The sequence below is a fragment of the Schistocerca nitens genome, chromosome 3, assembly GCF_023898315.1.
Source record: "Schistocerca nitens isolate TAMUIC-IGC-003100 chromosome 3, iqSchNite1.1, whole genome shotgun sequence".
In the NCBI taxonomy this organism is placed as follows: Eukaryota; Metazoa; Arthropoda; class Insecta; order Orthoptera; family Acrididae; genus Schistocerca; species Schistocerca nitens.
Window position 1 is genome coordinate 632,740,526 of NC_064616.1, and position 121,896 is coordinate 632,862,421.

General features: G+C 40.3%; 1 protein-coding gene across 1 annotated transcript; it reads right to left on the reverse strand.

Moving 5' to 3' along the window:
* Positions 1-35,218: 35,218 nt before the first annotated feature.
* LOC126248578 (ATP-binding cassette sub-family D member) lies at positions 35,219-120,467 on the reverse strand. The gene is made up of 11 exons (XM_049949684.1): positions 119,477-120,467; positions 113,675-113,913; positions 105,852-106,024; positions 101,440-101,614; positions 96,547-96,662; positions 73,784-73,961; positions 71,413-71,656; positions 52,461-52,691; positions 46,154-46,279; positions 36,196-36,346; positions 35,219-35,530 (listed from the first exon to the last, which is right to left on the reverse strand). Exons 1-11 carry the CDS (start codon positions 120,058-120,060, stop codon positions 35,492-35,494), a joined length of 2,256 nt encoding a protein of 751 aa, XP_049805641.1. The 5' UTR covers positions 120,061-120,467; the 3' UTR covers positions 35,219-35,491.
* Between the last annotated feature and the right edge of the window lie 1,429 nt (positions 120,468-121,896).

Below are 121,896 nucleotides of genomic sequence, written 5' to 3' on the forward strand. Positions count from 1 at the left end.
TCTACCTCACACCTTCTTTATATCCCCTCCTCTCCCCCCCCCCCCCCCCCCACCCTTTCCCTGCCTCAAATGCCCCAGCTGCACTTGTGTGATGGTACTCTGCCCCTGCCATCCTCATATCCCAACCACCACTAACCACTAGAAATCGACATAGGTATGAAATGAAGGCACAACACATGGTGCATAAGGACAGATTTATCCGTGATAGTAAAGTCTTATATACAATATTACATATGCTATTCCCAGGTGCCATGATGTACATTGCTGGAAGAGCTAACTGTGCTACATGTCACATTCAGCTGGCCATGCGAGAAACATACGTTATAAGGTGAAACGGACATCATATGGTGATGCTGCATACTTCCGTGGTTTCCTCCTGTGCTTTATTTACTGTTTTGGGTGCGTCTAGTATAAAACTGAACATATGCATGTATATGTGTGGAAGAACTACTCCTAGGCCACTGCACCAAAGTGGACCAATCTGGCACACAAAGACCTTGCTCTAAGAGGACCAACCTAGTGGGCAGGGGTTTATAATGCCCTAGCCCTAATATTTACGGAGATACAGACGTGTTTTTAAACCTTTGACACAGGCTATCCTGCATAACAGGTGTGTTGCGTGTGAATAGTGTTGTGACTCGACGATCTTTCGAAGTGCCGCCGCGCAGTTACGCGCGTCCTCTACATGCAGCGCTGTCTGCCAGCCATGCAGCAGCAGCGCCACCTAAGCGGCCAGCCAGCCAGTGGCTGCTAGACTCGCACTCAGTTATGATTCGACTGATAAAAGTGACACACGTCTTACTCTTTACTTGATCTGTGGCTTTCGTGTATTGCGTCACCCTTGAAATATATTTGTTCAACTTGAAGTTATAACAATTGGCGACGAGGTAGTGAATTTTCTTTTCCATCGTTGACCCACATGTTTCCATGGCTACTTTAGAGCAACTATTGCAAGGTCTCATAGAACAGCAAACGCTTCTCACAAATGCGATTCGTGATTTCGCCACGGCATCAAATGCGGGGCATCTCTTGTCGTTATCTCTACCTACTTTTCCTCCTTACGACGAGACGGCGGAAGACTGGTCTGATTACGAAAAACATCTTCGACAGCACTTCTTGGCATTTCATGTCGTGGACGAACAAACCTGTAAGTCTCTGTTCCTTTCATGGATTTCACATCAAATGTATCGGTTGTTGTCGCAATTGGCCCCTTTGAAAGATCCTGCGTCTTTGTCCTTTGCTGAAATGTGCTCACTTCTGTCCGTGTATTTTCAAAAGCAAACGCATGTGGTAGCCTCTCGTGTTGCCTTTTATCGTTGTCAAAAACAATCGAATCAATCCTATCGCGCTTGGGCTGCTGAACTTCACGGCCTCAGTAGAAAGTGTCAATTTGTTACTGAAGTTCACAAGGAATCCTATGACGATTCCATGGTACGTGATGCTATTATCCGATCGGCGCCCGACAAAGGAATTAGGCAACGTGCCCTTCAGTTGGCAAATCCGACTCTAGATGAAGTCCTATCCATCGCTCAGTCTTTTGAAATTTCTCGCGCCGCTGGAGCGCAAATAGAAGCATGGGGCGACGTCGGGGGAAATACAACCACTGTGCGATGTTGACGAATCGTGTGGCGTGTCCCCGCTGGCCGACATGGCCGCAGTATGCTCCCAAGCGCAGTCTCGGCCTAACCGTAAACAAACCTCTAAGAAACTGCAGCAAAACCCACGGCAACTTCCTTCATGTCCGCGGTGTTTTACAAAACTCACGAGAAGATTGTCCACAATGTTGGGCCGTGTCTCACAAATGCAAAAGAAGGGTCATGTGTCATCCGTTTGCAAATCTGACCGCATACATGATATTCATGAACATGACGCTGATTCTGTGTTGTCTGTCAATTGTACTTCTTCCCTTTCAGGGAAGTTATTCCTCACTGTCCAAATACTTGATCGAGATGTTCGCATGCAGGTGGATACTGGTTCTGCAGCCACTATGATTAATTCTCAGACGTATCTTCAGATGGGTTCTCCAATCCTGTCACTTGTCACTAGGCAACTACGGACTTAAAATAAAAAGAAGATTTCTCTCTTGGGACAATTTGATGCTGAAGTATCTTACAAATCTGTCGTTCGCACTGTTCCCATATTTGTGGTCGAGCATAGTAACGTGTAGAATCTTTTTGGTTTCGATGCCTTTCGCGTTTTTGGATTCTCCATAGATGACTCTGTCAATATAGTCTCTGATGCTATTCCTTATGCTCAATTGGATTCCTTGTCGACGACATTTTCATCCCTTTTTTCTCCTGGGTTAGGCCGTGCAAACGACTTTGAAGCTCGTATCATGCTCAAACCCACTGCTCAGCCTAAGTTTTTCCAGGCTCGGCCCATTCCTGTGGCCCTTCGTGATCAGGTCAAACGGGAGCTGGATCGTCTCACTGCTTCAGGGGTCTTGCTTCCTGTCACTTCCAGTGAGTGGTCCTCTCCTGTCGTTGTCGTTGCGAAGCCAAATGGTGATATTCGTCTCTGTGTCCATTTCAAAGGTACTGTAAATGCTCAATGCCTTATCGACACTTACCCTATGCCTCGACCTGAAGAATTGTTCACTAAACTTGCTGGAGGCCAGTATTTTTCTAAACTTGACCTGTCAGAAGCTTATCATCAACTTCCTCTCGACAGTGCTTCCCGGCAGTTTCTGGTCCTTAACACGCCTTTCGGCCTCTATCAATACCAACGATTGCCAATCGGGGTTGCCAGCGCCCCTGCTCTCTTTCAGCAATTCTTGGAACAATTATTGCTCACTGTCCCTGTGTGTATAAACTACCAGGACGACATTGTTGTCACTGGCTCCTCCACTGACGAACATCTTCAAAATCTCCGCACGCCTTTTCATGTCTTACAAACTGCCGATCTTAAGTGTAATCTTCAGAAACCAAATTTTTTTTCAGGCATCTATCACGTACTTGGGGTTTCAACTCTCTCGGGTGGTGTTTGTCTGCTTCAGCAAACTGTCACTGCGATTGATGCCATTCCTCGTCCTACATCTGTTGAGGTACTGCAGGCCTTCTTGGGGAAAATAGCATACTATCACAGGTTTTTACCGTCTGCTGCTTCGGTGGCTCTGCCGTTGCATCGCCTGTTGCATAAAAACGTGCCTTTTCACTGGTCTGCGTCATGCGATGCGGCTTTCCAGAAATTGAAGACTATGCTGAAACAGGCCCCGTGCCTGGCTACTTATCGACCTGGCCAACATCTTGTTCTTGCCATGGATGCCTCTCAATATGGGGTCGGTGCAGTCCTTGCCCACCGGTTTTCTGACGGTTCTGAACAACCCATTGCTTATGCCTTCAAAACGCTCACGGATGCCCAACAAAAGTATTCTCAAATTGAAAAAGAAGCTTTGGCCATTATTTATACTCTTCATAAGTTTGGTGTTTTTCTCTATGGATCCAAATTTCATCTTGTTACGGATCACAAACCACATCACTTCCCGACAAGGCTGCACACTGTCTCCAGCGTTGGGCTCTTTACTTGTCTCATTTCAATTATGAGATTCATTTCCGGCCGACGGCTCAACATGCGAATCCTGATGCGCTGTCTTGCCTTCCCATGGGTCCTGATCTGGCATTCGATAGGGATGAACTTTTGTGTTTCCACCTGGATGTTGCCGAGCAGCGAGTTGTGGATGGGTTCCCCATCACCGGGGACCGGCTGGCGGCTGCTACGGGTTCTGACCCTACCCTCTCCCGAGTTTTACGCTGTATTCAGAAGGGTTGGCCAGATCGTCTGTCCGCTAAGACTTCTGATCCGTTGCAGAACTACTACGCTTTGCATTACCCCCTTCACGGCTAGGGATGGTGTTATCCTCCTTTCCACCAAAGATGTTTCGCCGCGTGTTGTGGTACCTGCGTCTTTGCGTGCTTTGGTCCTGCGCCTCCTTCACCAAGGGCACTGGGGTGTATCTCGCACAAAATCTCTGGCACGCTGTCATGTGTACTGGCCCAGCATCGACTCTGAAATCGCACACATGGTTGCTGCCTGCGGCCGTTGTACATCACAGGCCGCTGCCCGAAAGTCATCTTTGTCACTGTGGCCTTCGCCTGAGAAGCCCTGGGAGCGTATTCATGCTGACTTCATGTGACCTTTTTCAGGTACTTATTGGCTTCTCGTTATTGACGCCTACTCTAAATTTCCTTTCATTGTCCGTTGCATGTCACCTACCACCGCGGCAACCACCAATGCTCTAGCTCGCATTTTCTCTTTGGAAGGCCTTCCCTCTACTCTTGTTACTGATAATGGTCCGCATTTTGCCTCTTCCGATTTTGCGGACTTTTGTGCCCATCACGGCGTCATGCATGTCACGGCCCTTCCGTTCCATCCACAGTGAAACGGTGAGGCTGAACGACTGGTCCACACATTTAATGCTCACATGAGGAAACTCCTGACTTCTTCTGCTGATGATGCGCTTCTCCAATTTCTGGCTTCTTACCGTTTCACCCCCATGGGCGACCACAGCCTGGCTGAGCTCTTACATGGCTGACAGCCCCACACGCTACTTCATCTTCTGCGGCCTTCCACGTCACAGCCGCGGGTGCCTTCGCTTGGCCGGTTCACCACCGATGAGCTTGTATGGGTGCGGGGATATGGCAGGCGACCAAAATGGAGTCGTGGCCACATCTTACGACACCGTGGCCGACGCCTGCATGAAATCCAGACGTACAAGGGTGTTGCAGTGCGTCATTTGGACCAGCTTCGGCCTCGTGTGCCGGCAACACCTGTTCCAGATGCCGCTACACCACCTTCGGCTCTACCTGACGCTCGGTATACTGGAATCTCTCATTACTCACAACGCAGTCCTCTCACCATCATATCGGTGCCAGCACAAGAACTGACGCCACCATTCCTGGCAGGAATCAGATGACCATCATCTGTCGGAACAACTCTACTCGCCTCCTTCTCCTATGGATGCGGACACATCGCCCATGTCTCCTGTTATAACAACCGGACTTGACGCAATGGGCAGATTGGTGCACGGGGCCCCAGCAGATTCGACCCCCACGTCTCCTGTCATCTCGACCCATTGTCATCAGGGACACTTCCGTCCATACGGGAAGCCTCCTTCTCGAGACTTTACGGCCAGTCAAACAACACCTATGGACGTTAAAAATCTACAGGCCACCTCCATCAAGAGCGGTGCAAAAAATTCAAAGGGGGGAAAAGTGTTGTGACTCGCCGCGCAGTTACGCGCGTCCTCTACATGCGGCGCTGTCTGCCAGCCATGCAGCAGCCGCGCCACCTAAGCGGCCAACCAGCCAGCGGCCGTTAGACTTGACTCAGTTATAATGTGACAGTTAAAGTGTACACACGTCTTACTCTGTTTACTTGATCTGTGACTTTCATGTATTGCGTCTTCCTTGAAATATATTTGTTCAACTTGAAGTTATAACAAATAGTACTGACCTGCCTTGCAGGGCAGCCAACTGGTAAGGAGCAAGAAATGGTTATCCACAGTCATGTGAAGATGGCACTCGGCTTTCTCTACAAATCTGTAACAGTTCTGCAGAATTTCGCGAGGAAAACTGTAAAACTCGGGAAAATTTTAATCTTGTAGAGAAAATAATTCCCAGATTTGCAAAAAAAAAAAAAAATAATTGTGAATGGCACTCCAAGAGTTCTACAGAAAACCCTAATGACATTTTTTGTGTGCAGATAACAGTTTATGAGGTACGGTAATTTCAATCATGAAAGACTCATTTCCACAGTTGTGTGAAGTTGGCAACCGACTTTCGAGAAATACACTTTTTCAGTGTTCTTGGTAGATAGTCTATATTTCTAGAGTTCTCTGTAAATATTTTTAAGTTCTGTAGAATTCTACAAAAAAAAAAGTTATGTTCACAATTCTGAATACTGCGAAGTTGGCAATTTATTTCCGAGAAATCTAGATTTTTCTCAGGAGTATTTATATATATGGTATAGTTCTAGAGTTTTCTGCACAAATTTTGAATAATTCTATAAAATTTCGCGAAAAAAAAATTTGTCACATTTATGAAAAATTGGCTAGCTGACTAGTTGAATAGTACCCGATTTTGCCGGCCAGTGTGGCCGAGCGGTTCTAGGCGCTACAGTTTGGAACCGCGCGACCGCTACGGTCGCAGGTTCGAATCCTGCCTCGGGCATGGATGTGTGTGATGTCCTTAGGTTAGTTAGGTTTAAGTAGTTCTAAGTTCTAGGGGACTGATGACCTTAGAAGTTAAGTCCCATAGTGCTCAGAGCCATTTGAACCCAGTACCCGATTTTCGGGAAATATACATTTTTTCATATTTTTTTGGTATATATGCTATAGTTCTAGTGTTCTCTGTACTAAATTTGAATAGTTCTGCAGAATTTCGCAAAGAAAACACTAGTAATCGGAAAATATTAATGTGGTAAAAAAATTGCGAAAGTAAATTTGTGGTCACAGTTCTGGATAGCTCCCCATGAGTTCTACAGAAAACCTTAATGACATTTTTTGTGCAGGTAATAGTTTATGAAATAAATGAAATAATAAGGGACCCATTTTCACAACCGAAAACATACGAGATTCACTAGTTCTGACGACAGTTCCGATCACAGTTCTGGATAACACCCCAAGTGTTTTATGGAAAAACAATGTAGCTTCTTGTGAAGATAACTGTTTATAACGACAATAATGTGGGACCTACTTCACTAACATATAGCTTTTGGATCGGAAGCTGAGCTTCACTGCCCTACATCTACACATTTAGGCTACAATGCAAACCACTGTGAGGTGCATGGCAGAGGGTAAGTCCCATTGTGCCAGTTATATTTATTCCTGTTCCATTCACATATGGAGCACGGGATGAATGATTGTGTGATCGATGCATGTAGGTGCAAGTCGCACACATCGTGTCGACTGTCGTTATGTATCCAAGTGCTGACAACCTCAGCAATCTAACGGTAGTTGCCATTATTCGTTACTTATTGCGTTGTATCACAACAACTTTAACTTAATTTGATATTCTTTGCTACAATTATGACCAGATTTGAAGATAGCTGTCTGTATAATGTGCTTTCACGAACTCCTGTACTTCAGAGTTCGATACATAGTGGGATTTTCCAACATTTTGCAAGACACACGCTATTTTTTTCAAAGTGGAGTTCAGATGCGTCATACAATTCAAGCAGTTCTTATACCTTCATACGTTTATTGTCGGGTTGGAAATCAGAGTTATGGGTAGGATCTTGTTCACTTCAAAAAACATGCTTGTTGGAGCACAAGTAATCAATAGTCGGAAATCATTTATTCGAGTGTTATTATCGGTCTCCAAATGTTTACACGCAATCTTAGTAATAAGGATACTGAAATGAAAGCGAAATAAAATTCTCTATCAAGACAGATAGTTACGAGACGAAATGAGGAACTCTCTCAGGACTTAGCAACTGGAACATGTTGTCCATTCTTGTACTATATTTTCTCTGGCTTTGGATAGATCAACGAACATGTTGCCTAGTTTACCATTTTTATTACTGAAACTGATTTTAATTTTAATGTCTTCGAAACTCTTGCCAGTCTGGAAGTACTGCATTCTAAAAGAAGAGGATCAGAAATACTCGAAAAAGAAAAATTATGCATACAATAATTTAAAGTCATCAATGTGTGTACTAACAGACTGCTGGCAATAATAGGTAGAATCAACGGCACTTAAAGTTTGCTCAAAAACTTTTGAAATCATCCTGTACTAAAATATTACTGCATTAAGCACCAAGAGACGCTGTGCAGATAATCCTTGAAACTTAAAATAAGCAGCATGTTATCCCACCGGTTCTGAAATATGTGAGTAACACTAGAGCTACCGCATTACTACTCGAGAATTCTGATGTCGCTGTGAATTGTTGGATTTGGGGTATGGTGAGCTTGTCCTACATTGTGAGGCGCAGTATTTTTAAAGGAAATTCTCTGAGCGCATTTTGAAACACGAAAAATAATGTTTCTGATTTTTTATAACAGGAAAATACACTACCTGAAAAAAGACCCCTATGACATGACAACTAGCAATTTGATTCAGCTTTTTTAGTTGAAGTTAGTTGCCATCTCAAAGCGTAGATTTAAAACTAAAACGTAAAAGCATCAGTCCATTAAAATTATATTAAAACTGATATTCTATCAGTTATAAAATGAGGATTTGAGTCAATTTCCATCACTGAAAGAAAAGAGTGAATTTGCTCCGGAAAGTGGGACCAAACATACTGAAAAACGTAAATATTGCAAGTATCATTTGAAAATTGTTTTCATAAGTTTTAAATCCATTTTCAGATTGTGAGCAAAACATAATGCATATTCCTAGTGACACAGAAACAGAGTTGATTAGTTTAAAAAACAATTTGATTGTTTAAAATGAAATCTGATAAGCTTTTTTCATATCAAAATGATTCTGCCACAATTAATTTCTGGCATTCATTACGCATTGAACATATTCTAGAACAAACAACATTGGCACACGGCTGTATAGGCTTATGTCTCTTTGAAACAACATACATATGAATACACACCTTTTCATCCATGACATTTATTAAAGGCAAAACAAGATCCCAGATAAAAGAATCAAATTAATGATATGTAAGGTTCCTGTGGTGTAAGAGATGTTGATTAGATACATTAATTAAATCATTTTAAAATGTTAATTATGTCCACAGACATACTTATATTTAGGCAATTAGGCATATGTCTCAAGTTCGAAGTTCTCTGTACTCAATCTCTCACTGAGTTTCTCTCATTCTCTCACTCTTCGCATCAAAAAATGTGGCCCAGACTTATCTTCACCAAACGACCCTATCTGGCTGCTGTAGCACAATGGCACTCACCTGTCATCGAAGAGATGATTTCTGCCTATTGATGACTGGTGCTCCAATTAGCGTGTATCTTTTGAACTGAAGTAAATCAATTGATTTAAAAGCTTGAGTCAGCAATTCTTGTTCCACTTCTAATTGAACAAGATCTTATCTCCGTTTTCCAACCGTGGTCACGAACGCATGAAGGACAAAACCCGCTTGAATTGTATGACGCTTCTCAATGCTCCGTGAAAAAAATCGAGTACCGGTATGTCATAAATTTTGGAAAATCCCAGTATGTATCAAACACTGAAGGAACAGGAGTTCGTGAAGGCACATTATAGAGGTATCTTCAAATCCGGTACTTAATTTTAGCAAAGAATATCAAATTAAAGTTGTTGTAATACAGAGCAATAAGTAGACGAAGAAATGGCAACTACCGTTATATTGTTGAGGTTGTCCGCACTCCGATACATAACGACAGTATACACCATGTGTGCAGACTTGTACCTACATGTACCAATCACATCTAGGGCAGTTATAAACGATTATCTTCACAAGTAATTACATTACGTTTTTCGATAAAACTCTAGGAGTGTAATCCAGAACTGTGATCGGAACTGTCATCAGAACTCTAGTGCAATTTAGTACATTTTCGGTACTGAAAATGGGTTGACAATTATTTCATTTACGTCATAAACTATTACCTGCGTGATTAAGGTTTTCTGTAGAACTCTTGGGGAGCTATCTGGATTTGTGATCACAGTTTTACTTTCGCAAATTGATAATTTTTTTACAACATTAAAATTTTCCGATTACTGGTGTTTTCTTTGCGCAATTCTGCAGAACTATTCAAATTTAGTAAAGAGAATCCTAGAGCTATAGCATATCTACCAAGAAATCTGAAAAAAATGTATACCGGTATTTCTCGAAAATAAATTTTTCATAAATGTGATTATCATTTTTGTTTCGCGAAATCCTACAGAACTATTCAAAATTTGTGCAGAAAACTCTAGAACTATACCATATAGGCCTATATAAATAATTCTGAAAAAATCTATACCGTATTTTTCGAAAATAGATTGCCAGCTTCACAGCTGTTCAGCTACTCAGAATTGTGATCATAAATTTCTTTTGTAAAATTCTACAGAACTAATATTTACAGAGAACCCTAGAACTATACAATATCTACCAAGAACTTTGAAAAAATGTATATTTCTCGAAAGTCGGTTGCCAACTTCACACGACTGTGGACGTGGGTCTCAAATTATTGTAATTACCACATACTACTACCTGCACAAAAAAATGTCTTTAGGGTTTTCTGTAGAACTCTTGGAGCCATTCAGAATGACTATTTTTTTCGCAAATGTGGGAATACTGGAAAATCCCAGTATATATCGAAATCTGAAGTACAAGAGTTCGTGATAGCACGTTATAGAGACAGCTGTCTTCAAATCCGATCACAATTGTAGCAACTAATACCAAATTAAGTTAAAGTTGCTGTGATACAACGCATTAAGTAGGCAAAAAAATGGCAACTACCGTTAGATTACTGAGGTTGTCAGCACTCGGATACATAACGACAGTCGACATGATGTGCCGACAGGAAGTTATCCTAGTAAAAAGTACATTGGGTTTTACCATCTGCCATGCACCTCACGGTGGTTTGCAGAGTCTAGATGTAGATGTAGGACAGCGAAGCTCAGCTTCCGATTGAAAAGCTATATGTCCCACATTATTGTAGTTATAAACGAATATCTTCACAAGAAATTACAATAAGTTTTTCGATAAAACTCTTGGGGTGTTGTCCAGAACTGTGATCTGAACTATCATCAGAACTCTAGTGCAATTTCGTACATTTTCGGTTGTGAAAATGGGCCCCTCATTATTTCATTTATTTCAGAAACTATTACCTGCACAAAAATTTCATTAAGGTTTCCAGTAGAACTCTTAGGGAGTTATCCAGAACTGTGACCACAATTTTTATACTTTCGCAAATTGATAGTTTTTCTACAAGATTAAAATTTTGCCAAGTATTACTGTTTTCTTCGCGAAATTCTATAGAACTGTTCACTATATATATATATATATATATATATATATATATATATATATATATATATATATATATATATATATATATCGAAAGTCTGGTGCTAACTTCACCAGACTATTATCCAGACCCCGACAAGTATGCTGCCCAGTACAAGAGGCATGTTGTGTTGGAGTAGTATTATATTAGCTTGCTTCATTGGCCTGCTTTGTGTAGCATCCTACACGTCATGTAAAAAAAGGGTTTAAAAGCCCTTGGAATACAGCCTGTGCTGCTGTAGAGACGTGTTGTGGAGGAAGTACCAGCCTGGTTTATGGACTTCTTTTGTGGGGGCTACACATGCAGATGGGTATGCCTGGGAGGAGGTGAGATGGATGGAGGTAAAGATGGAGAAAAAGGGGGAGGGGGCAGGAGGGTATGGCTAGGGGGACAGGGGAAGTAGGAGAGAAGAAGGAGGAGAGATGGACAGAGAGGCAGAGGAGGAGAAGGAGTTGGGCAGAAAGAAGGGAGGGAAGAGAAGATGTGTGAGGTGGGAGGAAGAGATGCACAGATAGGAAGGGGAGGAGGAGATGGACCAAGAGATGTGCGCACTACGTATGACATACATGTACGCAGGCGAAGCCACAGGGAAAAAAATCTAGTATAAAGCTGAGCATATGTATGGGCTTGTAAAACCTACTCCCAGGCACCTGGACTGATGTGAGCCAAATCTGGCACTCAAAGTCCTGATCCATGGGAACCAACATAAGTGTGGTTTGTAACACTCTATCTCTAATATTTATGGAGATAGAGCCCTCAGGGGCTCAGCACTTGTTTGCTGGGTATAGGCTTGGCGACCCCAGGGTTCCTGAACTGGCGACTGGTGAGCGCCTCCAGTCATCTGTCGCTGTAAGCTCTTATAATCCTTCAGTGACCACTATACGGTGCAGCAGTGGAACGTCGTGTGCCACAAGGAACTTGGATCTTGGCTCGATCACAAGGATGGTAGAAACATCTATAAACAATCCCTCAATCTCAAGGCATGCTGCACGCCGATGAGATGCTTGGCTGTTGAGGTGGAACAGTCATTAGTAGGCAAGCTCCAAGGAAACTCAGTTGTATAAGGCCTACTCAGGGAATTGGGGCTCTGTCTGAGGCAATCATTGTCCTTAGTTGCTCATGGACTAAGATGGATCCCTCAAAATTTTCTCCCCCTCCTCCCAACGGAATGGGTGGGCTGCTGTTAGGTACCAACATCTAATCTAACAAAACAGCTCATGTAGCTAGTCCTCTAAACTCTGGGTTTACACAGCGTTTTTCAGTTTATAGTAACAAAATCCATGATTGTGGTCAGAATGTGTTCCTAATAGTTAAACAGAAAGAGGGCAGCTTTGAGAAAGTTTCACCTTTTTACATCCAAAAAGGTTTAGAGGTTACTGCTGGAACTTTAAAATCTGTCAAACACTTGCGAAATGGGATGCTGTTGGTAGAAACGTCTAATTCCCAACAAGTAAAGAATCTCCAGGAAACTCAGTGGCTCAGGGAGTATGTAATCGAAACTGAACTACACAGCATCTTGAACTACAGCAACGGTGTTGTGACTTGCAGAAATCCGGTGGATATTCCCAAAGAAGAACTGAAAACTGAGTGGACCCAAGAAGGAATGTTGATGTCAAAACATCATGGAAAGGGTGGATGGCGATCTGATCAAATCAGACTTGTATACACTGACTTTCAACAGCATAAAACTTTGAGAAAATGTCAAGGCAGGTTTTCTTTGCCTCAGCATCTGGCCTTATGTCTCCAACCCAATGCGCTGTTTCAAATGCCAGAACTTTGTGCACACTATTCTTGATTGTGAAGGAGAAGCCACTTGTGGTAAATGTGGTAAGGCCACCCACAAACGAGTCAGTTGTTCACCTGCTCCAAAGTGTGTAAATTGCTCTGGGATCACCCTGTCTAGAGTGGGGACTGAAATGTCTCATTTGAAGAAAGGAAGATACAGGAGATTAAAACAACAAAGCAAATGTCATGTGGTGAGGCCAAAAATATCTATAGAGCTATGCAGCCCCCCTCCCCATGTTCACTACGTAATTTCTTAAGTTTGACAGTCACTTCAGAAAACTGATGCCGCTACACAAACGGAGATTGCTACTGTCGGCACTAGTAGATTGAATAACATTGGGGAGAGGCTACACTCTTCCCAACCACTGCTTCCCTTTTATGCCCCTCGACTCTTATAACTGCCATCTGGTTTCTGTACAAATTGTAAATAGCCTTTCGCTCCCTGTATTTTACCCCTGCCACCTTTAGAATTTGGAAGAGAGTATTCCAGTCAACATTGTCAAAAGCTTTCTCTAAGTCTGCAAATGCTAGAAACGTAGGTATGCCTTTCCTTAATCTTTCTTCTAAGATAAGTCGTAAGGTCAGTATTGCCTCATGTGTTCCAATATTTCTACGGAATCCAAACTGATCTTTCCTGATGTCGGCTTCTACCAGTTTTTCCATTTGTCTGTAAAGAATTTGTGTTAGTATTTTGCAGCTGTGACTTATTAAACTGATAGTTCAGTAATTTTCACATCTGTCAACACCTGCTTTCTTTGGGATTGGAATTATTATATTCTTCTTGAAGTCTGAGGGTATTTCGCCTGTCTCATACATTTTGCTCACCAGATGGTAGAGTTTTGTCAGGACTGGCTCTCCCAAGGCTGTCAGTAGTTCTAATGGAATGTTGTCTACTCCCGGGGCCTTGTTTCGACTCAGGTCTTTCAGTGCTCTGTCAAACTCTTCACGCAGTATCGTATCTCCCATTTCATCTTCATCTACATTCTCTTCCAATTATATAATATTGTCCTCAAGTACATCGCCCTTGTAAAGACCCTCTATATACTCTTCCATCTTCCTACTTTCCCTTCTTTGGTTAGAACTGGGTTTCCATCTGAGCTCTTGATATTCATACAAGTGGCTCTCTTTTCTCCAAATGTCTCTTTAATTTTCCTGTAGGCAGTATCTATCTTACCCCTAGTGAGGTAAGCCTCTACATCCTTACATTTGTCCTCTAGCCATCCCTGCTTAGCCATTTTGCACTTCCTGTCGATCTCATTTTTGAGACGTTTGTATTCCTTTTTGCCTGCTTCATTTACTGCATTTTTATATTTTCTCCTTTCATCAATTAAATTCAATATTTCTTCTGTTACCCAAGTATTTCTGCTAGCCCTCGTCTTTTTACCTACTTGATCGTCTGCTGCCTTCACTATTTCATTCCTCAAAGCTACCCATTCTTCTTCTACTGTATTTCTTTCCCCCATTCCTGTCAATTGTTCCCTTATGCTCTCCCTGAAACTCTGTACAACCTCTGGTTTAGTCAGTTTATCCATGTCCCATCTCCTTAAATTCCCACCTTTTTGCAGTTTCTTCAATTTTAATCTGCAGTTCATAAGAAATAGATTGTGGTCAGAGTCCACATCTGTCCCTGGAAATGCCTCACAATTTAAAACCTGGTTCCTAAATCTCTGTCTTACCATTATATAATCTATCTGATACCTTTTAGTATCTCCGGGATTCTTCCATGTATACAACCTTCTTTTATGATTCTTGAACCAAGTGTTAGCTATGATTAAGTTATGCTCTGTGCAAAGTTCTACCAGACGGCTTCCTCTTTCATTTCTTAGCCCCAATCCATATTCACCTGCTATGTTTCCTTCTCTCCCTTTTCCTACACTCGAATTCCAGTCACCCATGACTATTAAACTTTTGTCTCCCTTCACTATCTGAATGATTTCTTTTATCTCATCATACATTTCTTCAATTTCTTCGTCATCTGCAGAGCTAGTTGGCATATAAACTTGTACCACTGTACTAGGCGTGGGCTTTGTGTCTATCTTGGCCACAATATGCATTCACTATGTTGTTTGTAGTAGCTTACCCACATGCCTATTTTTTTATTCATTATTAAACCTACTCCTGCATTACCCCTATTTGATTTTGTATTTATAACCCTGTATTCACCTGACCAAAAGTCTTGTTCCTCCTGCCACCGAACTTCACTAATTCCCACTATATCTAACTTTAACCTATCCATTTCCCTTTTTAAATTTTCTAACCTACCTCCTCGATTAAGGGATCTGACATTCCACGCTCCGATCCGTAGAACGCCAGTTTTCTTTCTCCTGATAACAACGTCCTCTTGAGTAGTCCCCGCCCGGAGATCCGAATGGGGGACTATTTTACCTCCGGAATATTACCCAAGAGGACGCCATGATAATTAAAACATACAGTAAAGCCGCATGCCCTCGGGAACAATTACGGCCGTAGTTTCCCCTTGCTTTCAGCCATTCGCAGTACCAGCACAGCAAGGCCGTTTTGGTTATTGTTACAAGGGCAGATCAGTCAATCATCCAAACTGTTGCCCCGGCAACTACTGAAAAGGCTGCTGCCCCTCTGCAGGAACCACACGTTTGTCTGGCCTCTCAACAGATACCCCTTTGTTGTGGTTGGACCTACGGTACGGCCATCTGTATTGCTGAGGCACGCAAGCCTCCCCACCAACGGCAAGTTGGGGGAGGGTTGAGGGGCATATATTGTTTTATTGTTTTATTTGATTAATATTTTTAGTGCTGGTATCAATGCAGATACTGAAGCAAGTAGGTTTTTTTAAATGGAACCATATACTTTTTATAGCTGTTTTCAATACTTCTAGAGAGGACATTTACAGTGATATGGCGTTTATTAATGTTGATGCTCAAACCCATCATTAAAAAAATCAAGAAATGTCCTAGAATTTGAGAGCACGGTGGCTGGAATTGGCATCAGTGGTGCAAAGACTGCGAAGCAGCGCTCTTGTGCAACACTGCTTGACAATGTCAACACGTTTTTCTGTTGACTTGTCTGTACTGCAGGCCGCTCATTTCTGGTTCGATATTTGTAGTGTGCAGACATGTACACAAATGAGGAGAAGTTGGATATACTACATTTAGATGGTGAATGTAAAAGAAATGCCATAAAAACAATACAGTGGCATGGGGCTATCTATCCGGCCCGGCAGTGTCTGACACACCAGGCAATTGCACAAATTATTAAGATGCTAAGATGCTAGTGCAGACAGACTGCTTGAATGTCAAAAAGCGGACAAGAAACATGACGGCAACTGACAGAGAACACGAAGGAGCTGTTCTGGCTATGATGCTAATGAATCCGCACAGTGGTATGAGACATATTGCCAAGGAATGTGGAATCAGCTAGACAAGTGTCATTCGCATCCTGCACCAACATAATTTCTATCCCTATAACCTATCAATACATCAGGAACTCGATGACAATGATTTTGAATGTCGTACAGAATTGTATTGGTTTGCCCTTCAGCAACTGAGAGACGATCCTTTGTTTCTCCAACGTGTGTTTTTTACCAATGAAGCAATGTTTACTAACCACGCTAATGTAAATTTGTATAATATGCACTACTGGGCAGCCGAAAATCCACACTGGCCTCATCAGGTGCAACATCAATGGCCATGGAGCGTAAACTTATGGTGTGGCATCATAGGAAGTTACACTGGAGTCCAAAATTAAAGCAATAAACTGCTATTTCCCTGTCCTGCATCTCACTCATGATATAATCGTACAAACTGCCAAAACATGTCCTTACGATCACAGAAGGTGGCATTCAGTAAGGGAAAACTGCACCAACGATGACGTCAGGGCATCTATTAAATGGGGTAGTGCTTGCTGGGTAGTCCCATATCCACAATCGCTGTGTACACAGTTACAGACGGTGCATCATGGCACAGAGAAGATGCCTACCAGACCCTCTGCGTTGGACAGCCTATGGAGAATGGAAGCAGGACAGCCACAAGCTGATGTGGACTGCTGGCTTAATGTGAATCGTTCTGTTGTTTCTTGAGTGTGGTTACAGTTGTTAGCATCCCACTTAGTAAATGAATCGACTTCATTTACTTCCAGTACGATGGACGTGGAAGAATTATGGGCAAATTTTAAACACATTGTAAATCACTCATTGGAGAAGTATGTGCCGAAAAAGTGGGTTACGGACGGAAAAGACCCGCCGTGGTTTAACAGCGCAATTCGGAGAATGCTCGGGAAGCAAAGACAGTTGCACTCGTGGTACAAGAAAGATCGGGAGAATGAGTACAGGCAAAACTTAGTAGAGATTCATGCTGCTGTAAAAAGAGCGATGCGCGAAGCATAAAACCACTACCACCGTCATACCTTAGCAAAAGATCTTGCTGAAAACCCAAGGAAATTCTGGTCTTACATAAAATTGGTAAGAGGGTCGAAGGCTTCCATCCAGTCACTCACTGGTCAGTCTGGCCTGGCAACAGACGACAGGAAAATGAAAGATGAAATTTTAAATTTAGCATTTGAGAAATCATTCACGCAGGAGGATCGTACAAACATACCGCTGTTTGAGTCTTGTACAGATTCCTGTATGGAGGACATAGTGGCAGACATCCCTACGGTTGTGAAGCAGCTGAATGGGTTGAAAATAAATAAATTGCCAGGTCCTGATGGGATTCCAATTCAGTTTTACAGAGAGTACTCTACTGCATTGGCTCCTTACTTAGCTTGCATTTACCGCGAATCTCTTGCCCAACGTAAAGTCCCGAGCGACTGGAAAAAAGTGCAGGTGACACCTGTATATAAGGAGGGTAGAAGGATGGATCCTCAAAATTACAGACCAATATCCTTAACATCAGTTTGTTGCAGGATTCTCAAACATATTCTCAGTCCGAATATAATGAATTTCCTTGAGACAGAGCATCGCTCCTGCGAAACGCAACTCGCTCTTTTTTCACGCGATATCTTGCGAACCATGGATGGTATCAGACGGATGCCATATTCCTTGACTTCCGGAGAGCATTTGACTTGGTGCCCCACTGCAGACTCCTAACTAAGGTACGAGCATATGGGATTGGTTCCCAAATATGTGAGTGGCTCGAAGACTTCTTAAGTAATAGAACCCAGTACGTTGTCCTCGATGGTGAGTGTTTCTTCGGAGGTAAGGGTATCATCTGGAGTGCCCCTGGGAAGTGTGGTAGGTCCGCTGTTGTTTTCTATCTACATAAATGATCTTTTGGATAGGGTGGATAGCAATATGCAGCTGTTTGCTGATGATGCTGTGGTGTACGGGAAGGTGTCATCGTTGAGTGACTGTAGTAGGATACAGGATGACTTGGACAGGATTTGTGATTGGTGTAAAGAATGGCAGCTAACTCTAAATATAGATAAATGTAAATTAATGCAGATGAATAGGAAAAAGAATCCTGTAATGTTTGAATACTCCATTAGTAGTGTAGTGCTTGGCACAGTCACGTCGATTAAATATTTGGGCGTAACATTGCAGAGCGATATGAAGTGGGACAAGCATGTAATGGCAGTTGTGAGGAAGGCGGATAGTCATCTTCGGTTCATTGGTAGAATTTTGGGAAAATGTGGTTCATCTGTAAAGGATACCGCTTATAAAACACTAATATGACCTATTCTTGAGTACTGCTCGAGCGATCAGGTTGGATTGAGGGAGTACATAGAAGCAATTCAGAGGCGGGCTGCTAGATTTGTTACTGGTAGGTTTGATCATCACATGAGTGTTACGGGAATGCTTCAGGAACTCGGGTGGGAGCCTCTGGAGGAAAGGAGGCATTCTTTTCGTGAATTGCTACTGAGGAAATTTAGAGAACCAGCATTTGAGGCTGACTGCAGTACAATTTTACTGCCGCCAACTTGTATTTTGCGGAAAGACCACAAATATAAGATAAGAGAGATTAGGGCTCTTACAGAGGCATATAGGCAGTCATTTTTCCCTCGTTCTGTTTGGGAGTGGAACATGGAGAGAAGATTCTAGTTGTGGTACGAGGTACCCTCCACCACACACCATATGGTGGATTGCGGAGTGTGTATGTAGATGTAGATGTAGTTTGTAGAGACCAAGACTGTATCCCAAAGACCATGGCAAGGCCGACCACGTGTGACATCACAAAGAGAGGTCCGTTATTCAGCTGTAAACGCAGGACAGTACCCCTTAGAACTGCATGGCTGTGGCATCTAACCTCGCAGTATTCACCGGAAGTAATGTATCAAGCTGTGTTGCAGAGAAGAATACATGTCATTCATAGGCATTCATTGAGGCAAATGGTGTACAGAAGACTTCGACAGAGTGACTTTTATTATCTGAGACCTGCTGTACATGTAACTCTGACGCATCTCCTCAGTAGGAAAAGTTTGGAGTGGAGTCGTCAACATGGCACCTGGACAGTCGAACAGTGATCCAATGTTCTTTTCTCAGATGAGTCCCGATTTCATCTGGAGAGTGATTGTCGATGGATTCTCATCTGGAAGGAATGAGGAACACAGTTTTGAGATCCAAACATTGTGAAAAGTAACCAATAATGAGGAAGATCCCTAATGGTGTGACCGAGCGAGGTGGCGCAGTGGTTAGCAAACTGGACTCGCATTCGGGAGGACGACGGTTCAATCCCGTCTCCAGCCAACCTGATTTAGGTTTTCCGTGATTTCCCTAAATCGTTTCAGGCCAATGCCGGGATGGTTCCTTTGAAAGGGCACGGCCGATTTCCTTCCCAATCCTTCCCTAACCCGAGCTTGCGCTCCGTCTCTAATGACCTCGTTGTCGACGGGACGTTAAACACTAACCACCATACCACACCCTAATGGTGTGGACAGGGATTATGTTGACCACTCGATCACTTCTTCTTGAAACTGTATGGGTGAATTGGCAAGTATTACTGTAGTCAGGTATTGTGACAAGATCCTGGGACCTCATGTGCAGTTGTTGCTAGGTGCTGTGGGCCCAGACTTCGTACTGATGGATCATAATGTTGGACCTCAGAGAGCTCATGTGGCTGATGCTTTCTTGGAGACAGAAGATATTGCACGGATGGTGTGGCCTGCATTCTCTCTCAATCTGAAACCCACTGAGCATGTCTAGGAAACTTTAGGGATGTGGTTTGCAACCACCAACCACTCTTCAAGACGTACGAGCAGCTCTGCAGGAACAATGGGCATTACTGCCTCAACATGAGATTTATGACATCATTCACAGCATGCCCTGTCATTGTCAGACCTGTATTGCTGCCATAGGTGGTCACACTCCATACTGAGCACATTAACCAGTTGTCGTAATGTGTGTGCAAATCAATTAAGTTGGAAAAAAAAAGAAGGACTTTTTGTTTACAGTTACGCATGTTGCAGTTGTTTATGTTATGCATTCATTACATTGTTTCTACTTTTCTATTGCCTGCCGGCCGCGGTGGTCTCGCGGTTCTAGACGCGCAGTCCGGAACCGTGGGACTGCTACGGTCGCAGGTTCGAATCCTGCCTCGGGCATGGATGTGTGTGATGTCCTTAGGTTAGTTAGGTTTAAGTAGTTCTAAGTTCTAGGGGACTGATAACCACAGCAGTTGAGTCCCATAGTGCTCAGAGCCATTCTATTGCCTGTTTATACTGTGTTGTTGCAAAATAAGTTAAACCTTGAAAAATTTTTGTTTTCTGCATTAATTTTGACACCAGTGTACATTGTGGGACCTTACTTCATCTCAGGCATTCTAAATGGACATTCGTATACACTATTTCTGAAAAACACTCTACTGGTTCTTCTAGAATAGGTAACACTGGATACTCAACAGCATATATACCTGCAACATGACAGTTATTCATCTCAGTCATCCTATGTTGCAACACAGCTACTGAATGAGAACTTTCCTGAATGCTTGGCTGGATGAAATTCTGTTATCAAATGGCCTGTAAAGTCTCCTGATTTGACTTATCTTGATTTGTTTCTGTCTGGAGCACACAACAATGCAGTCTATGATGAAGCCCCTAGTACGCCAGAAGATATGTGTCATCAAATTGTTAGTGCATGCTCTACCGTACAATCCACTCTAATGACATCTGTACATCATTCTTTCGAACAGTGACTGCAAATGTGTCTTTCAGTCCATGGTCAATGGCTTAAACACATGTGTAAATAAAGGATAAAGTTATATTTTTGGAAGACAACATTTATGTAATGTGGTTTTGGTGGTTCCAAATCATTGTTAGTAAACTGTTTATTTCATTTACATGTGTATGAAATTGCACAGCAATCTCAAATAAGCAGACAGTGTGTATCGTACATAGCTGGTAACACTGTCATTACATTCTTATGTTGAGCATGATACGACATTTCATTAAGTAGAATATTTATTTTGCAGTGTACATGTGGTCACAGGAAAAGATAGGTCAACATTTAGATATTTAACACAGTAGTTGCTTTTTGCAGTGAATGAGACCTCTTAATTTTTAAAGAATGAACAGTCGATTTCTCTCTATCAGGTCATGTAAATCTGGGAGGATACATGGTGAACCTGCATCTAAGTCATAATTTGGTTCAAGGGGTGCTCATAGTGCAGGCCTACCTAATGCTATACAACTACACAGACTGGACGGTGATGCCTCCTTGGCAGTGTTTGCGTCACAGACGCCGTTTCCGGCCACTGAGCTCTCAAATTCTAGGACATATCTTGATTTTATTTTATTTTTTTTTTTGATGACAGGTTTCAGTGTCAATATTAACAAATGATATATCACTGTCAATGTCTTCTCAAGAGCTATCAAATGCAGTTATAAAAAGTATACAGTTGCATAAAAAAAATTAAAAAAAAGTACTTAGTTCAATATCTCAGTTGACATCAACACTAAAAACATTAACCAAACAAAAACATACAAAACATACATGCCCCTCGATGCTCTAATGTTTCGATATGTGTAACCAATCATGAAATCAAAGGGGTGTTATGTCTTATGTGACTCACCCTGTATATACAGAACAGAGCGTATGTATGAATTTGTAAGAGCTCATCCCAGGCCCTTGGGCTGACATGGACCAAATCTGACAAACTCCTTGCTCTGAGACGACCAACATAGGGTGTTTATAATGCTCTAGCTCTAATATTTACAGAGATACATACATGGATGTTATTAAATTCCTGCTGTATAGGCTGCCCAGCACAACAGGCATGTTGTGTTGGAGTAATGTCGGCCTGCTTTGCACGGTAGCCTACACATCATGGGTTCCAAGCTCTTATCGTATAGACCAGGGCTTAACAACTGGCCGGTTTTGAGTGCGAGTACTCGCGTCTGCTCAGGCACGTGCTCGCGAGCAGGTGCAAGGTCACGGCGTAGGGAGGGAGGGGAGGGAGGGGAAATGTGCGCGCACGTTTGAATAGGGCCACAGCGTGCCTATTGAATTCGCGCCGACTGTGTAACGTTTAAAGTACTACGATCAGCTCTAACAGTCACTTCGCTGGTTAAGAATCATGTCAAGTCGCCGTTGTGTAACCCCAACCATGCTTTCGCAGTTAAACCCCCACTGGGAGGAATTGTATCTGTTTACAGAAAAAGATAGTGTTGCAAAATGTTTAGTATGTCACAAAACGCTGAATTCTTTTAGGAAATTTAATTTGCAGCGACATTATATGTCATACCACGTGAAAGACTACGGAAGTGGAAAATGTGATGGACCAGATCGTGCACAGGAAGTTATTAAACTTAAAAGGAAGCTATCCGAAGAAGATCTGGACAACAAAGAAAAATCAACTGAGGCAGCTCTCAGAGTGAGTTACAAAACTGCTTTACTTTTAGCAAAATCCCTGCGCTCATTCACTGATGGCAATTTAATAAAAGAATGTTTGGTAGTTGCAGCGGAACATTTGTGTCCATCTCAAGTTGAACAGTTTCGGATTGTGCCATTATCTAACATGACCATTATGCATTGCATACACGACATGACAGACGTCGTCCAGAGCCAGCTTGCAAATATCTGTAAAGATTTTATGGCGTATTCTTTAGCTCTGGACGAAAGTGTTGATATCACTGGAACAGCGCAGCTTGCCATATTTATTAGAGGTGTTAATAGAGATCAGGTGAGGGAGGAGTTCCTCGATGTAGTAGCCATGAAGAACACTACAACCGGAGGTGATATTTTAAGTAGTGTTGAAGAAAGCGTTGAAAATATAGGATTGCCGTCTAATTCTTTAGTTTCAGTGTCTACAGGCGGTGCACCAGCGATGACAGGGAAAAAATCAGGTTTCATTGCGCTGTTCAAGAAGAAAATGCAAAAACTGACCTTGCTGAATGAAATAAGGGGCGTTCACTGTGTGATCCACCAGGAAAACTTATGTGCAAAGAGTATCACTCTAAAAAATGTGATGAGTGTTGATGTTCGTACAACCAATTATATAAGGAAGCATGGGCTACAACACAGACAATTTAAAAGCTTTCTTGAGGATGTAGAAAGCCAGTATGGTAGCCCGTCTTATTACAGCGAGGTCCACTGACTTAGTCGTGGCGAATTATTAAATCGATTTTTTTGCCTATTAGATGAGATAAATATGTTCATGGAAATAAATAACATGTGTGTTCCTGAATTGAAAGAGCCTTCATGGAAATGTGATCTCGCATTCTTAGCAGATTTAACTAGCCATCTGAATGCTTTGAACATTTCACTACAAGGTAAAGATCTGCTAATTACTCATTTCATAGCTTTTAAAATGAAATTGACACTTTGGGTGAGTCAGCTGGAAATAGGAAATCTAGCTCATTTTCCTAAATTATCATCCCTGCAAGATGTTCACAAAGACTGTGAACGTTATTCACATAGTTTAGTTGCCCTTAAGGAAGAATTTGAACAACGCTTTCAAGATCTGACAGCACTAGACAGTGATTTTGATCTGTTCTCCTCTCCATATTCAGCGAATATTGAAGAGATTCGTCCTGACCTGCAACTAGAAATTATTGACCTGCAGTGTGACATAGAATACAGAGACAAATTTCAGAACAAGAAAAACATTTTGGAATTCTACAGACACTTCCCTCAGGATAGATTTCCTCGTTTGCACAAACTGGCGGCTACAATAATACCAATGTTCAGTTCCACGTATGTTTGTGAACAACTGTTCTCTGCAATGAAATGTAACAAGACGCACCTGAGAAACGCATTGTCTGATCGAAATTTAAACTGCACGCTGCGCCTACAATGCACAAGAACAATTACTCCGAACATAGACGCAACTGTAAAATGCAAAAAGTACAAGATAACCGAGAATCCCACACTTCAATGACACCTTTTATTGTGTAACAGTTCACAAATTAATACGAATGTAGAAGCATACACTAAGCCAATAAAATTATGTGGCACGTGTACATTCTCCTTTATTTGTTTCATTTGTCGCAGTAATAATTCATGAGTGATATCCCTGCAGGTGGCCGCGGATTTACATTGATTGACGGCAGCTGATGTGTGTCCCACGTGACTCTCCCCACTCTCCGCTCTGGTTCGGTAGTGGGGGCAGCGTGCTCATGCTGCTCCGTGCTCACGCCTTGCTGCTCACAGCTTGCTCCGCGAGCACGTATGTTGTGAAGCCCTGGTATAGACTATGCTGCACGAGATGCATGTTGTGGGATTAGTACCAGCCTGCTTCATCAACCACTTTTTCAAGGGCTACACGTGCAGGTGGGCATGCCTGGGAAAGTCGAGATGGATGGAGGAGGAGATGGAGACAGCAGCCACGAGAGGATGGATAGGGAGAGAAGTGACAAGAAGAGATATAAATATAGAGAGGGAGAGGGAGGAGGAGATGGAAAGAGGGAGAAGGTAGAGGAAGTGATGGTCAATAATAGGGGGAGGGGAATCTATAGAGTGGTGGGAGAATGAGATGGACAGATAGGGAGATGATGAGCAGAAAGAGAAAGTGGAGAAGAGAGGGGAGAGAAGAAGAGAGAGGCTGAGGAAGGGTAAGAGGAGATGTGGGCTAGTTATGTGCTGTATCTCAGCATTTTGAAAACATTTCTTCACACCTCCATTGTAAAGTGAATATTTGGAGGAAGCAAATTTAAATGCTGAAGAACCATAGCATTTCCACTTTTATGAGGCCACATGACAAACAAGCCATCCATGTATCACGAATAGCAGGAATGTTTTAAGGCTATTGCATGTAGTGCTTTCTCTTCAAAGTCCTTCATAAAATATTTGGCCATCATGGGAGACAAGATGGCCTCCCATGGCAGGTCGCTCTACTTATTCAAAGTACATTAATGTAGCACATATTTCAACAGCAATAATATGACGTCCTCCTCCAACTTGCTGACAATGAACTCCAAACAGTCCTTGTAACTAAGAGAGCTAATCGTCATATTCTGAGTGTCCTCAAGCAATGTATGAAGTCTTTCAGATATGATGTGTGCAATTGCCTGTGAGGAAACCCAGAAAAGATGTAAAATAAGTAGGTGCTCCAGTATTACATTGGGGTATGGGTGACTCAGTTCTTGTGGATCTTCAGACGGTTATGGAGTACTGGATGACATTAGCCTGCTGTGTAAACTTACTGATGTTGGCTAGAAGGGAACCCATTCTCAAGGAGAGCCAGGATTTTCCTCTCTATCCTGATGGTTTGGTTTATTTAATCCTTCTTACCCCATTTATCTGAGAATTATTGCAACTGTAAGTAAAACATAAGTATCATATCTATCCTTGTGGAGCTAACTTACATACAGTTATATTTTTCATGAATAATGTGGTGACTATTTGACAGAACAGAAACTGGAAAAATTTGTAATACCTTTGTTATACACTGAAGAGACAAAGAAACCAATACATCTGACTAATACTGTGAAGGGCCCCCGCGAGCATGCAGAAATGCCCAACACAATGTGGCATGGACTTGACTCCATAAGAGTACGAGGGGGTGTGGAGATCTCTTCTGAACAGTACATTGCAAGGCATCCCAGATATGCTCCATAATGTTCATATATGGGGAGTTTGCTGACCAGCAGAAGTGTTTAAACTGAGAAGTGTGTTCCTGGAGCCACTCTGTAACAATTCAGGATGTGTGGGGTGTCACATTGTCCTGCTGGAATTTCCCAAGTCCATCGGAATCCACAATGGACATGAATGGATGCAGGTGATGAGACAGAATGCTTATGTACATGTCACCTGTCAGAGTTGTATCTAGACATATCAGGGGTTCCACATCACTCCAACTACAGACGCCCCACACCATTACAGAGCCTCTGCCAGCTTCAACAGTCCCCTGCTGACATGCAGGCTCCACAGATTCATGAGGTTGTCTCCATACCCATACATGTCATCTGCTCAATATAATTTCAAATGAGACTCGTCTGATCAGGCAACATACTTCTAGTCATCAACACTCAGATGACGGTGTTGATGAACTCAGGCGAGGAGTAAAGCTTTTTGTGTTGTGCAGTCATCAAGGGTACACGAGTGGGCCTTTGGCTCTGAAAGCCCATATCAATGATGGTTCATTGAATGGTTTGCACGTTGACACTTGTTGATGGCTCAGCATTGAAATCTGCAGCAATCTGCAGAAGGTTTGCTCTTCTGTCACATTGAAAGATTCGCTTCAGACCTTGTTGGTCCTGTTCTTGCAGGATCTTTATCCGGCCACAGCGATGTCAGTGATATGTTTTACTGGATTCCTGATACTCATGGTACACTCATGAAATGGTTGTACAGGAAAATCCCCCCCTCATTGCTACCTCAGAGATGCTGTGTCCCATCTTTTGTGCACCAACTATAACACAACATTAAAACTCACTTCAATCCTGATAACCTTGCTATTATAGCAGCAGTAACCGATCTAACAACTGTGCCCGACACTTGTTGTCTTATATAGGCATTTCTGATTGCAGGTCCATGTTCTGCCTATTTGCATATCTTTGTATTTGAATACGCATGCCTATAGCAGTTTCTTTGGCACTTCAATGTAGTTATTATTGTCCTGCACAAGAAAATGGAAAATGTTGTGAGGTTTTTTATTTTATACTTTATGACTTTAGTAGACAGATTAATTCTCAGGTCATTCTGTTAAACTCGTCTTAAGGTTTGATATAGGAGTTATGGTTCATTTTTAGCAGAAGTAATGTCCACCATAAAATCCTTAATAATGAAAAATATATCATCAAAATTATTTAAAGAATGTACTTCTGAGTTTAGTAAAATACACTACTGGCCATTAAAATTGCTACACCAAGAAGAAATGCAGATGATAAACGGGTATTCATTGGACAAATATATTATACTAGAACTGACATGTGATTACATTTTCACGCAATTTGGGTGCATAGATCCTGAGAAATCAGTACCCAGAACAACCACCTCTGGCCATAATAATGGCCTTGACTACTCCAAGTCAAACAGAGCTTGGATGGCGTGTACAGGTACAGCTGCCCATGCAGCTTCAACACGATACCACAGTTCATCAGGAGTAGTGACTGGCATATTGTGACAAGCCAGTTGCTCGGCCACCATCGACCAGACGTTTTCAATTGGTGAGAGATCTGGAGAACGTGATGGCCAGGGCAGCAGTCGAACATTTTCTGTATCCAGAAAGGCCCGTACAGGACCTGCAAGATGCGGTCGTGCATTATACTGTTGAAATGCAGGGTTTCGCAGGGATCGAATGAAGGGTAGAGCCACGGGTCGAAACACATCTGAAATGTAACGTCCACTGTTCAAAGTGCCATCAATGCAAACAAGAGGTGACCGAGATGTGTAACCAATAGCACCCCATACCATCACACCGGGTGATACGCCAGTATGACGATGATGAATACACGCTTCCAATGTGCGTTCACCACGATGTCACCAAACACGGATGTTACCATCATGATGCTGTAAACAGAACCTGGATTCATCCAAAAAAAATGACGTTTTGCCATTCGTGCACCCAGGTTCGTCATTGAGTACACCATCGCAGGTGCTCCTGTCTGTGATACAGCGTCAAAGGTAACTGCAGCCATGGTCTCCGAGCTGATAGTCCATGCTGCTGCAAACGTCGTTGACCTGTTCGTGCAGATGGTTTTTGTCTTGCAAACGTCCCCATCTGTTGTCTCAGGGATCGAGACGTGGATGCACGATCCGTTACTGCCATGCAGATAAGATGCCTGTCATCTCGACTGCTAGTGATATGAGGCCATTGGGATCCAGCACGGCGTTCCGTATTACCCTCCTGAACCCACCAATTCCTTATTCTGCTAACAGTCATTGGATCTCTCGATCAACGCGAGCAGCAATGTCGCGATACGATAAACCGCAATCACAATAGGCTACAATCTGACCTTTATCAAAGTCGGAAATGTGATGGTATGCATTTCTCCTCCTTACACGAGGCATCACAACGTTTCACCAGGCAACGCCGGTCGACTGCCGTTTGTGTATGAGAAATCGGTTGGAAACTTTCCTCATGTCAGCACGTTGTAGGTGTCGCCACCGGCACCAACCTTGTGTGAATGCTCTGAAAAGCTAATCATTTGCATATCACAGCATCTTCTTCCTGTTGGCTAAATTTCACGTCTGTAGCATGTCATCTTCGTGGTGTAGCAATTTTAATAGCCAGTAGTGTATTAAGTTATCTGCGTAACCACACATGCGTAACTGAATCATTGAAATATGCTTAAGTTAAGCCTTTGTTTAAGAAAGGAGATAAAGAAATATCATTAAATTTCTGTCCAGTTTCACTTTTGCCACCATTTGCAAATATTTTAGATAAGGTAATATACAAGCGTTCACTGAAAAGTAATGCCTCCAAATTTTTAATGTGAAAAGTGTTAAGGGTTTTTCAATAAAACAAATGTTATTAACATTCTAGATCTTTGTTCTTCATGTCTACATATTTATTTCTCTACACAGTCATCCTGGCAATGAACACATTTCTCCCAACGACAGACCTGTTTACTGATACCATCTCTGTAGAATGTCTGACTTTCTTGATGGAGCCACGACCTCACTTCTGCTTGCCCCACCTCATCAATATCAAAGTGAAACCCTTGAAAGTGTTCTTTAACTTTGGAAACAGAGGAAAATCACATGGGGCCAAGTCGGAACTGTGTGGAGGATGATCAATGACAATGAACCAAAGGTATTAGATTATTGTAGATGTCACAGTGTTTATGTGTGGCATAGCATTGTCATGCTGAAGAAGAGGGTGGTCCATATGTGGACAAACTCTTCAAATTCAAAACTCAATTACATCACACAGTTTCTCATGCACTGACATAATTATGTTACATAGCACCACATTGCATGCTACAATTTGGAGCTCTCTGTTGTCAGATAGCAGCAAATACATAGATATGAAAAATAAAGATGAAGAATGTTAATAACACTTGTATCATTTAAAAAGCTTTAAAAGTTTTCACACAAGAAATCTGGAGACATTGCTTTTTAGCACACCTTTGTGCAGATAGTTTCTTAACCATCCAACTACAAATAATATATTGTCAAAGACGCAGTTCACATTTCTAAAGGCTATCTACACAAACAGTAAAAAAGAACTTAATTCACTACACAATATGTTAAAAGCTACTGTTATATTTTGTTATCTGTCAAAGGCATTTGACTGCGTAAGTAACAGTATCCTTTTAAGTAAATTAGAATAGTACGGTGCAACAGGAAATGCTGCAAAATGATTAAAACTCTGTATCTCCAATAGGAAAAAAAGGCTGTCACTAAGAAAGAGACATGTATTAAGTTATCACTATCAGCCATCATCCAACTGGGAACTAATTAAATGTGGTGCTCCCCAGTATATACCTAAAATATGAGGCATACAGTTAGAAGTTGACAGTGTTAAAATCTTGGGATTACAGCTTGATAATAAATTCAACTGGAAGAGGCATACAACAGAACTCCTGAAGCACACAAAGAAATCTCGATTTGGAGTGTGAATGTTGTCAGATACAGGTGAGATAAAAATAAAAAAAGTTAGCATAATATGCTTACTTTCATTCCATAATGTCATACAGAATCATTTTTGGTGTAATTCACCAAGCCCAACTAAAGTTCTCCAGTTCCAAAAATGTGTAATAAGAATTATTTGCTGTGTGAAATGAAGAAATGTCAGCAGAGGTATGTTTAGAGAACAAGGAATACTGACTATTGATTCCAAATATATTTATTCCTTAATGAAATTTGTCGTTAAAAATACATCTCTTTTTCAAACCAACATCTCAGTTCATGTAACCATCTCAGTTCATGTAACCAATACCAGAAATAAGAATAGTCTTCACAAAGATTCAAAGTCACTTACTTGGGTCCAGAAAGATGTCTATTACTCAGGAACACACATTTTCAATAACTTACCAGCAGCCATAAAAAAATTTACCTAATAATAAAGTTCAGTTTAAGAGGAGCCTATACGATTTATTGGTGGTCAACTCCTCCTACTCCATTGCAGAATTTCTTAGTAGAATCATATGATGTGTATATGTTACTAATAATACGAAGTAATGCTAGTCCTATTATGATTTGACTTCAGAACAAATTCAGTGCAGTAATGTGTGAGCATTGTAAATAACTGTTGTAGAATGATTTTTCTATTTGAAGATGTATGGCTGCGATAGCCTAACAAGAGAGTTAGCACAAGTAGTGATCACAATCCTGCAACAAAGTTTTGGTTTGCATATAAAAGATTTACATGTACATTACAAACATGCACACAATATTTGACAGTTCTCACCAACCTGAATTTTTCAGCTACATAACCATCAAGCACATGAAGTTTTGAGTGCTGGCCTTCCTCTCCTTTCTCTACATAACATAAATATCATGGATGATGTACGTCTTGCACCATACGATATTGCTTCTGTACTGCACTGAAGATTAATCTTTTAAAACTTTTATCCATTATGGACGAGGATCACTGTGACTCTGATGAATAAAAGTTTCTTGAAATAACTGCAACCAGTAGCCTTTTGTTTTGTTCTTCTGCAGCAGTGTGGGAGTCGTGCAATGGTGGCAAGATGTGTATGCGAAACGTGTAAGCACTGACTACGGTGAGAATTATTCACATTATGAGATCAATTTTGCTGTGTTACTTAGAGTTAATAGTATCCGTTGGTTGGTTGTTGGTGCACATAGTATTCTGGAAAACATAATGAATATTTTCCAGTGACGTTAATTTTACTGCACTTCACACACTTAGCCACAGGTAATACATTCCACATGCTTTACAAAACATAAATCAACCAAGGAGTACAGCTAAAGTTAAGTCAAAGAGTCTGTGTTAAGGGAGAGTGTCTCTTTGTTTAGTTCTTGCAATACACACTGTTGACACTAAGTATGTATCTGTTTCATTATTACAAAGATAAGATGTAGTTATAGGGCAAAATCGACATGTGCTATTTATAAAACGTATTGAACAATGAGTTTGGAAGAAGTTACATCTACACTTTTAGCACTGAAATTTCGTTTGAGATTTCATTTATCTTTTGTTTAACCAACACTGATCAACACTTAAGAAATAAACAATAAACATTACAGCATTACTTTTTATTTATTCTTTAATAATATGTCTGTGTGTGTGTGGGGGGGGGGGGCACGAGTACATTGGAAAGGGGGGGGAGAGGGAGAGGAGGAGGGAGGGAGGGAGAGGGAGGGGGGGGGAGAGAGAGAGAGAGAGAGAGAGAGAGAGAGAGAGAGAGGGAGAGGGAGAGGGAGAGGGAGAGAGAGCGCAAGTGCTGAGTAGCTGTTATATACACACACACACAAACAATAAATAAATAAAAAGTAATGCTGTAATGTTCATTGTTTATTTCACACGTGCTGATCAATGTTAGTTATACAAAAGATAAATGAAATCTTAAACGAAATCTCAGTGCTAAAATAGGCAGATGTAATATTTTCCAAACACATTGTTCAATACATTTTTATAAATAGCACATGTCAATTTTGCCATATAACTGTATATTATTTTTGCAGTACTGAAATAGATATATACTTAGTGTTGACAGTGTGTATTATGAGAACTGAACATAGAGACACTCTGCCTTAACACAGACTCTTTGACATAACTTTAGCTGCACTCCTTGGTTTATTCAAGTTTTATAAGGCATGTGGAACATGTTACCTGTGGCTAAGTATGTGAAGTGCAGTAAAATTAACATCACTGGAAAACATTCATTGTGTTTTCCAGAACACTATGTGCACCAACAACCAACCAATGGATATTATTAACTGTAAGTAATGCAACAAAATCAATCTCATAATGTGACTAATTCTTGCCTCACTCAGTGCTTACATGTTTGTTTATACACCTTGCTGCAGCTACAGGACTCCCATACTGCTGCTGACAATCAATAAATATGTACCATCTGATGATGAATTGCTAGGCGGTTCAAAATCAGTAAATTGAAGAACAAAACAAAAGGTGACTGGTTACAGTTATTTCAAGAAACCTTTATTCACCTTTCAGTTTTCTTATAATCCTGGAATGCAATTATCTCCTTTGCCATTGTGTAATTGGTGATGGCATGTATTTTATAAATTTTTGTAATCAGCACCTCAAACATATTCATAAAACCCACTTCTTCAGTCAGCTTGGCAGATAAGCAGATGACTGGCTTCCATCATTTCATAAAAACTCTTCGTTACTGTCAGGTTCTGGATCATCCATAAGTGTTTGACAATCAGGCAAGTTGTTTTCTGCTTATTCATATTCTTCAATATAGTCTATCGTATTTTTGTGATTTATATTATTACCATTGGTTGTGACCGTTTCATCTATCGCACTGATTATGAATGCAGCTACATTTCTCTCCTTTGCTGTAATTTCTGTGAATCATCTTGGCTAACAATTGTGCTCACTACATTTGCACGATTCATTATCACATGATTACATTGACAGCAAGAGTAACATGATGTGCTACGTAATTGGTAACACCACAAATGGTCAGATTAACTGCCGAGATTGACGCAACAAAGACAGGGTCACTATTATACTAGTTTCCTTGCTCTTATGCATAATGCCTGTCTGGTTCCCTGGAGTGGACACTTCAGCAGTTGACCTTTGGTACAGCATGGTGTGTGTTGATCAAATCGTACACTGCAAATAACTACATTAGCTAGAGGAACACTGTTTACGATGGCTAGAGTTACTAAAGTCATGATATCATGTTAGATATGGTCCACTGTAAGCAGAATATTGCATCTTCATTAACTTATAGTGTAATTGGTGATGGCATGTATTTTATAAGCTTTTGTAATTAGTGCCTCAAACATATTCATACAAACCCCAACTCAACTGCAATTGCAACTTGTGCTAACTCCATTGTAAGAACGATCATATGCAACTTAGTGCACTGCACATTTGCATGTTTTCTGACAGATTATTTATTACCTTTCAAATGAAAATATGTTTAAGATTTTCTGACTTTCTCCACATCCATTAGGACTATTTCACTTGTGATCTGTGGAAAGTACATTAGCATATTTCTTTTTCTTTCTAAATATTTATAGTGTATTCTTGTTTTTCTGACATGTTCTACATCTTGGGACGATCTCCTCACTATGGATTTACTGGAACAAACAATAAATATAATCTTTTTTTCAATACTACTGAAAGTACATGCTTTGCTCTGAGCAACTGTGTGGGTGGAGGTGAGCTGTTTCATTGATAAGTACACTTTAAATGTAAAATTTTAATTTATTCCAGGCAATTACACTTCCTCTGCTTCAAAGCTGAGGTTACTAACTAATGGCCAACAACTGTGGGGCTTGATTCATCTACATCTACATGATTACTCTGCAGTACATACTTAAGTACCTAGCAGAGGGTTGATAAAACCATTTTCACATTATTTTAATACCGTTCCACTCTTGAAAAGCGCTCAGAAAAAAATGAACAATTAATTTTTTTTGTGCGAACTCTGATTCCTCTCATTTTATTGTGATGATCATTTCTCCCTATGTAGGTGTGCATCAACAGAATATTTTCACATTCAGAGGAGAAAGTTGGTGACCAAAATTTTATGAAAAGATCTCATCACAACAAAAAAATACCTTTGTTTTAATGAATGCCACCCCAACCCATGTATTATATCCATGACACTCTCCCTATTTCACGAAAGTACAAAATGAGCTGCCCTTCACTGAACATTTTAGATGTCCTCCATCAATCCTGTCTGTTACGGATTCCTTACCGCACAACAACACTCTAGCAGAGGACAGACAAGCACAGTGTAGGCAATCTCTTTAGTGGATTTGTTGCATCTTCTACATGATCTACTAACAAAACACAGTCTTTGGTTCATCTTACTCACAACAACCCCCCACCACCCTTGCGCAGTTACTGAATTGTGCGCAGTCAAATTAACCTTGAGATTATATTTGTATTGTTCTGTGAGTGATGACAATAATATACGTAAATGTTTCCACATACTTATCATTTTTGATTTATTTTATTACATTTTGGTGCCTAAAGTGAGGGTTACCTTATTTTCTGTGGTGTCACCGCCAGACACCACACTTGCTAGGTGGTAGCTTAAATCGGCCGCGGTCCATTAGTACATGTCGGACCCGCGTGTCGCCACTGTCAGGATAGCAGACCGAGCGCCACCACAAGGCAGGTCTCGAGAGACGGACTAGCACTCGCCCCAGTTGTACGACGACGTTGCTAGCGACTACACTGACGAAGCCTTTCTCTCATTTGCTGAGAGACAGTTAGAATAGCCTTCAGCTAAGTTAATGGCTACGACCTAGCAAGGCGCCATTTGTAACATTGCATGTATCTCAAGATAGTCTCACTTGTATCATCAAGAATGCTGTATACCAAAGGACGATATAAAAGTTAAGTGTTCTAGTAGCTACGTTCTTTTCTTTATCACATTCATCACGTATCCTGTTCCAGACTTCGCGCCAGTCGGCGTGTGTGTACGTGTGCCCTTTCGGCTACCCGTCTCTGTGGACTGGCTGCCTTGTCAGTCCACTACATTTTCCATTAATCAATCCATTTATTTTACTCCAGTACATATCACAGACAGCTCAGATAAATAACCTAATGATCAAGATGACTGCTCACAATAAGCAGAAATATGGGTTCAACCTGCCATAAATTTCAACTGTCACTAAATATCACAGAACTAGGACCAATTGGACTTGTGGTGTAGTGTGGATGATCATGAATCACTAGTCTCAATGAAAGCCTATCACATTTTTTCTGGGGTTTGTGTAGTTGCAAACAGGTGTGGGGGAGAGGGAAGTGGTTTTTACTACGTGTCATACCGGTGATTAGCATCTCCTGCAGATTCTGGTTCCTACATCTCACTGTATGCTAAGGTAATGCCTGCTTTGGATAATGCCTCATCAGACTACTTGTTTTCCTCTTCACTGAATGCTCTTCATTAACAAGCATATATTTTCATTTAGGGCCCTTTAGGCCTCAGTTTGTAATATAAACTGTAATTATGCTATACTTCTGAGCATTTGTGAGGTCTCTTTGATTTACATTTGCAGTAGTTAATCCTAAAGAAGAATGGTGTACTTATAATAAGAATACTCTGTAACAAAATTATTTTTTTTTATTTTTTGTGTAACAGTACAAAAACCTGAACAAATATATAAACAAGGAACTCTTGCATGTATTAATACAGTTTCTTTATCACATTTCAAACTCAAAGAAGATGTGTACCCACTCATCCCATTGACACGCAAACTTTTCAACATGGGTGATCCACAATTTGGCACGTTCATTACTTGTATTCCTTAAGACATTCTAAAATTTAACAGAAGTCTCATATATCACATTTCTGCTTCTATCAGCTTCTGAAGCTGATTTATGACTCCATACTCTCTCCAAGCACTTCACATAGTTCCTGGGAAGTAAAAAAAAGTAAGGTAAACAAAACCATAAAAAACAAACTGGTGTGAATATCATAAAGGAATAATTATATTTTTTGTCATGTACTCAAAAATGATGTAGTAAAAAGTAGGATAAACTTTATGGTTTTCATATCAATACACTGAACACATTTTGCAAGAGACAAATTAGAAGTCATAATAGCCAGCTCAGTTATGACTTTTTCACACTGCCAGAAGTGAAATATGAGACAGAAAAATCTTTAGAACTGAGAACAAACCTCACATTGTTAGATCTGTAATCAGATACTCAACCACCAAGCCACAATCAAAAAATAAAATTTGACCACACCATGAGACACGCCTAACAGAGTACCCAACTATTCTGAGCAATTGGAATGCTCCAGGTAGTCCAGTTGTTTTCATTACACTGCCATGTTTTATGTTGCTGCACGTTTATGATTAATACTGGTGACTGATGGCAGCATGAATTCAAATATGACCTCAGTAGTTATCATTCTTTCTTATAACCATTTCTAGTAAACCAACTTTTGTAATACTCAATATTTGCAGACATTTGATCACTACACACAAATAAAGAGAACCCAAACTTTCAAGCAACTGAATGCATTTCAATTTATCAACATAATTTTCATATCACAACACTGTGTATGAGACTAACCTTTAACCTCCTTTGAGCATCAGGTACACCAGCAAGTTGAGCTTCAAGCTTTTGTTTCTCTTCCTTAAGAGTAAGCCGTACATTGGAATCTAATGATTCTAATTTCCATCCACCTTCTCCATCAAACTGCAGCAAATGCGTGTGGAACTTCCTGAAATGAAAATGCAAAAATAATTTAAAAAAGGAATGATGTGGTTGCTGCAGACAGATAATTTTAATGCATAATATAGCAACAAGGATACTACTGACAAAGAGAGCTAGCAAAATGAAATGTGAAGTAAATTTAGTGAACTGTGCAGTGATGCCATAAGTGATTCAATAGGAAAAAGCTCTGAGAAGACAGGTGTAAAATGGGCCACATGTTGGCTGGTTCTGCCATCCTGACTTTGGTCATAGTGTGTAGGAAGCAACTGATGCATAAATGGATGGCAGAAGCAATTCTGTAAAATAAAAAAAATAACACCACCAGGCTTCATATTTGTTGTCTTGAGCATGACTGGAAAAAACACGTTGGCAAAACAAGTGGACTGTGAACCAGTGTAAATAACCATTAATTTTAGTAGAGGGGAGGGCAGGCCATCAGTGCCTATGGGAATGAGAGGGCCACACCAGATGACTGGGCAATATGAGATAACACATAGCTGCTATAAATTCAGACAACCTCCAACACACCTTCTGCTAGTGCCAAGTCTTTCTTCTTGGACCTGGCACTTCTCCACTGGTGGGTTGCCTCCTGGCCCACTCCAGCACCAGCCAGACTCCTGCCCTGGAGGGCAGTAGAATCAGACCAGGACGGCATAGCCATATACCGTTCCATGTTGGAGCAGGTGCCTAGGCACCACTCACTATCACTCTCAGGGGCAAGATCCACCACGGGTGGCTGGCTTTCCCTGCCAGCAACCCGACAGTGTTCAGCACCACTGGCTCCATTCGCAAGTGGCAGTGCCCCTAACTGGGGTGCACGCTGCTGTGTAAGTTTCTGTAGCCGTGAGCTTGCTGCCACCATACACCATCCTTTATATGTGCTGTGAAGGGGCATGGCCATTGCCTCCACCAAGAAGATAGGAGCATGGTCACATGAGTGTTATTGAAATGTTTTGATGTTGTTTACTGAGCTACCAGTAGTCTGCTCCCTCACCCTGGCATACCGCCATGATCCTACTCTGTACAGAAGTGGTCCTGCACACCTGGACCGCTTCAGTTAATGCCTTCAGTGGGCCCTTCATGACACACCAACCTCAATCGGTGACAGAAGAGGGATAGACAGTGTCTACAACCACCATCTATGGATAAAAAAGAAGACTCAACTGTGGCAGGATTGCAGTTTCATCAACATATGGTGGAGTGAGTGAAGCTTTTTTGTTTGTTTGTTTACCATGAGAACCATGGTGATTCAATGGGTCATGTGCCAAGTGTGTAATCGTATAGGTAAGCCCAATGTTCTGTGGGTGTGTAAATAAGAATATTAATTTTACAATATGTGGCGTCATGAGCAAAGGCATGGCTCATTGTCTAGGAGTATGTAAGGTGTTAACTATTCTTCCCATCCTGAATTGTTACACATGTTTAAGGTGCGGTATGAAGTATTATGATTTTGTTACAATTAAGTGTCCTCCTCATGATTTGATTTTGTTTTGCTGTGCTGTATTTATTAAATAGAGTTTTCATGGTGGCAGAGTCTGAGAAGTGTGGAAATGTGTGTTGATAAGGGCAGTGGTGTTGAGCAAGAAATATGGCTCCATATGTAAACATGTAAAATATGAGGAATGTTGGAGTAGTAATATGCTTATGTGATTTTGTCGTTTGTATTTCTGTGATTGATAAAGAATACCATGGTCAGTACCACTGGGAATGGGGCTACCATGGAGGTGGTGTTAAAAATTGTGCAGCTGAAATAGATAAGGGGAAAATGAAGCATGCAAAGTTGTCTAAGGGATTGGAAACACTTCGGGCTAGAGAGAAGGAAATAGCATTTAGCAGTTCTCTGGAGTATGTAGAGGGGTGCAGAGAAAACGCAATGACTGGTGGGTTAGAACGGGCCTCAGGATGTGAGGAATAGGGAAGATTTTGGAGAGGATGGAGAGAAGGGAAAGAGAAAGTTAAAAAGTGAGAAACAGGCTTGTATCTAGTTTACCTGTTCCCTTTGTCCAATTATCGTTGATGTAGTTAAGCCTGTCAACCCTCTCGACAGCAGGATGAAACTTTATGATTGGCAGAACAATCTTTTGAGTGGGAAAATTAAGATAATTAATGAAGAGAGTACTAGTGCTGAGCAAATCACTGAGAGCTTATGATTTGGCACTGATTTCTGTTTCATGCAGAGTGGAGCTGCAGGCAATGATGTTACTGTAGATATTACATGGATTGCACAAGAAGCTGCTGACGTTACTAGCTGTGTTGCAGATGTGGAAAAACAGTACTTACACATATTGTTAAAAACCATTCAAAAGCCAAGACTGCATAAAGTATTTTCTTTTATTCAAGACAACCAGTTTCAACAGTTTTAGCTCTCATCTTCAGGTCTTAAACATTTTTTATAGTAAAACAGGTTCATTTTGCAAAGAACCTCATGTGCAAGATGTCAAGTGGATAAAACTCAGCACATTATAAACATTTGTCATCACTAAAATATTTAAAAATACACAGCACCTTGTCAAAAAGCCATGTCCATATACATATTGCTAACAGATGCTTGTTACATGATACAAATATGATATTGTGTACTGTATTTGTATCCTGTAACCAGCATCTGTGAGCAATATGTATATGGACATGGCTTTTTAACATGGTGCTGTGTATTTTTAAATATTTTAGCGATGACACATGTTTACAATGTGCTAATGTGCTGAGTGTTATCACTTGACACCTTGTGCATGAGGTTCAATGTAAAATAAACATATTTTATCACAAAAAATGTTTAAGATCTGAAGATGACAGCGAAGACTGTTGAAACCAGCTGTCTTGAATAAAGAAATATTTTATACAGTCTTGGCTTTTGAATGGTTATTAACAATTAAAACAGATCAACCTTCAATACCCTCATAATGAGAAAATTCAAACAGACACGTACATTCCCTCAAAAGTAGGGTAAGTGTAGGAAAAGGAAGAGGAGATTTGTAAAGTGAGTAATCAAACCAACAAAGCAGATTGTTGAGGAGAGTACATCAGAGGTTCAGAATGTAATAGTAATAGCTGACGTGCACTGCGAGCTGTTGACAACCAACGTGCAATCTGAAGTGTGTGACAAGTGTAATGTAGGTGAAGGGCACAAGGCATGCCTCAGAGTAAACTTTCTGCCTGGATGTCATGCCATAATTTAACCTTTGGTGACACAGGGGGAAACTTAAAGGGACTAAATTCCAGCTATGGGAAACTGTCACAAGGTTGACCACCTTAAGGGGCAAGCTGGTTAAATTGCTAACAAAATCACTAAGGCTTAATTCATATGATATCATGCCACAAGGCACCAGGAAGTTGATCTGGGTGAGCAGGGGTACCAGAAAGCCAAGCATTTCAGGAAGAATTCAGTCTGCAATTAGCACTACAGTGAGAGAGCTAAATGACCCTACCTGTTGAATGTAGTGTGAATGGTAGTATTATATGTGATTCATGTACAAGGATAGGTTTGGGAATATGTTTTCTAGTAAACCATAAATGGAATTTGTCACAATGACACAGTCTTGGGTGATGTTCCTAAACAATGAGTTGGAAAACCACCAGCTAGAAAAGAAGATTCCGAGTATAAGAGTTTAATGGAACCAGACCATGTACTGTTAAAAGAGATTTGTCAAGGATAATTTAGGGAGAGAGAAAGAGTTCTGTTGTATCATTCTTAGTTTGTAAGTTGAAAATGGAGGAGTTAACTGTTGTACGTATGGACATTACAATGCAAGTAATGTCAAAAAATGTACTTTGTAGTATTTAAGAAATCATAAGGACCTTTGAAGGCAGATGATGTGAAGCAGTATATGGAGAACTGTCAAGAGATACTAGTTGTATATCCTTGTGAGAACTAATGAACTGTTAATTAGTATAAAAATGACATTTCTCTTGTAATTGCAAGTAAGGATCTAGTGAACTAAACATAGCAGGGCAAATCATAGCCTCTGAATCTTGTGGAATTCATGCTGTGTAGCACTTAAGAAGAAAAAATATAAATATTGTACAGTGTGTCCATGTATACTGACTTGTGTTGCAGAAAGGTTAGGCGTAGAGACTTGGGGGTATTCCAGATTTGCTCATTACTGCAGAAACAAGCAGTTGAAGGCCACAAGTGAGCACTAAAATGTTGGCCTGCCAGATGCAGGTGGACTAGACCAGGCACCACAATAATGCAATGCAGCGGTCAAATGGAGCTCTTGCAGGATGAGCGAAGCTGTTCCCACACCACCAGGCCTCGGGTTTGTTGTTCTGAGCATGACTCGAAACAGTGCATTGCGACAACTGAGTCACAAACCAGTATTAATACCCATTAATTTTACATTAATTTTAGCTGAGGGGAGAGTAGTCCAGCAGTGCCTGTGGGGACGACAGGATCATGCCAGGTGACTGGGCAATATGGGACAGTACACAGCTGCTACAAGTTTGGACCTTCGGCACTACCCCTTCTGCTAGTGTCAAATCTTTTTCTTGGACTTGATTCTTCTCCACTGGCAGGTTGACTCCTGCCTTGGAGGGCAGCAAACCAAGACCAGGGCAGTACAGCCATTCACCCTTCCATGCTGGTGGAGGCGACTAGGCATCACATGTGCCACTTGCGGGGGTGGGATCCACTACTAGGTGGATGCGCTGGCTTCCCCTGCACACAACCTAGCAGACTTCAGTGCTGCTGGCTCCACCAGCAAGTGGCAGTGTCCTACTAACTGTGATGCACATCACTGTGTGAGCTTCTGGAGACAACATTCCTGGCTGCCAACGTCATGGCTCAGTAGCTGTCAGCTCGCTACGTGCTGTGAGGGGGCGTGGTTGCTGCCTCCACTAAGACACTATGAGCCCATGAGTGTTAATAAAATGTTTTGACTTTGACGCCAATTATCTAAGCTACCAGTGGCCTGCTCCCTCGCCCCGGCACACCGCCACAACCCTACCCCGCACAGAAGTTGTCATACACCTCTGGATTGCTTCAGATTTTAGGCGTTGATTGTAAAATCAGTGCATGACAAATTAATTTAGTTGTACAAAGTTTTGAAGGTTTCTCTCATCATTTATCACCAACAAAGATATGCATGCCACTGACCCTCAGTGTCACAAAATTTAATGTAACTACAGAAACAGAAAAAAGATGCAATATATGAGAGAGAGAGAGAGAGAGAGAGAGAGAGATTTTGAAGACAAGTTGTGTGATTAATCTGGGGTTTATTTAGTCAGCATGAGAGAGTGGCAGAGGTGACTGACATCTTTAGCAGGAGAAACTGCAGGAAAATGTAATATACAGTATAACATAAAGAATTAAGAGTATCAAGAGTAAATGTTCCAAGGCAAATAAAGAAACATATTACTTCCTCTCACATACATCTTATGGTTGTAAAATTAGATAAATTTGAGTTTATGAGAAGACATACTGGCAATTATTCTTATGCACCATCTGAAAATTAAGAGTGATGGTGGCAAATTTATATTGGTACAATGTGCACCTTTTGCTATATAATATATAGTGCTCACGGAGTACATATGTAGTGTAAATGCATTCAACCTCATTAGTCTTTTGATGTCTCTAAATCTTGCATAAAACAATGCAAAGAAGTAGTCAACTCTAAAGATGTCCCATCATATTTTTGGGGGAAGAGCATAAGACTGATGATAAGGCACACAATCGGAAATTTACCAGTAAGAACAATTTGAATTTTGATGTATCACACAACAGCAAGGAAAAACACTTTGTGAGTACATGCAATGTAGGGTGACAGTGGCTCAGAAGACCAAAAGTACTGGTGAGATACAAAAAAATTCTGTAAAAATAGAAAGACTGAACCAAAGTGAAAGCTGTTATTTGATTAATTTTATTTGCATTATTTCCACGAGAAAGATACATTGGGGCTGAATAATATTAAAAGATTATGCCATGAAAAATGTTTCTCTAAGTTTACTAGGCAGATTGTCACAAGGTGTAATATTTTTTCAAGTTTGTGCAAGTTATGATTTCCCAACATTTCTTTTACACTTTCTTGCCAGACAAACAAGCATTTCTCTAGACATCTGATGTCTCCTGTAATTTCCACATGATATAGATTTCATACACTTAAGCAGTATTCCAGTATGGGTTGTACAAGTGGTTAGTATACAAACTCTTTTTGTAGACCAATTGCAATTTTCCAGTATCCTACCAATGAGTCATAGCCTGCACTTGCTTTGCCTACAACTCATCTTTCCACTTCTATATCTCTACATATTGTTACTCCAAAATATGTGTACGACATGACATGTGACTCATTCATTAATTTAATAATGAAAACAATCAATTATTGACAAAATTATTTAATTTGATAGATAAAAAATCTACTCAACAAGTGGCAGCAGAACACAAACATAAAATACAGTTGTAATTGGCAAGCTTTCGAAGCCAGTGGCTCCTTCTTCAGGCAGAAGGGTTGAAGGGGAAGGAAGAGGGTGAAGGAAAAGGATTGGAGAGGTCTTCCCCTTCAACCCTTCTGCTTGAAGAAGGAGCCACTGGCTCCGAAAGCTTGCCAATTACAACCGTCTTTTATGTGTGTGTTCTGCTGCTGCTTGGTGAGTAGATTTTTTAACTATGTAATTAAATCATTCATTAATTTGTTAGTCATAGGATATGTTTCATGAAATGTTCCTGCCCTGGGCTTATATTTTGTTGAGATCTGACTGGGTATTATTGCAATGTTAACTGAATACAATTTGCTTATAGATAACTGCATTATCTGTGAGAACCTCAAGACTGTCCATGAACAGCATTGATTCTATTACACTCCCCTGGGCCATTCCAAATATTACTTGTCTTTACACAACTCTCTATCCAGGATAATGTGCTGCATGAGATCTCACACAAATTTTTCTATCCAGTTCGAATCTGAATCAATAATGAATATGAATTATTTTGTTTAGAAGGTCTTGATGTGATATTGAATCAAAGCTTCATTTAATATTTTTTCTCTGCTTCCATTCTGGACATTTTCTCTATAATTAGTGAATTTACTTAACACATTCATATATGATTATGGTAAGTGTTTATTTCAGTAATAAGATACTGATCCATTTCAAAACAGGCAAATGATTCCAAATTCAATGTAAACACACACACACACACACACACACACACACACACACACACACACACACACAACAAAGACTTGTAAAATTCTTGCACCCCCCACCCCAATTGGCGATGCAAGTTACAATGAAGTCTTTAGTGATGGTGACATCACTGAAGTGATACCTGATATGAGGCCTATTCAAAAAATTCCGCAATTTTGTCCACATATTTTTTCTATGCTTACTTTTAGTTATTGTGCATGGTTTCCTTCGAAATACTCTCCTCCATAATTGGTACACCACTCCCAACACCGTTTCCACTTCTGGAACCACTCTAGGTATGCCTCTTGCCGGATTGTGTGAAGCACTGTCTGCGAATTTTCTTTTGTCTCATCTTTCATTGCAAATCTTCATTTTTTCAATGTGGTATTCAATTTTGAAAATAAAAAACAGTCCGCAGGGGCCAGGTCTGGACAGCATGGAGGATGAGGCAGCACAATGATTCCATTTTTTGTGCAGTAGTCATGCACCATCAGGGACGAATGTGTGGGTGTGTTATCATGATGTAAGAGCCATGAAAACTTTTTTTTTTGTCTTGGAAAACCTTTCCCCACCCATTGTGAAGACTGAACCTTGGTCTCAACATCATAACTGGAGACCCACATCTCATCACCAGTTATGATTCTCTTAAGGAACATTTTGTTCTCACTTGTGCGATCCAAAAGCTCTTCACAGACTGCGAGGTGAAGGTCTTTCTGAACTTGACTCATGATCCATGGAACAGACTTGTGGCAACACGATGCATTCCAAGATGCTGTGTTAGGAATTCATTCAATTGAAATGTTACATTCTTCTGCAATCTCTTGGACAGTCAGTCTTCGATTGGCATGCACAATTTCATTGATTTTCCTGACATGAGTGTTGTCGGTAGATGTTTAAGGGTGTTCTGAACAAGGGTCATCTTTTAACTTCCGTCCGTCCATTTTTAAACTGTGTGCACCATTCATAACAACAAGGACAGCTTAAGCACTCATCACAATAGGCTTCCTGCATCATTTGGTGTGCCACTGTAAACATTTTCTTAAGTTTCACACAAAATTTAATGCAGAAGCATTGCTCCTCTAACTCTGCCATCTCAAAATTTACTAACTGTGCGACACAATGTTCTACTCAATACACCATTGAACAATAACTAACAGTTATACAACAATGAAACTTCTGACAGTTACACATTAAACACCAGTGGGTGCAGGGATGCCAAAAATATTTTTCTCCAACACACCATTGACACAAAATTATGAATGTTCTGGAATTTTTTCAACAGACCTCGTAGTGTGACTTAGGCTTGAACATGCAGTAAAAATAGCCATGAGACTTATCTGTTCAGTCAAGCCTAGTTTTTTTTTACACTTTCTGTCCATGCTTGTCACTTTGCTCAGATCTTTCCAAGTTTATTCAACTAAAAAAATAATAATAAAATAAAAAACATATTTTTATATAAATTTTAATAGTGTCATATCAACTCTTTCTTATCTGATGAGCCTGTCAAACAGAACTGATGACAACATTGAAGCAGCTCTTGCAGTCTGACCAAAATAAGACAACTTGTCTTTGAGCAACATCAATGTGGACCAGAGAAGTCACAGAGTATTTTGAAGATAGTAGACTTCTACTCCACAGTTGTATTTCAAAGAAATTTGTGTTTTGATTTTAAACCATTTTTGAGGGTCAAGGAAACACAACTGCAATAAATAAACCGGGAAACTATTATATATGGAAGCACCATACTGTTCATTCAGATTTTAGGGAAAACCCTGTTACTGTTACTCACCATATAACGGAGATGTTGAGACAGAGATAGGCACAACAAAATGATGGTCAAACAAATAAGCTTTTGGTCAGAAAACCTTCATCTGAATGACACACACACACACACACACACACACACACACACACACACACACACACACACACACACAACCACAGTTTGGACACCAAGGCCAGACCTGGACATGGGAGCATCAACCACCTCTGATATGCAAACAACACAAGTCTGGCGTTGGCAGCCAGAGACTGTGGTCATACATGTGTGAGTTGTGATGGCATGTGTGTATATATATGTGTGTGTGTTTTGTCTAATTTGGATGAAGGTCTTCTGGACCGAAAGCTTATTTTTTTGACCATCTTTTTGTTGTACCTATCTGTGACTCAACATCTCCACTATATGGTGAGTAGCAATCTATCCTTTTCATAATATTGTCATTATTCCATCCTGGATTTTCCATTGTTTGATTTTTTCTTACTTTTTATTTAGAAGTTGTTCAGTCACTGTTTCAGATGGTATTTACTATTGATGCATAAGACTTGTGTGCAAATTTGAGGTGGTTGATGTTCCCATATTCAGTCTTCACCAAACTTTTGGGTCATCGAGAGACACCATTACATAACTGACTTGTTTCATATTTCCATTATTATGGTTTCTAAATTTAATATTTAATAAGAAAAAATGGTCATTTACAACAAATGAAAATGTTTGAATATGTACTCAATTGTTTTCTACACAGTGACAGCTCACACAGAGTTGCTTAAGTGCTGTCCTGTAACTACAATGATAGCTACAAGCTGGGAATAGTGCTTTGTTAGCTGCTTGTATTAGAAAGGTAATGTATGTAGCATGACTGTTTTAAAAAAGATAAGGTACACTACTTCTGTGTTTACAAGTATGTCCAGTACTTACCACAAAGATGGCCTGTGCGTAATAGTCAGCAATGTAATTCCTGCATCTTTTACAGCTTGATATATATCACTTTCAACATCAATACTCACAGCACTTGTGCATTCATCTAATAGGGCAAATTTAGGTCTGAAAGAAAGGACCACATAAAACACAATTATTGGATACTGTAAACTGAAAGTGAAAAATAAAAAATTTTACTGACGATCAGAATATTAATAAAAAAAAATGCATTTTTAAGCAGATGAGAAACAGTATATACTGATGAGCCAGAAAATTAAGATCACCTGCTTAAGAGCATGTGTGTGTATGTTTGTAATACAATACAGCAGTGACTCTGCATGGTGTGGATTTGGCAAGTCACTAGTGGATTTCCAGAGGTATGTGGCACCAGATTCTACACACAGGTCACAAAATTCTCATAAATTATGGACTGGTGGTTTTTAGGTGCAGACCTGGTGCCTGATAGTGTTCCAGCAGTGTTATATTGTGTTCAGATCAGGAAAATTTCGTTGTCATGATGTCAATGTGAGTCTGCTATCTGGTTCCTCAAATCATTGAAGCATGATTCTGGCCTTACGACATTGACAATAATCTTACTGGAAGATATCATCACTGATGGAGGAGACATCAAGTATGAAGGGATGCACATGGTCCATAATAATGTTCATGTAATCCAGAGCTTGAGATTTTGCAAAGTGGGATAACTCCACTTGCTACAATTCAATACCTTAAATAAACAAACCATTTTCCCACCTCTCTTTCTCATTATACACATAACACATATACCATGTGTACACTAAATTGTCAATGTCTTTTTTGTGGAGTATTTTAATAAATTTTATTATTCACAATATAATTTACAGCCAGCTCACATCACGAATATATTTTCTTCATATGAAAATATTCTATTAAAAAAAAAAATTCATAATTTGCAGTACATGCAAACCATGGGCACATCAGAATTCAATACGGCTAAATATTGTTTGTTTTTATATTAACATAGCTTATTTAAAAGCCCTCACTCTCCTATTTGCTTCCAACATTTCACTTATTTCAAAAGTTACTTACATTCAAAATTTTGTTTTCGAGAACGTTCCACTCTAAAAAGATATTCTTTCTCAAATTCACTGCCTTAGTTTTGCAGCTCTGGTTTTTCTGTTTCCAAAAATTGAAACTCTTAATTAAATAACACGTTAGTTTTTTAATTACTCAAATTAGAAAATTTCACCTCCTCAAAAATTTTTGGTGAACATCAGGAAACCCCATGCACATAAAAACTTCCCTTACATAAAATAGTACCTATTAGTTTGCCATTTCCTAATTGTACAGCTTTTGGCGAAACAAATTTACATCACTGCCTACTTTTTCTTTGTATCTTTTTCCTGTCTTTTATGGTTATACATGAAATGTAACAGCATTCCATTTTACCAATTCATAATTTCTGCAATACATGTGCGTATAAATAGACATCTCGCACAAGCTATAGCCAGTGGTGGGAAGCATTCAAACAGTTTAGGCACTATGTTATTCATTTTATTGAGTCTGCCGTTAGTATTCAGCATGTACAGTTCCAAGTTGTGGTTGGAAAATTAAAGTGTATAATTACTATGAGTAAGTTTACAACTGGTAGTCAACAAGTGAACAATCTTTATTCAGTATCTAGTTTTCATCACTGCCACTTGTGAACTTTTCAAAATTTCTTTAATTGGTGTAGCTTACTGATTTGTGTTAATCAATGCACGTAAGTTCTAAAAGGCTGATCAATGAAAATAAACATGGTGCTGGTAAATGTGATGAGAATGAAAAGCAAATTCTTTGGTGTTGAGTACATTCTTTAATAACATTTTGTCACAGTCGATAATCACAGATGGTAGATTAAAGGAGAAATTTGATGAGACAGAGGCATATGTAACAGGTCAGTAAATTACAAGCTGTCATTGTGTATTAGATTATTACCACAGGTTGCAGCCCAGGTGAATGTCTCCCATAGTATAATACTGCCCCTAGTGGCCTATCTGCTGCACAGCTTATGTTTGAAGCAGCTGTTCACTGAGAAGATGGCATATCCCGACATGACTATAGATGTGATGTAACTAAAAACGTGATTCATCCAATCAGGTAACACATTTCCACTGAGCCCTGAGCCATAGCCCATTCCTATTGATCCCATCCCATATATCTTAACTGACAATGTTGTTGGTTCAACATGGGAACACACAGGAATTGTCTACTCCAGAGCATTGAATGGTGTGCTATGAAACACTTGCGCCAGCACCAGAACTGTACTCTGTCATTAAATCTAATGTGCAAGTGCATAAAGGTTTGGCTGATAGGATATACAGGAGCAGATGGGCATCCTGCGTATAGGAAATACACTCCTGGAAATGGAAAAAAGAACACATTGACACCGGTGTGTCAGACCCACCATACTTGCTCCAGACACTGCGAGAGGGCTGTACAAGCAATGATCACACGCACGGCACAGCGGACACACCAGGAACCGCGGTGTTGGCCGTCGAATGGCGCTAGCTGCGCAGCATTTGTGCACCGCCGCCGTCAGTGTCAGCCAGTTTGCCGTGGCATACGGAGCTCCATCGCAGTCTTTAACACTGGTAGCAAGCCGCGACAGCGTGGACGTGAACCGTATGTGCAGTTGACGGACTTTGAGCGAGGGCGTATAGTGGGCATGCGGGAGGCCGGGTGGACGTACCGCCGAATTGCTCAACACGTGGGGCGTGAGGTCTCCACAGTACATCGATGTTGTTGCCAGTGGTCGGCGGAAGGTGCACGTGCCAGTCGACCTGGGACCGGACCGCAGCGACGCACGGATGCACGCCAAGACCGTAGGATCCTACGCAGTGCCGTAGGGGACCGCACCGCCACTTCCCAGCAAATTAGGGACACTGTTGCTCCTGGGGTATCGGCGAGGACCATTCGCAACCGTCTCCATGAAGCTGGGCTACGGTCCCGCACACCGTTAGGCCGTCTTCCGCTCACGCCCCAACATCGTGCAGCCCGCCTCCAGTGGTGTCGCGACAGGCGTGAATGGAGGGACGAATGGAGACGTGTCGTCTTCAGCGATGAGAGTCGCTTCTGCCTTGGTGCCAATGATGGTCGTATGCATGTTTGGCGCCGTGCAGGTGAGCGCCACAATCAGGACTGCATACGACCGAGGCACACAGGGCCAACACCCGGCATCATGGTGTGGGGAGCGATCTCCTACACTGGCCGTACACCACTGGTGATCGTCGAGGGGACACTGAATAGTGCACGGTACATCCAAACCGTCATCGAACCCATCGTTCTACCATTCCTAGACCGGCAAGGGAACTTGCTGTTCCAACAGGACAATGCACGTCCGCATGTATCCCATGCCACCCAACGTGCTCTAGAAGGTGTAAGTCAACTACCCTGGCCAGCAAGATCTCCGGATCCGTCCCCCATTGAGCATGTTTGGGACTGGATGAAGCGTCGTCTCACGCGGTCTGCACGTCCAGCACGAACGCTGGTCCAACTGAGGCGCCAGGTGAAATGGCATGGCAAGCCGTTCGACAGGACTACATCCAGCATCTCTACGATCATCTCCATGGGAGAATAGCAGCCTGCATTGCTGCGAAAGGTGGATATACACTGTACTAGTGCTGACATTGTGCATGCTCTGTTGCCTGTGTCTATGTGCCTGTGGTTCTGTCAGTGTGATCATGTGATGTATCTGACCCCAGGAATGTGTCAATAAAGTTTCCCCTTCCTGGGACAATGAATTCACGGTGTTCTTATTTCAATTTCCAGGAGTGTAGTTGCAAGGTACGAAATTAGAAAAGTCACAGTTTATGATTAAAACTGAATCATGGTATGGTTTATTGTTTGTCCTTAAGGGATACAGAAATGAAGTCTGAAGTCTTTCATAGAAGCTGGGGGCCTCATGGTCAGAGAGGAACAGAAGGAAATCTGAATGTTCCGAGAGCTGGCTGACAAGAGAGTGACCAAACTTTACTCGTCGATGCTCCTCAGCTTGCCACAGGGCCCCAAGTGATTGAGTCCATTCCCACAACTGGTTTCATCCTGCACAATTCCTTGTCTGACAGCATCAGTGATTCTCAGCCACGGTGTCACCTTGACAGCGTAAGTTCATATATCGCATGAACAGAGTGTGAAGTGGCTGGGATTCGACTAATAATCTGGTGACAGTGAACACAGGCCCTGCTGCAGATTAGGAAAAACTTCACGAGCTACTCATGAGCAAAGTGTAAGGAAATAAATCAATTTGGTGTGTATTATGCATGCTCACCTTGCACACTGCCACAGATTGCTGCCTGTCCTGCAACCCTCAAACCTGGACGTTTTGTGATGAGGCATGGATGACCAATATGTTATTGCCTACTTGGGGTTTCACCATCCTTCAACCACTTTGCATAGGTGTTCCAAAAAGTAGTACACAAACAACTGACTTGCTTCATCGTTTCCGAGAAATGTCACTTATGTAAGTGGATTTCCCCAGTCAGCAGCTCATATTGTCAATAGAATGATTCCCCATTTGTCTCTGCTCCACTTATACAGTTTCCTTAATGTGTCACATGTTCTTAATGCCAACAGGCAGCATTGAGTTTCGAGGTGGTAAGTGATCATAATGTTGTGGCTCATCAGTGTGGGATGGAACTACAGAAAGAAGGGGTGGGGTGGGGGTGAGAGAGAGAGAGAGAGAAAGAGAGAGAGAGGGGGGGGGAGGGTTGGGTTGTTTGGGGGAGGGGACCAGACAGTGAGGTCATCGGTCTCATCGGATTAGGGAAGGACAGGGAAGGAAGTTGGCCATGCCCTTTCAAAGGAATCATCCTAGCATTTGCCTGGAGCAATTTAGGGAAATCACGGAAAACCTAAATCAGGATGGCTGGACGTGGGATTGAACCATCATCCTCCTGAATGCCAGTCCAGTGTGCTAGCCATTGCGGCACCTCACTCGGTTGGAGAGGGAGAGGGAGGGAGGGGGGAGAGGGGGGGGGAGAGAGAGAGAGAGAGAGAGAGAGAGAGAGAGAGAGAGAGAGAGAGAGATGGGGGGGGGGGGTGTATGCAACGGGTCTATGGAGAGGTAGTGATGAAATGGTCAAGTAAGTGGGAAACTGGGGGGGGGGGGGGGGAGGGAGGGAGAGGATTATTGAACTATACAGACTGGAAGAGGTGAGGGGGTGAGTTGAAGGCTACTGAGAAAGGGAGGGGAGTGTGGCAAAGCAACCTCAAATAAATGGGCTGATTAGAAGCTGAGGAAGGGAGGGGGGGAGGACAAGGAACATGCCTATGGTGAGAAAGGGCAAGTGAGTACACTGAGAGAAAAGCAGTGTTGAGTGATGGGATGGCCTCAGAAGAGATAGGAGGAGGAGTAGGAATGACAACAGTGATGAAACAGGAAGGGTGGGCTGGGAAATGAGAAGTATGGGAGTTGGGTGAGGGGTATAATTTTATTAAGCACAGAGGTTTGGTAGTCGAGCAGCAGGTGCGTTAACGGTAAGCAGTGTCAGTTACTGTTGGATTTTCTATCACATGCTGTAACAAATATTTTTAAATACATAAAGAAATGTAAGATACATTTCTAAAATTAGGATTTTGACTGTTTTTCAGTTTGTGTGTTTTCTTTGTACATCTTCAACACTGGTTCAACATTAATTAACCTATTGCATTGCATCAAAAGGATTTGGTAAAAGTGGTTGGTATATACTCTACAACTGGGTTCTTTAAGTCATATATTGATGAGTGCAAAATATAGTAAACATATTGATTTTTTAACCTTGGAAGGAGAAACATGTCTCTCTCTAATCTGGAATAAACAGATTTTATATAGTGGAAGTATGTCTTCTGATGCCACAGTACAAAAAGCTGTCATCGTGCACTATGCGGAGACAGAAGAAAGGACAGAAGAATGGAGCATAAACATCCGACTGATGACACTATCCAGAATTATTGTTCTATCTTAAGTTTCCCTATTGTGTACAGTGCCATTCAAAGTTTACATTTCATTACAGTTTTTCCCCATTTTATTTAGGAGTAAATTAGACACGGACCATCAAAGACCCACCAGCATATTTTTCTATAAGCAAACCATTCCATCTCACCTGTAGTTGGGTTGAATTAAAGAGAGCAAGATGGGGAACTTGTTGAATTACAAAAAGTAGTGTGGTGCAATTCAGCTATGAAGAAGACAGTGACAAAACTTCAACTGTGGAGTTCAGGAAATGGGCAAGGGCCAGGCACTGCATTCCCTTTATATAGTAGTCAAAACTTAATCCCTATAACCAATATGAGCTGTGTCAAAACTTACTTGTGATAGAAAAGTCTTGCCATTGCCATACGTTGCTTTTCACCCCCAGAAAGAACATCTTTCCAGTCGAGTACAACATGCCAGCCACCTTCTCGTTCTACAATGTAGTCCAGATGAACAAGCTCCAAGCATTTTTGTAGATGTTTCACAGTAAACCCACGGTCTCTCATGTCCTTTTCAGTATGGGGGTAAATGACTTGGTCAGCCAATGAACCAATGGACATATATGGTCTGAAAAAATCATGTACACAATTAAAATAATAGTACACACAAAATAATGTCAGAACAATATATCACATCAATGGAATGACACCATCATACTGATGTGATCATAATTATAAGCAATTCATATCTTGATACTTCCTGGCAGATGAAAACTGTGTGCTGGACTGGGACTCGAATAAGGGATGGCATTTAAATTTTAATTGTCTAAACATCCAATCAAAAACTTGTGTGCAGCTTAAGTACTCATTCTTATTAGCATGGATGAATACATAGTGTGTCTTTTCAGCTGAAAATGAGTAATATGTATGCCAAGGATTATTCAGCTGCTGGTGGCATTGGAAAATCTTGAGTACAGAGGCTTCTATTAAATTCCTTCCTCTAAATACATTATGAGCAGGAAACTATGATCGGATGGTGCAGCTATCTGATAAAACTGTGCCTTACTCAGAAAAGAATGAATTACATAGTTCTTTGTAATTATGGTACACTTTTAGGAAACTGCATTTAAACATCTGCCAGTGAGAACAAATGTTCTCTTCTGAAACTTTTGCACTAGAAATTTGTCTACTGGTATTCTGTTGAAAAATGATGCAGTGTTGTTCCAGAATTACAAGTGAACACTAATTACAATGAAAGACACTTCAGGTTAGTGGACATAATAAAATAAAATGGTTCTTCAAGACAATTTTAGCTTGAGATAACTTTTAATACAACCTAACCACTGGCCCCAGGTTCTGAAGCCAATCAATATAGTTCTGTCATCCTATGAGGAGTTGCACAGTGGGACACTGAAATACAGGTCATGGTATTATTATTCACATAACACAACAAAATCAAAGTTGAATGATTTTTTATTGAAATTGTTAACAAAAACAATAAAAATGTGAAATGATATAACACTGTTTCTCAGGTATTTCCCAGAATTTACTCAAGATTAGAAATGGGTTGATTCTTACTGTCCTACGGTAACATTAAGTGATACTCAGCAACATCACTAATTTCCATAACTCTGTGTTAATTCTGAAAATTTAAGTGGCCTGACTATAGTTAGTACATGAAGACTAACAGCATAGATAAATCAGCATTCTGGTAACAAGGCACTCAGAAAATGGCAAACACTCAGCTGAAAATGTGGAGCTGCATGAATTCTAACAAAAGCTGTTAAGAGTACTTATTGGTCTAATTAAAACATAATTGTATCACAAGAAATATTCACTTGAGAAAATTATAAAATCATAAGAAAGAACTGCTGGCAGTAATTATACTCACGAGACAAAATATCAGTGCTGCTGATAGACATGTATAAAAATACACCCTATCCTAACTTTTGGAACCTACAGTTCCCTTCTTGGGGAAGAGGGAAAGATACGTTGGGGAAGATCAAAGGAAAGGTAGGTTACTCAGACCCTGGAGAGAGGAACCCATCTGCTTTGACGAAAAGAGGTGACGTAAATGAAAGTGAAGGGGAGGGTAATGTCATATTGAGGAGGAGGTCTAAGATAGAGCAGTGGTAAGTATCATGCCAGCTTCAGTTCAGAGATAAGAATTTAGTAAGAAGTAAGAAATGGAATAATAGGAAGAGAAATGAATAGTGTAATCAAAGACTAAAGATAAGGATTGAATAGTCAGGTTGGTGGGGAGAACGAAGACAAAAATTCGTTACAAATTATTTTTTGTTTTTTGTTTAACTGTCTAGATAGCATACATAATAAGCATAGAAATTTGATGACTTGTTTCAGTTCATTAAGCAACCATCTTAAGATCCGAGAACAAGAAAAAAAAATAGAAAACAGAAAAAATGAACATATAATAATAATAATAATGCCTTGCCTAGTAACGATAGCAATTGTAAAACGAAAACTAGTTTTACAGCCATGGCCTATAACAGTCCAATTTCACATAAGATTGAATAAATATTTTCATAAGACAGATATAAGGATTGGTTTTCAGGCAATGAATGTGTTAAAAACTCTTCTACATCACTGAATAGGCCCCAAATGGGATAAGTTTAATAAGCTGGGGGTATATAGGATAAATTGTAATGACTATGACTGCTATTTTATTGACCAAATAGGCCATTCCCTCAAAATGCACCTTAGAGAACAAACATACACCCAAAAAAGAGACAACCTTCGGTGTGCACATTGGTAAGGAAGGATACGCAATGCAAGATATTACACAGGAAATGATGGTGCTGTTTGATGTGCCCAAACTAAGGAAATTATATTTCCTGGAAGTTTACAGCCATAGGAAGAGAGCTCCAGATTGTGTATTGAACAGGCAGAGAGAGAGTTTAATCAGTATTATTTCTTTAGTATTTTTGATGAACTACTTTAATTATTATTGGCAAACCTGCACAGCAGACATGCTGTGACAACTCTGACTCAAAGACCATGAGCTTCACTGTCATCTACCACCATCTAGTGCCCCTTTCATGTCCAACAGTGGCTTTTTCTGCCTTTATGTCAACGGAGATGGCACTCTATCGACATCAGGGTAGTCTTCTTTCCTCACTGTTTTTTAGTTATTTAGTTTTATATACTGACATGTATAATAAATTAGTAACCATCTATTGTAATTTTCTCACAACAGGTTATATTACAAAATAGTGTGCTCCTTTTGCATTAAACATTACTCACCAATTCTTTATGGCCTAATTTGGCAATTTCAAACTTTTTCCTATATTTTCTTTGTGTCAATGTTCTTATTGCATACACTTTGATCTTTATTGCAGTTATTTTTGTTATTATACATACCGCATGATGTAACTGTGTATACTTGCATAACACCTATTGGCAAATTTTAGGTTCATTTTCACGATTACACACAGCACTCAATCTTGGTAAAGCTACAGATACACTGGGTACACAAACATTCCTCAGCTCTGACAAGTTACTCATTGTAACAATCCTGTATATATGATTTATAATCAACTGAAGTTTCATTGAGTACGGTAGGATTGTCTATGTTAAAGATTCATTTGTGGTAATAAGACAGAATTACTTGTAGTGAGAAAAAAATGGCCTAGCAGGAGTTAAGGTCTTCAAAACAAACATCAAATGAATCCATATGCTTCAGTCCACAGTGCGAAAAAATTACCTTTCTATCGAAATACAAAGTGACTCTCCTCATGTTCTCCCTTTTCTTTATTTTTTCTTTATTTATTTATTTATTTTTTTCATAATATAAAATTATCAATATTGACGAAGTTTAATGTGAAGAAACATGACTGACTATTTTGTGAGAACTTAGTCATCAATTCAAATACTGAAGAAATGAAAAAACAAATGTGTTGAGCCAAGATAGAACAGAGGCAAACAAGTACCCATATGATGTAAAAATCCAGGATAGAATTACAACTAAGTCCTTCATTAGATGCGCGCGCGCGCGCGCACACACACACACACACACACACACACACACACACACACAGAGAGAGAGAGAGAAAGAGAGAGGCACTGTGGCACAAATTATTTTAGTGTCTGGAGTCAACAGTGTGTGTGTGTGTGTGTGTGTGTGTGTGTGTGTGTGCGTACATCAGATGAAAGGACTTAGTATGACAGCTTAGTAATATCCAACAGTCTACTTTGAAATATGCCTCCTATTTAAGGAGTATCAATCTGTCCTATTGTAATGTATGTACTGAAAGAAAACCATGCAATTCATAATGATACTGCAATGAAGCTGAGCTATCACATAGCTCTTAAAATAGCAAAAGCAGCATGTCCTTTCAGTGACAGAGAATTTTCAAAACAGTTCCTATTTCAAGGTGAACGGTTTGCACATGTATTGAAGAAATTGTTAACAATGTGGAAGCACAGCTCACTGACAGGGAATAAATATATCGTTGTCTATTTTTTGTGTTAGGATGAAAGCACCAATCTAACTGATGTGCCTCATCTTGCCATGTTTGTGAGAGTTGTTGGGCTGATTTCAAATAGATGGAAGTGTGGTGTCACCGCTAGACACCACACTTGCTAGGTGGTAGCTTTAAATCGGCCGCGGTCCATTAGTACATGTCGGACCCGCGTGTCGCCACTGTGTGATCGCAGACCGAGCGCCACCACACGGCAGGTCTCGAGAGACTTACTAGCACTCGCCCCAGTTGTACGGACGACGTTGCTAGCGACTACACGTACGAAGCCTTTCCCTCATTTGCCGAGAGACAGTTAGAATAGCCTTCAGCTAAGTCCATGGCTACGACCTAGCAAGGCGCCACTAACCATATCTGGAGAGAGTCTCACTTGTATTATCAAGAGAAATGTACCACAAAGAATTAAAGTTAAGTATACGAGAAGCTCCGTTCTTTTCTTTATAGCTTTCATCCCGTATCCTGTTTCAGACTTAACGCAAGACGGCTTGAGTTGACGCGTGCCCTTTCGGCTACCTCCCTTGTGTCTAGACTGTCTTGTCTAGACACAGCAGGAAGAATTACTTAAATTGGTCCTATAAAACATAACCAAAAAACGACTTTTGTTGGGAAACTCATTTGTTAATCACAGTGGATGGAGCTGCTGGAATGATTGGTCATAAGTCTAGTGTCACTGCTTTCATGAGGAAAAAAGAGTTGAAAGAAGTTGATATCCAGTAGGAAATTCCACCAATACCCTGTGTTCTTACTGTGTTAATCTGCTGGATAAATGTGCCAAAATAAATGGCATCATTGACATAGCTGTAAAGACAGTTAATATATCACATTGTTTGGGGCATGAGTAGTTTCAGGGCAGAACTCAAATGTGAATATGGCAATGTGCCTTATTTTTGTGAAGAACACCAGCAGAGTAAAGGGTTGTTTTCAAACATTTTTGAACTTGTTCAAGGACAACAGATTTTGATGACTCTCAGCAGGTATCTCATCCTGCCCCCTATGATTGACTTGACCAAGCACCTGAATGGCTTGAACACAACTTCACAGGGCAAACATAAACTAACAACCAAAGTACTTGACACCATTTTGGGTTTCAAGAGAAAATTGCTGTTCTGTGTAACACAATTTTCAGGAAGTTCATGTGTGCATACCCTTTCCACATATTAGACTAATTGTAACTGAAAAAAGTATAATAAAAGAGACACCTAATGAACATTTTGATGAATTTTTGTTACAGTGATACAGGCTCTAAGTGAAAACTTTGACAGCAAATTTTGTGACTTAAATAGGTTTGAATTTGATTTTAATATTTTTAAAACTCCTTTTGTGGCAGATATTAAAAACGTACCTCCTGAAATTCAGTTGCAGCTCACTGACTTTCGGTGTAATCGTATGAGTAGGGGAGGTTTTGAACTGCCTAAAATTTGGAAATCTACAAGAATTTTCCTTGTGAACAATTCACACAGTAGTTTAAAATAGCTGCTCTAGTTTCAGTACATTGGGAATCATATGCATGTGTAAAAGTGCTTTTCCACTAATGAAACGAACTGAACTTCAATAGACTGAAAATAACAGCCAACTAGATGCAAAATACACATTTGTAAACCTTAAAAATGGTTTTGACAGTTTTAAAACTGTCTTCTTCACAAGGTATTGCACATAGAATCAAATATTATCTATATCCAGTGTAGGAGATGTTGATCCTATCTACTACACATGCACGTCATCTACTTAATCATCATTTAAAAACATAATTTAAAAATAGTACCTCTCTACTGCAAAATTTTTCAAACAGGTATAGAAATTTATGAGCTAAAAGTATTTAATATGTTTGCTTCCTATTATAAAGACAGCAATTAATTCAATCACCACCTGACCACAGTGGCTGAGCTGAAAGAAGCCACAGAACCTAGAGGCCTTTCTATAAATGAAACAGAGACTAAGTACATGAATTCAACTAAGAAGGAAAATAATAACTTGGATAGACTTTCAGCAGGCGGTTTCAATTTTGAACATGTGCAGAACTTTGATTATTTGGACTCTAATATTAAACAGCACAAATTCCACGTCAACTGAAATAAAACTGCAGATCGTAAGTGGTAATAGATGCTTCCACACGTTTAAGAAATTGTTGGCCACAAAGTTATTAAACAGGCAGCTGAAGCTGTAACTATATAAGGTCACGATCAGACCAATTGTAACCTACAGATGCAAAACATGGACGCTTACGAGTGATGATGAGCAGCAGCTCAAGATATTTGAATGAAGAGTGTGGTGCAAGATCTATGTGGCAGTTCAGGATAATAATGGTTTCTGGAGATCTAGGACGAACGCTGAGCTGGACCACCTCATACAAGGAGTTGACATTGTAAGAATTATAAGCAGTAGAAGAATAGCCTGGCTTGGACATGTCCTCAGGATGGATACTGGAAGAACAACTAAAAAGATTTTTGAATGGAGGCCAAATGGAAGAAAACAGTGAGGAAGGCCATGAAAATGATGGATAGATGATGTGGAAGAAGTTATAAAATCTCTCAGAGTCCAAGGATGGCAGATATCTGTGCTGGAGAGGGCACAATGGAGGCTAAAAACAACACAAGGTTGTAATTCCGTGAGAAGAAGGGAGAAGGAGAAGGAGAAGAAGAAGAAGAAGACACTCTCTACTGCAAAATTTTTCAAACTTGCATAGAAATTTATGAGCTAAAAGTATTTAACATGTTTGCTTCCTATTTTAAATACAGCAATTAATTCAATCACCACCTGTCCACAGTGGCTACTCCACTACCTTCAGAGTATCTCCCTATACATAATAGCCAATGCCTATGATCTAGGTATCATTCAATACTACACATTTCCCAACCTCCTGTCAGTTCTAGATCTACCACCTATATTCTTATCTTTATCTATTTTTCCTTTGAGGGATATACACACACCAAAAAAAGTTTTGCATCACCCCAGTTCCCAGAACTCCTGAAGACAGACGTTGACTGTGGATATTGTATCACAGACACAGTCCCTTTGACTGTTCAGAGATGTCACTAAACCCGCCCAAAGGCGTAAACAACCATGCATAAGCAGCAACTATTAGACAGATGAGGTCCAACAGCTGATCAGTTCCAGTCATTCCGCCAGGAAGGAGGTACACGGCTCGTGTTGGCTGTAGTTCAACCCTGCCTAGATGGTCAATACCATGGTTCGATTGCATCCACATTGTTACTTTGAGCCAGGAAGGGCTCTCAACAAGGGAAGTGTCCAGCCATCTCGGAGTGAACCAAAGTGATGGAGGAGATACAGAGAGACAGGAACTGTCGATGACATGCCTCGCTTAGGCCGCCCAAGGGCTACTACAGCGGTGGATGACTGCTACCTATGTTCCTATGCTTTTGACACTCCAACCAAACCAGTCAATTTGATGTAGAAGAATATTCAACTACACAATAAAAACTGAATTGGCGTATATCCCATCCTCTGCCAGGCCTTCAAACTCCTTGTGATGGGCCATAGAACAAGAAATACTGTCCCCAAATGACTCTTACTCCTTCCACAATGGTATTTGGCAACTTGCCCAACCTTTTCGATGTCCTGGTCCACCCATATGCCATTCCTGCTGCTACGCCACTGCCATAAGGGTCATATCAACCTAAAAGATCCCAGTGCAAGACTCGTGTACATTCACCCAAAAAAACCTACACCAGTCCTGTTGCTAATGTAACCTACCCACAAGAGGCACTGACACCTGATAAATAGCTATGTCATATACCAGCTTTTCTGCAACCACTGTTCAGTATTTTATGTGGGCATGACAATCAACCAGCTTGTGAGGTGACAGACTAGTTCCATTTGAGATTGTGATGCCATTAATTTGTACTTTACATTTTAATGTTGAAAATAACATATCACATTTAAAGAACAATGTTTTAACATCTGCAGAATGCAAGTTGACTAGCAGCTGGAGACAGCATCAGCTGATACTTTTGAGAATGTCCAGTTGGCAGCACATGAACAATATAAACAGGGTTGCCCCAACTATGACACAGAGACTCTGTTCACTACAATTATGATGTGAGATCTGTTTCCAGTTTCATGGAAGTTACTGTGTTGCTTAAAGCAATGCATACCAATTCATACCTACTTCACTGAAATTTGTGTGATTTATTGACAACCATCTTGGGATCTCGCATTTGGATTATTGCTGATTGGAGCTGAACATCAGGAGCCGAAGTTTTGTCATAGTGATATGTGGTAGCAACATGTGATTGATATGTACAGTAAGTGTGTAGTGAAGCAGAGCCGTACCTAATTTCACAAGTTACTATGTTGTTAAGGGTATGCTTACACAATTTGTGAAGTGAATATAAGTAGAGACTGCCATGGACTAGAGATGTTTTTAGGACTACAGAGATGGTAGAAGAAAGATGCTGCTATTAATTGGCAGTAGGAAAAAAATAATAAGTGGAAACCTTAAGGAGGAACTTAGTATCAAACTGCAAGCTGCACAGATTAGTGGGATTAAACAAACAAGAGTTACATCAGGAACAAGAACTGCAGAAAACTACTGATGGGCTGTCACATGGGACGAAACAGATAGATGTTAAACTTGAAGACATCAAAGCAACTCCAGGGGAATCAACCACTGGTAATGTACAGGAGAGAGGTATGTATTTGAGCAGAATGGAAAACTGCCACAGGGGAAGTAGGGAGGATGTGTGAAGCTTGCTGGGGAAAACTTTACAGGTCTAGTAAATGATATCAAATGGCAGCTACCAATCAAATGCAATGAACTGGGCAAGATCTGTAGATTTGGCAAACAAAATGCCCAGAATGATCCATTTTTGTAACAAAGTAGGGAAGGATCTTTTGAATGATGTGCATTGAAGAGTATAAAAGAGAACTGGCAGCTTCCTCAGTTGGAAGGCAAGTTTAAAATTGAAACTTCCTGGCAGATTAAAACTGTGTGCCCGACCAAGACTCGAACTCGGGACCTTTGCCTTTCGCGGGCAAGTGCTCTACCATCTGAGCTACCAAAGCACGACTCACGCCCGGTACTCACAGCTTTACTTCTGCCAGTATCTCGTCTCCCACCTTCCAAACTTTACAGAAGCTCTCCTGCGAACCTTGCAGAACTAGCACTCCTGAAAGAAAGGATATTGCAGAGACATGGCTTAGCCACAGCCTGGGGGAGGTTTCCAGAATGAGATTTTCACTCTGCAGCGGAGTGTGCGCTGATATGAAACTTCCTGGCAGATTAAAACTGTGTGTCCGACCGAGACTCGAACTCGGGACCTTTGCCTTTCGCGGGCAAGTGCTCTACCATCTGAGCTACCGAAGCACGACTCACACCCGGTACTCACAGCTTTACTTCTGCCAGTATCTCGCCTCCTACCTTCCAAACTTTATCTGCCAGGAAGTTTCATATCAGCGCACACTCCGCTGCAGAGTGAAAATCTCATTCTGGAAGTTTATAATTGTTTGAGCAGGGCACACATCAGTTCCGGTCATTTAATTTGTTGACTAATGAGCATCTAATAGGCTTCATGAAGAAATTCATACGTGCATTTCCTGTCACATGGAATGAAAAGATGAAACTCATTTTGTCTTAGGTTATCTATAGGATAAACATTGAACAAACAATATGAGCCAAGAAAATAAACATAGTTGAACCCATCCATTGTATTCCAGATACAATGGAATACTGGTGGATTATGTGAAAATATATTGGAATAAAAATGTATACCTTGATAGTCCTGTAAAGGACTCATTTCAAAATCACATCTTGCAATGATATTGTTGCGAGCTGTGCTGCATGCAGTGTAGAGTAACTGGCTGATGTGCTCTGGGTTTCATCATTTCTGGAACATTCGCTATTTAGATTCTGGAATATTTTATGTTTGTATAAATACAGACACTTTTGGTCCAGGAATTCAGTTATGTTCTGGCCATACATTGGTGTTCATAATATGACTCCGCTTTCAGATTTGGACCTGATTGTAGTTACAACATAACAAAATGAAACAAATTCCTCAAAGAGAAACTGTGAAAGTGTGCATTACTGAATAAAACAGAGACAACAGGTCTCAAGCACAGGAAAGATAGCCATAATAATTAGGAACATCGGGCAAGGAATTTTTGATAATGAATGACCAAGGGTATTCACCACAGGATAGTCTGGAAGGGGCACAAACAGAGCATGTTATGTAAAGAGTAGTACTATGTCAGCACAAGCAGTATTTATGCAAAAATTATTGCCACAACAGTGTAAGAGGAGCACTGGGTACAATGTGGAGAAGTGAATGAGTACAAAGACGCCCACAAAAATAAGTTTTCAATGCAAATCAGCCAGAAATAGTGTAGAACAATGCGTCATCACAATTACAAATAGTAGCATAAACTGGCAATGGAATAAGAGGAAAATGTATTGGTACTGGAAATGGAATCAATTACAAAATAAATTTTATTACCAATAATTGATGCAAAATTAATGGCCTGCAAACAAGATACACTGCTCAACAGCGAGACAAATAAGTACTATTTCATTCCAATTTCAGAAACAACTGAAGGATATACTGAAGCTACCTATGTTTCCTATATGTGGAATATGCACTGCATATGCATTTGGAAAGATTAAGATTGAGCTTGTAGTACTGAGAATATGATAATAGTGCGTTTTGTGGTTCCACAGTTGTGTATATGCTTTGTCTTGGTCATGGACATGGAGCAGTTAAACAACTGAGAAACTCTGGTCAACTTCTGTGGTAATAATTTGCAGGTGCAATGTGACATACATGGGGATGAAGTGATATTTAAAATGCAAGTAGCAAAGAAGAGTGAAGCAGAAGCAAATTATGCAGTTGCAGCTGATTATGGCTGACAGTGATCTGAAGGAGAAGATTCCTGAAGTTTGTTTGAAGGAAAGGAGTGTCATTGGAGTAAAGAAGAAAATATGCACTTTGCAAGATACTAAATACACTGATACAGCTGTCTGATTTGCATGGAATGTGAAAGAAGATATTTTCTATTTATTTGTTTTTTTCATCTAAGAAGGCTGGAGCTGTCATCAAAAGAAGACACAATGCATTCTGGGTAAAACCTCATCCAAGACCACTTACAGTCATAAAGGATCCTCAGTCAATGTTAGATGGATACTGGTGAAATAATCCATTACATGCTGCAAGCCGAAAGGATGGCTCGAACAGAATTTATTTTGGTGTATGTGCAAGGTCAGCTACGGTAAGAGGGCCGTCCAACTGTATCAGTGAGCAGAAGGTAGTGCAGTAAACTACATATGTATTTAAATATAGTAGGATTAGGTGTGTATGTAGTGTTGTAAAGATGGTCAGTTGACTGGTGTAACTGTGTTTATGAGTTAAGGAGTAAAAGTGTGTCAACACTGCATTGCATCACTCTAAAGTACACTAACACAGCTGTCAATGATTTTACTGTATTGGAAGTTGCCAAGAATTCTTTTGCATTTATGTCTCCACCGACAGAGCCACAGCTGCAATATCACTGCAACTGTCATGCATCTTCATCTAAATTGGTCTACTGATCCAGGCACACCACTGCACCATGTACTGTCACGCCAGGTTTTATATCAGTGAGCACCACAGTTTCTTGGAAGTAGGGTTGTACTCAGCTGCTGCACTATTGTGTCTGGAGACATCCATTCTGTCAGTGCCTTTGTGGATGCCCCTTGTACTCGCGAAATGACAGTACGGGTCAACAGTCACCTCATGGTCAACAGATTCAACCTAGATTAACAAATACGATGGTACTCATCGACCACAACCCCCCTCCTCCTCACAATCCTGCATGCAGATTGCGAGTTACAGTGAATAGTGTGAGTGCATTTACTGTTATTGTATTCAAGATTTTTTCCTTCCCATCTTCTACTGAAATGACATTAGGATTTATATTCCCGACAATGGTTATATCTTCAACTACATTTTTATCTGTTTTAACTTGATATACAGGACTGTGTATCTAATGTGGACACACTAAAATTTCTACACTGATTACACATATATGGCACAGTGCAGTTTCAGACCAGTTACATTATATTTACCAAGGAAGTAGAGCTGAATAAGTGCTGTCTTTACAGACTTCAGTCTGACGATTACCACAGCCTCCACCAAATTTTGCACTCTTTCAGTCTTTAAACAGATAGTTCCATTAAAAAAATATTGTTGGTTCCATATCCAGTAAATGAAACACATTTTGAGAGTTAACCAGGTAGCAAAATACTTGAACATTAACACACTCCCATTTAAAGTGTATTTCACTATCTGCAACAGTGGCAGAAATTTTACAGTGTTCATGTTAGATGGACCACTCTACATAAATCAAAAAGGAACAACTGAATATGTATCTGAATGTGAACAAAGACATGTCATAATTTAAGGTGCAACTCAGTCCTGCTAATTTATTGGTGTGGTGAAGAAGGGGAAACTTAGTACATGCAAAACTGCACCAAATTAGAGAGGCATCCAAGTTTAACGTTAGCTCTGAATTTTGATTGACGCTCTTTCAACAGCTAATTAGTCACTATATATAACTAAAACTGTTTTTGTTGTGTATCCATGGAAATGTTAATGTAGTATTGAATGTTTTTGCTGATCAGTCAGAGAATTACATCATAAAAATTAGCGTTCTCCTCAGGATTTTCTGTAGAATGACAATAGCATGGAAGACTTGTGCAGTTTAGCAAGTTTGTCACGTAGTTTCACAGAGATCCACAGAACAAGCATATTCTCTCTCTCTCTCTCTCTCTCTCTCTCTCTCTCTCTCTCTCTCTCTCTCTCGGTGCCTCCACATGATGTCTTTTTTCTGTTCAACTTTGCACGTGTGCAACAGCACACACTCATTTATTTGTGCATGCGTAATTTCTTCAAATTGGAGGGCAAAAATCAAAGTGCATTGCTTTCCATGTTAGATGGGAATCTCTTGCACTGTTTAGCAGACGACAGGCAACTGAGGCCCATATGTGCTTCATTGTGCAGTGTATTGAGGTTATGCTTTAAGGCAATTTATGTGCAACAATGTCTGTTAGGACAAAGAAAGCATGCTAACATTTATAGATGATTGCAGACAAAAAGAAGTCATACGGAACACCACATCTAAAAATTATTTGAACAAAAGTTTGATATGTGCCTTGAGTGGATACTTTTTATTTAATACTTGACAATCATATTATTGTAATGATAAATCTCAGAGTAGGAAATTAGAAAAGAAGCAGTTATTTCATCCATAGCTGCCTTTGTGTTTTCTTTTTTGTTTCTTTTCATCAAAAATACACAAATGAAATGGATGCATAGCAGACTGCTTGAACAAATAGCAAACATGTGGACACAATAGTGTGTTTGAGTACAGTATGTTCAATCCACCAATTTTTGTGCATGCATTTTTGTTCATATGCATATGCAGTAGTGCACGAGGAAAGAGGCATCATATGCCCCCCCCCCCCCTCCAAGCTCCCCTCCCTCTCTCTCTTTTCAGTCCTTAAACACTTTAGTTTCTTATCACAAGGTGTTCTTCCATGTTCAACTGCACATTGAATTAAAATCTTCTCAGCCCTCTGTAAGTTCATAACATTGTCAAAGATGGTCTCTTACACTATGTGATCAAAAGTATCCGGACACCCCCCAAAACATACGTTTTTCATATTGATTTGATTTTAACAGGGAAGCTAAAACAGCATAGGTCTAACCTGCCACTACCCGCACCGAAACTAATTTTATTGTGCAGTATTGCTCCCTGCCTATCTAGTAAAGCCAACCAGTGCACTTAAATAGTTCAAGGAGTCCCTCTACCAGTTTTTGGTTAGACACAATTTCTGCAGGTCTAGTTGTCCCAAAGATTCTGTATCTTTTACTCTCCAATGCCATGCATTCGAAGATTAGGTGTGATGCAGTTTCTTCACCCTCATCACAGATCCTACATTTAGGGTCCTCTTCCGTTATACCCATTGTGTGTAGGTGTTCTTTGAAATTCCCATGGCCAGTCATCAGTCCAGTCATGAGTTTGATCTCTTTCCTGTTCAATGCCAGGATTACAGAACTTCTTTTAAAACATGGCTTGGGCATCATTACCTTACTATGTTTTTGTTTATGGACCTTGGTCCAATATCCTATGTGCTGTTTCCTAAGCCAGTTCTGTAGCTCTAATTTAATCATAGCCTTGGTGACTGTCAGGACAGGTTGCCCCAATCCTAGCCAATCTGTTGGCTTGTTCATTGTCACAGATCCCTGGGTGGCCAGGGACCCACACTAGGTTTGCACTATTGCTTCCCCCTAGCTCCACCAGAGCCCTGTAGCATTCTGCAACAATCATAGATCTTGTTGCAGGAGCTGCCAATGATTTCAGAGCTGCCTGGCTGTCTGAACAGATGTAGATGTTATGGTCCTTGTAGCACCTATGCATATTCTCCTCCACACATGCCCTGATTACAGTAATTTCAGCTTGAAACACAGAGGCCAGTTTTCCTAGAGAGATGATGCCCTCCAGTCTTGGCTGAACCCCATACACCCCTGCCCCAACGCCTTGGTCTATTTTCGATCCATCAGTGAACCAAAAGATGTCCCCTGTATGGTGTTGAACTGTTTTTTACCACTGCTCCCTGCTTCCAATTATTATATTGTAAGGCTTGTCGAAGCAGTTGGGAGTTATTATATAGTCGGCAGGCATTTCCCCAGCCATTCCTATATTTACCTCACTCACTACATTAGTGTGTGATTCTGGATATCCAAATGAGACCCAGTTTTTGCCAGTTTTAAGACTGTGACCCAAAGGTGTAGTGGAGGCAGGTCCAGCATGGCTTCCATTCCAGCGGTTGGTGTGCTGCTAATTCCGCCTGTTATGGCTAAGCACACCAATTTCTGCACCTTAGCAAGCTCTTTAGCTGCAACCCACTGTTCATTTTCTTCCACCACACTACGGCCCTGTGGGAAATCCTATGTCTGACCACTGTGGTGTATATCCAGTGCATACTCCTGGGGCTTAGGCCCCAGTTTTTGCCACAAGCCCTTTTAGTACTCACTAGAGTACTTTTTGCCTTGGAGCAGATACTCTTAATGTGAGGGGTCCATGTTACCTTCTCATCTAAGGTTACCCCTAGATATTTCACTATCCACTTCACTATCCCCTTCATAGGTAGAGTTTCATTGAAGAGCTTTAGATTTCAACTTGAAAGTTGAATATGTCTCTTCATAAATCACACCACAACAGTCTTCTTAGGATTAACCCTCAAATCCTGTTTAATGCACCAATTTTGCACAATGTCCAAATTTCCTTGTGCCATATTTCTAAGTGTATCAGTAAATTTGCCAAGTGTTACTATGACAAGATCATCTGCGTATCCTTGGCAGAAGCATTGTCTGGAATTTAATTTCACAATGAGTTCGTTCACCACTAGATTCCACAATAGAGGGGACAAAACTCCTCCTTGTGGGCAGCCTCTAGTGGTGTTAATTACTAGTGTTTTTCATATTAGGTGCACTGTATTGCCACATACTGCCAGGCACTCCATATCAGCGACCTCAGTAGTCATTAGATATTGTGAGAGAGCAGAATGGGGCACTCCGCAGTACTCACGGGCTTTGAACATGGTCAGGTGAATGGGTGTCACTTGTGTCATACGTCTGTATGTGAGATTTCCACACTCCTAAACATCCCTAGGTCCACTGTTTCCAATGTGACAGAGAAGTGGAAATATGAAGGGACATATCCAGGCCGACCTCATCTGTTGACTGACAGAGACCGCCAACAGTTGAAGAGGGTTGTAAAGTGTAATAGGCAGACATCTATTCAGACAGGAATTCCAAACTGCATTAGGATCCACTGCAAGTACTACGACAGTTAGGAGAGGGGAGAAAAATTGGATTTCATGGTCGAGCGGCTGCTCATAAGCCACACAACAAGCCAGTAAATGCCAAACGATGCCTCGCTTGGTGTAAGGAGCGTAAACACTGGACAATTGAACAGTGGAAAAACCCTGTGTGGAGTGACAAATCACAGTACACAATATGGCGATTCGATGGCAGGGTGTGGGTATGGCAAAAGCCCGGTGAATGTCATCTGCCAGCGTGTGTAGTGCCAACAGTAAAATTCGCAGGCGGTGGTGTTATGGTGTGGCTGTGTTTTTCATGGAGGGGGCTTGCACCCCTTGTTGTTTTGCGTGGCACTATCACAGCACAGGTCTACACTGATGTTTTAAGCACCTTCTTGCTTCCCACTGTTGAAGATCAATTCAGGGATGGTGACTGCAACTTTCAACATGATCGAGCACTGTTCATAGTGCACAGCCCCTAGCAGAGTGGTTACAAGACAATAACATCGCTGTAAGGGACTGGCCTGTACAGAGTCCTAACCTGAATCCTACAGAACACCTTTGGATGTTTTGGAATGCCGACTTGGTGCCAGGCCTCACAGACTGACATCGATACCTCTCCTCAGAGCAGCTTTCCGTGAAGAATGGGCTGCAACTCCCCAAGAAACCTTCCAGCACCTGATTGAACATATGCCTTTGAGAGTGGAAGCTGTCATCAAGGCTAATGGTTGGCCAACACCACACTGAATTCCAGCATTACCGATGGAGAGCATCATGAACTTGTAAGTCATTTTCAGCCATTGATCACATAGTATATATATGCACTGCCCCCAATAAATAATATGCTTCAAATTTAAATCTGTGAACTAGACTGGTAATTATCTTTTCATTCATCCTTAAGCTCTTTTACATATGCTCAGTGTAATGTGCAATCTACTATTGGTATTTAATAATAATCCGCACCTAAACTGTCCTCAAGTGATAAAGAACACTACGATAGATGTGCCAAGTCTTGTGGAACATGGGGGGCCATTATAGCTTCCACGTGTATTTTATATAGCATTAAAACTAATTTTTCTATATACAATAATGTGCTACACTACCAAACAGTCATTTTAATACATCATGATTGCAAGTTGTCTTAAAAATTTATAAAAATAATTCAGTGAGCCAGCTTTGTACATCTTTATGTTTGATTTTAATAGGAATTGTGAGTGATCACAGACTATTTTTTTCTGTTCTGGTATCAATTAAAAACTACACGTACAACGATACATTTGGCTCCCAAACTTAAATTGTTGAACAATGGAAACTCCAGGTAGGAATATCAAAAATATAGTAAAAAGTAGATTGCTACTTACCATAAAGAAGACAAATTAAGTTGCAGACAGGCACAATTAAAAGACACTTACACAAATCTTTCAGCCACAGCCTTCACCAGCAAAAAGAGAAACACTCATACACAGAAGCAAGCACACCTCATGCACCCATGACCCCCAACTACAGCAGCTCGGGCCAGAATGCAATTGTCTCATGGATGGAAGCAGCAATCTGGAGGGGGCGGGGAAGGGGAAGGGATAGTAGTGTATGAGTGGGGGGAGAGAGGGACAATGTCTGGCGGAGTGTGCAGAGACTAGAATGCCAACAGGTGCAGCATCAGGAGTTTGTGGGGCAGGGAGTTGGGGGAAAAAAAGGAGAGTTGCAGGGAAACATGGGTGGGTGCATTGGCAGAAGGTGGCAAACAAAGAGGCCAGAGATGAGAATGACGAGGAGGTGACAGGACAGAGGGGTGGAAACTGCAGGGTGGAGGGTATGGAGACAGTATGTTACTGACGAGTGAGGCTGGGAAAATTATGAGAGCAGTGAATGTTGAGGCTGGTTCTTGGGGACGGTGGGAGGATTGGCACTATGAGGGGAAATGGCACGATCTGTTTGTGGACTAGGTCTGGGGGTAGTGCCCGTCTGTAAAGGTCTTGGTCAGACACTCAGCATACTGGGCAAGGCAGTTCTTTTCACTGCAGAGACAACATTCCTGGGCGGCTAGACTGTATAGAGGGATTTTTTGGTGTGTGAGGGATGACAGCTGTCAAAATGCAGGTAGTGTTGGTGGCTGGTGAGTTTAATGTGGACAGAGGTGTGGATGGAGCCATCAGAGAGGAGGAGGTCAACATCTATGAAGGTGGTACACTGAGCGTGGGAGGACCAGGTGAAATGGATGGGAGAGGAGGTGTTGAGGTTGTGAAGGAATGAAGATACAGTGTCTTGACCCAAACTCCAGATCATGAAGGTATCATCAATGAACCTAAGATAACACACTGTCCCCACAATGTCCACCCAACAGTTTCCGCCCCCTCTCTCCTATCATCTTCACCCCATTCTCGTCTCCAACCCTCTTTGTTTGCTCTCTCTACCAATGCACCTGCCTATCTTTCCCCACATTGTTTTTTCCCCACTTTCCTGTTCAACAACCTCCTAATGCTGCACTTGTTGGCATTTTAGTCACTGCACACTCCACCAGGCAGTGTTCCTTTCTCCCCCCAGCCATACACTACTGTCCCTTTCCCTTCCCTGGCCCCTCCAGATTGCTGCTTCCATCCCATGAGATAATTGCATTCTGGCACAAGCTGCCAGAGATGGTGGCCAGGTGTGCGTGACGTGTGCTTGCTTGTGTGTACGAATGGTGTGTGTTTCTCTTTTTCTGAAGAAAGCTGTGGCCGAAAGCTTTGTGTAAGTGTCTTTTTAATTGTGCCTGTCTGCAACTTAACATGTCTTCTTTATGATAAGTAGCAATCTATCTTTTCCTACATTGTTGTTAACAACAATTAACTGAGTCCTGAACACTTATACATTTCTGTAAATAATTCATATACTGAAGGGATATGACTTCCATTTCCCACAAAAGGAATGTGTTACATACAATTTTTTTTATTCCATACCTCAGTAACATTGCAATTTGCCATGTTAAACAATTGCCTACATGCAAATTTCATTGGTACATTGTTTCCATTAGTTCTGAGAAACATTCAAATTTACTGTACCTCTGTGGTATGTAAAACATATCAGATGTAGGTGGTTTGTGAAGTTCCCCATCATAAACAGGCCATAAGCCACTCAGTATTCTGAATAAAGATGACTTGCCACAGCCATTTGGTCCTGTTATTAGGAGATGCATTCCTGGTTCCACCTTCAATGTTAATCTACTGCACACCACATCACAGTTTGGAGTCACAATGGGTACATTCAATAAACTGATAGTATTATCCCTTGTTTCATGGATAACTCCTGAAAGTAAATACATCAGAATTTCTTTTATTTGTAAACACACGTTTGCAGAAAATGAGAGGCAGCCAGTAACTGGTTCAAACATACAAAAGTTTCCTGATAGCAATTTAAGCTAGAAAGCTACCAAATCACACAACTCTTTTGTCATATGGGGTAAAACAAAACAGCTTAAGGCTGAAGACACTATACACTAAACCAAAGCAGAAATGACTTTAAGAGTATGTGATCACTTAAGGACAAAAATCACAGACCAAGGAAGGGGTAAAAAGAGAGGCTAAGTGAACAAACAAGAGATAGGTCTAATTAAGTACCTAAGCAGTTAACAGCATGCCACAGAAGAGGAGAGAGTCACATGGCAGCACAGCAAAATACACAACTCAGTATGAAGAATCAGCTTCAAAACCCAGTCTGTCTATTCATTTTGTTTTTTTGTTTTTTCCCCTTTTTCTTTTGTTTTTTTTCCCATGATTATCATTTCATGAAATCCTTTTGTGCTGATGCTGGGAAGGTCACTTTACCAGTGCCATGGCCAAGCAATGTCTAACTAAGCAAGTGCTTCTTCTACAATGATTTTGCTGTTGATAATGTGTTATACTAAACTCCTCTTACCTCCCATCTGTTTCATACCATGTGACTGACTGCCTTCTCCCTTAGACAGTTACTGGTTTTGAGGACATTAAATTCCGCCTGACGTTACTGTCTCCATCTTCCTGCACTAATCATTTCTTTTAACCAAGAAAAGTGGGATAATTTTTGTCAATATCTCACTATACTTCATTATAAAGGATACATTGGTTTCAAAATTTCAAAGACCAGTTTCCAAATAAGAATATATGACAAAATACAGGTTGGTTATAATTAAACTTTTGCTACTTTATTCATTGTAGATGGAAAACTATTTACGTATGGGTACCCAACTTTAGAGGAATGATGTTCAGACTTTGTGCTGCAGGATTTCCATTGTTATAACTTACCAGGAGGTGCCTGTACTGATATGGCAGCACAGGGTTGAAACATCAGTGTGCATTACAGTGCTGACAATCAACATGGGTCTGGCCAAGGTGAGGAGGGCTTTACTCAAAAAGCTGTTTTATCAAAACAACATCAACAATGCTGCTGCTCTTCATGAGTAAAATGCATTAAATGAATACAGAGAGGTTCTCTTTGCATTCCGAACTTGAAGAACGTGATCTGGAAGTTCAAATCAACTGGCAATTTTGGGAATTGGTCCTCAGAGAGGCCAACAGCCAATTGTGCCACAAATTGTTGAAGAACTTACTGTTGCCATGGTTGAGAATGCTAGATGCAATGTGCAATCTTAAAGCAGTGCACGAGCTGTATCACAACAGCTGAACATTCCACTGTCCACCATTTGAAAAGTGCTGTGAATGACTACGAAATGATATTTGTAAACACTTCCAAGGTGTCGTAGATGCAGATGGTCGACACACTGTGCAACATTTGTAACGGGGAACATAACTGTGGCATGCAATTATTAACACATTACCCTCTTATGTGGAAATTAAAATGTTTTTCTTTCAATGGTTTATTCATTATTTACTATCCTATGATCACTTGTTTTCCATGAGGGTTCTCTCAAGTAGCAAAAGTTTAATTATAACCACCCTGTATTTAATGACCACAATTTGTTAACCTGGCTGTCTCACATCCAGTCAAAGACACGTGTTTTGGCATATATTTTCACAGTGGCTTAAATATGCCAATAAGACACTTAATTATAAATTAAAATGCAAATTATCCAACTTAATATCTAGCAGGACAATGAGACTACATCAAACACACTACCACATATTGTAATTGAAGCTGATAGCTTCCACTGACAAAATTGTGAAACAAAATCAGGCCTGCTGAAATATTCGTTCATCATGCAAATATTGTCACACTGTAGTAACACAGTTTGTAAGTAAAATTTTGGTTAACTTCACATTTGTGTTCTTATGATTCACAATAAACTTGCTTAAACAATTATTACTGTTGAGTCTAAAAAAAACTGAATCAGACTGCAGATGCAAAGTATAGAGATACTTTTAATCAGTACTTCAGGGGTTCATGGTAAATACATTAGATATCTCACAGAAGCAATAAAGATTTTTTGTAATTAATTACCTTTTACAACAGCTTGTCCATTCTTAAATTCCAGGTGAAACATTTTATCATCAGTTTTTTGATTCTTTGTATCAGCACCTGCAACAACTCCCCGAAGGTACTTTCCTTTGCTTACATCTTCAAATACATCAAGCATGTCTCCCACACGAGATGTGTAACCAGCAAGTTCTACAATCTCCTGTCAATAAAATTGAAATTATTAGACATTCAGATACAAAAAATTTTACGGTAAGAAAAGAAAAGTTAAGTCCTCTTTTCTTTTCTTTATTTTTTTCTTTTTTTGGAAAAACTGCAAATATAAGACAATAGATTAGCACTGACAATGCCAGATTTTAGAACTTCCTCTATTTGGCTGTTTGGCCGTGAATGCTCCTCTACTGCCTTTGGCTCTGAAGATCATTCACACAGCTTACTAGATGCACATTCAAATCTTCCCTAAGTCTTCACCTATTAAGGAAATTATCAGTTTTGTGTGTCTCAAACTCATCAAAAAAAGCAGTGATTTGCATGTGCTCACCCATGCACGCACATGCAGCCACAACCGCATGCACTCCCACACTCACACCATGTGTACATCCACATAAAAGTCTTGGTTCAGAAGGTAGATGCAGAATATGACTATCATTAAAGAGAAATATAATGAAGAGCTTCAAGTTATTTCCTGTTTAGGCAACTACTGCCTGCAACACTATTTGCATGATAATCAGGAATTGGATTTTGCACAGTATAACAGAACATGTTAGGATTCAGTATGATTTATGTTTGGTACTATTTTAAATGATTAGTAATTTTGGTATTCTGGGTGCAATATAGCAATAAGTCATGGAAGGCTTACAGGGAGCACTCACCGAGTTAGGTAAAGGTTTGCTAGTGTTTTATAGTAGACAAACTCGTAACCAAACAATACTCTGTGATTTTGAAACACTGCGGTTGGTTTATGATATAGGTATTAAGCGAAACATAGTATCAAAAGAAGGGAGAGCAATCAAAAACAGGAAGAGGAGACAATCATGAGGAGTGCACAGAACTGCTTGACTATATTAACTTTTTCAGCATAAGACCTGCTATATTTTCATACTAAGATGGTTTATTGTGAGTCCCTTCACTTTCTACTGAAGTTTCTGGAACAAATTTTTCAATGACTAATTTCATGTTTGTCTCTTAACAGACATTCAGAAATTTATCATAAACATAGATGGAATACTAGCAATGAAAAGGCTTCAGCGACTGTATTACCCTTTAGTTAATATAATGCTACTTTGTTGAGTACAGTTTTATAGCCAAAATGGGCACTGAAAATGGGTTACATCACAAAACTGAGGGGAGGAGTTGGGTTTTTGAGTATACTGCTTACCACAATTTGGTAACAGCCAGTCATACAAGTAGACAGCTGATTATTTCATAACTAAATAATTTACAAATTGAGACAAAAATATGTTTATGTTGTTATTCTTTAATAACATTGGCACCAGCCTAAAGATGAAATCCAACAAAGAAGATAGAAAATGTATACTTCATTTTAATGTGTCCTGCATGCCTGTTCACTAACACATTATTTCCAAGTAAAGTGTAGCTCACTGGTGCAGAAAACTCAGTGAAAATTAGTTGTTACTAAGAATGAGACAGTAAAATACACTATATTGAACTTTGTACACGCTCACTCAATCTTATACTGACAATCGGTGACAAGTTAAAACTGAGTGCCATTCCAGGACTTGAACTTTAATAACTACCTCTTGAGGGCAGTGTACTGTCTGGGCATGATTCATGAACCAGCTCAAGCCATTAATTTGCCACAGGCTTCTTGCCATCCACAATTGGCAGCACACTGCCCGAGACGGCAGATATCTTGATGTGTGTTCAGATCCAGCATTGTTCCAACATGTTACATACCACAAATACAGCATATACATTGCTGACAATATAAAAAGTCAGTATCATGCCAAGACATAAAATCTACTGTGCATGAAATCATAATGACAAAATAGCAGGTGCATAAAGTATGTGCCAAGTTGTCTCACAAAGTTGAGTAAAAACTGAAGGAAAATCATGTGCAGTTGCTGAAACATTGGTTCTTCATCACAACATTGTGTCCAAGTAAGCTGACTGCACTTCTGCAGAAGCATACAGGGGCAACACTGCCAAAACTTGATCCCATCAAACATCTTTTGCTTAGCTGACTTACAATCCACAAAAAAAAAAAGGACACTTTACAACAGTTACAACACACTGACTGCTGTGACAATTGCTTTGATACATTCTACTGAACAGTTAAACCTATTTAATGTTTTGTCTTTCTGTGCCTTTGTGACGAGTCCAGGAGAGTTTTTTAATGTTTCACCTTTATTATTTTTGTCTACAACTTTCTCCCACTATGAACACCCTCCACCATGCACCGTACGGTGGCTTGCAGAGTATCTACATGGATGTAGGTGTAAGACATAGTGTGTCATGGTATCATTCATTGATAATATATGAGTCTTTGCTGCTTTTGCTGCCATAGTAGTTGTTTCAATTGTTGCTGGAAACTGCCTACGAATCACTTGTTTTAGGGCAACAATTCTATATTAATATTACTATTATTGTTTTCAAATGTAGTTCTGAAATTATATTTGCACCTACAGGCATTGTGGAGTTGTTGGTACAATGAGTTTATATTGAAAAATAACACTGTTAGTGTTGTTTAAAAGTTTTAATGAGGTTAGGAAGTTCAGCGGAGTCACTTTTAATCCAAGGTATGGATGTGCTTTGCTATCTTTAACTCCAGATTCCACCACCCCCTCCCTCCCTCTCCACCCCCCCCTCCTCGCTCCTCTCTTCCTCTCCCTCTCCCTCTCCCTCTCCCTCTCCCTCTCCCTCTCCCTCTCCCTCTCTCTCTCTCACACACACACACGAGAGGGATACTCCATATCTCACATCATTCGTCTGAACATTAAATAAATACTTGTGGAGATGAGCACTGCAAGTGAAAAATAAAAAGTTCTTGGCATGTTGTTGACAACAATGAAATTTTGTTTGTGTTGGTACCTATCAAATGAACTCAGTTTGTAAAACAGTTTCAATTATTTGGGTTTCAAAGTAGTCATGTTGTGTGCTAATTAAAATTAACAAACTGGAATGCTGCATTATCAGTTATTTTGCACAGATTATCACTAATGGACATTCATCCAAAGTTGGTTCATGTTGGTTTGTAATGAGTCTTCTCTGTAATATTCTGTAATTAAAAAAAGGACACCTGAATTCAAACATGGCCATATTTCAACTGAAGAAATTCATGAGCAGGATGTCTCAAAATTTAAACTACATATGAAAATAATGAGAAAGTACACATATGGTATTGGACGATTAGTAATTACTGGTGTATGAAAAGCTAACATCTCTGGCACATTAGAAGGAAAAATATAGAAGAATTTATGTGAACAATAAACTGTGAGAAAACTTGTTGCAAGGCTACTGCCACATTTGTTCGATATTGATCAAAATCAAATATAGTAACTAATTCCTCAGCAATGTTTGTATCCATTCAGAAAGAATGCACCTGGCTGTGTGTCTTGATTTTTTTTTTTTTTTAATAATCAATAAGATACACATCATGCCAGAAATGAAACAGTAACAAATCAGTGGCTGGAAGACTGCCCTTGCATCAAAAAAGGCAAAGCCAGTTTCATCCACGAGAAAAACTGAGCTCATTTTTTATTGCAAAAGTGAATCTTCTAACTGTTTACTTTGCTTAGGGTAAAACAATAACTGGTGAATGCAACATAATCCTTTTGGGCCAAGTAAATGAAAATAAACATATATATGGACAGTGTGTCCAGGATTATACAGGAAAAAAAGCGTTATCAGGACAAGGTATCTGCCCACAAATGAGTTTTGTTAATAAGAAATCTGAGACATTTTGACTATCCGATATGGCACACACTGGCCTTCATCTACTTCCACATGTAAAGTAATTTGTGATAGGAAAATACTTCATGTAAAATGAAGACATTATCATGGCTACAAACAGGTATTTTGCGGACCTTTCAGAATCACACTTCAAGGGTGCAATCTACTCACTGAAAGAATTCTGAACAAAATCCGCTGATCTAATGCGAGACTATGTCGAAAAATTACTGCATTACATACTTGACGTGTGTGAACATGTATGTTCAAAAGCTGCCTGCCATTTATATGCCACTATAATATGGTTTAACTTTTAACACATGTAACAATATACATAATTTAGTATGTGTGGCCATTCCAAGAAATTCAGGAAAGAAGCCCATGTAAGCCATACCACAAGGTGATTTTTCAAAGGCATGTTAATGAGCACTTCTCCTTAACAACATTCATCTTTAAGCACACTGCACTAAGTTTTTAATTGTTCCCTTTGATCTAGGTAATAAACAGGAATTCCTACTTTCTGAAACAATTCAAGTTCTACAACTAGAGCTAATGGTATGCTCAGAACCTCTATTTCAGTGTCCTTTAGTTCCTAACCCAGTGCATAGCAAATGCAGTCTTCCTTACATCTAATAAGAGTCATATGTGATAAACATGTATGCAAAATTTAGTCTTTTGTGACTAGTTGTGAGAAACCACACACTGATGAGCCAAAACAGTACGACCACATACTTAGTAGAGTGTTGGTGCACATTTGGAAAACAATGCAGCAGCAGTTCTGCATGGCATGGATCTGACAAGTCCTTTGTAAATTTCTGGATGTATATGGCAACATATACCTATGCACAGGTCACACAGTTCCCATAAATTATGAGCCAGTGACTAGTGAGCAATGATCTGGCACCTGATAATGTCCCAGACTTGTTCCATCAGGTTCATATCAGATGAATTTGGTGGCCAAGATGTCCATGTAAGTTCACTACCATGGTCTTCAGACCATTGTAGCACAATTTCAGCCATGCGACATGAACAGTTATACTGCTAGAGCATGCCATTATCATCAAGGAAGACATCGAGCTTGAGAAGATGCAGGTGGTCTGTAATAATGTTCATGTAGTCCACATTTGTCATTGTGTCTTTGATTACTAATGCGTATCCCATGAAAGCACAGGTGTGTGTGTGTGTGTGTGTGTGTGTGTGTGTGTGTGTATCTCATAGCACAATACTGCCTCCACCAACCTGCATCTATGGTGTGGTGAATGTTTCGAGCAGTCGTTCATCTGGATGGTGGCGTATACCGACCCAGCTATAGACATGGTGTAACAAGAAATGTGATTCATCTCATCAGGTGACATTTCCATTAACCTGCGGTTGGAACCTTGATGAACCCATGCACACTGCAATCGTAATTGATGATGTTATTGGATCAACATCGGAACACATGAAGGTCATCTGCTGCAGAGCCCCATGTTCAAAAATCTGAACTGAAAAGTGTGCTCTGAAACAGTTGTGCCTGCAACTGCATTGTTTTGTCATCAGATCTGTAACAGATCACTGCCTATCCTGTTTTACAGAGCGGGCAAGCAGGTGACCCTCTGATGATGCATGGATGTCCAACAAACACCCTGTCCCGTACTAGAAGTTTCACTGTCCTTCAACCACTTTCCACAATGCTAATAAGAATAGCACAAGAACAGCCCACAAGTTTTAGCATTTCCGAGATTCTCGCTGCCATACCAAACAATGTGCCCTTTCCAGAATGAGATTTTCACTCTGCAGCGGAGTGTGTGCTGATATGAAACTTCCTGGCAGATTAAAACTGTGTGCCCGACCGAGACTCGAACTCGGGACCTTTGCCTTTCACGGGCAAGTGCTCCACCATCTGAGCTACCGAAGCACGACTCACGCCCGGTACTCACAGCTTTACTTCTGCCAGTATCTCGTCTCCCACCTTCCAAACTTTACAGAAGCTCTCCTGCGAACCTTGCAGAACTAGCACTCCTGAAAGAAAGGATACTGCGGAGACATGGCTCAGCTACAGCCTGGGGGATGTTTCCAGAATGAGATTTTCACTCTGCAGCGGAGTGTGCGCTGATATGAAACTTCCTGGCAGATTAAAACTGTGTGCCCAACCGAGACTCGAACTCGGGACCTTTGCCTTTCGCGGGCAAGTGCTCTACCATCTGAGCTACCGAAGCACGACTCACGCCCGGTACTCACAGCTTTACTTCTGCCAGTATCTCGTCTCCCACCTTCCAAACTTTACAGAAGCTCTCCTGCGAACCTTGCAGAACTAGCACTCCTGAAAGAAAGGATACTGCAGAGACATGGCTTAGCCACAGCCTGGGGGGTGTTTCCAGAATGAGATTTTCACTCTGCAGCGGAGTATGTGCTGATATGAAACTTCCTGGCAGATTAAAACTGTGTGCCCGACCGAGACTCGAACTCAGGACCTTTGCCTTTCGCGGGCAAGTGCTCTACCATCTGAGCTACCGAAGCACGACTCACGCCCGGTTTTGAGTCTCGGTTGGGCACACAGTTTTAATCTGCCAGGAAGTTTCATATCAACGCACACTCTGCTGCAGAGTGAAAATCTCATTCTGGAAACAACCCCCAGGCTGTGGCTAAGCCATGTCTCCACAGTATCCTTTCTTTCAGGAGTGCTAGTTCTGCAAGGTTCGCAGGAGAGCTTCTGTAAAGTTTGGAAGGTAGGAGACGAGATACTGGCAGAAGTAAAGCTGTGAGTACCGGGTGTGAGTCGTGCTTCGGTAGCTCAGATGGTAGAGCACTTGCCCGTAAAAGGCAAAGGTCCCGAGTTCGAGTCTCAGTCGGGCACACACTTTTAATCTGCCAGGAAGTTTCAATGTGCCCTTTGTCAAAGTCACATATATAAGCAGGTATCTACATTTGCATTCTTCATCATCGTTAGAATGAGTCCATAGTTTTCTCTGCTCCACTTATGTACTTTCCTTACTGCACCATGTGCCCATAATACCACCAGGTGGCATTCAGTCTCATGGTGGGCATAATGTTTTGTTTCATCAGCAAATATTTAAGACTAACTACTCACAATCCACGCTTCTGAAAAAGATTAGAAATTAATTTGTCCTTCATCTCAACAGAATATGCTGAACATATTTGAAATGTTTGTCTTCAGGAAGTGTTGTGAACAACCTTCATAATTTTCAATATCCTGTCAGTAAGTAAGTTTTCCACAGTTGCCAACACAGTATGCACTCTCAGTTTGTTCCTGTTGACGACTGTCAGTTAATACCCACATTGTTAATTTTTACTGTTTCTATTTCCATATCTGACCAGAGTGTTAGCCAGTCTGTCTGCTGTGATCTGTTAATTTTCTGCCTGCCTCTGTGGCACTGTGGTCTAGTTTATAAGGATAAATACAAAACTATGCATTTCTGTTATACAGCATGATGCCATGACATGTTGTTACTTTCTTCGCTTCCTTTCTTCAAGTATAAGAGCTTCACAGAGGCCGTGGTGGTGGACATCCATGGAGCTGGTAGAATGGGGTAGTTAAAGGCCAGGACATCAATAGTTCACCATCCTGGGCAGGGTAGTGAACTGGAGAGTGGATGCCTGGTAGTGATCCAACGTGCTTTCATCAAAACCTGCTACAACATTCATGATGTATTGTTAAACAACTACAACGATCATGATGATACTTGGAGAATCAACTCCCCCGATACATAGGCTGTGAATGATCTGCGAGGAGGTGCAGGTGCAGCTATCAGCGGGCAGCCAGACACCTTGCAGTGTTGTGTGGCCACTGGTGATGATAGGACAGAAGTTCTGAGAGGACACCGACTGCAGCAGCACACAGCACCTCTGAAAGCGGGCTAGAGATTGCCAGGCAGCAGAGGACACAGTGCGCAGGATCGCGTTGTGGCCCCAGGGTGGATGGACTGGCTACCAGCAACAAGTGGCAGCTCATAATGGAGATTAGAGATTGCCAGGTAACACAGGACATAGAGCGCAGAATCACGTTGTGACCCCAAGGTGGATGGGATGGCTCCCAGCAACAGCAATGGCTGTGCAAAGAGCAAGGCAAGCAGTAACAAGTTTGCCTGCACAGGTGATACCAGATGAACTGCTGCACAGGCCTGTGTTCGAGATCTAAACCTCTAGGGTAGGAGGCCGGCAACAGCTGAAGTAGGTCCCCAGATGGCCTGCTAGTTGGACGGCATTAATTCCACAGCATCTGACTTGGTACCAGCAGCAGGGTCTAGAGAAGGCAACTGGTAGAGCCATGTAGACTCATAGACTCGTGTAGTGATATTGGTCTCCCCTCGGGAATGGTGGTTGGCAGCCTGCAATTCCTTTGGCTAAAAGTGATAAGTATTTATATGGTCTTGGTGCATCCGTGTTTTGTTACAGCACTGGTTTCAATACAGGCTCAGATGTGAAGTGATTGGGCCACTAATGCTACAATGGGTCTGCCTTGTTGCTGAGTTGATGAAATTTCAACTCTGGCCCCTCAGCTGTGCCTGGCAATGTAGTAACTGTCCAGTATTATAACACCAGTTCCAGTTGTATTAGCAAACAGTCCCAATGTAATAATGTTCGGTCAGCTCTAGTCTGACCTGCTTATGCTGCCTCTTGCATTAGCTGTGGCAGGTGTCCTAATTTTATTCAGCTGTTCTCATTCAATTACACTGAAGAGTCAAAGAAACTGGTACACCTCCTAATATCATGTAGGGCCCCCACGAATATGCAGAAGTGCCGCAACAAAATGTGGAATGGATTTGATTAATGTCTGAAGTAGTGCTGGCTGTCCATAAATCTGTAAGAGTATGAGGTGGTGGAGATCTCTTCTGAACAGCATGTTGCAAGACATCCCAAATATGCTCAGTAATGTTCATGTCTGGGAAATTTGGTGGCCAGTGGAAGTGTTCAATCTCAGAAGAGTATTCCAGGAGCCACTCTGTAGCAATTCTGGATGTATGGGGTGTCACATTGTCCTGCTGGAATTGCCCAAGTCCGTTGGAACGCACAATGGACGTGAATGGATGCAGGTGAACAGACAGGATCCAATCAGGCAACATGTTTTCAGTCATCAATAGTCCAGTGTCGGTGTTGACGGGCCCAGGCAAGGCGTAAAGCTTTGATTTGTACATCATCAAGGGCACACGAGTACGCCTTCAGCTCTGAAAGCCCATATAAATGGTGTTTCAATGAATGGTTCGTACGCTGAGACTTGTTGAATGCCCAGCATTGAAATCTGCAGAAATTAGTGGAAGGGTTGCACTTCTGTCATGTTGAATGATTCTCTTCAGTCGTCGTTGGTCCCATTCTTGAAGGATCTTTTTCTGGCTGCAGCGATGTCAGAGATTTGATGTTTCACTTGATTCCTGATATTCACGGTACACTCGTGAAATGGTCGTATGGGAAAAACCCCACTTCGGCTGTATCCCATCACTCATGCGCAGAGTATAACACGACGTTCAAACTCACTTAAATCTTGATAATCTGCCACTGTAGCAGCAGTAACTGATCTAACAACTGCACCAGACACTTGTTGTCTTATACAGGCATTGCTGACTGCAGCGCTGTATTCTGCCTGTTTGCGTATCTCTGTACTTGAATATGCATGCCTATACTAGTTTCTTTGGCGCTTCAGTGTATTTGCAGCGCAACATGCCTCCTTCCTTCAGAAAAATCTGACCTCTGTATTTCTGTCCATGGTAATTCTATGGAATCTTGACATACATTTACAAGTTGACAATTGTAAACAGTACACTTAGTTTTCCTCTTACTTTGGCTCAGCTTAAACCACAAGGTTCATCAGCTGTATTCTTAATTCTAAACATCATTTTTCTAGGTTTAGTCCAGTGGACTATAATCCCACTGAATTATCACTTACAGACTAGTAAATAATACTATTGAATCCTCCCATTTTGACAGATTCCTCAGCAAGCATTTTCACAGTAAACAATCTTCTTCAACTCCTTATGCTTCACAATTCTGCTTGTTTACCACACAGCTTTTTATTCTTGCTTAACTAGTCATTACATGCTACAGTTTACCCAATCCACTGGTAGGTACTGCACTGGGAGTTCATTGGTGTCCACGGTTTTCCACCTAATGTAGACGCAGGTCTCACAAGCAAAACCAGAACCACTCCATTACCAGAAACTGAGATACTTGTAGTCATAATGTTGTGGCTTTGCTCACTGCAGTATTACTGTACATGTCAGTGGTAATTCGACACTCATCTATATCTACTTCTACATCTATACTCTGCAAACCACCATGAGGTGCATGACAGCAGGTCAAGACCTTGTCTTTTTACCTATTTGATCTTTCGCTGCCTTCACAATTTCATCTCTTGAGGCTGCCAATTCATCTTCCACTGTATTCCTTCCCCTGTTCTAGTCAACCATTGCCTGATGCTCTCTCTGAATCTCTCAACAATCTCTGGTTCTTTCATCTTATCCAGGTGCCATCTCCTTAAGCGTCTACTTTTTCCCAGCTTCTTCAGTTTTAATCTACAGTTCATTACCAATCAATTGTGTTCAGAGTCCACATCTACTGCTGAGAATGTCTTACAATTTAAAATCTGGTTCCTAAACCTCTGTCTAACCATTATATAATCACTCTGAAACCTTCAGGTTTCTCCAGGTCTCTTTCACGTATACAACCTTCTTTCATGATTCTTAACCCAAGTTTTAGTGATGATTAAATTATGCTTTGTGCAAAACTCTACCAGGCAGCTTCGTTTCTCATTCCTTTCTCCCAGTCCATATTCACCAACTATTTTTCCTTCTCTTGCTTTTCCTACTACCAAGTTTCAGTTCTTCATCACAATTAAATTTTCATCTCCTTTAACCATCTGAATAATTTCTTGTACCACAGACAGCACATCCCTTTATACCAGTTATTAGGGTTTCTCCCCATTCCATTCACATGCGGAGGACAGGAAGAATGACTGCTGTGGTGCTATAAGCTCATCCAATGAATGAAAAGGTCTGGTTTTAGGGTGTCATTTGAAGGGGTCTGAGTTGGTAACACATTTCATGGCTTCCCTGTCCATTACAATCAAGGCTATGTCAGATTCATTAAAGTTGTTCCAATGACGGTGACCAGAAGATGAAATGCCACACCTTCTATGTCACAGTTCATACCAATGACTAATATTCCAGTATCTCATAAACCCAGCCTTGTCATTCCTTTGGGCCTTCTCCATTCATAACAGTTTACCGTCACTACCTCTGGAGTAAACACAGAGTAAATCCCTCTGAAAGTGTGTGTTTGGTGTCAGTGCTTCCCTCATACATCCTGCTGCTTTCCTTTTACCTAAGAATAACTGCATTTCATAGGTTTGTAGTTGGCCTCAACCATCTTAACTGAATACATTATAATTCTCCCTCTCTGGCACAAGTGTAGCTCATGTGCTGACATCAATACATAGTTACCCTCCTCCTTGAAGATTAACACCACGGGTAGGGATGAATTGTGAGGCACTGGTATGTGCATCCACACTTGCTACTGAAAACTGAGTCAACACCTGAAGCCTAGCTCTATCCGTATTAATATCAACTGTTGGCGTATGATAAAATAATGACAACCTCCATTCTGTTGATTCAGTTATGTGCTGCAGTTCTGCCATCAATTTTTGCAGCACTCTACATATTCTAGTGAAGAACTGTGGTGGAGGTAGCAGCATTGGACTTAACAGCCCAAATATGCATGATGTACTGCCTCCTGCAGTGCTGTCACCTCCACCCTTGCATCAATAGGGCATCTACCAGGGACTGCAACAACCTTGTTCCAGCTATCCTCTCATCCAGTGAGTTCAGTCAAGCCTGTACCTTTTCCAAATCCCTATTAATTGTTCCCATAGTCGTCTTCATGCACCCCATCCTGCTGAAGTCCATTTGGGGTGATCTGAGTGCATAAGGCTCTCTGCATACGAAGTCTGTTCAAAAAATTCTGGAACTTTATCAACTAAATTTCTCTTTGCTTACCTTTTATTTATTGTGCACAGTCTCCACAATTGATACACTGCTCCCAACACTGTTTCCACTTCTGGAACGACTCTTGTTACGCCTCTACAAATTTTCTTTTAGCTCATCTATTGTCATAAATCTTCATCCTTTCAATAAGGTTTTCAATTTTAGAAATAAAAAAAAAAGGTACGCAGGGGCCAGGTCTGGAGAGTATGGAGTATGAGACAGCACAGTGTTTTTTATGTAATAGTCATGCACAAACAGAGATGAATGTGCGGGTGCGTTATCGTGATGCAAGAGCCATAAATTCTCTCACCACATTTCAGGCTGTTTCCTTCTCACATTTTCTTGCAGGTGTTGTAACACATCCTAATAGTACCATTGATTAACAGTTTGTCCCTGCGGCATGAATTAATGATGAACTAATCCTTGAAAGTAAAAAAAAAACTATCAGCATGGCTCTGACATCTGACCTGACCTGACCTGACCTGACAAACTCTTCCCCCCCCCCCCCCCCCCCCCCGACCCACTGTGAAGACTGAACTTTGGTCTCAACATCATAACTGTAGACCTCAGGTCTCATCACCAGTTATGATTCTCTTACGAAGCATCTTGTCCTCATTTGTATAATCCAAAAGCTCTTCACAGATTGCAAGGTGAAGGCCTTTTGGTCTTGACTCATGAGCCATGGCATGAACTTAGTGGCAACACAATATATTCCAACATGCTGTGTCAAGATTTCATGACATGATCCAACTGAAATTTTACATTCTTCTGCAATGTCTCTGACAGCCAGTCTTTGATTGGCATGCACAATTTCATTGATGTTCCTGACATGTGCATTGTCAGTAGATATCAAAGGGCATCCTGAATGAGGGTCATCTTTCACTTCCATTCAGCCATTTTTAAACTGTGTGAACCATTTGTATCACCAAGGACGGCTTAAGCACTTATCACCATAGTCTTCCTGTATTATTTGGTTTTCTTAAGTTTCATGCAAAACTTAATGCAGAAGCATTACTCCTCTAACTCTGCATCTCGAAATTTGCAAACAGTGCAACACAACATTCTACTCAATACAGCACTGAACAATAACTAACAGACATACAACAATGAAACTCCTGGCAGTTACATTAAACACAGGTGTGTGCAGGGATGCAAACTGCATTTTTCTCTGACACATCATTGCCACAAAATTAAGAATATTCCGGAATTTTTTGAACAAATCTCATACATCCTGCACATCAATTCCCATTTTCTTTCTTTCCTTCTTAGCCATAATGTCTTTTGCTGGTACTGAGATTGGCACTTGTAGCAAAGTGTCCACACTTACATATCTTCACACGACCTACATGAACAATGGAAGTTCTCCTTGGTAACTGCCAACTTCACATTCATGGGTGATGTCATTTATATGACTTGATATGGCCCTTGGTACCGAGTAGGAGATTTTTTTTCTTTGCCTTTGGGTGTGGAGGGATTTGCCAGCATGTCTCACTGACCAATTCTATATTCCTGTAATTTACCACCATGTTGTCCCACTTGTTCTTGACGTTAGAGCATTTTCATATTTGCTTTTTTTCACCCATTTTCAAACATCCCATAACATATTTGCACATTTCTTCATTGACTACCCGTATTTCCCGATTTTAGGCTTTAATCACTTCAAAAGGCGATGACATCTTTCCACCATATACGACCTCGTCTGATGAGAGTACTATGCTGCTATGTATTTTAGAATTATATGCAGCTATGGTGTAAGGTATGTAAACATACCAATTATTTTGATGGCTGTTCACATAACAACCTAAACTTGCTGAAGGTATGATGTATGTGTTGCAGTCTTCTGTTTGACTGAGGGTGGAAAGCACTAGTTCTGAGCTTCCGAATCTGCAATTGATGGCATAGCTGCTTAGTCAACTCAGACATAATGTTGGTGCCCTGATCTATAATTACTGTGTGGGGAATGCCAAACTTTAATAACCAATTGTTTATCATGGCATGTGCCACTGTACTCACTTGTTGATTTGGGATTGCAGCCATTGGAACATAAAGTGAAAAGTGGTCCATGATGCTTAGCATGTAGCTATTACCTGCCAGTGTTAGGCTGACTGCATCCAAAATGTCCATTTCTACTATTCTGAATGACTTGGATGCCTATGGTACTCTTTGTAGTGGTAATCACTGATGACAGATCAGCACACTATGTGCAAGGTATACCATTCTTCAACTACTGGTCGACATCCTTCCTCCTTGTCGTCCAGCTCAGCTAATGTTGCTTTAGGTAACTGACAGTCAGTTGTCCTTTGCCCTTTATGACCTGCTAATATGTGTTCATGGGCTCCCCTCAGCACTTTGTCCTTCAAAGCTGCAGCTATCACAATGTATGACCTGTACTTCATCATCCTACACAGTAGCCCCTTGTGTGTCACAAACAGCAGCTGTATTGTAAATAATTGCCAGTCTGCGTTTGCAGTCTGCACTTCTTTCCACTTGGTAAGGCTTCTGCCAAGTGCTCATAGGACCACAATCTTTCTGCTCAAGCCATCAGCATTGCTATGTTTCCTGCTGAGTATGTTTACTACTTCGTAACCGAATTCATCCAACTTTAATGCTAAGAGGTTAAAGTACTTGAAGAATTTTCCAGTCCTAATAACCACTGTAACATCACATGGTCCATTTCTGCTGTACACGTCACAACAGAAATAGGTAATACAACATACAACACTCAATATCTCTTTCTACATCATTGAGTAATTCTGTTTTGCTTGATTCAACTGCCTTGATAAATATGCTGCTAGGTGTTCCTCGCCATTATTATCCTGACTTGGGATACATCTAATCAGCTGACTGCTTCCGTCACATGACAGCATAAATTGCTCCCTGTAATTTGGAAATAGTAATACTGGGCTAGCTGCTAACATCTCCTTCAAATTCCCAAATGCAGTCTGACAGTCAGTTGGCCAGATTTTCATACATTTTTCCAACAAATGAGTAAATGATCTAGCAATTTCAGCAAATTCCTTGACAAATTTTCCGTAATATAAAGTGTGCCCAAATGAAAAGGAGACTACAGTTTTATGTGAAGAAATTTTAATAACAATATTATAATTACAGTTCATGTGGAAAAGTATAACTAAACGTAACTGCGACTGACACTGATACACCGATCTCAGTGTGCAGGGAGGGAGTTGATGGCTTCAGTGTAGAAACTCCTAGGTTGCTGACAGATCCAGTTTTCCACAGTGTCCTGCACTTCCTCATCATAGCTGAAGCTCTGACCTTTCAGAGACTGTTAAGGTGTTGAAGATATGTGAGTTGCATGGGAAGATGCTCCAGGACCTCCCATTTAATTTTGGAAGGAGCTTGAGGATCTTCTCGGCCTCATGTGGCCTAGCGTTGTCTTAAGGAAACACTATCCTATTCAAGAGGTTGCACCTAAATTTGTTCTTGATGGGCTGTTTGAGCCTCAGCAGTGTGCTGCAATAGTGCTCAGCATTAACTGTTGCAACCTGTGGTAGCCAGTCAATGAGCAGAGGTCCTTCTTCATCGTAAAAGAAACTGGCCATTACATTTTTAGCCTTTGGGGAGACTGGGCTTTTTTTGAAGCGGGGGTTCTGGATGCCACCACTTCATGTTCATCCGGTTGGAGGTGGGGGTCAAAGTGGTAACATTACGTATCATCATATTACACAATCTGAGCAATAAAATCTGTTCCTTGCCCTAAGTACCTTAACGGGTGGATCAGACAACATCTATTCTCACCATCTTCTGATTCTCTGAATGATTTTCAGGCATCCACTGTGCACAAACTTCTCTGTAACAAAGGTTCTTAAGGATTATGTGATGCACAGTTCCTTTGCTGATTGACAGTTCAACAGAAATGTAATATGTAGTGACCCAATGATTTGTAAGGTATGTATGAGCTCCTCCACAGCTGAATTCATAGACTGGTGGCGACAATGTGTGCTTGCCCATGGTGTGGCATGCCCTTGATGTTTACATGCCCATCTCACCACTGAAATATTGTACACCATGCAAGACACTGCTCTCCATACAATTCTTCCATCCTATGAAAAATTTGCGATGAATGCTCCCCTTCTGCATGAAGAAATTGAATAAACATGCTAAATGCAACCCTTAAACACTTCCTCCAGTTGTTGTACATGCTCCTCCAGGTCTTTAGAAAACACAATATCACCATCTAAATAGACCATATATTGCCGTGGTTTTAATCCCCTTAACAATACATCCAATAACCTCTGCGATGTTTTGGTGCATTCTTAGGTCCAAATGACATCTGTAAATACTGATACTAACCCCATGGAACAGTAAATGTGGTCTTTGGATGGCTTTCTGGAATGACTTCAAATTGGTGACACCCACTCTTCAAGCCCATCATGGAGTTATATTTACATTGACCTAAGTTGTCCAAAGTCCAATTTTAGTTAGGTACGAGGGTAATCCCAAAAGTAATGTCTCCTATTTTTTATAAGTACATAGACCTGTTTACTTCTACAATGGTTTACATCAGTTTACAGGTTGAACATTTAGCTATATTTCGAGATAATCACCATTTTTGTTGATGCATTTTTGTAGATGCTGTGGCAGTTTTTGTATGCCCATGTCATACCATCTCGCTGCCATGCTGTTCAGAAAGTTATGAACCTCTTCTTTCACCTCATCATCGGAGATGAATAGCTTTCTGGCCAAATGTTCTTTTAACCTATGGAAAAGGTGACAATCACTGGGCACCAAGTCAGGACTATAGGGTGGGTGGGTGGGTGATTATGCTCCACTGAAACTGTTGCAGGAGAGCAACGGTTTGCCGAGCGATGTGTGGGCGAGCGTTTTCATGGAGAATATGTACACTCTTGCTCAACATTCCTCTTCTCCAATTCTGAATTGCCCGTTTGAGTTTTTTCAAAGTCTCACAGTACGTGTCAGCGTTAATTGTGGTCCCAGCGATTGAGTGCTTACCATGATGCCATTCACTTCTCTTCCTATTCTGACAGTCTCGCACTTGATACCTCACCACCCCACATTTATAATATTGTTGTTGGCAGCATTGTTTCTGAATGTTGCCCGTACATCCTTACCTGTAGCATTTTACCTCGAAAAAACACTCAGCATATCTTGCTCCTGAGTTGTTATGTACATTTCCTCGATATGTGTGGCAACCTTAATGGCAACAGCTAAAGCCTTTTGATTTTCTCTTTTCTCCATCTCTTCACTCTGTGTCAACTCCGAGGCATGTACATCAATTTTCCTAATTCTATTACAGGATGCCTCCTCCGACTCATTTTGTTTCTGAGACATCCTGTTAAGTTGTTCTCTGAAAGATCTAGCACTATTATGTTTGCAATAATGCTGATACAAATCCATATTTTTGTTGTTCAAATGTACAAGCTTTATTTAACCTATCATGGTACATGTCTTGCCTACCAATCACAACTTACCCACACTAGTGGCAGCTTCCAGACTGTCAACAGAACCTGACACATTCTCAGCTGGTTCATTTCAAAAAGGAACCACTAAACTAGCTGTAATAGGATTGAAGGTTTTGCCTCCACTGTTGTCTATGCTCACTATCTGTCACTAATGTTTCTACCCATCTTTGTAATGCGGCAATCTTCTCCACTGGTTCAGGCAACTGTTTCGTAAAAAATTTGACTGCTTCCTGTGTCGTCATGCTCATGCTTATGGCATTTCTGCAACCTCTTTCTAACAACACAATATACTTTAAGTACATCTACCACAAACAGTCTTGCAGAGGTACAAGACAATGACACTAATTCTTACAGTGGATCATAACTTATTGAGACACTGAGCACTGTTGGCTGACACTGTCTACATACACAGTAATTCATGACCTGCTAAATTACAATACTGGCATCTCACTGGCCACAAGCAATATTCTTTACAATTCCCTTTAAACTGTGAAAAGTTGGTACATTTCTCTTGTTTCATTAAGAACACTCTCACCAAATCCATACTACTGAACTGCAGACTATGACCGGAGATGTGGTCCTGGATCCCGCTGAGGATGCCAGTTACCACTTCTCTCACTGCTTATAAGGGCCGCAGTGATAGGCCTCTATGGTAGGTGCAGAAACAGGGTAGATGGAGGTCATGATACCAACAGTCCACCATCCAGTATCAGTAGAGTGGTGAGTGGACGCCTAGTACTTGTCCAATGTGTATTCATTAAACATCCTTGCTAAAACAGTTATTTATTGTTCACCAACTACAAAAATTGTGATGATACTCAGGCAAGTCAACCCCCCTCAGAACATAAGCTGTGTACAGCTGCAAGGAGTAGCAGCTGGTGCCAGGTAGCTTGACAGCTTGCACTGTTAGGCAATAACTGGTGATGACACCAGTGATTCTGTAAGGATGCCGACTGCAGCAGCTCACGACAGCTTGTAATGCAGACTAAAGACAGCTCGACAGCCCAGGCTGTAGTACACAGAATCATGTTGGGGCCCAAGGGTGGATGGGCTGGCTCCCAGCAGCAATGGTGGCTGCTGATTCGAGCAGAGACAGGCAGCAACGAGTCTCCTGCACAGGCGTTGGCAATGGAACAGCCGCATGGCCCCAGGCTCGAGCTCAAAATCCCCAGAGTATGAGACCGGCAACTGCTCAAGTTGGTCTCCAGGTGGCCCATCATATAGAGGGTGTTAATTCCACAGCATCAGACTTGACACCAGCAAAAGTGCTGCAGCTAGCATTGGCAGAGCCTGGAGAAGGTGACTGTGCCATGTAGACTTGTGGTCAGGTGTAGGTCTCCCCTCATGACTGGTGGCTGGCAGACTATGACACATTTGACTTAAAATGATGTGTGTTTATATAGCCTTGGCCCATACTTGTTTTGCTACAGCATTGGTTTTGATCACATAAGCCCAAGAAGTCTGTGGGTTGGATGTGAAGTAACTGTGCCACCAATGCTGCAATGGCTTTGCCATCTTGCTGAACTGGTGATATTTCAGCTCTGGTTTTAATAATGTTCAGTCAACTTCAGACTGGCCCGTTCATACAGCCTCTTGCATTAGCATTGGCTGGTGTCCTAATTTAACTCAGCTGCACCTGATCAATTATTTGCATTGCAACAGTGTAGCTGTTGCAGTGATATCATATGCCAATCTGTCAGAATATCTAGTTTCGACCCAAGTCCTGTACGCTTTGTGCAACAACTTGTATTGACAAAGCATACTCATAAGGTTCAACACTCACTTTCTTAAAAAATAAAATAAAATAAAATAAAATATCTGCACTCTATAGTGCTTTCACTTTGCATTTGTGAGGCTTACCTCCAAACCTCAGCTCATAAAAACTGACAAAAAGCAAATACAAGTGCACTTAGGCAGCTGCCACCCCTGGCACAACAAACACTCCCTTCCCTGTGGCCTAGACATCCTTGGCAAACACATCTGTTCCATTACAGAATCACTCAACACTTACACCAACAACTTCACCAAGTCTTCCCTCACCTACAACTACCTCACAGATATTATCAACAAACAAATTTCCAGAGCATATCCTCCTTTCATCTCTTGAAGTAAAGCCCTGACATGAGATTCTCTCTCACCGATACTTTTTACCAGCTTTTGGCTGTATCAGGCTTCAGGCGCACATCATGCTACAATCCTGCAGCAACTACCAGGATCTCTCATGCTCAGCCAAACCCTTTCATGGTTAAACCTAATTTCAAACTGGAACATCACAGTCTGGAAGCACAAAGCAATTGTGCTACACTGTTAGTTTTAGTAAGGAAAGCAAACAGTTCAGTGTGTCTATGATACAATTTGAAGGCCGTGGTACAAAAGTAATCTGGATGAATATTTTGACTTCGTACTATCACAAAATACATCACAAGGTGACATGACAACATGACAATAGAAACATACTCTCACACCTAACAATGGACTTGGATTCCAAATTAAATGAGCAGACAATCATCTTTTTTAATCTGGAAAAGTACCTTTAAACTGTATTGGAAGGTTTCCCCATCACTTCACATGTAAACAGACATGCTACGCTTAGGGATCCATCACTGGTGCATGTGTTGTTGCACCTTGACAATTCATTCCATGTTTAGAGCAGCATCTACCATTTGGCTTCAGTCCCTGCCACCCGCACAGTAACTGGCAAATGGATCCCTAGGGTGCATGTTGAAAATCATCATTTATGCTGTCCTCCTAGAGTACATAATCATGAATAACAGAAGCGCTGCAGAATCACTGTATGATAAGCAACCCATGACTCTGCTCTTACTTCTTTATTCGCCTGTCTTGCACATATATTTGCACAAGTGTCTTAGTCTGGGTATGGTCTCTCTGTTATCATGCTGCCATGATGGAGGCTAGGCATGGCAGTTTCATGTATATGGTCACCACCAAGAATGGTAGTTTTCAGTGGCCTACTGCCATTGTGATAAGGTGGCACACAGCCAATCACCATGAAATGCCTGACACAGCCTGCCAGCAACCCACCCTGACTTGCCAGTGCAAATTCAGATGACCCTGACAAAATGGATTCCAAGCATCATCAGACTGTGCCATCAGATTTTCCACAATAAGCACACAAACATTGTCTTCAGTCATCCACCCTCCAATGCTATAGAGATGACACAAACATGAAAACTGCCACCCTTATGCGCCTATTCCAGTGAGACAGGGTGTAATATCTGATGGTATTGATCATGATGACACAAAGGAATCACTGAAAGCTGCAAACGTTCAGGTGGCACTGCTGAACCACATACACCACATCTGATAATCTTGTGAATGAGTGATGCAGATTGTGCCATTAGCCATGGTTGTGACACAAAGGTTGCCAAACCATCTCTTCCCTTCACTTCACTCTTGGTATAGACCTATGTTACTACTGACAAACATGTAGCTGTATCGTCTCATTACAGTTTTTGTTAAATTAGAACACTGGCTATCGAATCTATTCAGTGGGGTTGTATGTGTGCTGTTGCTCAACTCTCATCACAGTTCTTGCATTCAATAAACATCTGCCTACCAAGACAGATCTCCAGCCTCTTTAAAAGGATATGGTATAAGAAGCTGGTGAATTATTGATAACAACTGACTGACAAAGGGGAAAGGCAAAAGAAAACGAACAGGTAGTTTTGTGGGATGAAAAATAGTGATGGCAGCACAGAATCAATTAGGCAAAAGGACATGGTCCAGTAGAGATCCTTGGATGACACAAGAGATACAGAATTTAACTGACAAATGCAGGAAAAAAAAGAACAGAATAAAAAAATGAACCTAAAAAAATTAGATTGACAGAAACTGCAAATGACAAAGCAGGAATGGCTAAAGGAGAAATGATAGACTGAAGAAGCACTCAGGACAACTGGAAAAAAGAGATGCCACCTATAAGAAAATTAAAGTGATTTTCAGAGGAAAGAGTAGTGTCTGCATGAGTATTAGCCGAGATGGCCAGCTAGTATTAAGCAAAGAATAGAAAATGGAAAGATGGGAGGAATATGTAGAAAAGTTATACAAGGGAAATGAATTCAAAGACAGTTCTATAGAAAGAGAAGAGGAAGTAGATGAGGGAGATGTGATACTGTGAGAAGAATTTGAGAGATCACTGAAAGACGTAAATGAGCACAAATCCCCTGGAGTACACATGATGTTTCCTCAGAATTATTCAGATCCTTTTCCAAATTGTTGAGATCCTTGTGAGAACATGCCATGAGAAAATGATTCTATCTTGTATTTAAGATATGAGAGATAGATGAAATACCCTCAGGTTTCAAGAAGAATTCCTATTCCACAGAAAGCACATTTGACAAGTGTGAATGTTAATAAACTGTCGGCCTAACAAGCCAGGGATGCAAAATACTGACACAAATTATTGACAGAAGAATGGAAAAGCTGGTAGAAGCCAACCTTGGGCAAGATCAGTCTGGATTCCACGCAAGGCAATACTGACCCTATGCCTTATCTTAGAAGAAAGGCTGAAGAGAGGTACAGTTATGTTGAGACCATTTGTGGATTTACAGAAAGCTTTTGACAATGTTGACTGGAATACCAGTGCTGAAATTCTGGAGGTAGCAAGGATGAAATACAGGAAACAAAGGGTTTTTTTACAACTTGTACTGTTTTAAGTGTCGAAGGACATTTAAGGAGAGCAATGGCTGAGAATGAAGTGAGACAAGATTGTCACCACTCCCTGATGTTATTCAATATGTACAGTGAGCAAACAGTGAAGGAAACCAAGGAGAAATTTGGAAAGGGAATTAAAGGAATAAAAACTTTGACATTTATTGATGACTATGCAGTTTTGTCAGAAATAGCAAACAGTGTGTTGAAAAGAGGTTATAACACAAATATCAACAAAAGAAAAACAAGAGTAATGGAATGTATTCAAATTAAACCAGACAATGCTGAAATAAATAGATTAGGTAATGAGACACTAAAAGTAGACATGTTCTGCTATTTTGGCAGCAAAATAAGTGAAAAAAACAGTACAGACAAACAAAGAGTAGATGCTGCTCTTGAAATATGGTGTTGCAGAAGAATGATGAATATTAGATGGGTCAATTGGTTAACTAATGAAGAAACATTTCATCAAATTGGAGAGAATTAAAGTATATGGCAAATCTTGGCTAAAAGACCAGATCGGTTGATTGGACACATCCCAATGCATAGAGGAATAGTCAGTTTGGTAATGGAGGAAAGGGTGGGGGATAAAAACTGCAGAGGCACACCAAGGCTTGAGTACAGTAAGCTGGTTCAAGTGTATGTAGGTTGCAGTACTTATGCAGAGATGAAGTGGCTTACGCAGGATAAATGAGTGTGAGGTGCATCAAACCATCCTTTGGATTGAAGACCAGAACAATATTAGAAGTTAGAACACATGGCAGCAAACAAATAACACAAAAATACATACCTTGTATGATGACATGAGTCTTTCAACAGCATCTGCTCCAGAACCAAGTAAATTCCTTGCAGTCGTAAAATACTGAGTTCTCTCACTAACTCCCCCATCTGGAGAACTGTTCTGACCTATAAGACAGGGATTCAAAATACCACATGAGCATAACAATAGGGGTAATTTATATTATTTTTAAAAACAACAACAGTACCAGTACCACCACCACCACCACCACCACTTGTACCAAAACCACAATCATAATTTTTGTCATTCAATGTCATGTAAATTTAAGTACTGAAACCAAAATAAATTATTTTTTTACTAAATAAAGCATTGTAAAAGTGTGCACATTTTAAAATTCATTCATAGTTGGCAGGAGTTATCATTCTACACTCAATCTTTAGAAACAGCAATGGTGAGATAAGTCTCCTGACAATCTTGAAAGAGAGAAAACTGTACACTCTCTCATATGTTAAAAAACCTACAATCAAAAATGCCTGTGCAATTAGCTCTTAACATTGAGAAACTATACAGGATGTTTGGCTCAAATTGAAGAGTAGTATCTGACACACACTCAACAAGTATGTACTGAGAAAGGTAGTGAACTGTTGGAAAAATCTACTGTGGTTTCATATGAACATTAGAATGCTGTTAAGGAAACAATAGGCACTGTGCTCTTAGTTAAAATTAAGTCATAAAAGATGAATAGAAGTTAACTGAAAAGAAAATTACCATAAAAACTTGTGTGAAAAGTTGCCAACTAATACAAATGCAAAATTATATCAAGGGGAAAAGTCTCAGTCATATGTGGAATCAGTCAAGAGAAGAAAATTTTCTGTTCACTTGCTAATTCCAAAATCTGTAACATCAAAGCAAATCCAGGCACTCAAAGGGCATTTTTTCAGAATTTTTTTGCTGAAGACTATCCTACTCTGGTTCCCCTGCATGCATCTGAGTAAGGTATACACAAGGGTATTCATATATCAAAATGAAAAGCAACGAAAATCACTAGTTTTGTATTCAAGTAGTGATGTCTTCCAATCTTTCATGTGGTTTTCATAATGGCTTGTAAGACTAGCCTGCATAGCTTCAGACTTACACCAATGAGATGAGATTACAGTTTATTTTTGGAACACATTTTATAAATCAGTATTGTCACTTTCGTTTGGGCTAATTAAGCCCCCTTCCCCTTTAAAATCTGCCAAATGTGTGTACTGATTTTCACCCTTTATCAGCGAAGTCTAGACAACTATACTGGACATGTAGATGTCATGTTTCTTAGCTTAAAATTTCCTCATGCCTCCATACCACCATTAAATCAACTGATGAATGTAATTACACAATGTTCTATCAAATATGTGAGTCAAATGAAGATTTCTTGAAAGGTAGTGTCCAATATGTTGCCATGCATCGAAAATATGATCATAATCAATCCCAATATCAGAAATACCTTAAGGAAACATTAAAGGTGAGTTGCAGTTAACACTACATATAAAATTTGTGTGCAGATGCTACTGTTGACTGTATGAGAGAAAATTCATAAACCATGTTCTACAACAATTTTTCTATAAATCATAAACTCTCTGTATTTCCCAGCAATCCAGAATTGTAGCTTCAGAAAAATGTTAAGTCAGTTTTCCTTGATAATTAACAAACCCCCCCCCCTCCGGTTGTGTGTCTCTATGATACAGATAGGGGAGGGGGGTGGGGGGCAGAGGGGCATCTGCAGAGAGACTAGAGAGGCCAGACAAACAAGTGGTTTCTGAGGATGTGGATGATAGACTGATTTGGCCTGGTAATGTTAGCCAACATGGGGGAAACTCCAGTCATTACATTCCCCCGAGGGCATGCAAGTCTATTTATTGTATGGTTTAATGATGATGGCATCCTCTTGAGTAAAATATTCCAAAGGCAAAATAGTCCCCCATTTGCATGTCCAGGTGGTGGTTACTCAGGACGATGTTGTCATCAGGAGAAAAAAAAACAGCATTCTACGGGTTGGAGTGTAGCATGTTTGATCCATTAATTGAGTAAGGTGGTTAGAGAATTTAAAAAGGGAAATGGATAGCTTGAAGTTGGATATAATAGAGAAATGTGGTGGCAGCAATAACAGAACTTCTGGTCAGATTGGTATAGGGTTATCAATGCAAAATCAAATATGGATAATGCAGGAGTAGATCTAATAATGAATAAAAAAACAGGAATGTGGGTACTCTACTATGAACAGCATAGTGTATGCATTACAGTAGCCAAGATAGACATGAAGCTAATGCCCACCACAGCAGTACAAGTTACACCTACTAGTTTTACACATGATGAAGAAATTGAGAGACTGTATGATGAGATAGACGGAATTATTGAAATAGTTCTGGGAGACAAAAATTTAATAGTGTTGGGGGACTGGAATTCGATAGCAGAGAAAGGACAAGAAGGAAAATTTGCAGGGAAACAGAGGGGCAGATGAGGAATCAAAAGGGAAGCCACCTGGCACAATTTTGCACTGAGCACAATTTAATCATTGCTAACACTTGGTTTAAAAATAATGAAAATAGGCTCTATATGTGAAAGCGACTGAAGAAATTGCAGAAAGGTGGCACATTATAGACAGAGTCTGAATAAGTTAAAAGAATGAGAAGTTGTTAAGAGTTTCAGTCACTGTTGCATCCTCTCAAAATATTAATTGCAGGGTCTCCTTGAGAAGATTGGTTTTGTACACTTCAGAACCACATAAACACACCTCTAGAACATCTAAAGATGCCCATGGGTGGTTTCCTCCACTGTTGGGGACAGAAAGATGTTAGATGGGTCTGTGGTATCAAGGAGATGCACCATTATGTGGGATTGGGACTTCTCCATGAATGTCTGTGGTGGCCAATGCAGTGAGCAGGCAAACTGTTGCTGCAGAACAGGAATCCACATAACTCATACATCAGAAAGGTATACCCCTGTCTATCAGTCTGTCTCTATCCTATCTTCTTTCAGAGTGACTGCGGTGGCATGCTCACTTGCAGCAAATCAAGGGCATTTAAGTCTTTCGCCCAAACTCACTATTCTCTCCACTCTTGTTTGAGAAGCATCATCAAAAAGATACATTCAGGTTGTCATTGTGCTGCTGTATAAAATTAGTTCATCCATGTTTCATCATCAACACCAGTCTTCATATGGTACAATTAAATCTACCATGCACAGAAGGTTGAGGCAGATTCTAAAAGCAACTTAATACCTCGCAAACCATGGAAGAAGAGGTGCATCCATCAGATTTAAACAATTTATTGTGAACCACTCTGTTACTGTCTTCCTTATACTCATTTTGTATTTCTAATTTGGCTGATACAGATTTTTTAAAATAAAAAAAAACCTCAATGAAAATACATATTTAAAAATGGTTCAAATATCAATAGATGGGTAGATCTCATAACTAATGAGGAGGTGTTGAATAGGATTGGGGAGCAGAGAAGTTTGGGGCAAAACTTGACTAGAAGAAGGGATCGGTTGGTAGGACATGTTCTGAGGCATCAAGGGATCACCAATTTAGTATTGGACGGCAGCGTGAAGGGTAAAAATCGTAGAGGGAGACCAAGAGATGAATACACCAAGCAGATTCAGAAGGATGTAGGTTGCAGTAGGTACTGGGAGGTGAAAAAGCTTGCACAGGATAGAGTAGCATGGAGAGCTGCATCAAACCAGTCTCAGGACTGAAGACCACAACAACAACAACATCAAATCTTGAGGGACTACATATTCATATTAACCTTCATTAGCAAAAGGTATGGTAAAATACATATTTAGAATTACATCAACTGCAGATATTGTTTCACTGACTGGGTTTCCTGTTGTGGTACATAAATTTCTAGAGTAGCAATTTCTATTTTACACTGTCAAGTACTTTCAAAACTTTGCAGAAAATTCTTATTGGAAAACTTGTATCACTTAGATTACAATAACATTCATTAATAATCTTGAATCTTGCTTTCTCCATTGAGAATTTTAACAAATTCCAGCAAGCCTTTTTTGTATAATGTGATCATACACCTAATCACAAACAGTCCATTTAAATCCTTTTGGGAAATAGTTTCCGAAGACTGATGTTACCAAAGTACATTTAAGTCCATCAGAAAATGGAAACTTTCTTTCCTCTAACTTATTACAAAAATAACAGAGAGGATGACTGAGTAAGTGTGCACACATTTTAATACCTTAACTCAGTGCATCAGTATACTTAAAAAAATTATGGTATTTGATCACTAGATATCTGTTTTTAATTTTAACTGGAGTTTTATACTTTGAATTGAGTACTTTGATGTTTGGCACATTCTTTTCAGTAACATTATGACATCTGTAAAGAGAAGAAAAAATAAAAAAATAAACATCTGCAAATGCAGTTTTTCCCAGGGAGGGAGCAGTCACTGGATCACATTACTCAGAATTGTTTCAGTACCAGAAAAATAAAATTTCTCTACTAGTTCTGATTTTTTGTTTGAATTTGTTTCATGTTAGATGTCATTTGATGTTCCTGATTTTTTAGTTTTTTTGTAATATACTACAAGATTTTATAATACTCTACTTCTTAAATTGTCATTTTACTCTCCGATATTTACTGACACACTACGCAAGTCATCTCCAAATCCAAACAATCTAGAGGGACACAGTAAACACGATTTTGTAGTTTTTCAGCACTCTATATGTGTGTAGCAATCTATCCTTTTCATGACAGTATCAATTAACAAAAGCAATAGATGTGAAAAAGTAACTGTATGTAAATTGTAAATTTAGGTTCCTTTCGTGCAAGATTTATATTTTGCACGGATTATGAATACAACAAAAAGATTTGTGCAATTTTTCACTGCAGATGCTTTCAGTCTACAAAATTATCCATGAATACACAAATAATTTCAAACGATTCCTTACCCTCCTTCTTTGATCCAGTTAATATTGGCAGAGAAACCATGATCATTCCAGTACCACTCCACACATATTTCATCAGAAACTGCTCCAACATAATATACCACAGACGCTGAGAGAATATAACATTCATTTGTTTCTTCAAAGATGCAAAAGCTTTTTGTAGATGGTGTAACTCAACCTAAAATTAAGAATTAGTTTTTTGATTACATTGCATTATTATTTTGAAAATAATAACACACACACACACACACACACACACACACACACACACACAGAGAGAGAGAGAGAGAGAGAGAGAGAGAGAGAGAGAGAGAAGTCTTGCTCTATAAAGTTGTATCATCATGATGTGTAGCATCACCTATATATAAATAACATAATGTCTTGACCATATTCTGAGGTGGCAAAGTTAGAATATGAAGTAAACGCCCAAGTCTTTATAAGTTCTCACAGTTTTCCTAAAGCATTCCACGTGCATGACTGATGAAATTTTGAACAGCCAAAATTGTTTATTTTGCCAATCCTTGTCAAATACAGAAAGCATCATCATTTTAATGGACTAACTATCAATTAAATAAAACAGGATAAGCCAGGGAGAGGGGGGGGGTTGCATTATCAGCTGACAGGTGATAAGAGAAATAGCTATTCAGTACTATCCCAAGTATTTTCGTACATTTTGGCTAATTATTATATGTTTTCAAAAAATAATCAAATGAGTTATAAAAAAAGCAATATAAGGTGCTCACATCTACCATATTCTTCAATGGAACATAAAGACCAAAAGAAAAACAAGCATTTAATGTGACATTTACAATATTAATCAGCTGATCCCATTTATATACTTCTCATAGTTATTTAGCTGCATGATCCATTAATCATAATTGTGATTTCTAGATACGATGTGTAACATTTCAGTTAGTACAGACATTGTATGTTACTTCTATGCAGACATTAATTACATACAGACATTAATTAAACTAACAAGTACATTATGTCTCTCCCTCTGTTTATTGCTCCTCATCCCAAAAAGCTAACAATAAATGCTTTGCAAATTGAGGGGTCCAGTGGAAAAGGGGCACATGCCACCTGCGCAGTGATTTTGTGATTTTGGTACAGGAAGACAGCCGATGCCATCTAGTATTGTAGGAGGGAACTTCCAACACAGTGGCATACGCCTGTTCCTTTAAAGAGAGCATATTATATTTACTGTTATTAAGGACTAACACATTCCCAGTGCAAAAGAGGCCTATGCCAATAGTATCTCTGCATATCATGAGTTGATTTGTCCCATTGGTTGACTTGGTTTTGGAAAGCCAAGCAGAAAGTGTTTCTCAAATGTTGTACATATGTTTCCAAGATGGCAGCGATAGGTGTTGCTATTAATGTTACTCACAAAGAAATGCAACAGTACATGTAAAAAAAAAAAAAAAAAAAAAAAAACGTAAAGAAAATGAGTGGAAAGATAATGAAAGGAAGAGGTTAAGAAACAATGGAAAATAATATAAATCCCAAAAAAATAAGATTGTGCCCGAGAAAGTGTTTCATAGTGCCAGTGATCCATGCTGTAAAATTAATTTCTGCAAATACTCAACTCTGAATGAAGAACAGAAGGAGGTGATATTTATTGAGTGTCATTGGTTGGGAGGTTATAATAAGCAAAATGCTTATTTATTTGGATTAGTGTGGCCTAATAAGTGCAAAAAAGTGGATCCAAAGAAGAGGAAGGTTCCAACAGTAAGCCAGAGGAAGGTTTCTTGCAGGTATTTTATTCATAACACTCCAGTTACTGAGGTTGAAGTGTGTAGGACTGCATTTTTAGCTGTTCATGCCATTTCTGTTAAACATTTGAGAGTCTTGAATCTACAACAGATGTATCTGTACATACACCTAGACAGAATAGAAGAGTCAAGCATTCTAACAGACCTCATGCCATTGATAACAACAGAAAAAATAAGGTTACAAATCACATTGAAATGTTTCCCAGGTACACATCACATTGCAGCAGAACACAGAATCCGAACGAGTCCTACATAACCTCTGTTCACTTGATTGCTGGAATGTATCATTTGTACTATGAAGATCATCTGTATTTTTAAGAAGTCCCAGCGAAACAACATGTGTTGTTGTTGTTGTGGTCTTCAGTCCTGAGACTGGTTTGATGCAGCTCTCCATGCTACTCTATCCTGTGCAAGCCTCTTCATCTCCCAGTACCTACTGCAACCTACATCCTTCTGAATCTGCTTAGTGTATTCATCTCTTGGTCTCCCTCTACGATTTTTACCCTCCACGCTGCCCTCCAATACTAAATTGGTCATCCCTTGATGCCTCAGAACATGTCCTACCAACTGATCCCTTCTTCTGGTCAAGTTTTGCCACAAACTTCTCTTCTCCCCAATCCTATTCAATACTTCCTCATTAGTTATGTGGTCTACCCATCTAATCTTCAGCATTCTTCTGTAGCACCACATTTTGAAAGCTTCTATTCTCTTCTTGTCCAAAACATTTATTGTCCATGTTTCACTTCCATACATGGCTACACTCCATACAAATACTTTCAGAAATGACTTCCTGATACTTAAATCTATACTCGATGTTAACAAATTTCTCTTCTTCAGAAACGCTTTCCTTGCCATTGCCAGTCTACATTTTATATCCTCTCTACTTCGACCATCATCAGTTATTTTGCTCCCCAAATAGCTAAACTCCTTTACTACTTTAAGTGTCTCATTTCCTCATCTAATTCCCTCAGCATCACCCGACTTAATTCGACTACATTCCATTATCCTCGTTTACAACATGTGTATGAAACCATTTTCAACATGGAATACAATATTGGTTTTAAATTATTGTCGAGTGATACATATCATATTTGTGATTCTGCTAAGGCACGTAATAACACAGAATCCATAGACATCAAACTACATCCTGAGAAAGCTGAAGCTACATATAATGCTCTGAAAAGTGACTCAAATGAGTCAAAACAGGATGGTAGTTATGCACTCATTTTGTGCATGGGCTTACAAAAAGCATTGCCAAAAACCGATTTTTTATAAGAGACAACTTTGGACATATAATTTCTGTATTCACTGTTGTAGTGATGAGAAAGCAGAGATGTGTGTCTGGTCTGAGAATGTTGCATCTAGAGGGGCCGATGAAGTAGCTAGCTGTGTTTTAAAGGCTTTAGACATGGTGAAGGAAGAACGTCATTGAAGGCTTATCATTTATTCTGATTCGTATGTTGGACAAAATAAAAACTATATTATCCTAAGCCTGTGTTTGTATCTCCTAAATAAAAACTGGGTTGATGTTGTTGAGCACAAATTTCTCTTCCCTGGTCACATGTTCCTGTCATGTGACAGGGATTTTGTAGTTATTGAGATGCTGAAAAGAAAGACACGGACTGTGTACACTCCAGCAAATTGGGTTGAACTTATAAGAAAGAGCAAGCAAAAGAACCCATTCATTGTGGTTGAAATGAAGAAAGACAATTTCGTGTCTTTGTCGTCTATTATGAACAGTATCGTCAAATATAATGTTATTGTTGACAAAAAGCCTGCAGACATCATAAACACAATGTTGTTTAGATTAGTGAGCAGTGAACATTTGTACCTATCAAATATTCTCACAATCAAACTGAGAAACCTGTGTGAGTCAGTTTACAGAAGTCAAATTAAGGCAGCAAAGTTCAAGGACCTTCAAAGCTTACTGCACTTTGTGCCTCCAATATATTCAAGTTTTTATCAGTCACTGATATGTGATGGTAGTGACGATACAGTGGAACAGGAAAACATTGATGAGGAGTTTGACTATTAATGACGTGCTATGTAATGTGTCTACATGTCAAGGATTTCATTTTATGTACTTTAACTTGTAATAAAGTGGCCTAATTGTTAATAGTATTTGCAAAACACCATATAGTTACTATAACAACTGTTGGTATCACAGCAGGAGTTCACACTACTATACAAAATCATATTTCCTTAATTCCCATTTCCTGGCACAGCATACTCTGGTGGCATGTGCCCCTTTTCCATTGGGCTCCTCAATTGTCTCTAAAATTTTAATTATTTACCAATAAACAGCAATTTTTAACTTCTAAATATCTTAGTTTCTAAGGACAACCAAATTTTCTGGTTACAGAATTATTTATATTTGTTTCCTCAACAGGCTAAGTTTGAACTCTAAAAAAACTGTAACAGCTATACGTTAATGGTTATCAACATGTAATGTTCCAATTCATCTCTGGACAAAGTGGAAATTCACTACACTAAAATGTTTACAACTCACCTACAAGATGTCTGTATAAAATATGGCTTTATTTGTACACAAATCATGTAAATGACATTTAATACATAGATAAATTAGTTCACATAATCATAACATTTCATAAATACAATTGTAATTCCTTAAAAATTTACCTTTTCACCACCATAAAATGCTATTTCTTCTGCATTTGTTATAATTCTCGAATGTATGTAACGAAGGTAACCTTTTCTGTTTGCTTCCTCAGCAACAAGACTTCCAAATTTTGGTGACACCATTTTTAGGATCTGCCCTGTTACCCCAATAACAATAGCTGCCAGAAGTGGACCTGAAATTCAACAGTAACACTTGTATGAAAGATTTCAGAACAGCATGTAAAATTATTTGTGCTAACATCTGTTGTTTAGATACTGTGAATATTTTTAGTTGTATTAACTTATGTTCTATCCTTTCTATTAAATACCCATTATTTTTATTTTTTGATACTCTTTTGATAGAAAGAATGGTCACATTCAGTTATATGCAAATGCTTCAACTGCTTTGTAACCAATACACTGCTGCTCTCCCAACCACCTTTAACTAATATAAAGAAATGAAAAAATGGAAAATCCTGTATGGAATAACCAAATGATGCAAGGACAGATCCTAGTCACCACATAGAGGAGGTACTGAGTGGCAGACAGGCTCTATGAGAATGACTGCTACATGATATTCAGCTATCGGACCAAGTTCTTCATCAGACAGAGGCAACAAAACACACACAGATTCACACACATTCAATTTAAGCACACAACTATGGTCACTATCATTTCAGGGAACTTAAGCCCAACTGCAACTGCATCTGGGATGAGCAGCAATCTTTGCTGGGCTGGGTAATGCGGATACAGAAGAGAGAGTAATGTCAGGGTAAAGGTGGGGAACTCGCCAGAGCTGCCTGTAAGAGTGTGCAGGGATGACATGCACAAAATTTCTAGTTGGCGTGATGAATGGAAACTTGTTCTAAATGTAGAAAAATATAAATTAATGCAGATGAATACAAAAAACAATAACATAATGTTTGAATACAGCATTGGTAGTGTCCTGCTTGAAACACTCTCATTAGTTAAATATTTAAGTGTAAAACTGTATAGCAGTCTGAAATGGAATTAGCATATACGGCTGGCTGGGAATAGGGAAGGCAAATGGTTGACTTTGGTTTATTAGGAGAATTTTAGGGAAGTATAACTCATCTACACTCCTGGAAATTGAAATAAGAACACCGTGAATTCATTGTCCCAGGAAGGGGAAACTTTATTGACACATTCCTGGGGTCAGATACATCACATGATCACACTGACAGAACCACAGGCACATAGACACAGGCAACAGAGCATGCACAATGTCGGCACTAGTACAGTGTATATCCACCTTTCGCAGCAATGCAGGCTGCTATTCTCCCATGGAGACGATCGTAGAGATGCTGGATGTAGTCCTGTGGAACGGCTTGCCATGCCATTTCCACCTGGCGCCTCAGTTGGACCAGCGTTCGTGCTGGACGTGCAGACCACGTGAGACGGCGCTTCATCCAGTCCCAAACATGCTCAATGGGGGACAGATCCGGAGATCTTGCTGACCAGGGTAGTTGACTTACACCTTCTAGAGCACGTTGGGTGGCACGGGATACATTCGGACGTGCATTGTCCTGTTGGAACAGCAAGTTCCCTTGCCGGTCTAGGAATGGTAGAACGATGGGTTCGATGACGGTTTGGATGTACCGTGCAATATTCAGTGTCCCCTCGACGATCACCAGTGGTGTACGGCCAGTGTAGGAGATCGCTCCCCACACCATGATGCCGGGTGTTGGCCCTGTGTGCCTCGGTCGTATGCAGTCCTGATTGTGGCGCTCACCTGCACGGCGCCAAACACGCATACGACCATCATTGGCACCAAGGCAGAAGCGACTCTCATCGCTGAAGACGACACGTCTCCATTCGTCCCTCCATTCACGCCTGTCGCGACACCACTGGAGGCGGGCTGCACGATGTTGGGGCGTGAGCGGAAGACGGCCTAACGGTGTGCGGGACCGTAGCCCAGCTTCATGGAGACGGTTGCGAATGGTCCTCGCCGATACCCCAGGAGCAACAGTGTCCCTAATTTGCTGGGAAGTGGCGGTGCGGTCCCCTACGGCACTGCGTAGGATCCTACGGTCTTGGCGTGCACCCGTGCGTCGCTGCGGTCCGGTCCCAGGTCGACGGGCATGTGCACCTTCCGCCGACCACTGGCGACAACATCGATGTACTGTGGAGACCTCACGCCCCACGTGTTGAGCAATTCGGCGGTACGTCCACCCGACCTCCCGCATGCCCACTATACACCCTCGCTCAAAGTCCGTCAACTGCACATACGGTTCACATCCACGCTGTCGCGGCATGCTACCAGTGTTAAAGACTGCGATGGAGCTCCGTATGCCACGGCAAACTGGCTGACACTGACGGCGGCGGTGCACAAATGCTGCGCAGCTAGCGCCATTCGACGGCCAACACCGCGGTTCCTGGTGTGTCCGCTGTGCCGTGCGTGTGATCATTGCTTGTACAGCCCTCTCGCAGTGTTCGGAGCAAGTATGGTGGGTCTGACACACCGGTGTCAATGTGTTCTTTTTTCCATTTCCAGGAGTGTATAAAGGAGACTGTGAAAAGAACACTAATGCAACACACTGCTGAGTACTGTTTGAGTAAGCAATTCAGAGGCGAGCCACTAGACTTGTTACTAGTAGGTTCGACCAACATGTGAGTATTATAGAGAGGCTTCATGAACTCAAATAGGGATCCCTGGAGGGTGAATGACGGTCTTTTCCCAAAACACTAGTGAGAAAATTTAGAGAATCAGCATCTGAAACTGACTGCAGAATTATTCTACTGTCGCCAACATAATGCCCATGAAGATAAGATTAAAGAAATTAGGTCTCGCAAAGACATTTTTTCCTCATTCTATTTACGAGTGGGACAGGAAAGGAAATGACTAGTAGAGGTATAAAGTAACCTCCACCACGCACCGTACGGTATTTTGCAGTGCATGTATGAAGAAGTAGACAGCATAATGGGCCACTAGGTATAGCATCTAGATGCTTTACTGGGATGAAGACAGAAATACAGGGGAGAGAGGACTACCCAACTTCACTGCTGTAATGGAAAGTGTAGGTAGGGCTAGTGGAAGCAGGAAAGGGCAGATGCAGGTTGAGGACAGGAACTAGTGAAGGCTGAGGCCAAGGTCATTACTGGAATGAAGGCTGTGTTGCAGAGAGAGTTGCCACATATCCTTCTTTCATGTAACCCTGGTCTCAAAAACTGCTCCTACCATAGCCCTACATACACCAGTGCCACCAGCTCACCTACATAATCCGTTCACCTTCTGTACTTCTCTCTTCTCTGCACTGTTGCGCCCCCCCCCCCCTCCCCCAAAAACAAACCAGCAAAGCATCCTGATGCTGCAACACCAGCAAAGCATCCCGATGCCGCACATACCTGCATGCTCCCACAGGCAGCACTGGCATCTTCCCCAACCTCTACCCTGCATCCCTTGCTGCCCCACACTCTTCTGAAACCCCATTACCCACCTCAGATGCAGTTACAATTGGGCCTTAGCACTCAGAGACAACAGTAGCTGTGTGTGTGTGTGTGTGTGTGTGTGTGTGTGTGTGTGTGTGTGTGTCAGTTGTACTTGTATGAGTGTGTGAATGTTCCATTGTCTACATCTGATGAAGGACTTGTCCGGTGAGTAGCACCTGTCATTTCAAATTGTTAATGTAAACAAATAGTAAAACATGTTTAGTGAAGTAACTTTGTGACTGACATCACAATGAGTCGAGCGATAGGAACGAGACATATGGAAATAAAGCAAAGTTACAATGATCTCCAGATATGGTTCTTGTTGGTAAATGTTTTCCTTCCTTTATAAAAAAATTAAAAACCGCAAATTTGGGATTCACGTATTTTCTTCACCATGCAATCTTTATTAAATAATTTTAAGGAAAATATTTTGTTAAAAAATTCTTTCCTTTGTATCTTACAGTCCAACACTGCAGTTCAATAATTAATTGGTTAGATTTACATTTTTAGTCATAGTTACAATGTTTCAAAACTAAGTAGCTCATCACACTTAACTCAGGGACTCCGCAGTAAGTATGTTTTGAAACTAAATAGCTCACCACACTGAACTCAGGGAGACTGCCAGTAAGTAATGTGGATACATCAATTTCAGTGCAGTTTTCCCTTCATTATTCCTTACTCAGTTGTTTGGATTTTAGTGTCTATTAGAGGATCCCATTAATAAAAATATTATGAAGAAACATATTTCTTTTTTCCTTTTAGCCAATTAGAGGTCTGTGATAAAAGCATTTCTGCTTGTCAGTTAGAAAGCTATCTATTGCACATCTTGAAGGTGAGGCACTCTTTGAAATCATGTGCACTCCCACTGTTTACTTGTATTGCTTAAGTAATTATGGATGACACTGTTAAATATTTTTGTGTTTGTGAATGACATGACTGTTTCCTTCTCTAGCACTTGTCTCCAGTTTTCATTCTCTGCTTCTTCCAGTTTGCTGTAGAATCTCTGAAAGATTTTTTTTTTTTTCCCCTAAACAGATTGTGGAGCCTTCTCAAAATATTCATCTCCATCTACATAGCTATTCTGCAAATCACATGCAAGTGCCTATTAGAGAGTTCATCCACCCACCTTCACACTAATTCTCTATTATTCCATTCTTGAACAGCAAGTGGAAAAAACTAACACCTATACCTTTTGTGTGAGCTCTGATTTCCTTTATTTTACTATGATGATCGTTTCTCCCTATGTAGGTAATGATTTCCACCCCAAATCCTGTATCATGTCCATGATACTCTCTCCCCTACTTCTCAATAATACAAAAAGTGCTGTTCTTCGAATTTTCTCGATGTACCTGTTAATCCTGTCTGGTAAGGATCCGACAACACACAGCAGTGTTCCAAAAGAGGATGGATAAGCACAGTGTTGGCAGTCTCTTTATTAGATTTGTTGCATCTTCTGAGTGTTCTGCCAATAAAACAAAATCTTTGGTTTGCCTTCCCCACAACATTTTCTATGTGTTCTTTCCAATGTAAATTGTTTATAATTGTACTTCCTAGGTATTTAGTTGAATTTATGGCCTTTAGATTTGATTGATTTATCATGCAACTGAAGTTTAACAGATTTCTTTTAGCACTCATGTGGATGACCTCACACTTTCCATTATTTAGGGTCAACTGCCAATTTCCGCACCATACAGATACCATATCTAAATTGTTTTGCAATTGTTTTTGAGCTTCTGATAACTTTACTAGGTGATAAACAGCAGCAGCATCTGCAAACCACCTAAGATGGCTGCCCAGATTGTATCCTAAATTGTTTATATAGATAAGGAACAGCAGAGGGCCTATAACACACCTCGAGGAACGCTAGAAATCCCACCATCAATTACTGCGAACTGTAACCTCTCTGACAGGATATCATGAATCCACTCACATAACTGAGACAATATTCCATAAGCATGCAATCTGATTACAAACCACTTGTGAGCTATGGTGTCAAGAGCCATCTGGAAAGCTATAAGTATGGAATCAATTTGAGCTTTCTTGTCAATTGCACTCAACACTTTGTGTGAGTAAAGAGCCAGTTGTGTTTCACAAGAATGATCTTTTCTAAATCCCTATTGACTATGTATTAATAGACCATTCTCTTTGAGGTGTTCCAAAATCCTGCTGCATATCGACATTAAAGATATGGGCTGTAATTTAGTGGATTACTCCTACTGCCTTTCTTGAATATTGGTTGACTTGTGTAACCTTCCAATCTTTATGATGCGGATCTTTCATTGAGTGAGAGGTTGTATATGATTTTTAAGCATTGCACCAGCATACTCTGAAAGGAACCTAACTGATATACAACCTGGACTAGAAGAGCTGCCTTTATTAGGGGATTCAAGTTGCTTCATGCAGATAACCTTGGTGCTGAGAGCCCACAAGCTCCTCCTAAGTTGCTTCACTGCTCTGAGGATACCTACTTGCAAGTTACTTGTGTTGATAGAATTTCTATCTTAACCACGTTCACAACACAGTAAACAATGTATGTGGTACTTTTACAAGTTTAAATTGTCTAACTTACAAAAAAGAATCTGAAGTTTCAAATATTTTTCAGGGTTTAACATTCCATAAACATAGATCATGGGTTAAGAACTAAATGGGTGTATCCCCCTGCTGGCCAACAATGGGTTTAAAGGCCTAAGCAGTCACCTCTACATTTTATATGACTTTCTGTAAATTCAGCTTTTTCTCACATAATTTGTAAATTATGAGATCAAAGGACATTTTGGAACACTTCCTGACTCTAGTTCAGTATAAAACTACTCTCTTCCCACACTAAAACACTATCTTTTATAGAACAGATACACAAAGCCAGTATTAAGTGTGTTATATGTATAATAGTAGAAGAAATGAAGGTTTTATGGTTGACAAAACTCAAGATGTTAGTTGTAATCAGGTCTGTGCATTTTCAAGGTAAATCAGTAAAACAAATACAGAGCAAGAGGACAGCTGGAGGAAAGTCCAATTTATGTGGTGACACTTAAAATGAAAACTGTAACAACATACTCCTCCCATTTTCCTACGTCAGAGAAACTTGCAATCATAAATGATGAACAAAAAGCTAACAGTATTGCAAGATACATGGATAACCACTGGAAGTTTCAAAACAATCTGTCAGAAAGTGTGGATGTGAACAATATCACCAATGTTCATCAATTTCTTCAAAAGAATTTCAGAAGCAGCACAATACAAGGAATGTGAAGCTGCTGAGAGCTGAATGAAATTTTTTCTCCATCCTACTCAGATCACTGGCAGTAGTTTGTGTAAACTTTGTTTATCTTTATTGCCAAGAAATGAAAGAAATTAACAAATACTGGTAACACAACTTCACTGAAATCTCCCAAAATACAAGTGGTACAAAGACCAGCTGCTAAAGTGATACTGTACTTGTTGCAGAAATGACAAGTTTACAATGTGTGCTACAATCACAGAATTACAATTAATAGAATTTACTATCTCAGCGTTTTAGCACAGTTAGGTGAAGAACTGAAAGTAAGAAAAGTCTAAAATACTCTATGTCTGTCACAGAGATTTCTCAGTATTTGTATGATGTCAGTCAGCAAATGATGTCAGTATTTCTTGTTTTGGGACCATACTTTCAGACTCATAATAAAATTTTCTTGAAAAACTAATTATGTACTTAAGGGAGTGCTGGCAGAATGTTTAAACTATTGTGCATAAAAGCAATAACATCATCTCTTCAAGTTTCTTTGCAGTTTTCTTCTTAGTTATGTTATATCTTACAATTTATAAACCATATTTAATTCATGTAGGCATTATCCTGTGTCACAGAACAGGCTTTATTTTGGCAAATTTCTTTAGCTTAGCTTGGGATATCAACAGATTCTAGGCCTCAGACTCAAATTCTCAAGCCAAATACTTATTGTTTAGAGTGTACATTTTTATCTCCCTGTCTACTTTACCTGATAAATCTTTTGCTTGCAATGTGTATGTAAGGAGGGATAAGTGGCAACACCAGCAAAATCACATTTCAACTGCAGAAATCTTTTCACTGCAGTATTCTCTCTACAAAAAAAGCTTACAGTCAACTTCAGTTGGTGCAAAAGATGGATTCATGAATTTCAAAATTTGGGCTAAGAGTACATAACGACTATACTACATTAGCACTTATCTCCCCACTCATAAACACACTACGGAATGGAAAGATATGGTTAATGAAATTGGATGTTTAACAGAAAAAATGAGTCTGCAGTGTCTCGTGCTCAGTTACAACACAAATGTCAAAATAAAATTACATAACAGCTACAGCAAAACCAGTGAATAAAAATTAAGTACAGGAGTAAGTATTTCTTAATTCTAATAAATCTTATAGGAAGGTAGTGTACCTGGGATAACAGCAGCTCCCATCTTCTTGCTTGTTCTGGCTAAAGCCATTACTATCAAAAGGCAATCAAAAAGAGGTTTTGTAATATGAGAGTACAGATGTGCAACTGAAGATGTGAATGCTGTAATTTCATCTGTTAAGCGGTGATCTGCATTTTCTATTCGACAGTCCAAGTTGCCAGTACGGTAGTATGTCTGATTTTTGAAGTACATACGGTATGTGTATTCAACCAGCCGGGATCTGCAACAGCAAGAATAATCTCTGTGGTGATCAACAATGCACGGAAATCATTACTTTCAATAACAACAACAACAATTCACAGGACATGAATTACAAAGCTTATTGCAGTTCTTTTTTAGTCCAACAGATAAGGTGTTTCAATTAGACCTACAATTCATCTTTAGTGAACAAGTAATATCCAACATTAAAAATTCATTAGCTGTTACACTTTAAAAAAGCACTACATGTCAATGGCTCATAATTTCCATTTTTAAGTAGGCGACACAGTATGACAGACTCTTGTTGGGAACAGTGTGGAGGGGGAGAGCAGGTGCAAAGGAAAGTATAAAAGCAGAAGATATTGTCTAACTGAGAGAACAGAACACTGAAGTGAATCATACAACAGAGAGAACTTTATGAAGGCAGAACTGAGTTCAGGGAAGTGGGAGCAGGAGGAGAACAGAGGAAAAAATGCAACAGAATGATTGGGGAGGTCAGGTGCTGAGTGTCTAAAATGAGGGAGTGTGGAGGATGATCATGCTAATAGCATGTTTTTAAAAGGATTAAAAGAGGTTACAGGTGTACCATGATTACAAAATGCACTTATGGGAGGAATTCCACACCTAGCAACTATCACTTACGAGTGTCATCCTTTGCACTACAGTAATAAGGCAGCCATCAACATCACGTTTACAGTAACTGGCAGACTTATTAAACATGTATGATCAAAGATAATTTATTGAAAGCTCGTATTATTTTTTTTATGTACTGCAGTTGCAATTGCTGATCTATTAGTGACATGTTTTGAGGAGAACACGGCAAAGAGCTGAACAATTATGCATTTCAGAGCAGTAGAAGCTTGAAAATGTGTCTGCAAAGCTTTTTCTATAAGATGTTTCTCACTCTCATACATCTGCACTATATGTTCAATAGTATTCAGACACCCCATGTAAAGCTGAATTGACAAGTTGATGACATGAGAGGTGGCTCCACCAATTTAAAAGGATGCAGGGAGTATTGCGTTATTAGTGGAGAAGCACTAACAGCAGAATGGGTTGGTCAGGAGAGCTCAGTGACCTCAAATGTGGATTAGTCATTAGATGTCACTTGAGTAACAAATCAACCATGGACACTTCAACCCTTCTAAAGGAGCTAAAATAGACTGTTGGTGATTGCAATTGTGAACTCAAAATGTGAAGGAACAACCACAGCTTAACAAAGACCAGGCAGACCTAATGCACTGACAGACAGGGCCACTGAGTATTGTGGAGGGTGGTTTTAAAAATTAGCATTGAAGCAATGGAAGGAATCACTCATGAGTTCCAAAGTGCTACCAGCTAGACAATGACTGTGCATAGGGAGTTTTAAAAAAATGGGGTACAATGGTAGGGCAGTTCCATAAGCTACTCTTTTCTGTAATCAGCGATGCCTGAGGCCGTGTAAAGAGCACTGTCATTGGACAGTGGATAACTGGAAATGAGTGATTTGGAGTGATTAATCATGCTGTACACTGCGGCAATCTGATGGAAGGGTTTGACTTCCACAAATGCCTAGAGAATGTTATCTGTTATCATGTGCAGTGCCATCAGTGAAGTACGGAGGAAGAGGCGTTACGATACAGAGGTGTTTTTCGTGGTTAGGGTGTGGACCCCTTATTGTGCTTAAGAAAATGCTAAATGCAGAAGGATATGAACAGGTTTTGTATAGCATTGTGTACTGAGTACAGTATAGAGGAGCAGTTTGGAGATGATGATTGTATCAGCATGACAATGAATCCTGTCAGGAAGCAATGAATCCTGTCAGGAAGCTACATGTGTGAGGTAATGGTCTGCAGAGAATAGCATTCCTGAAATGGACTGGCTTGCCCAGAGTCCTGACCTGAACCCAATGGAACACCTTGTGGATGAGTTGGAATATTCAGTTTACTCCAGACTACAGCTTCAACATCACTACCTCCTTTGGTTTTATCTTTTGAGGAAGATTGGGCTGCCATTCCTCCGCATACATTCAGACACCTCATTGGAAGTGTTCCCAGTAGTGTTCAAGTCATCATAAAGGCAAACAGAGGAAACACTCCATATTAATGTCCACTAACAGGTGTCTGGATACTTTTGATCAGCTAGTATATATAGGGCCTACACCTACATATGCAACAAGCTCTCTTATGGCATGAATGGTGGGGTTTAATTGAAACAGGATACCATGATCATTCTTCCCCACCCCTCTTTTTCCTCTTCCATACATGAAGATTGAGCAGATACAATGAGTTCGTAATTTTTCCTGGCTTTACCATAATGACAAGTTGTCAAGACATATATATAGTGGGAGTAATACAGTGTCTGAATTATCTTGGAAAAACAGGTTCTCAAAATGTAAACAGTAAACCTCTCTGAGGTCCATATCTGTAGTCAGATGGTCAGCATGTCTGACCCTCGTGTAGAGGATCCGGGATTATTTCCTGATACTGCCAGGAATTTTTCATTGGCAGGAGGACTGGAATGGAGTGCACTCAGGCTCATGTTGCCTAGTGTGTTCCTTCCCATGCCACTCTTATGCATGCTGAATGACAAAATGTATTGCTCTCCTTTGGATCATTATCTGCTGCACTAAGCGTACCTGGTGAGGATCCCAGATTAAAGAACATTGCTCAATATTTGAACCAATAAGTATTTTAAAAGTTACCTCTTTCTGTGTGAATTATATTGCCTTAGCATTCCCACAATAAATGTCAGTCCTTCATCTTCCTTGCAGTGAACACACAGTGCGCAGTGGGGCGATCACACTGTTGTAGAAATAATTCAAAAGCCAAGATCGCTTAAATACTGTTTACTGGATAACAGTATTTAAGCGATCTTAGCTTTTGAATTATTCCTTCATCTTCCTTTCCCCTTCTTATGAGGTCATTCCACTTCAAATAAAAACATACTCCTAGATATTTCACTACTGCAAATGTTTCATTGATAAATGTGAAACTGAATAATAATGGGTCTTCCTGCCAACTGATTCACTATATGTTACATTTGTTTATGATGAGGGACAACTGTCAGTCCCTGCACCAAGTGCGGATACTCTTAAGGTCTTTGTGCATTTCATTACAATTTTGCAGTCTTAAAACTTCCCCATACACAACAGCTTAATTAATAAACAGCCTAATGGAGCTTCCAACAATTTCTTTGTGTTCAGAATGAAACAACTTCAAGAGAGATATTTGGTTTTTCCCATTTCCACAAAAATAGATGTCTGATCTTAGCATTCCTCATTTTAAGCATCCCAGCACTATTATGGTAATCTATGTACAAGCAAACTCAAAATTCCACAGCATTACCAATGTTTTAGTCCCTTTTGTTTGTAGTAAAGTAAGGTGATCACCATATCAGGTGTTTCTTAGAACTTCACACCAGCTTATCTGATAGGACCTCTAACATGTAAATGAACTCACCAAGACAGTTACAACTTAACATACAGATTAATTGTGATTCAAACTCGACAGCTTCCAACTACATGAACAATTTTATATTACCAGCTGCTTCCATTTACAATCCAAATGTAATAAGTGTACAGTTTATTTGCAGCTACAATATGTCCAACCTACTGCAGCCACTGCTCTTTCTCCTGAACTGAATCAAATTTTATTGGATTCTGTAAGACTGCATTGTGTACAGCAAGGAAATGTGTCATACAGCACACGTCAAACATTTAGTACGACATTTTTCCTAAGGAGCAAGCATTTTGATTGCACTTGTGAACACCAATGATTATAAAGAACAATATAGATGACACTTGAAGGTAAGTTAAAACTGTGCACCAGATTGGGACTCAAAACTGAGACCATTGTCTTTTGTGTGCCAGATAAGTAAATTTTAGTAGAAAGGTACTGTTTAACAATGCAAAATTGCTTTTACATCAGATAGTTGTTGTGTTTCTTTGGGAAGTTGATATCACAAGTGCTAAGGTCTTTTTCAAGGATTGTCAGTCAATGTGGTAGGCTGTGTACCTCATTCTTAGCCCAAGTGTTGTGGGTGTGTACACTAGCATTTGCAATACTCTCCGATACATATATTATTATTATTTTGCAGGTATTGTTCAAACAGTCTACAGTAATACTCAGCACAGAAGCTTTTGTCTGCATGTTGTGGTAGCTGCTTCATAATGAATGTGATGCAACTAAGTTTCCTACAGACAGCATTAATATGCTGCTTCCACCCTAGCTGATTAATCACGCTTATACCTAAGAATCTAGTGAATTATACTTCTTCCAGCTCTGTTCCATCCACCTAAATCCCTCGGGCCTTCTATTTCTATTGTGTTGGTTTCTGTGCTAAGTAGTTTAACTGAGAAGAGGTACTAGACCAAATATTCATTAAATGTGTTTTCCACAGATAAAGCAAACTCTATCAAAGCTTTGTTAACCACCAAAAGCTGTTTTAGTATTGATTGTTACTTGTGTTTACTTGAGAACTAAACTGGTCTTTCAGGTTATTTTAATCTGCCACACAATATTGGCAGAATATTGCTTTCCTTCATGTAACAAATATAAATATTACAGATATCTCAATGGTTATTCCCTGATAATTACCTGGGGCATCTCACCAAATAATTACCGTATTTTAAAAGTTTTGAAACAAATACTGTCAAACATCTTGCTGCTAATGCAATAGATGCAGGATACTGTGGTGATAATGCATATAATCATCCGAAAGACAATTACCAAAACTATGACAGCATTGCAATGAACCCCTAGAATATGAAACGGTGTGCTTATCAGTCAGTATGTTTACAGTTAGGTAGTAGGAGATCATTACAAATGAATAATGTACATGCCAATAACTGTGCAATTTTTTGCTATGCTTGGACTCAAATATTTTGCAAAGACAACAGACATTTCAGAAGAATGTAGGCCTACTGTGAGCCATTCATGGGACTAATTCTGTTTTACATATTTTCCAGTAAATGGGGTTTTCACAAATTATTGCTTTCAAATACAAATTTAATTACCTCTAAAGAAGAGCAGGATACCAAGCAAAACTTTGCACTTCACACAGAATTAATGCTTCCATCTATACTGCAATACAGATCAATGTGTGTTCATAAAGAGCAACTTTCACTAGAGTTTCACAATTGCTTTAAAAAAAAAAAAAAAAAAAAAAAAAAAAAAAAAAAAAAAAAAAAAAAAGGTTGTGTGCCACAAAAAATAAATGTTCCCCATCAGCCTTGAGTGCCAAGTATGTTGAATAGTATACCTGTCTCAAATGAAAATTTTCCATTTCAAGCACCAAAAAATTTAAATTGGTGTATAGACTTTCTACAACAAACCAAGCAAAAAGCTCCAAAATCAATTATGGGGGGAAGCCTTGTATAAAGGGCTAGGCAAGTACTATAGTTACTGTAACAATCTGGTTACAAGGCAGGAGTTAAAATTCAAAATGAACCTTTCAACATTGCAAGCACGTTAAACTAATTTTTTAACATGGAATACTTTTGTCACATTCTTCATAGATAACATGTCAGCTGGCACAAAAGCCACACAACATAACTCTAAGCATGGAATATAAACTAAATCAACCAACGACAAAGTATATCATACCTGAATGCCAAGGCAAGTTTGCTTTCCAAATAGCGAATCATCGAATTTATGAATGTTGCAGGAACAGCAACGCCCAGCCATTTCAATAGCATAAACGCGAAGCTTCTCACATCTCGCCGGACAATATATTTCACAATCTGGCCCTCTAATGATGCCACGTAAATTGACAAAAAAGTCCTTGCTGCTAGAGCTAGCGAATGCACAACCAACAATCCAGTTTCAGCTGTCCATATACCTGGGACCATTAATTTTACAAGTCTGTGTAATTGCAAAAGGAATTTAAGATTTACTGATGGATGTCTGTCATTACTCTTGGAGGCCTTCCTTTTCTTGTCAGCTGATGTATCGTCTTCAGCCGTCTCGTCCTTCTTCGCCTGTGCAACAGCATCTGAATCCTTACCATTGATAACGCACTGTTCTGTTCCATGTCTTCTAATTTTACACAGCGACTGTAAGTATGGATAACCTAATCTTAAGCCGTACACAAAAATGGTCAACGCAACAAGGCTCCTGGTAACGTTTTCTCTTTTAACATTATATCGAACAGCTGTGGCATCAATGTATTTCGACAGAACAACAGGCATCTTTCGAAGCAGACGCTAATGAAGCAACCACCTTCTAGCCTGTCGAACTACGAAATTAGAATATCTGCAACCCATCCACGGGTAGAAACTAATACTGATATGATAAACCAGATCTCTCATCAGGCAGCAATTGTTCAAGTCGGTCAATGTTCAATTTACGAACAAAACGTCACAATTCACAATGGCCGCTTACAGACACTGAATGACATAAGTACAGTTTTATACACTGTTCTCGTTAATTAATTGTGTCTTCTTCCGATTAAACGACCCAGCGCAACATTTGCTTCACATTTTCCAATATGTCTTTCACATGACTGAAATATTACATGTATTAACAACATACACCATCGTAACAAATGCGGACTTCTGCTATCTCGGCCGTCCTTGGTTCAGACGTAATACATAACCAGTTGTCAAAACTGAAACTCCTTGCGTGTCGCACGACGGATTACCGAAGTTAAAAAAAAGCAGAAGAAAAAAAATAGTATGACAATCTCCTTTCCTGCACAGGAAAATAAAATATTTTTAAAATAACATTCCTTAAAAAACCAACAATAAAATACTTCACAACTTTGTCAACTTCTGTTGCGTTAAACGCTACACACCTAAAACCCGTCATGTCGCACGCAATAAAGGTGCTTAGAAAAGTTCTTTATATGCTCCTTAATATTTTAATAATGAAATAAAACGCTTTGCTCCTTTTTTTGCTAACATAGCTTCTTCCTTATTAAAGCAAATACCAGTTTTGAAAAAAATAATCGAATCCCTTACTAACATTTAAGTACTAAGCATGCTTAGACAAATTAATCACGACAAAAAGGAAGGCATTGAAACAATGCGTAAAGACCTGTGTGTCAGACGGCTAATGGAATTTCTAATTTTTTATTGACATGAACATAATCATTCTACGACGCAGCGCGCAATATCGCGAGCACAGCTATTCATTTGTTTCTTGTGGGCGCGTTAATGTTTTTCGATGTTGATACAGGGAAAATGGTTGCAATTAACTTAGTAAATTAGAATGAACATCTACATTCATACTCTGCAACTCACTGAAAAGTATAAGGCAAACCGAAAGTCGGCATAATAACATTACAGTGTTACGGTACTAATTTGATCTTAACCTTATGCAGGGGTTACTCAAATTGTGAGATTTCTGCCAGAAACTCATTCATTGAATGTTAAACAGCAAATTTTTACTGTTTAATACGTATTTTTCTCGGCCGTCTACCAACTCAGTTCGGCAAATCTACAACGCACTCACATGATAATCTTGCTGGCCTTGCGTGAACAAGTTCGATATCCCCCATTCTGAACTTCACCAGGTGGCGTCCTCAAAACAGAGATTCGATTCCACACAGGCGCGTAATAATCAATTATAGTTAGAATAAAAGTTTTGCAAGCATTCGTCTGAGTAGATGAATTGAAATGTCGCACTGACAGGAGCATATTTACGGACTTGCATCTTCAAGATTAGGTTTATTAGACGGAGACGGGAGACGAATGATTGAAATTTTCTCGAGTGAACGATCTTCTTTGCCTGACTTTAATGTGGATGTACTGAACTGGGCGCTTTCTGGAAGCATTCACCACATCATATATGGGCTTTACATCTACAGCTACACTTTGCAAGCCACTGTGAAATGCAGTCAGAGTGAAATATGCCGTTGGTAAAACCCTCTATAAAAAATGTGATGGGACATACGTCAATAACTACCGATACGTTTCATTACTGACATCATTTTACAACATTTTTGAGATGGTCATGTACTCTGGGACAGTATCCTATCTGAGGAAGAATAATGTCAGTAAATCACAGTTCGGATATCAGAAGAG

What these genes read in the sequence shown, in the direction of transcription:
- LOC126248578 (XM_049949684.1), bottom strand. Translation starts at nt 120,060, where the DNA reads ATGCCTGTTGTTCTGTCGAAATACATTGATGCCACAGCTGTTCGATAT. An exon ending in GACTCATGTCATCATACAAG is followed by an intron (nt 73,962 to 96,546) that starts GTATGTATTTTT and finishes TTTTATTGACAG; the next exon opens with GAGATTGTAGAACTTGCTGG. An exon ending in GCAAGACTTTTCTATCACAA is followed by an intron (nt 46,280 to 52,460) that starts GTAAGTTTTGAC and finishes CCTTTCTTTCAG; the next exon opens with ACCTAAATTTGCCCTATTAG.